This window comes from Rhipicephalus microplus, chromosome 7, assembly GCF_043290135.1.
Source record: "Rhipicephalus microplus isolate Deutch F79 chromosome 7, USDA_Rmic, whole genome shotgun sequence".
Lineage (NCBI taxonomy): Eukaryota > Metazoa > Arthropoda > Arachnida > Ixodida > Ixodidae > Rhipicephalus > Rhipicephalus microplus.
The window spans coordinates 43,628,702-43,745,164 of NC_134706.1; the positions used below are offsets into that span (position 1 = coordinate 43,628,702).

The 116,463-nt window shown below is 44.9% G+C and overlaps 1 protein-coding gene across 4 annotated transcripts; it reads left to right on the plus strand.

Annotated features, from left to right (window-relative positions):
* The first annotated feature begins 5,471 nt into the window (after positions 1-5,471).
* Positions 5,472-101,559, plus strand: LOC119179952 (uncharacterized). Of its 4 annotated transcripts, none has more exons than XM_075869086.1 (11): positions 5,472-5,742; positions 11,193-11,219; positions 13,898-13,924; positions 18,680-18,718; positions 32,654-32,776; positions 42,907-42,933; positions 45,330-45,368; positions 57,235-57,261; positions 68,931-69,035; positions 91,871-91,979; positions 101,379-101,559. In XM_075869086.1, exons 1-11 carry the CDS (start codon positions 5,688-5,690, stop codon positions 101,479-101,481), a joined length of 681 nt encoding a protein of 226 aa, XP_075725201.1. In that variant the 5' UTR covers positions 5,472-5,687; the 3' UTR covers positions 101,482-101,559. The 4 variants fall into 4 exon arrangements, with proteins under 4 accessions (XP_075725201.1, XP_075725199.1, XP_075725200.1 ...); XM_075869084.1 differs by lacking the exon at positions 101,379-101,559 and adding an exon at positions 94,737-94,889; XM_075869085.1 differs by lacking the exon at positions 101,379-101,559 and adding an exon at positions 94,737-94,889 and having other exon boundaries at positions 18,683-18,718.
* The last annotated feature ends 14,904 nt before the right edge of the window (positions 101,560-116,463 follow it).

Genomic DNA, 116,463 nt, shown 5'->3' on the forward strand with positions numbered 1-116,463 from the left:
GGCATAATTCTTCATCGTCTTCAGCAACAGCAAGAAAATCACACAAAATTTCTTTCATGTGCGTAACGGTTTGACGAAGAATGATCAAGGATGGCATAGTGAATGCGCTTGAATTTGACAAAATTTATGATTTATTGCGTGGTGGGTAATCTGGAAGTGTGTTAATAGCAGAGACCTAAAGTGTTCTTGAAAGACTCCGAAAGGCCGCTCTTCAAGTTTTCGCTATGACTGTACTTCACGTACCGCGCAGGCCTGGTGATTTTTTCATTGGTGATAACAATTCACAATCTGCGAGAGGCATCACAAAACCAATGACCGGCTACACAAATAATATATATGCATACCGTAGCTGGTGTACCATCCGGTAGGCGCTCACCATTATTGGAGACTATCATTGCCGTGGCACCATGATTGGCACCACTGATACCGTCCAGGGCTGCACCATGTACACACATAGCATGAGAATATTTAGCTTGGGACCAATGGAGTATTGATTGTACCGAACAAAACACCATAACACGCCTTCTTTAATGTGACGATTGTCAAAGTTCTACAACCAGTCAAGAAGCTGTAGGCTTAGTAAGCTCTCAAAACAATTTCACTTCATTTTGCTTTCATGAAGATTTCGGAGAGTAGCAGAATTTTACTGCCAATAAGGACTGTCAGCATAAGAAAAGTACATACGTCATATCCCAGTAGCCTAACAGCTACGATAAGGACCCCCACAATATAATGTAAGCAGTTGTAGTACGTGTGTCTGGGTGGGAAGAAAGAAGATCTTTGAGCACTTTTTTTGGTACAGTGACTCCAGTACTGTGACATTAGGAATGAACGTATAGCAGGATATCACTCCAGCGAAAGTAGGGAGAACAATAAGAAAACGAGAGAAAAAAACATAGTTGTCATGAAATTTATTTGAAAAAAAAAGAGTGCATCGAAGAAAAGCCAAGCGACATCAGTCTATTGTACTACGTGACACCTGAAATATCAATTGGAAAGCTGGAATAAAACCAAGTTCCTCAAGTATTGATGCAGCAAGAGCAATGTCAGCTATTGGAGCAGAGTTAAGGTACACCAAATCTCGTTGCATTAAAAAACGTAATGCATGCACTTCGGTGGCCACACGTTTTACTTGCAGACATCGCAAAGGATTGTCGAACACATGTCAGGCACTAAAGCGCTCGTCTACTTGACAATAAGCAATCAAAATGACAACAAAGAATGGGAGCGAAGGAGTTCGTTGACACCTTATAGCTCTTCAAGTTTCGTGCCGACTAGCTTTACAAATCACCCTTTAAAGCACTCTGGAAAACTTGAGCATGTCGGTGAGATATTGAAATATCACAACAGTCACTTGTATCACATCGGCGCTTTGTTGATGATGGTTATGATGAATCCACAGTCATGGCTTGTACCCATTCAGGGGGATCAGCCAAGAATTATTAACATAATTCAGTGAGAGTTTTTTTCCCAATACAATATTGCTACCCCCTACCAGGAAAAAAAGGAGAAGACACCCTAGGTAGAATGAAAGGAGTGCAATAATTGTTTGTCCCTCGTTCCGATCAGACAATGCATTCGTTACCTTGAATAGAAGTTAGCATGGTTAAAGAAAGCTCCTGTTTATGTTAGAATATTTCTGCAGGAATAATGATCACGCAATATAAAGTTTATTTTTTAGTTTCATTAAGGTACTTGCAAACTGCATCAAAACCTTTCTCGCGGCTGAAGCCCAGATCCGAAGCACCAAATGAAAGTATACTTTCTATTGTGAGGTTTAGCCCCAGGCTAGCAAGTGGGATAAATAAATTTTTTTTTCTGGGCAATTTGTATTGGTGACATGATAAAAAATAGTGCTTTATTGTTTCTGACTGCGAACAAAAGTTGCGTAGTGGTGATATCGCCAGATCAACCCTATGTGAATAGAAATACAACAGGGGGGACAGGATATCGAAATCTGGTTATTATGTTTTCCAACTGTCTCGTAGGACGCCTATGAATTTTTCACGAAACTATTAGTGAGTAATTTTGGTGTTGACCTTATTGCTTTCGTAGCATCTGCACGAAGCGAAAGTTTTTTCTATTTTGTCGCAGTTAGAGTGGCCACTTTGGGAAGGACTGATAGTACTGGACCTTCCAAAGCTGCTCGAGCTAGAGAGTCGGTGATTTTATTTACTTCGAAGCTGCAATGACCAAGTAGCCATACTAATTTCAGTAGCTGCAGCTGAAGAGGGACTAGCCTAAGGAGCGTCTTTAAGGCCATCGATTTTGTCTATGCCTTAATAGACGTACATACTGACAGGGAATCCGTGATTATGATCACGTTATAGACATACAAAGGTAGCTTTCACAGTGCGAGAACTATTGTCAACAGTTCAGCTTGAAAAACGGGGGTGAAACCCGGTAGTCTTAATGAAAAGGCCAGTAAAGTAAATGCGAGTATATACCTACACCTGCCTTTTCATCCATTGCTGAAGCATCTGTGGCTATTACATCATTCGTTTCTTCGTGTGCAAAATGGTCCGGCAGTCGGCTATTTAAGACCTTATAGGATTGTAATTTGGGTTTAGAGGAGAAAATCTTTTCAAATTCTATCTTAAGATTCTGAATTGAAACCTGCACCGCAATCACATCTCAAATTTTTACATTTATCCTATCTAGTTGTTTCTGGACAAAAGTAATCTAAGGTGTTCGAAACCATGGCCAATGGGCGAGAAAAAATGTGTCTGGGCCATTTATAAAATCCCATTCAGATTGTCTTGCTGCATAGCTATAAAATTTCAGAAATGTCTGTACCGTTAGCATACGAAAACGCTGTGTGTGTTACCTTGGTCAGTCTTTGTCTGTTGAGCAGCTTGAGTTGTTCTAGTATTCAACTCTGTCGCACGTTCGTGCTTTCATTCGATATAAAAAAGTAATTCATTCTATAAACTGAACTTCTTTCTCTACGTTTTCTTTCACTTTCTGAATGTTTGCCATTTTGTCAAACAGATCACCTTCGCGCGCACGCACTGCAATATAACGTGGCAGTATCTGTCAGAGAGACGATGATTCGTAACACGCTGGTTAAAATTGAATTGGACGAACGTAGCCACTGGTAGCGCTGGCGGCGTATGGCAGTGATGGACTGGGATGTGATGATTATTTCAAGTAGATTTCTAGCTACTATACTTGTAGTAGGTGTTTTAAGGGAGTTTAAACAGAGCTGTATAAGTACACTCATCCAGCTTAAGATGTGACTCTTCCACGCGTTCTGCTGGTGTGCCACGCTTTTTGGGGCCATTTTTTGAGAGAAACCATGCTCGAGTGAATGTTTGGTATTGGTTTGTCAGGTAAACACTTGGCTATTCCAAACGTTCTGTGCAATATACGGACGTACGTGCTACAAGAACCTAATGGTCATATAGCTACCATGAAAACAAAGCTGTACAACGTTTACCATATGTCTGCTCCATTGAAGTCATCTGCCCTCCATCAACGACTTAAACTCTCCTTGCCCCATCCAAGCAATATCTGCGACGTTTCTTTAGCAACTCCATCTCGGATAGTTAGACTACAGTAAAACTGATGCTTCGGGGAGTTAGTAGGTATTCGTGGTAAAATTCGCAATGTGACATGCACAGTGACACTTGTTTATCTTCTTTTTTATGCACCTATTATCTGTAAACTCTACACATTTCAGTATCAATAAGAATATCAAGAATAAATGTATAGCGTCTTGAAATACGTTCTGAGGACCTCAATTGTGCGTTACAGACTTATAATAAAATGTGAAAATACATAGCACAAAGTAAAGTTAGAGAAGAAGTGCTTTTTCTTGCCTAAAGTTCTTTTGTGACGTGTCTTTTTTGCACTCAGTTGTTTCGATTCTCACGTCAAGAAAGACGTTAAAGATCTGGCGACAACTCAGTAGAATCTATTTCGACATCTCGCGACTCGACACCCATCACAAGCGTTAACAACATTGACGGCTGAAAGATAGACAAACAGAAGCAGCAGTTCCTGACGCTTGACGCGGGATAGCTTATCTTTAACTCTTCATAAAATAAGAAAAAAAAGAGTATGAAAGTAGCTGAATGTTATGGACTGTTCTTAATCGGGAATATCAGTTCTATCTGTTCTTCTTCAGCCATTTTTTACCACGAAAGTGTTCTGTGCCAGGGTGCACCAAAGCTTCATTGACGTATTTTTGTCACGGAAGCGGCCTCCAAAAATACGCATATCCAAGAATAAGGATGGGTTAGAGCGCGTAAAGCAAACACTCATAAACTACGCCAGAAAATCTGCCATTGTCATTAAAGCACAAACCGTACAATCACTGCATATTGCCAGTTTGAACATATTCAGCTGAAACATGCAGAATTTTAAAGGAACAATATACTTCAAAAGTTGGACGTAATCTAGAACTTAACGGAACACAAGTAACATTAGGAAATCGGAGGACGTGACAAAAGGTCCGAAAGCAAACAAGCATTTCAAATATTCTAGTTGGAAGAATGCGAAACGAATTTACCTATGTGGGCCACGTAATGCTCAAAACAAATGACCAGTGGACACAAGAGCAACAGGAAACGTACCAAATGTTATGGAAGGCAGTAGAGGTGGTCAGACAGTTTGATGCAGTGAAAAAATAATAGTGCTACTAAAGAATAGAATGAGTTCACACTTCATAAGGGAGACTGGTGATTAACAGAAGAGGCCTTCTTCCAGCGGTTAATTAGAGCAGTGTGAAAATCAAGCAACGTTTGAAGGTGAAACCTTAAATGCCTATGCAATGGCAAAAACCGACCACCGGTGGCGTTGCAAAACTTATGATGACCTGATAACTTCAGCCTATGACATAAGCAAGGTACCTAAACTGTGAAAGTTTCTGATGTCCTCAAAATTTTGCCATGGTTGCCCCACTGGGACCTAACTAGACATCACATAATGACGACATTTCATTGCATCCTCACTTGGTCAATGATGCGCTCATCCCAGACGCCTTCCAAGACCAATTTAAGCTTCCAATGCTTATAAGCCTGGAGGATATGCGAAACTATGTTCGCACAAGAATTCTCACAATAGGAAGGGGTCAATTAAGTGACGTTGTATGAAGGATGTCTAGCATTCATTCTAATGTGAAAAACAATACGAAGATCACTTTGACCTTCAAGCCGTGCTACGATGATGCGTAGGAGTCCGTGTGACTTTTGTGTTTCTGCAACTGTTCGTTTACTAAAGCATACAATAAAGCTGAATGCTATAGGTCAATGCGCACGAAAATTTAGCTTTTTGTGCAGACTTCACTGTGCGATGGAGTGTTTCATTCTGAACCAAATACAGAAAATAGACGATTGGTGTTCGTCATATTCTTCAGTGACGAAAAAAAAACAATTGAGTGTCCATACGTTACACTCCTAGGGGAATTGCGAACTTTGTCAGCCGCGTGAAGATTAGTCGGGTCGGCAAAAATACAAAACACTGCTTACTATATGTGAGCAAAATAATGCTAAATAACACACTATTTTCAGAAGACTGAAATGAATGATTCAAAGAGTACTTTTCATTTGAACTATGAAGAAGCTCAAACTTTATACAAGACAGAAAGTCTAAGCCTGAGTTCTGAATAAAACAGAGATAGTGCGTCTGTACGATATATAGCCACGTCTTTAAGCAGTTTTTTACGTTCTTTTTCAAACAGTTACATGTGCAAGGGAGCAATGAATATGTGCTGGTATTTGTTTCTTCTTATTGCAGTAGGTAAGTTTTTAACAATAATATAACTAGTATGTTTTGCTTCTAACCGAACCGTGCCGCATGTGGTGTTTAAAAGAATGGCAATTGAACTTTTGTGAATATGTTATGTGAAAACTTTCCTAGGGCAGCACTTTAATACCTCTACGGTTTGTTGCAGAGACAGAATTTTTAAACTTTTCGTGACCGTCGACGTTTGTAGTCATGGGATTTTCTAACGAATTGAGAATTGACGGATGTACTTTTTGTCGGCAAAACAGTGATTGAACGTAGAAAAAATAAGTATATTCGTGGGTGTTTCTTTTATGCGAGATCATTTCTCCTCCAAGGTGTATCAATAGATCGCATGCCTGCCCCTCTTTCTTTCTCTAGCTCTCGGTTGCCTTAATTGCCGCATCTGATTACTGCATGTCGGAACTAACACGAGAAAGGTCCCACCTTGACAGCGGTCACTTTTAGAACTCATTTATTAATATGGCGCTGCACCCGCTGCGCGGCCCAGTGCCTAATTCTTCCTCCTTGACGAACGCTGCATCCTCAGGCGCTACAGGGCTCCCCCCCCCCCCCCCCTAGCGCTTTGCGCGATCGAGAACATATGTACAAATAGAAAGATGAAAAGAGACTATATACATGAATTACAGTCCGCAAAGTGTCCGTTTGGAAAGTCCAGGTTGTCAACGAAAAAAAAAGAACGTTGCGTGTCTCACAGTTCCGGTGGGCGACACTGGGAGCCACGAAGTGGGCGAGGTGCATGCCAAACAGATCTGGTAGCCAGCATTGACGCGACATGCCGAGGCCCTTGTGGCCGCGAGCATCGGTGGCACTACCGGTTGCCTTTCAGATAATACTTTAGTGAAAATGGGGCAGAGCGTGATGATGTCTCGTGAGGGCAAGTGTCGCAAGTGTTGCATGAAAGCTGTAGGCACGAGCGTTGTTGAGAATTTGACGCTGTCTGCATGAGGTGCGGGAGTGAGCACGCTGGTCGATGGTCCTTGAAACGGCATGCCGGAAGAAAGGCTCTGCGTTGCACACTGTGGTTTCCGACGGGCTGTAGATACGTCGGCGGACAAGTGCGTTGAACAGCAACGGGCTGGTGGCACGAGTGCAAGGTGTACGTGAATAGCAGCAACGCTGGTACATCTCTCGCGTGTGCTGAAGGAAAAGGCCGCGGACTCGAGCAGCACTGATCAAAGCCGCTGCTTCATCGAATGTCATGCGGAACGTGCTGATTGGTTTCAAGCTCTTCCGCGCTGTCCTCAGAGATGGCCGGCAGCAAGCCGGAATCCGCAGCACACTTGGACTGTACCAGACCATGGCACGCCACGTATGTGGCTACGTCACCCCCTATGGTAGCCGCCACAGGTGCTCTTGGGATTGGGATGATATGCTGGCCACATGATTGCGTAGCCGGGGAGTAACAATCGGGTAACTTCGCCATGGGCATAACTGGAACGTCCTTCGCAGTCGTTGCCATGCTGGCGGTAGCTTTGCTGCTGGCGTGGAAGACGGCAGCTTGTTCGGTTATGGTGCCGCACGTGGTGTCGGTGAAGAGGTTACAGGTAGCACTGGCTTGGGTGTCGCACACGGCGTCAGTAGGCGCGAAAATCGTCGTGTTCACCGAAGTGTCCGCAGGCGCCAACCGGTCAACCAAAAGCGTTGCTTCGGGCGTTGTGTGCAGCGATACGCTAGCGGAGTCGGTTGTGGTAAGAAGGTCGTTTACCTCGTTGTTGTTGCGCAGCGCTGGAAGGGATGAGGTCGAGAGGAACCGCGAGGAAGGCTTCATCAGCGTAGATGAAGAAGCACCTTCCTTGTGGTCTGTCTTTTGTCGGAGGTGGTGTTCAGCGCCGCAAAATCGTAGGACGGCATCCCGTAGTCCGTCATAGGGGCGGAACGTACGGGGTAGTACAAGGTCAAGTGTAATGGAGCGTTGGCCGTATGTGCGAATGGCGGAATTGTTGATCGCTCAGAGCGGGCAGGCCTGTTCGTTGCGACGGCGATCTGCACACGTGGCCAAGATTACGCTAACCTGGGTTCCTGTGTCGACTAGGAAGCAACCACCAGTGATCGTATCAAAAACATAGAAAAGACGGCATGATTTTCGACCAGAACCACTTGCCACCATCAGTGGAAGGTCGTCGCATTTCTCGACCAGGAGCATGAGTGAGTGCACTTGCGAACAGAGGCACCAAATCAGCGGTGGTACCAGCCCACGGTTGAGGATGAGACGTCACGCCGCGCTTTGGTTGGCCGAAGTACCGGAGAACGTGGGGGCGTCGAGGGGCGACTGTGTATTTGGAACCTGGATGAAGGTCGACAATTCGCAGGTACGAAGTCATCGAGGCGCCTGGCAAGGGCGACTAAATGGTTCTCGATGCTCGCGAGTGCCGGGTCTGCCGCGGTGGCCGGTGGCAGTGTGGTAAGGGCACTGAGGCTATGTGCCCGCGAGTAGTCCGCCACTCGGCCAGCCATTTCAGCGAGTGTGTCTGCAGGGACATCTCCTGCAGCCACGAGTACCGAGACCATGCTCTGCGGTAAGCGCTGGAGGAACAAGTCACGTCAGCTTCTCCTCTTGAGGGGTGGAGGGGCCACCGAGATGGTGGCGCATGCGTGGCAGGAGCTGTGATGGCCGACGTTCACCGAGCTCTGTAGACGTGATGAGCTGTTGAAGTGTGCGGTGTTCGGACTTTGACTTGCGGGAAATGACAGCTGCCTTCAACGTGTCGTAGGATTGGCAGGGTGCGGTGACGCTAAAATATAAGCTAAGTCGCCGGCTACGTCCGGAGGTAAGCAGGACACCAGATGCCAGTACCTGGTCTGTTGGCTGGTGATTTGCCGTAGACGGAAGTGCGCCTCGACCTGCAGAAACCTTGTGCTGGGGCTGTTGAGCCAAAATGGTGAGAGGTCGACATGTTGAATCGCAGCGACTGCCGCACTGCAAGGTCTGGCGTCTTCTTGGGCGTCAGGACCGGTAGAATTGGTGGCAGACCGGTGGGATCCATGCGGGATGATACGGCTGTGTGTTCTTTATCGGGTCACCATTATCTGTCGGAGCTAACACGAGAAAGATTGAAAGATCCCGCCCTGACAGCGTTCGCTTTTCGAACTCATTTTTTATTGTCACGCTGCACCCGCTGCGCCGCCCAATGACCACTTCTTCCTTGACGAGCGCCGCATTCTGAGGCGCTACATGCACTTGTGATAAGGTTAGGGTTCACTAGCACCATAATCTTTTAGTTGCGTTGATGTAATCAAACACAGTGGAGCATATATCCCTGTGGCAGTAACCAAATGAAATTCCGCCAAGTGATAAAATTGTAAAATGGCCCTTGTAGTGTCCTTTGCAGCGAAGGCTGTTGTGATATCACAACAAGGGTACCGTAGTTGACCACTGCCGTGACCGCTGTCCGTGACAAATATAGCTGGAAATAAAAAAAAACAAAACAATAATAAACCTTTTCTTGAGTTGCGGTACTTCTGCTTGCAAGCGTAAACTCTAAAGACTAATTTAAATATCTCATCCCCCTACGTTTCTCAATTTTTTTAGTTTAGTCTGGAAGGAAATGTTCTTGCGGTAACATAAAAATAGCAGTCTTGCTTATTTTACTTACGCCACTCACCCATGAGCATCTTGCCAACAGGCTGTTTGTTGTCCTTGTATATAAAGTTAAAAAGAAAACCTGAAACAGAGGAAATTTTTTCCAGGTCAAGAAACTGAGCATTTATCAAGGCAGCTGGCGTAATTCCCCGTCATTCACAAAACACTTGCACAGAATAATAGTAAAATGTTTCATTTGGTCTGACAGCAGATGTTTTCTTTTCCTTAGTAGCAGATGAATTTTTCAGGTAGAGTTGATTTGTGCAAATGCACCTCTTCTGCGTGATAGAGCACATTGCGGCTAATTTATGTTTTAGTTGTTGCTTTGGACCACTAAATATTCTGATTTTTTGTGTTGCGAAGCTGTTCTAGCTCTAAAAAAAATTGCCAATAGTCACCCAAAACTGCCATCATGACCAATCGCTACGTGCTCTTTTCGTCCGCTTCTGAATTTTTTTACTTCACTTTTGGAACCCGTGCGCCAAAGTGTTCAGCATATCTCAAGCGGGTGAGTGAAAGAGCGAAAGAGATGTGCGGGAAGTGAAAGAGAGAGAAACATGAAAAACAAGTCCTCACGATTTGGGAGGTTTCGAGCCTGCGTATCCGCGATTTGAAGGCCAGCGTCCTAAGAACTATGCTATCCAGGCAGCTCACAGAATATATAGTAAAGTTTTCGTGGCTGGGTTAAAATGAAAATAAAAAAGATGAATAAAGAACGATACGGGGAAAAACAAGCGCTGGCGTTTTCTCGTATTGTTCTTTATCCATCGATTTTGTTTCATTGTAGTGCGCAAAACATTTACTTTACGTACAACGAGCTGACCTGTGTTCCGGCTCTTCTCACAGATCGCAACATGGGCTTTTTCAGTGTCGTATAGGAAGCGAGTAGGAAAGGGAAGTGAGTGTGGGTGGAGAAATATGAGTGTGAGGACGCAGGAAAAGAGGAACTATGTAGTTAAGCAGGGGAATTGAGAGAAATAAATCAAAATAAATGCACAGACAGAAATAAATAAATGGGAACCTCAAAGAGGAAACGAGCGAGAAATAGAGAAGTGACACAAAAGTGACACAAAAAAAAGTACCAGAAATAAGTGCAGAAATAAAAAGAAATAGAAAGAAACGAATAGAAAGAAAATGATGCAAAAATCAAGAAAGAACAATAAATAAACGGAGTAAAAAGGACACAATAACAGAGAGAGGTGAAAAAAGATGACATGGCAAACTAGAAAAAACAACGAGAAAAGTGATAGAAGAAGGCCGTCTAGTTTCGCACTTCCTCTAGGCTTGGCATCACTAGTGCAAAAACACCCGGTCAGCTCCGCCCTCTTTTTAAGCTACGGCTCAAGCTACGCTTATGTTGCTTCTAGAAGCTCTTAACAATTTTGAACCCCTGAAAGAGCTCCAATATTGTGAAAAAACTGCTTTTTTATTACTCGATCTATATAACCACCTTCGAAACATAAGTGATGACGACAAATCATGTTGCTAAAGACTTTTCAAAAGAAACTAACCACATAGACCCAAATGCATATAATGAAATTCTAATAACACGGAGTTCTTGCATCAAGCCTAGCGTGAATATATTTCTGTAATAGGAAAAATACGAAATAATAAATTATTTTGTGTTGCTTCTAGTAAATGCATATATGCACGCTACGCTTGATGGAAAAAAAAACACTTGTTAGTCTTATATATATTCATATCCAAAACTTTGCTCACAAAATGGGTTTCTTCTCCTTCTATATATAGTTGCAAATAATAGTTATACCACGTCTGCAGTATTTTTGTTATTTATCGTCACTATTATATGTAGAAGGTTTATTGCCTCACATGTTAAAACATGTCTCATCATCCATTACAGCGCCCTCGCAGGAAAAAGCGACAAATGGTTAGTCCTTATTTATACAGAATTATTTTGATTGAAATTTACAATTACAAATTATTTGGTGTGTTCATGGAAAACAATTCCAAAAGAAGTATTCTTATATGAATACATCATTTTACTTTGATAGGTCAAACCAAGATAATCACAACAATCTAGTGGCATACACACCTTCTTAGATTGGTTAAGAACTGCCACAGTTCGCCGTTTATTACTATATTTATTACGCCTAACGCACAACTTAGAACACTTGTACAGAAGAGAACGTCTACGCTAAACGTATGTCTTGACCATGAGTGAATGCATTATTAACTCCTATGGGTGCGGGCGTCACGATAACAAACTGAAACAGGAGAAAACTCACGCCTAGAACGCTTAGCTTTTTACCGACATCACAATCGCGGCAAGTATTCACAAGTTCTTTGCTAAATTATTCTGATAACAGTGCGTCACTCTTGAATCTGCATCATTGGAGTAGGTACAGCATATTGAACTACTCATAAAACAACTATGTAAAGTACGCGAAAAAGCGACAAGTACACAGAAGAAACATGCACTGCACTTGTGCATGTGCATTCTGTGTCTGTCTTTTTTTCACACTTTTTGTTGTTATAGAGTACCAAATCACCCAGCGTTCAGTCCTCATGATAAAATAATAACTGAAGTATAATGATTGCCTCACTTATTCATCACTTGATTTTCATATGATGCTGATTTTCATTTTGTGTTTCGAACTTGTATTTACGAGTGGGATTCCGACGATAAAAAAAAAAGTTCTATTACGACAAGAACAATCCAGCTCGTGTCGAGTACTAAGTGACTCATAGGGCCTAAGAAATAAACTTTTATAAATGCCAAGCATTTCTTAGCGAAATTTGGTGACTTTGAGCGTATCTATCTATCTATCTATCTATCTATCTATCTATCTATCTATCTATCTATCTATCTATCTATCTATCTATCTATCTATCTATCTATCTATCTATCTATCTATCTATCTATCTATCTATCTATCTATCTATCTATCTATCTATCTATCTATCTATCTATCTATCTATCTATCTATCTATCTATCTATCTATCTATCTATCTATCTATCTATCTATCTATCTATCTATCTATCTATCTATCTATCTATCTATCTATCTATCTATCTATCTATCTATCTATCTATCTATCTATCTAGCCAGCCGCTTACGTTTGGGTGTTCTCGCGGTCATCCCATTAACATGGCATGAACTTGGCATGAACCCACGGGCAGGTATGTGCCGCTGAAATGCGCGTATGTGCCACAGGTGGTTGACACTAAGTATCTACCTAGGGGTGACGAGCACACACGGGCAAGTTTAACGTGCGAGCGTTAAGAAGTACTCGACATCGATAGCGTTGACCCCACGAATGCAAAGAATAAATGTCCGGGTGCCAGTCGAAATTGAATCCAAGCATTCTGCGTAACAATGAAGCATTTTACCACAGAGCTACGCCAGTTTTCGCAACTACTTTTCAAACAGAAGCTTATCTTTTTGAAACGTCAATAGTGGTTACAGTGCTGCCTACCAAATATTATAAACAATACATATGTACCTTTTTGGCACAGCCGTCACTTCGAGTTAACGCCAATTATGGTTAGTTGCCATGCGCTGAATTTGATCGATGTAGCAGGGTCAAGGGCTAGAATCTTCACAAGCATCAGCGCTTCATATCAGCTGCTGGTGTTGCTAATAAGCGTGCTACAGTTGGCATCGTTGCGCAAGCGCAAAAAATCTTGTTATACAAACATCTGCCACTCTTTGATTGATTGATTTGTGGGGTTTAACGTCGCAAAACCACCATATCAATATGAGAGACGCCGTAGTGGAGGGCTCCGGAAATTTCGGCCACCTGGGGTTCTTTAACGTGCACCCAAAGCTGAGCACACGGGCCTACAACATTTCCGCCTCCATCGGAAATGCAGCACCGCAGCCGGGATTCAATCCCGCGACCTGCGAGTCAGCAGCCGAGTACCTTAGCCGCTAGACCACCGTGGTGGGGCATCTGCAACTCTTTAGTCTCTGCGTGCAACATTTGTACATATATATATATACCATGATTTTATGATGTGTCGGTATATCGAAAAAAAAATGCAACATGGTCACTTACCTCCGCATGTTTCGAATATTGTCGATTCCCACGTATACGTAGGATCTGCCAAAATTTTTATTCCTGCGGAACGTGCTGCTACGTAGTCCAACGTAGCAACTGCTTAGACGAGCCTGGTGGCCTTTATGCATGCTAGCACCACAGCTGTGACGTAATCGCGGTAGTTGAATTGCGAAGCGTTTTTCACACCTCTATGATGAAGCTTGACTCCACGGTTTGTTCTCAGAATGTGGTGAGACAGTCACATGCGCATATCCTCAGACCATCATTTTGAATGTATCCCTCACAAAACTTTAAGAGTCATTTGAAACTTTGCCTACGATTGTTTATTGATTTTGAGAAACAAAATGCCTAATAGGTGTCACTTTTGGCGAACAAAGTTAGCACCTAACAATCTATTTATTTATAGCAATGCCGATGTATTGAACGATCTTTGTAGTTCATGTGTAGTAAACGTTATTTTGTTGCCTTGAATGAGAGTCTTCGGTGAATATGTTGCACTCATTTGTTGAATTGAAATACTTTCTTATGCGTCTGTTTTGCAGGTACATCAAAGAATCGCAATCCACCTCGTGAGTTTATGTTTCTCATAGACGACAGGTTCTTGTGTTTAAACAACTAAGAGTTGGCTGAAGTTTCGCGTTATATATATTAGGGAGGTTAAGAAAGCCGTTTGCAGGGGCTGCATGCAGGCGTTGCGGGCGTAGCGGGTGCCATATGAGATTTAGAATAGCGTTTCCCTGCTGCAAAACATAGCGCAAGATCGCAACGACACCGTAGCCTCGAAACAGCGTTTGCGGGCCACATGTGGCCCGTGATCGCAGCACGCTATTTCGGATTTTCTGTGCGCGGGCCGCGAACGCAAACGCCGCCTCGCATTACGACGCGTGCGCCATGGTAGCGACCGCACCGCAAGGGCTCGTGGTGCGCTATTTTAAAACTGCCTACTAACACAACAATTAACGCATAACCTGTGCATTTGAAAAACAAATTTACTGCAGCATAACACTGTCATTACAAAGTGCAACTTTACGGTTAAATAATCGTTACCCTTTCGAAAGATAGGCAGGGTTGCTTCGTAATTTAAAGCTGCGCAAACCTCTTTTCTTGGGCAATCTGCCCATAAAAAAGTTATGTGCTAGTATTTAGGGCAGATAGACAAGGAACGAAAAGCAGGAAAGATGATTGCGTAGTCGAAATAAGTCAATAAGCTTACAACACTTCTTGTGCGGTTTCAGTTTATTACCTCAGTATATGTGATGCAATAGGCAAGAAACGAAAATCAGGAAAGATGATTGCGTAGTCGTAATAGGTCAATAAGTTTACAACACTTCTTGTGTTGTTTAAGTTTGTTACGTTCAGTATATGTGGTGGAAGTAATGCGTAGGAAAGAAAACGATAACGCTTCACAAAATTCGACATTATAGTTCGGTATGCGCACCGTAATTCTTGAATTGTAGTGATGATGTCACTATAGTTGTTGACAAAGCAGATCGGCCTAACTGTTTTCGTTTCACGAGACGTGTTACGATAATTCATATCAAACTTCATTTTCCGCTCAATTAGCACATTACTAGGCACATTAAGGAGAGTTGTAGTTATGTACTTTAAAACAGGGCGAATGTCTTATATGATAAAGAATAATAATGTAGAGTCGCTTAACTCACGACAAACTTTGACGTTTCACAACGAACTTAAGGGCTATCACAAAGATTACAGCACAAAATTCTTCTCTATAGTCATATTTTTTACATGACATAGATTGCTGTATTCTCATTAAAGAGCAGCAAAAATTACACAAGGATGTTTTGTGAATCTTGCATAAGTAACGGAAAAGTTTGGGCTTTTATGCATCTGTCGATTCGCAGGCCAATATTATTGTGTTTTTAGTGTTACTGGTTTTTCACGTGCTGAAACCTGCTTAAAGTGTTTAGGGAACTGGTGACCTTTTTGCTGTTACGTCATAATCATTTACCTCATTGACAATGTGACAATAGCTTACGTTAGGCGTTGTCCTTCTTACCATTCTATCAGGTGTTTGAATGCAAGCAACCACGTTTTAGACGTGCTTTCCCAGCCGCTTGAATATCTTTAGAAGCTTCGATTAGGCATCGAATGCATAGGATTTAATTAGGCATCACATGAACATCACGTCATGCAAGCCTGGACATTTCTAATATAGTCTTTGTGTTCTCCCGGTCAAACTGTTAACTTCCCGTGTTCCGAAATTCGCACCACATCAGCGCAGAATGAATACTCTTGACAACGTGAGCAAAGCAGGGTACTGGTCTAGTTGGTTTTCCATGACTGAAAAACTGCGCTACAGTTAATGCAAATTACAAAGTTAAGGAGAAAACATGAAATTAAGTGAACAATACAAGTGCAGACTATCAAACGAATTTATTGAAAAAATTTAAGCTATCAGCCCCCGACCAACGCCTAAAGACATTTAGCAAGATTGGTGCTCCCACCTCCCCACTTTCATTGTAAACCAATTTTTCTCTCTCATGAAAGTCCTCTTACCATCAAGTTTTTTTCAATAAATTCAGTTGATAGCGCTTTTATTGTAAACTTCTTTTCACGTCATCTCCGTGAGATTGTATTTCGAACTACCTGTAGCACCGTTTTTTAATCGCACTATTTGACAAATGATCGCATGACTATCGCGTTGAGAATGTCAAGTACGTAGTTAAATGCACTAAAGTGTCATGGGGCTTCCGTGGTCATTTGGCAAAGTAGGCAGATACCTAAATTTGCATGACGCGACGCTTGTGCACGATCGACATCGAGAGTGAGTTAAGAGAACCGCATGATGAAATACACTCCTTGTACCTTGAAACGAACATGACAAGGTGCCGTTATGATGTCATGGGGTTCGTTTAATTTCCTCGCAAGTATCAACGTAGCGCAAAATAGCGCCAACGCGTGATGAATAAAAATGCCGCTCGATGGCATGTCAGAAGAGTTCGCCTTAGGAGCCAGAGGCACTCCCCAAGGGACGGTCATCTCCCCCTTGTTATTCAATATAGTCATGAAGGGCTCATCGGGGAGGCTCAGATTCCTGCCCAATATAGGCCACTCACTTTACGCGGACGATATCATGATCTGGTGCCCGGGAGAATCACTCGCAGAAGTAGAAAACGCGCTGCAATCAGCCCTAGACGAAACGGAGTCCTACTTAGAAGGCACAGGCCTCCAACTCTCTCCGAACAAATCAGAACTGTTACTGTAAAGGCCGGCCAGGCAAGGCTTTAGGAGACTTACACACCTCGACCAAATTCCTATCTCTCTTTTTGCAAGAAATGGACAGCGCATTCAACGAATAGTTTCAATCAGAATCCTAGGACTACTGATTGACGCGAGAGGGTGTAACGCCAAAACCCTGACGCACATTACGGCCAAAATCGAAAGCATGCTGAGACTTGTTGCTAGAGTATCAGGACGCAAAAAGGGACTAAGGGAAGCCAACCTACTTCGGATCCATCGTGCCTTCCTGATGAGCCACATTAATTATGTAGCACCGGCGCTTACCTGGACTAGAACGGAAAAAAAAGCTAGACACTCTCATCCGTAAGAGCTAGGGTTACCTAGCTAGGGTTACCAGTAACCACATACAGTACTGGTAACCCTAGCAAAAGGTGCTAGGGTTACCAGTAACCACATGCTCTGACAAATTAAGACAACTCGGTATGCACAACGAGATTGATGAAGTGATCGAAGCGCAGGTCACCGCCCAGGTGGTCAGGCTCTCGTCAACCAGGGCAGGAAGACGCATCCTGGACGAGGCTGGCATGGCTCCCAGAATGCTTGCTGAACGGGAAATTACCTTATCCCGGGAGGTCCGGGAAACCTTTGTGGTCAGCCCATTCCCTCAAAATATGCACCCGCAATCCAATGTAGGGAGGCGAAAAGCCCGAGCACGGGCGATATTACAGAACGCCGCCGAGAATCGAGAATCGACTGTCTTTGTCGACGCGGCTCAGTGCGGCAAGTCTAGCACATTCGTGCTGGCAGTCATTGACGGCAACGGGGAATTACGCTCCTCAGCCTCGGTCAGGTTAGCTACGAGCGCAGTTGCAGAACAGGTCGCCATAGCCCTGGCCATGACCGACTGCTCACATACCACCGTGTTAACAGACTCGCGAGCGTACATCAAAGCTTTTGAGTCGGGCAACATAGCGCGGGAGGCTGCCTCCAATATAGAAAAAGGAACAGACCCTGGCACTCACTTAATCTCTTGGTTTCCCGCCCATATGGGTGCGGACGTTCATCAGCACGTACCTAACCTCAACGAGCTTGCCCATGACCGTGCGCGAGATCTAACGCGCCGCGGCGGCATGGAGGCCTTATGGGGTCAGGATGAAATCCAGCATAACGATCCACTCCTTACGTTTAACGAAATCACGTCTCACTATCGGCTAAGTAGAAGAACCTATCCTCTTCCTCACCCGAAGTTAGATAGGTCTCAGTCAATTAGTAGAAGTAGAATGCTCCAGACGGGCTCGTTCCCCTCGCGGGGCCTTCTTAGTCGTATCTCCACAGATGTTGACTCAAGTTGTCCGGAATGTAATGAAATTTATTGTTCCTTAGCGCACATGCTTTGGCAATGCCCCGTGTCACCTAATGGCCCTCTATCCAGCGAAGCCGACTGGGAAGAAGCACTCCGGAGCCCATCGCTTCAAGCACAAATCCAGGCAATCCAGAGGGCCCAAGAAAGGGCGGAACATCACGGTGTCCCAGCCCCGACTTGGACGTGGCCAGCGGCTTTCGCGGGTCCCCGATAGGGGTTCCCGCAAAAGCTCCTCAGGATCAAATAAAGTTCATTGTCTGTCTGTCTGTCTGTCTGTCTGTCTGTCTGTCTGTCTGTCTGTCTGTCTGTCTGTCTGTCTGTCTGTCTGTCTGTCGATGGCATGAACGTTCGTAGCGCGCATGTAATCTGTTTAATAAGAGGAAGAACACGAATGGCTTAAAACAAATTTTGTGAAGCCATCTCGCTCGCGTCGTTAGCATAATACATACAATATAGTACATGCATATGCGGCAAATGAGCGAATAAAATAGCATTTCATCAACAGTGTGGCTGTACTTGTCTTTAAGCTAGACATTATGATATCAGAATATCCTCATTTACTGTTTCATGAATGATCCTGTTGTAAATTTTTTTGCCATAATAACCACTTAGCGCATTTTATTTTGTGTTATTGCAAATGAATTACGTTTGTAAAAAATTCCAATATTTCTAGTCATGAAGTATTGTTACATTTATTTGCCAACTATGACAATGTATTTGTGCAACCCAATACCTACTGTGTTTTTTTTCTTTAAAGCAGCACCTGGATGCGGTGATGGGAGTGGGCAAAGTCCAGGTGAGTTTCTTAGTGTGCTGCACACTCAATACATGTGCAGCCGAACCCACTTATAACAATATTCTTTACAAGAATGTCTGGCCGCTTGATGTTCATGATAAATTGTAACACAATGCAAAATCCTTGAAAATTAAAACAAAAAACATGCATTAAGAGGAATTCAAGCCACCAGGCCCCTACCCAAACCCCAGCAACCACTGCTTGCTCATAGGATTGGTTGGTTGATTGTTACTCAGAGTCTTGGCGAAACCCACTACGGGGAACCGGCCATGAAGCGGACGGTGCCTCATTGGTAATATCTGGGTTATTTACATAGGGATGTTTAAACAAAGAACCACTTGGTAAATGATAGATTAGAAATAAGATAAATAGAGGTAATAAAAAACAAGCAAGTATTATAGTTAGAAATAAAATGAATTTATGCCTCAGCTTAACATTCTAATCGTTTTGTTGCCTTTAGAAAATCGCATGCGGCCTCACTCGTTCCTGTGGCTAAATTCCTTTTCAGTTGTTCTAAAGGAGAGGACCACTGGAAGGGATAAATTTAGAGGCAACCTTAGGAGAGGTTCTAACAGTCTCCTCCTTTGCTTTGCATATAACCTGCAAGTTAAGAGGAAATGATGAAGGGATTCACTCTTGTTGAAGTGGAGGCATAGGGGAGACTGCGCCAGACCAGACCTGTGTAGATGAAAATTCAGGGGTGAGGTGGAGGGGCTTGGCATAGTAGTCTCGTAATTGATATCTCTGGCATTCCAGAAAAGCAGAAACAATTTTGCAAGGTATACTTAAAATTAAAAAAAATGAGATTTTGCCAAGTGAGATTTTTCAAAATGATCTGATATGACAAACTTTTTAAAGCATGCCATGGCAATAAATGCTAGCATCAGAAATATAGAAATTGTGGGATAATTATGTGAGGCCACTGCGAGTGCATCTGCATATTCAATGAGGGTATCCTTTATGCCCTGGTATCCACACCAAGGGAATGAGTCGTAAATGTCTTGGGGCAAGGGCGTAAAATACTTTTAAAACATTGGACATTTTAGGCGCAGATAATGAACTATGCAAAGACAGACAGTCTGAGAAAATAATAGCATCTGTTATTGATTGAGACAATTTTCTTGATGCTAAGAGAATCGCAAGTAATTGCTTTTGATAAATAGGTGTAAAATTGGGTAAACGAATTGGAAAAAGCCGATCCGACACTGAAGATGCAATTCTGACTCCTGCCTTTACTTCGCAAACTGGAGCATCACTTGCTTTCAAAATATTTATTTCTAAACTTGCCAGGTTGTCTTTTAAAATGGCATTTAGGCATCTACTGGGAAGATTTGTCGCAACTATTAGTAGATATATAGTCAAATTCTATTTTCATTGTTTGAATAGGTGTTCTTATTACCAGTACCTCACGAGTGTTTACTTGTCTTGTTTCCAAGAGCTTCTTTACGACGATGACTTGTGGACGCCTTAATATAGACCACTCCTGGTTAAAAAAGGACGTTGTCTCCTTAATGAAAACATACTGCTACCTACTCTTTGGGGATGCATATATTTTTAGGAAAGTATAAGCTGCTAGTATTTGGAACCTAGCACGAAGAGAAGGGAGGCACGCTTCCTTATATAAAATATTAATCGCGACAAATTTAGGGAGTCTAAAACATAAACGTAAAGCTTCGCGTTCTAGTAGTACCAGCGATCTATTTTTGTAGGTGGGTGCTCCAGAAAACAAGACACAGCCGAGCTCCAATATTGGGCGAATATACATGTAGTATATCACGACCAGCACATCACGACGTAAACCAGAACGTTTATTGCTGAGTCTACGAAGTATCCCAAGCAGCCGTGCTCTTTTAGCTGTCATATGTTTGCTATATGCGGACTTCAATTTACGTTTTCATAATAAGTTACTCCTATAATATTCGATTTCACGTGTGGGATGAAGTCCTGTCTGTAAAGAATGGAAATCTGCACTGGAAACCTTATCGTAAAACCTACGATTGCACTTTTCCTTATGTTTATTGAGAGATTAGTGTCATCTAACTATGCGTCCAGAGCGTTCATATAAAACTGTAGCAACTGAAATAGTGTATGTATATCTGTAGTTGTAGCATAAAATGCGATGTCGTCAGCGTATACATTCAGCTCTACATCATGTTGTACAGAAATTGTGCGCAATAAAGTATTAAATATTAATGATGACAGTACTGAACCTTGGGGGAGACCTCTAGTTTGTTTATACTTTGAAGTGCATATGTCAGATTGAAAGCAATAAACTTCTTTATCTTTTAAAAAGTAGTGAACCTACGCCACGATGTACTATGGTAAATCGATGTGTGTTAGCGAATTTATTAGTTTATTGTGTTCTGTAGAGAAAATAAACGAGCCGCCATTTCTATGGCGAAGCGCACCCGTCAACCTCCTCTTCATTTGGAATGCACTGCTCTGATCTTAATGATGGTATCACCACTCCTTGTCTTATACATAATCTTTAACAACCTCCGCGCCCCCACAGTGGCAAATGACGACGCAGAACACTAAAATCACGCATGGGTTCCGAGTACACAATGTTCATCAATATAAGTTCCATGTCAGTCCTTGTATATATATATATATATATATATATATATATATATATATATATATATATATATATATATATATATATATATATATATATATATATATATATATATATATATATATATATATATATATATATATATATATATATATATATAGAGAGAGAGAGAGAGAGAGAGAGAGAGAGAGAGAGATTGAATTTATTTAAACCTATTCTGAGGAGGTTGAGAAAGGGTCATTCTGCCCGTAATTCAACCTGGAGGCTCCGCCCAGGATGGCGCTGGCAGCCGAAGGCTTGTAGCGATGTCCTGGGCCCTCTGGACCACCTGTAGTTGCTGCTTGAATTCGTTGCTCTTGAGGGCTTCCTGCCCAGCTTCTTGGGTATTCAGTTGTGCTGCGCTGTGGGTAGGGCAAAGCCAAAGCATGTGTTCTAAATTGCAATAGCGATGGTTGCAATGGGAGCATAGAATCATCCGGATTTCTTTCTGCGCTTGGCCTTCCTGCGATGTTTACGGCGCTTGTTCCACGCTCTTCCTAGTGGACGCGTCACTTTCGGTAAACTGCCTTCTACGATTGGTTTCCTTGGGCAGGAAGGTCCATTATGCAGACTCTTCCGCAAGATTTTAGTGTAGCTATTCCTCAGACCTTTTCTAGATTTCTTTCTCTTGGCTGTCCTTGCCTTGATGCATTAGCCCTTTCACTCTACGTTGGTCTGGGCTGTCTTATTCGGGGGGTTGACGTTGTCTTGACATTTCGCATCTTCACAGATATACGCCGTGCCAACCTCAGTCTCTCTAATCTTGACTTCTGTGGCTTACCCGAAGTGCTTTAGTTTTGATAAGTACTGGCAGTAGGCTTCCGTTTTCTCGTTGACTTTGAATTTATCTTCCCTTGGTGAATTAGCCTTGGTTTCCTTTCATCAAATAGTTGGTTGCACGGACGTGACTCACGTGAGGACTGCAATACAACATCTGGCGTCTTCGGCGTGCAATCATCCTCAAGCTCTGGTGTGTCATCCTTTGTATTTCCAGATGCCTTCTGTTTTTCCTTCGTACAAGTCTCTTCCAGCATGTGCAGTTGAGTTGCTCTAACTGTCGTGTCGTTTGGTTCATTATTAGTGTACACTGACGGAACCCCTAAAGACGTGGAATAGTTCTTTGGAAGTTGTGGTTGTTCTGCACGTGCTTGAATTCTCGTTACGGTGGCGAAATTGGGGACTTTCCGGCTTCCAGCACGTTCAGCAACTTGTCATGAATTGGAGTCGTCTAACTTTCTTAGGACAAGATTGCTGCTGACGAAGCAAAGGCTAGATGATGGCACCACACATGAAGAGTGCACTTTAACTTGTACTTCTGTCAAAATCCCTTGCCTCACGGCCTCCAAGCGAGCTTGTCGAGTATTTATTACGTCCGCGACCTTATATTCTACTCTGACCTTCGCTAAAATGATTTGGGGTTCATAAAGCTCTGTTTTCTCCATCTCTGCTTCCACATGATAGACGTCAACTGTGTTTTCAATCTCCTCATCGATTCCTTTGAGAAGCTCGTACTGTTCAGTCGAAATTCGGCGAACTTTGCGCAACTCACAGATTGTTGGGTGGTCCATATGCCGTATTTTCGATATCTGCGATGACCTGCGTGACGGCCTTGCGTGTTTGACTCCACCTTTCGTAAAGAGCCTGCATGATCTGGTCCAGTGTCGGAAACGGGAGAGACTACTGGCCGGTCGTGTCACGAGGTGAAGTCGGAGTCAACACGGCATCCTCCGCAGAAGGTTCACCAAATGAATATCTGTCACTTGTCGGGCTGTCATTCTTCATGATCTTGTGCATATCGGGCCATCGTCATGAAGGGTGAGTCAGGACCGAGCCGAAGGAGACGTGAAAGCTCCCGTTTCGCAAGCCTCCAGACGATACCTTCAGTCTCGGAGCTGCACTGTCAAGATGCACGTCGTTGATCTATGGACTGCCTTGACTTGTGAATATTGGGCCGTCATCGTGAAGGGCGCGTCAGGACGGAGCAGAAGCAGACGTGAGGGCTCTCGTCTCGCAAACCTCCAGACGATGCCTGCACTCACGTCAGTCTACAGGTGCGCCTAGTAGCCTTAGTTGCAACAGGAGTCGTGCTCTCAGGTCACAGCGGTGGTTAGACCTCGCACATCAGCTTTAGCGACGAAGGCTTCACAAAAGTACTTGAGGCTACGACTGTGGTCAAAACTGGTGAAGTACGCTCTGTCTCACCTCTGAAGGTCCTTCCCACCGAGTTTCACGGCACCAAAATGTAGAGAAAAGGAACGAGCCGCCGTCTCCAAGGCGAAGCCCACCCGTCGACCTCCTCTTTATTCCGAATGCACTGCTCCGTTCTTGCTTGCTTGTTCCTTTCTTTTGTGGCTCTCACCCACTAAGGGTAATTCGCCAAGAAGCCGGTGGCTAATGCAAGTCAATATTTTTAGGTTTTCCAGACTAGGGAAATATGATTACTTTGTTTTGACTGTGAAATACTTTGGCACAGTGTAAAGAAGGGGGGAAGGAGGGAACTAATAGAATTTGTTGAATATCTGAGGTGTAATCGTTATATGCAATTCTTCTGAAGGTTAAATCATTACAGCGCTACAGCTCAATATTAAATGATAGATTGGCTAGTGAAAATCGAGAGCTGATCAATGGCTCATAAAGGTAATCTTCTTGTGTTACATAGGAATTCGCAGAGAGCCCCGCAGATGTTCCTCTCGCTGTGTCCTAATGAAGCGGCGCCAAAAGACAAAATATTATGAGTAGTAAGCAGTACTCCTAGTTCTTTTGATAAAATTTCGAAGCAATTTTTTCTGTGATTTTTGAAACCGTGACATATGATAAGAAAATGGTCGATATGTTAAAATTCGTTAAAGCTTGACCACAGAGGGAATGGCACCAGACCAGACCTGTTTATGTAGAAGTTAAGATGTGGTACATGGCAACGTAATTTTGTTATAGAGATTTCCAATTCACGCGTGGGACACCATTCATTATTCCATGCGAAGTGCAGGAGCGAGAAATCTGGATTCGTTATCGTGATTTTTCATGAGTCTTCAAGAAGGGAAAGTTTTCTAAACCTCGTTGCTGTTACATAGGCTGTAGGAAGCATGATTGGCAGATATCGGAAGATCAAGGGATGTTCGCGCGAGTGTCAGCCATCTCATTTATAAATATACTACGATGGCCTGGCACCCATATCATTCGCACTAGACGAATGTCTGCTGGGATTAATGATTTAAAAGTTTCTAATACTGCTGATGCCGACGACGATGATAAAAATGAACACATGGAATACGAGTCAGTCACTATCTCAGCTGTCGCATGAGTCGCAGAAAATTTACGAATAGCTAGTATAATGGCCATTATTTCCGCTTCAAAGATTGCTGTATAATCTGGGAGGCATAATCAAATTGACCAGAATAATGAAAGAGAAAAAATACCCACACCTCCCTTCTCGCCACTCATAGATGCATCCGTTGCAATTGCTATATTGGTACCTAATGGAGACAGGTGTTGTTATAATAAACCAATCAAATATTTAGAGGGTAAGTGTTTAGCATTCATGGGGAAGATATCGTCAAATTCTATTTGCACTTGGCCGATTGGTTTGTCAGATGGTGTGATCTCAAATATATTAGCATTTAGAGCATGCAGAAGTGTTTGAACAAATAGCACTTGGGGTGTATATAAACGGGACCAATGCTCATTGAAAAAGACACCGGACTCGGCAAAGAATACAAACTGTCGCCTTCTTAAAGTGGATTCAGAAAATTTTGATTACGTTTTGACTGTTAAAATACGGAATCTACAAGCAAGAGTGGGTATCCGAGCTTCTTGATACAAAACATTGATAGCTGTAAATTTTGGCACACTTGATTGATTGATTGATTGATATGTAGGGTTTAACGTCCCAAAACCACTAATATTTATTTATTTATTTATTTATTATACCCTCAAGGCCATGGGCATTGAAGAGGGGAGTGGGAGTAACAAGATGTACAAAACATAGAAAAAAACATAGATTATCCTGATTATACCATATTAGCTAATGCTTGATGAAACAGGTGATTAACGCGTATGGAAACAACATCGGCGGGAAGGTGGTTCCACTCTCGGGATGTTTTTGGAATGAAAGAATCAGCAAAATATTTAGTGTTAGATGAAACAACTCCAACTTTATGATTATGGTCAATTCGACATGATATGTACTGAGGTTGTGAAAGCAGTTCAGCATGGAGAGAAGCATGGTAATAAACCTTATGAAATAAAGTTAGGCGAAAAATGCGACGTCGTGATGCTAAAGATGGGAGGTCAATACTACTTTTCATTGCCGTTACACTTGCCGTTCTATTGTAATTTGATAGAATGAAACGGGCTGAATTATTCTGAACAAGTTCAAGTGCGGTGAGTAAGTTGTCGTGGCAAGGATCCCATACTGGTGTTGCGTACTCTAGTTTTGATCTGATTAGTGTTTTGTATAGAAGAAGTTTTAAAGAAGACGGGGCTGAAAAAAAGTTTCGACGTAAATAACCTAGCATGCGGTATGCCTCGTTAATAATTTATTCGATGTGTTTGGTCCAAGTTAAATTGTTGGTAATATGAACACCTAAGTACTTGTAAGAGGAAACGATTTCAAGTGGTGTATTGTTCAGGTGATATATAGGCATACAACTAGTAGTTCTCGATACACGCTATACTTTACACTTAGTGACATTAGGTTCCATTAACCATTCTTTGCACCAGTTGCTTACACTAGTTAGATCTGATTGGAGAGAGTAGGAGTCGTTGTCAGCAATTATTTCCCGAAAAATTACGCAGTCGTCGGCAAACAAATGAACATTAGAGGATATAAGAGAAGGCAGATCGTTAATGTAAATAAGAAACAAAAGAGGTCCAAGAACAGATCCCTGGGGGACACCAGAGGAAACCTGGCTGAGTGAACAGTTATGATTATTAGCTGAAACAAATTGCGAGCGATTTTTAAGGAAACATACAATCCACTTCATTATGATGTCATCAAGTTGGAGTTTGCTTAGTTTGTGTAGTAGCAGCTTGTGGCATACCTTGTCAAAGGCTTTGGAAAAGTCTAAATAAACACAGTCAGCTTTTGATGATTGGTCTAAAATGCGATGTAGCTTGTGAGTAAAAGATATTAACTGTGTTTCGCATCAGAGCGATTTGCGAAAACCGTGCTGTGCAGATGTAAAAAACGAATTTGATTCAAGGAAATTGACTAGATGTGAGAATATGACATGTTCCAGTAATTTACAGCAGGTACTAGTTAAAGATATAGGGCGGTAATTTGCGGGGGATGTTTTTTGGCCAGATTTGAAGAGTGGAACCACCTTACCTATTTTCCACTGTATGGGTAGCGTAGATGTGTCAAGTGATTGCTGGAATATTTTTGTTAAAATAATAGAACTAAATGAACTTGTATTCTTCAAAAACTTCGAGTCTATTAAATCGTAACCTGGAGAAGAATGGTATTTAAGTCCAGCAATCAACTTAGCCACACTTGGCGCTTCGATATAAATGGAGGACATTACAGGTAAATTATATGTCTGCACGCTAGGAGCATTAAATGTGGAAGGAACAGAAAAGTTTTTCGTGAATGTATCATTGAGCACAGCCGCACAATCACTCAAGGAAATGGAATTGCCCGATGCGTCTTCTAAGTAAATACTGTTATCATGTGGCGGATTTATGACTTTCCAAAACTTTCTAACGTTATTATTAAGCAAGGATGGCAAGGTTTGTGATAAAAATGAAGATTTAGCAGCTTTTAGTGCAGATATGTAAGCTTTCGATGCTAATCTGTAAGCTTCCCATCGGGAATCAGTTGGCGATTTCCTGGCAGAATGATAAAGGCGCTTCTTACAGTTAAACAGCCTTTTTAAGTGGGCGTTGTACCACGGGGCGCGTTGATTACACGTGATAGTGCGTTTCGGTATGAATTTTTCTGTTAGATCGTAAACTTTACACGCAAATATGTCCCAGTTAGTTTGAACAGAATGATCATCGAAGTTTGCCAAAAAAAGTATCAAGAAAGATGGATAACTCGTGATTATTAGCCTGGAAGTTCGCCTTTTTGTAGTCACGAATTACTTTTTTGTTGTTTGAAACTTTTGGGAATGATGCATTAAAAGAAAAACTGAGAAGAGAATGATCGCTGATTCCGGGCAAGTACGCTATGTCGGAAGTAAAATCGGGCCGCGTAGTTAGGATTAAGTCAAGAGTGTTAGCTGCGTGAGACGATATTCTAGTTGAATGATCTACTAATTGCGTTAAAGAAAATATAGAGCAAAAATAAAAAACTCAGAAGCTTGTGTCGAAAAAGGAGAAATGGAAGCTGGTTGTGTAGTCCAATTTATGTTTGGAAAGTTAAAGTCGCCGAGTAAAATTATGGGATAACTGGGGAAACGTGTTACGATGTGCTTCATAACGTCGTGGAGTTCGTTAACAAATGTTGAGGACGACGAAGGGGAACGATAGCATGCGCCTAGGACAATTTTTTCATGGCCAATAGTGAGCAAAGCCCAGATAGTTTCAAGAGTGGTGGCAATGTGTATGCAAGAAGAAGATATGTTTTTGGATATCGCTAACAGAACACCGCCACCCCGATGCGCAGTTCGATCACAACGATAAATTGCAAAATGACTCGCTTGATTAAAAATATCTGAGTCCTGCACATGCGCACGGAGCCACGTTTCGGTTAGCACAATTATTTGTGCATCGCAGGTATCTATTGCGGAAGATAAAGAATCATATTTGTTAAGAAGGCTTCTTATGTTCGTGAGCAGAACAGAGATCCTTGGGTTAGATTTAGGGCCACTACCCCTCGCGCGTTCCTAGGAAGAGACACGTGCCTTGGTGTTACTTTCGAAACCTCGACCAGGCCGTTCTACTTCAATAACCTGTCCAGCGTTAGTATCAAACATGTAGCATTTTTTTGTTAACATATAGCTTGTTGTAACGTAAGTTAAATTGGGGGGATTCTGGCAGATTTTTTGCGAAATCAGTGAGGTTTTTTTCGGATGATGCGCGTAGCGGGCGAGAAGTCTTCGCTAATGCCTATGTCTTTTCTTTTAAATTGGGAGCGTGCAGACAATATTTTATCTTTAGTTTTGATGTCGCTAAACTTTACAATGATGGGACGGCATCGGTTTTGCGAAAATGAGCCTAGTCGGTGTGTGCGATGAATCGAGTTTGGCGAAAATGGCCCTATGACGGACATAATTTCAGTGACCACCTTTGCTTCAAGTTTCTTCCCAAGATTTTTTGACATCTAGAAACCCATGAAAAATTAAATTGTCACGTCGAGACCTATCTTCAAGTTCGTCCAGGCGGGCCTGTAACAAGCTGTTTTGAGCAGTAGTTTCTGATACCTTACTACGCATGCTTGATATCTCACTCTTGAAGTTTTTGACAATCTTGGATTTGTTTTCTAGTTCATCTAGTCTTTTTAGTATTCCGGTTACTTTCGTCTCGACGTCCTTTTGACCGTTTTTTATGGTTTTTACGTCAGCAGCTAGATCAGCGTGATTCTTCGAACTTTGAACAGAACGCGCATGAACGTCTTTAAGGAGCTGAAATAGCACACTCATTTGTTCAGCGGGGTTCTCGGGTAGCGTTTCAAGTTGCAATAGCGCTTCAGAACGCGTTGTTGGCCCAGGATTAGCTTCAATACCCCGCAACACAATAATAGGAAGGCAGTGGAAAAGCAGTCACAAATGATATCAAACAAAAGCCGTGGGCATGGGAACAGCAAAAGGCAGGTATTATTCAATTTTTTAGCATAAAGAGAATATTTTCTACACACCTGCATTGAAAAAACACGCAGATCAGGCATCATGCTTGATGCGCTGCTCCCGTGCCCACTGAGGAACAGGTAGGTCTGCAAGCTGATTTGTGGTTTCCGGGGAGCGATGTCATTGTCGATGCTGTTGGTAGATGATGGTCAAGCTTCGCCGATGAGGTTGCATTGAAGAATATGCCACTGCTTGTGGTTTTGACGCCAGAAGAATGCACCTGCCAGAACAGATGCGAACACGCCGAGTCAGAAGAGACAGCCGGTAGCCAGACCACCAACAGCGCAAGCGCAGCCTGCATTGGAAAAACACACAGATCAGGCATCATGCTTGATGCGCTGCTCCCGTGCCCACATATGATTATGAGAGACGCCGTAGTGGAAGGGCTCCGGAAATTTCGATCATTTGGGGTTCTTTGACATGCACCCAAGTTTGAGCACACGGGCCTAAAACATTTCAGCCTCCATCGGAAATGCAGCCACCGCAGCCGGGATTCAATCCCGCGACCGGCGGGTCAGCATCCGAGTAGCTTAGTCACTAGACCACCAAGGCGGGGCAATTTCATCACACCTAAACAACTTCGAACAGCTTCCCGCTCTAAGAGTATCAAGGCGTTTATTTTGTATGCTGGTCCACCAGAGAAAAGTACACATCCGAATTCAAAAATCCGACAAACGTACATGCGATAAATCATGATCAGCGTATCTCTGCGAAGACTGGAACGGAGCCGGCCAAGCCTACCTATCATCCCAACAGCGCATGTAGCCTTAATACTAATATGTTCAAAGTAATCACGCCAGCTCAGTTTTTGATCGTACAATACCCACAGATATTTAATACAGTTAACTTGGGGAATTATTTCTTGATGGTACTGAAGAGAAATATTAACTGGTACGTCCAATCGAAAAACTATTATAGCAGTTTTAGTTAAGTTCAGATTCATATGAATTTTCTGAAACCAGGTTTCCAATGTTGCGAAATAAACCAGTAAAGTCAAATGTAGTAGATAAATATCACATTCAGATGCAAAAAACGCAATATCCTCTGCATATACATTTACTTGTACCTTACCACTCAGTGGAATTGAACTTAACAAAACGTTAAATAGCACAGGGCCTTGAGCCTTGAGGAACACCTCTCGTTTGGCTATACTTCGGTGTGGAAACAGCTCGTTGGGAGCAATAAAATTTTCCCTCTTTTAAAAATGCGTATATGCAATTTGTTATGTACTACGGGAACATTAGCTCTTTTAGGGCATTGATAAGAATAACATGTTCAACACTATCATATGCCTTGGCTAAATCAAGGGTTACTAGGGCCCCATATTGTCGTCTGTGGCGAGCAAGCTTTATACGAGCCTCTAAATCAACGTGCGCCCACCATATCGAGTAAACTGGTCTGGATCCAATATGGCGCGCACTATTGCATTATCTGTTGTGAACCTCATAACTCTAATGTAAAGTATTCTTTCAATTACGTTAAATACATGTGATGTTAAAGCGATTGGCCTAATGTTATCTATCTGCATTTCTAATTCCTGTTTTTTCAAGAAGCGGTATTATTTTTGCAAGTCTCCAGTGAGGAGGTATCCAACTATCTTCAAGTAAATAGTTGACAACGTTAAGAAGGTCTTCATGAGAGATGTCGAATAATATTTCTAACATTCCTGAAGTGGCGCCATCTGGTCCAGGACATGTCTTTGGCAGAATACGAATGACGTGCGCAAGTTCATCCCTACTTACTTCAACAAAATCGTTGCCGAATGAAGGTTTTACAAACTTTATTTGAATTTGTGATGTAAATCTCTTCTCTAATCCTAATGCAATTTCAGCTAATCTATCTTCTAACTCAGTTGGAGAAAAAGTAACGGAGTCCATATTTACAGGTGCTGTAGTAGCTTTACGATTACGGAGAAATCTGAATAGAGCTTTCTTGTTGCCAATCTTGGATAGATAGCTACACCGTTTTTCTTCATAATCGTTTCCGCTAATGAAACTGTTCTATTAAACGTAGCTTTAGCAAATAAGTAATTTCTCCAATAGTCGGACATTTCTTGATAATGAGTTTTTTCCATGCAGCTGTGCGGCGTCTATAATCTCTGGCACAATCCAGATTCCACTAGAGAGATATGATTTTTCCTTTTGTTGAAGACATATTGAACTGTGATTTTTTTATTGTACGCTTTAGACTGGAACAAAGGCTCATAGCTTTCATATTTATTTCATATTGGGCAACGAAGACAACGTGGACTGTAAATTCTTTTTAAATTTATAGCAGTTTACAAAGCTTTGCACCTGGCGATCTACCATCACTAAAGAAATGCTGACTTCAAATACCAGGGGGCAGTGATCACTACTTGTAGCGGTATAAAGAACAGTCCAAGACGATATTGTCACATTTGAGCTAGCAAATGTCAAATTTAAGACGGACCTCGAATTACATCGAACGAATGTGGGAACTCTGGAATTCAAACAAATAAGGTTATTCCGATTAGTCCAGTCCCACAACCGTTTTCCAGATAAATCAGTGCGGAACCCCCACGACACGTAATGGGAATTGAAGTCTCCTGAAAATACTATACTGTTTCTGCTAAAACTCAGTCACATCAAGGGCTCTTTCATCTCGTATTCCAGCCGGAAAGTAGTTGTTGAGTACAGATAGTGGCGCGCATCCGGGAAAGTGAATTTCCAGAACCAATACTTCATAATCGTGTGTTATTCGTTTGTAAACTAAGTGTGCTTTATGACAAGTGTGCTTATGACAAGTGTGCTTTAGGCCGAATGTCGTTGTGGGCGCCTTTTTGTTTTGAAAAAGTATAGTCAACTAATTTACAACAACGGTGCCCTCATCGACGTAGACTGGCTCGCCTATTCGCGTTCCGGTTCTGACCGGTGACACGACATCAGCTGTAGCCGGACTTCCAGCAACAGGAAGCTGCAATTTGTGGAGCGCTAGATATTTTAAAACAGCGCTTTGCCAAAAGCGGCGTTATTCTTCAGGCTCAAAAGCAGTGACTCATCAAAGTGGGACCCGTCCACTTTCAGCAACGACATTTGACACGGGTGTTGGGGGTGTTGCCGGTGGTACTTGGTTTTGAGACTCTTGCAACTGATGGATCTGATACAGCTGAGGCACTTTCTATTGACTTTCTGGATGGCGCTAGGGCTGTTACAGAGTAATGCAAAAAAATGAACATGCTCTGACCGACAACGGTTCTTTTAGAAGGCATTATAGGTTGGAAAGACGCAAGCGCATTTCCTGTTACACATTAGCTTTTACGCTTGGAGCACTTCCTGACAGCAGGCTTCCTTTTGACATCCCTGTTTCTTCCATTTTACAACTTAACCAATGCACAATGAAAGAAATTTAACGTTTAGAAAGCTGACAGCACAAAAACCATTTCTTCCCGTGGAATAGTTGTAATCATGTGAACCAGTCTATTCTAGAGCTGAGTGGGAGCAGATAAAAACCACTGCTACTCTTACTTTTGCTTCGCCCTTAGTTGACCCTGTTTTTTGCTTGATTCTCTGCCAGCTACAGCCAAACCATCAACGTCGAACACATCATCAACGATGACCTCTCCGTCAACCACGACCACACAGGCAACCACAACCACATCATCAACCACGACCACATCGTCAACGACCACAACGCGAGGTAAGCGCAGAACGAAACATGACTACTACAATTGATTTCGATCATTCGAACATGGCTTTCAAGTTACAGACGCTCTATGTAGTACACCACATAAAATGATGCGGAACCAATTTTTTTATGGTGTTTCTAGTAAACAACAACACAAAGGGCAGCATGGCTCTGCGATCTTTATTAATGAGAAATATAGTAGCGGCGCATAGTTTTACTTTGCGTATTCGGCTAATACCTCCCGAAGTTGGCAAGTCAGATTGGCACAGGAGATATAATGGCGTATGTCTCGTGTGGTTCCTCTTCTGAAACAGCTTTACGATTGAATGAATGCGTGGTCTTGGAAAAAAAAGGCCCTATTTTCTGCAGCCCTTGCGGAACACGGCTCAGCGCCTTGTAGGGTATGGAAGAAGGGTAGATTTGAAAGAATATAGGAAGGATATAGATAGATAAAGAAATAGGACAGGCATATGGCAGAAAAAGAGGGAGATAGCAATGTTGGGAGCTGGGCGAAGAAGTCCGAGGATGGGAAAGGACAGGGGAGGAAACATTCACAATTGTATTGTCACCGACTCTCTACTGAGGTGAAACAAGGGTGTATTGATGCTAGTAATATCTGGATTTTTACGTCCCCAAAATAAGATACCATCATGAGGGATGATCATCTGGTGTTCTTTAACGCGCAATGACATAGCAAAGTACACAGACCTCCAGCACTACGAATATACCGAAATGAGACCACCACCGCTGGGATCCGACCCGCGATCTTCGGGACAACAGCTGAGTGCGCTAATCACTGATTCAGAGGGGCGTACAAGCCTTTGGTAAAACACACTACACAAAGAACTTTATTGCTAGCATTTTTTACAGCGAAAGCTGTTATGAGATCACTTTTTGGGTCACGCCCAGTTGTTGTCCGCCACCGCCGCCACCGCCGGTGTCTGTACCTACATCGCGTAAAATTGAAAAAAATAATGAAACCTGGCACCAATGACACAGGGAGGCTCGAACCCGGGTTCCGCTGGGTCCAGCCCAATATTCCACCAATTATTCACACCAATGCATGTGTTGTGAAAGTACCTTTAGGCGAGCACGAACTAGCCCATTGGCACAGTGGAGCCCAAACCCGGGTCCACTGAGTGCCAGCCTTGTATTCTACCACTGAGCGACACCGGTGCTAGTGACTTGTAGTAAAACTTGCCTTAGGCATGCTTGATGTCGGGAAAGCAATCGCGTTATTAAGACTTACAATGTGTTTCACAACAGCGAAAGAACAACCAGTCCTCGCACAATGCGAATAGCGTAACGACAGGGCCGTCCAACGCTGGAAACCATCACAAAAGCTTGTCCTTATTCCTCAAATAACTGTGGTGCATACCCACTTCAGCCATAATTCCTCATCGTCAGCCACTGCATGGACAATCGGCACAGAATTCCTTGCATGTGTTTGGCGGATACCACGCTTCTCAGGAGAATGATGAAAAATAACATAGCGAATGCCGGCCTGCTACCCAAACGTTTAATGTTAATGCCCGTGTACGTACCAAGCTAGTGTGCTTGCAGTAGTTACCCAATGAGAAGCCATGAGAAGAGGAGAAAAAGAAGAGCAAGAGTGTTTTGAAAGGCTACTTTATCAGACATTACAGAATTACCTAAACATGATAGAGTAATGGCTTGAAAAAAATTGAATGTATTTAAACGTAAACAAAAGCGCGCTTCTAGCGTTCTCGATCAGAGATCCTGTCAACATCTCCCTGATGTATGGCACAGTGCAGATTCCCCAGGTGGATTCACTCAAATACTTAGGCTTCATATACATAACAGCTCGTTAAATTGGAAAAGTCACATTGATCACATTGGGTCCAAAGAAACACGAGCCATGGGGTGGTTACGCAAGTTCAGCAACAGGAAAACGGCGTTGCGAAGAAATACATTGGTAATGATCTATAAAATGTACATGCGTCCTATTGTGGAATTCAGCTGTGTCTTATTTTCGGGAAGTGCGACTTATAAAATGAGACCGCTAATACTATTAGAAAGGGAAGTTTTACGACTCTGCCTGGGACTGCCCAAGTTTGTTTCTAACAATGTGCTATACATGGAAGCGGGTCTACCGTCATTGTTGCATAGATACAACATGCTTACTATCCAAACATATTTAAAACTATACACTTTGCCCCCGAGAGAATTGTTTTATGCTTTTATTAAAGAGCCATGCTTATATTTTGAAACTCGGTGGTCGCGATTGCACTGCCAACAGATCATGTTCGTTCAAGCGCTGCTAGAACCACTGAACGTCCAAATCAAACATATTTTCTCAACAAGTAACTTTTATTTAGATCTTCAGATAGAATTTGAGACTATTCATCCCTCTAACGCAAAGCGAATGCGATTCCAATATCTAAATGATCGGCTTCAGGATTACTTGGCACACGTGAACATGAACAACATAATTGCGACCGATGCATCCGTATCAAGTGAAAAGGCTGGGGCAGGCATCTACTCACGTTTCCTTGACTGGTCTTTTTCGGTTAAACTTCCAGAGTACACACCAATATTCATAGCAGGATCATTAGCTATTGTACTGGCACTACGGAAGCTTCCTTTGGGCGGATCGGAAGCAGTCGTAATTGCAGATTATGTTTCAGTATGTGCTGCTCTGTCTTAAGGAGCCAACTTAACACTTATGCAAATGTTTCAACAACTCATACCAACAAACTTGCAAAAACTGCACCTCTCATGGGTACCAGGCCATCGTGGCATATATCTCAATGAGATGGCGGATGCACTAGCCACAGTATCTCTTAGCTGTCCCCTTATCCCGACTTTGTCTGATACGGCTTACGCGACAGTAATAAGATTTCGAAACCTCTGTTTGCATGAATTCAACTGCTGCTCATTGGATAAATTTGAAATTTCGCACATCTAAGATGCTGCTGGAATAGACAGTAGTGTGCGACACGACAATTGGAAGTTACTTATACAAGATTGCGTTGTAGAATTCCAAAACTAAATTATTATTTGCATAAAGCTGGTCTAAAGGCGTCACCTTTATGTCAGGTTTGCGAAGAAATGGAAACGATAGATCATTTCATTTTATTATGTCGCCGATATTCTTATCAAAGGACAAGATTCCTTGCAGCTCCACGTAAAAAATTAGCATTATAATTAAATGTGGCAGTACTTTTATCGTTTGACAGCATTAAATTTGGTTATAGCCACAGGGACGTTTGCTCTGCGGTATTTGACTACATAATTGAAACAAAGCGATTGCCAAGTGGATATATATATATATATATATATATATATATATATATATATATATATATATATATATATATATATATATATATATATATATATATATATATATATATATATATATATATATATATATATATTGTATAGCATTTGTTTCAGACCCACCATTAGGTCTCTCTGAAATCGCATCTGATAGCCTGCCTCAATCCCTGCTCAGATATACTCCTTCCATTTTTGGCTTTTCTTCCTATATAATTTTTTTCAGTCCAAAATTACTTTGTGTTTAAAAACTATAAGCCTTTTACTTAAAGATCCCGCCGCCCGGTTCTTGGCCAATCCCCCTTTGTGAATGTGCGCCAGAGTAACAAGGATCAACATCATCATCTGTGAAAGGCCGCTCTACTAGCTTTCGCTGTGACTGTGCTGCTCCTACCACGCGGGCCTGGCGATATTTAACAGTGTTTTATGCCGAGGTCCACCACGGCTCCGATGACGTATTTTCGTTACGTATATGACATTCTAAAATTTATGCAACAGACTGTAATTTATAAAAAAAAGATATGTGAATGCTCTACCAAGGGGCGTCGAACCAGCGACCACTCGTACAGCATCGCGTGGCACCAACCAATACGCCCCAGTGGACACATAGCCAGAAGTACTAACAGCAAGCCATTTATATACACCAGATACTATTTGGCAGTCCTTGGCGTTTAGCAGATTCAGTGAGTTTTCGTCATCTGAAGTGATATGGCGCGACAAGCGCGCGTAGGGCCCGCTCTCAAGGTAGATCGCCTCTAGCGTTTTGAGGAGCGCTGCCTCCACGCGAAGCGGGATATCTCCTGCGTGCGCTCCCATCAGACTCATGTTGCGAGTGGCACGAAGGTCACGTCGCTCACTGCCGAGGCCGCATTTACGAAAGAAGCACGGTGCTCACACACATAGACGTGAGAACTGTGACAGTTGTTCGCCCTTGTATTGTGTCTACTTGTGCTTTTGTTTCGTGCGCCTTACTTTCTGTTTTTACAGGGCGCTTTAGCTGTCAAGCTGTGCCACTTCTTAGTCTGCGCTCGTCCTGTGCATCCTAATTTCGTGAATGCTTTCTGCGTGAGGTGCGCGTTGGAAGTTTCGAGTTGCTGCTATTTGCCGTTCCTCGCGTGATTTTGCAGTTTGTTGCTGTAGCATTCATTTCTTCGGCCTTGAATTGAAGCAATGCAGAATAAACGTTCAATGACCTCTGGGAAGACACGTTGCACTTTCGTCTCTTACCGATTCCTAGAAATAGTGATCAGCCGCATTTTTGTATATCTCCTATGTTAATTCGCAATTCATCAGGGAAATGTGGCAGTCTAACAAACTATGCCTCTGGGGGCGCTTCTAAAGTATTAGCGTGAATCCTGATTAACGTATTCCTATTAATGCTTAATAGAGAGGCTTAAAGCAAGCATCGCTTCTACTTTTGTATATACTCAGCCGCCAATTTTTTTTTTTGCAAAAGTGAATTAAGGGCAGCATCTGAAAACGTATTGCACAGTGGAGCAAAAAAAAAACACTGCTTTAAGCTGTAAAATGCTAGCATGTTTTATTTAGACATTCGAATTTCAAGTGCGCATTTCGTGCAGTATGCAGTCAGTGCAAAGATTTGTAATAATATTCATCAGATGAAGCAAACTTTGCGTTTTTTTGTACATGAAATTCAATCGAACACCCTCGTGTGTCAAAGTGGTCACCTACCGTAGCGAGTGTTTGCAAGGCAATGTTGCTCTTTGTGAGTAATGGTGAGGACTAAATACCAGTGTATTTTCAATAGCCGTAGCTTGGAGAGCATGTTTGTGGCCCTGCGTCACTATGGTATGATGTAAACTGGCTACGTTTTTAAAAATGCTGCAACAAATTGTGCCTACCAATGTGTCGTTTGTATATCTCCGTAAGATCGTGGCCATGGAATCGATAGAAGCAGTTTTACTATTGACAGCATATTGACAGCATTCCAGGAGTCTCAAGCACACCTCAGTTAGCAGACCGCAGTAGCGAACATTACTCTCGCATGGGCTTAGTCAGTGAAGAAGGTTGACACAGCCAAGGAAGGCTGGAGGGGGGGGGGGGGAATGAACAAGACTTCACCTAATAATGGCCGTTTGAAATATTGAACTTTCCATGTGTGATGTATGAGTAACTTTAAGCAGAATATGACGTCATAATTCCGGAAACATATAAGAACAGATCTTTACAATTACTCAAATCTTCGTGCTGATTCTGAAATGATTATTCTGGCCTACGGTTTTGTTACGACGTGATAGTCTAATGAGGAGTTCCGCAAAAAAAAAAAAACAATGCTTGAGACAATTCTCGCATATGTTGGCTACCCGGACAAATTATAAATAATTTAAAAAGGTGAGAAAATCAAACAAATGACATTAGAACAAACAAACATCTTATGCGTTATAAAGCAGCAAGCCGTATGCCACACGTCACGGGTGGTGTCGTTACATCCGGATAGTAGTATGGTTTCGCTTCACTTTACGTGCAGTATTTTTAGGTCTTATACGTGCCATGTTTGTGCCAAAATAAAAGCTTTCGGAATAAAATCTGTGAAATGAAAGCTTTCCAGAGAGCTTGTTATACAGCTGTAGTGCATATTTTGAAAGGCGAACTTAGCTGGCGTTTAGTCGAAAATTTTATGCAAGGCTGCACGCTTGAGGCTTGCATGTGTGAAACATAATTTTAGTTGTTACGTACTGACGTTTACATAGCCAGTACTGATAAACATGTGTATTTCGTTCAAAGTTGGCAGAGCGCACGAGAATTATATTCTGAACTAAGCAACAGCATAGAAATAGGGAAAGCTTTACACATTTCAGGCAAGAAACAATATTGACACCGACACAATAATAGTAATCGACAGATATATTCAATCTTAAAAAGTGGTCTTAAAAACCACACATTTCATACACACCTACACAAAAAATGCTATGCCTAAAGGGTCGGTCTATGTAAAGATTTTTAAAAAATTTCACAACGCAGAATACATCATCTGTGTTAGTTTATCGTAATAATCACGCTTGGACCGTAAAGCATGTAGCATCGAAAAACAGCCAACTAACGTTGTCCAGCTGAACGCGTCACGCGTAAAGAAGGGTCGTCCTTTATCATGTAGGTAGGTCGTTTAAAAAAGTCGCTCAATGTGACACACAGACATAATTAAAGCACGTAAACAATCAATGGACTCATATAGCCCTGTAATTCTTCATTACGTGGTTCTTTTCAATGGCCCTGTTATGACAAGTCTTGTTTTACATACTAAAGAACCCCAGGTGGTCAAAATTTCCGGAGCCCTCCACTACGGCGTCTCTCATAATCAAATAGTGGTTTTGGGACGTTAAACCCCACAAATCAATCAATCAGCTGTTTTACATACGTAGATTCGGCGCACGAAGAAGGAAGTTATGAAATGCGAGAATGTTTTGTTCATTGTCGAATCATTCGAACAAAAACAAACCATCTCCATGTTATCACTATTCACCTGCAAACATTCCTTGTTTTGTTTTCGAATGTGCTCATAAAGTTAGAAACGGAAGATTAGGTGCATTCTAATGTTGGAATCGGCAGCATATTAAGGGGAACGCATCAAGTTATTATTCAAACAAATCCTCTCACGTTGGTTGCAAGCCATTTCACTTTTTTCCTCTATTATTCCGTGCTCCATCTTTGTCGCTTTCGGCTGCCCAATATACAGAAATTGTCCGTTTGTTAATAATTGTCTTATATGAGCAAAACAAGATATGAAAGATTATGCGCAAATGTATTAGGAACCTATACAGGGTGTTTATGAAGTGCATTGGACAACCATCAATTAGAAAAGACCGGCAATATTTGTGCGCAGCATGAATGATATGGTATTGTGTGGTGGAATACATCTTAACATGACTAGACACAGAAGTCAATGAAGCAAATAAATACAAAATAAAAGTTAACATTTTTATTTGTCGAAACACGCGGTCGCGCTACATGAGAAAATTTTCGTCATTCCTGCAAAGTGCATTGCTCTCCCTGTATAAAAAAAAGCTACTCACGTAAACATTGCGGAGTCAAGAAATTTAAACAAAATGTCAGCAAAACCAAATCTTCGATGAGTGCAAGTAGCAGCCCACCAGAATAACGCTACTGTTCACTTTTTGATTTCGCAAGAAGCAGCCACTGGTAAGAGTAACTGCACCTGACTACAGATGAACTAGGTAACTTGGCATACGCACAACGAGTAGGGGTAAGGAAACACCAGCCCGGTATTGATGGTGCAGCACGGACAGATTATGGGAGCATCGTCACAGATGTCAAATCATTCGAGGAGGTCTTTAGGGTGCATTTTGACATAGTTAACGGGTTCATTGTTGATGGGCAACTGACATGGTTAACGGGTTCATTGTTGATGGGCAAAAGCCGAGGTATTTCAGTGAAGGCCGTGTTGTCTTGCTGCCAGTGGAGCGCATGGATCCTGACGATCCTCGGTCATGGGGGCCGATTACCCTCCTTAACACGGACTACAAAAACTTGTAGTTACGATCCTTGGCTTGAGGGTAAAGTCTTTTTTGCCCAATATAGTGTCACCTACGCAAACGTGTGCAGTGCCGGATAGGTCAATTTTTCAAACACTTACTCTGATAAGAGATTTGTTCTACTATGACAACGCCAAAAACGTTACCGTTGCTTTCGTGTCATTGTATCAAGCTAAGGCCTTTGACAGGGTCCAACATGACTACCTATATTGCGTACCAGTGCTCTTTGTTCTTTCCATAGATCCTCTCCTTAAGAAAGTGGCAAAGTGCCCTAATATTCAGGTCTTTCCAATGACAGATCTGGGGTCAGTTAGCATCACCGCTTATGCGGATCACATCTCTGTGTTCGTGCGAAACCAAGCCAGTTACCGCGCTTTATCGGAGCTGTTCGAAGAGCATGCCAGCTTATCGGGGGCTTTCCTGAATGCGGAGAGAAGCAAAGACCTTCGTTTCGGTGGCTTCCACGGCTTTTGCCAGGTGGTATTCAATACGTGGATGCCGTAAAAGTTCTCTGGGTATACTAGCAAGACGGAGAGGGGGCCAAAAGAAATTGGAAGGACGCCGTACATAGAGCCATGCAGGTCTTCGCGTGTGCCACTGACTTCAATTTGTCACTTGACGCCAGAGTCGGTGGTGAAAACCAAAGCATGCGCATATGCTTTTCATATTAGGCACATTGCACTCATACCCAAACGTTTCGCGAGGCGCCTTGCGTCATTGGTTGCAGCCTTCCTATGGGATGGGAAGAGACCGAAAGTTCAACAACGTTCCTGAAGCTCCCAAAAAGTTTTGGAGGACTCAGTCTGTTAGGTGTTACGACATTCACAAAGGCACTTGCAGGTAAAACAGTTCACAAATTATTTCAGGACAACGCTTATCCTGGCCGTAGCTTATTGCAATATTGGACTGGAACTCTTGGAGACGCATTCACGTCGGAAAGGTACCGGGAACCTCAAGCAGACCACCCACATGCCTTTTAGAAGGCAGCAGAGGGCCTCAAGCGCTCGGTTGACGGTGACGCCACTGAAGAATACTTTGCGAAGCTCCCACCCGCACGCATTAGAGAAATGTTAATCAGTCGCTCGATTACTGACGAGGAAAAACAGAGATAGAGGCCCAGCAAGTGGAAGAAATGGCGGAACAGCCACGTACCGCAAATAGTTAGAGAATTTGATTGGCTGCGGTGATGGGACGCGTTGCCCACTCGTCAGAGACTGTCAAAGTGGGGTGTCGTTCCCAATGACTACTGCCCCAACTGCGGGAAAAGAGAAACGATCCGCCACACGATGTTTGAATGCGTAGCGGCAAAAGGCGTGTGGCACGTCGTGCGTCGTCAATTCAGAGTGTCGATTTCTTCGGGCCAACAGCGCAGAAGGGGCTTATTTGAACAACTCGTACTTTACGTCACAATGTTCGTCCTGTGGCATCGCTGCTGTATGTCTGAAGCACGGTGACGACCCCAATGAGCTGCGTACCCAGCGTTACAGAAGATTAGAATGATCATGGTTCGGTACCTTTCCGAACAGCTTAAAACTCAGGGTAAAGAAGCCTTTATCAGAAGGTGGCATACACGGTTTCTTGTAGTTTGTAATGGGAATATTAAATTTCCTTTACTGCCGTTTTAACTCGGAATAAAATTGCTTGTCGTCGCACGTAATATGTGAATCTGTTCCAATTTACTGCTTTTTTGCGTTTCTTTTCTCTTTGTTTTCTTGAGTGATTCGTGATCTCTGAGAATATTGGAAGTGCTCTGTGTTACATCCTGTCTATGTTCTCTTGTTTGTACACGCCACTGAAGTGATTTTGTTACACCAGACAGTTGTATTCACCTGAATTGTTGTTACCAGTTTGCAATAAACTTCCCTGTCTCGCTATGTAGTTCAACGTAGCGGCTGCTTAGCCGAGCCCTGGTGGCCTCTATGCATGCTAGATCAAGGCTGTGACGTGATCGTGGGAGTGGGGATGTGAGGTGTTTCCCACTCCTCCATGATGAAGCTTCACACAATGGCTTGATCTCAGAATGTGGCGAGACAGTCACATGTGCATATCGTCAGCGAATGATTTTCAATGTGTCTCATACAAAATTTGAAAGGAGTTGTTTGAAAGTTGGCCTATGATTGATTGCTCGAAGTGAGAAACAAAAGACTTAATAGATGTATATTTTAGTGAACAAAGTTGGCACCTAACAATCTATTTAGAGCTATAAGAGTGTATTGAACTATCTTTGTAGTTAACGCGTAGTGAAGGTTATTTTGTAGGCCTGAATTAAAATGTTTGCTGAATACGTTGGAATCCTTTGTTGAAGTAGTTTCCTTTTCGCGGGTTTTGCAGGTACCTCGAAATATCCTAATCCACCTCGTGAGTATGCTTAACATTGACTACAGGTTCTTATGTTTAAAAAACCTAGATTTGGTCGAATTTTCGCGTCATAATTATTAACACAACAATAAACGCAAAGCGTGTGCATTTAAAGGACAAATCTGCTGCAATGTACCACACTGTCATTACACAGTGCAATGTTACTTTTTAAAAATAATTATTTTCTGAAAAATAGGCAGGGTTGCTTCGTAATTCAAAGCTTAGCAAACAACCTTTCTTGGGCACTTTCCCACTGAAAAAGTATGTGCGTGTATTTAAGACAGATAGACAAGGAACAAAAAGCTGGAAAGATGATTGCGTAGTGATACTAGGTCAATAAGTTTATAGCCCTTCTTGTGGTGTTTCACTTTGTTACCTTCAGTACGTGGGATGCATGTAATGCGTAGGAAAGAAGAGGATAACGCTTTACGAAGTTAAGTGTGCGCACCAAAATTCTTGTATTGAAGTCATGAACTCACATTCTGCGATCTAGGCCAGTTTTCATGGTATCACTAGGGTAGTTGGCAAAGCCGATGTGCCTAACTGTTCACAAGACATGTTAAGATAATTCACACCAAACTTCATGTCCGCTTAATTAGCACATTACTAGGCACATTAGGAAGGGCTTTATTTATTTACCTTAAAACAGGGTGAATTTCTGACACGATAAAAACTAATACGGTAGAGTGGCTCAACTCACGACAAACTGACTTTCACAAGGCGCTTGAGGGTTATCAGAAATGTTCAGCACGAAATTTTTCTCTATAGCCATATTGATTACATGGCACATTTCGCGGTAGTCTCAACAAAGCGCACCTAAGTAACACAAGAATATCTTGTGAATCACGCACGATAACGGAAAAGGTTGGGATTTCACGCTTCTGTCTATTCGCTAGCCAACATCATTGTGTTTTTAGTGTTACTGACTTTTCAATTGCTGAAACTTGCCTAAAGTGTTTAAGGTACTGGCAACCTTTTTGCTGTTACGTCATTACCATTTGTCTTCGTCACAATGTGACAATAGTTTACGTTACATGTTGTACTCCTTGCCATTCCGTCACGTGTTGGAATGCAAGCAACCACGTTTTAGGCGTGCTTTCCCAGTCGCTTGAATATCTTCATAAGCTTTGATTATGCATGGAATGCATAAGATTTAATTAGGCATCACATGAACATCACGTCATGCAAATTTGGACATTTCTAACATAGTATTTGTGTTCTCGCGTTGAATCCGTTAACTTCGCATGTGCCAAAGCTTGCACCACATCAGCGCAGAATACTCTTGCCAACGCGAGCAAAGCAAGGTACTGGTCTAGTTGGTTCTTTATGAGTAAGAGACTGCGTTACAGTTAATGCAAAATACAAACTTAAGGAGAAGACGTAACACGAGGTGGAAAATACAAGTGCAAGCAATCAATTGAATTTATTAAAAAAACTTTAAGCTATCAGCCCACGAGTAGCACCTGAAGACAGTTCAGCAAGATTGCTGCTCTCACCTCTCCATTTTCATTGTAAACCGATCTTTTCCTCTCATGGAAGTCCTTTTACTATCATGTTTTTCAATAAATACAGTTGATAGTTAGCGCTTTTAGTATGCGAAACTTTTCATGTTATCTCCGTAACATGGTATTTCGCACTAACTCTAGCGCAGTTTCTTAATCGCAATATTCACAAAGAATCACATGAGTATATTGCGTTGAGAATGTCAAATACGTAGTTAAATGCACAAAAGCGTCTTGGGGCTCCCATGGTCGTTTCGTAAAGTAGGCAGATACATAAATTTGCATGACGCGACGCATGTGCATGATCGACATCAACAGTGAGTTAGGACAAGCGCATCATGAAATGCACACCTAGTACCTTGTAACGAACATGACTGGGTGCCATCATAATGTCATGGGGTTCGTTTCATTTCCTTGTAGGAAATCAATGTAGTGCAAACTAACTCCAACACATGGAGAATAAGAATGTCATTCAATGACATGAACGTTCGTAGCGCACATATAATATGTTGAATAACAGGAAGAACAGGAATGGCTTAATACAAATCTCGTGAAGCCGTCTTGGTCGCGTCGTTAGCATAATATATACATTAACGTACATGCATACACGGCCAAAGTGCGATGAGAATAGGATGTCATCAACTGTGTGGCTGTACTTGTCTTTAAGCCAGACAATGTGATATCGGGATATCCTCATTTACTGCTGCGTGAATGTTACTGTTGTAAATTGTTTCCATAATAACCACTCAGCGTAGTTTGTTTTGTGTTTGTGCAAATAAAACATGTTTGTATGAAATTCAAATATTTTTAGTCACCAAGAAACGTTACATTTATTTGGAAATTGTAGCATTGTATTTGTACAACCTAACATCCATTGTGTTTTTTTTTACAAAGCGGCACCTGGATGCGGTGATGTGAATGGGCAAAGTCCAGGTGAGTTTTTCAGTTCGCTTCACACTCAATACATGTGCAGTCGAGCCCACGTATAACAATATTCCTTATAAAAACGTCTGGCCGCTGTATGTTCGTGGTAAATTGTTACACAATGCAAAATCCTCTGAAATAAAGAAAATATGCATCAAGAGAAATTCAAGCCACCGCACCCCTACCCAAACCCCAGCAGTCACTGCTTGCTCATGGGGTCGGTTGGTCGGTCGGTCGGTTGGTCCTCAAAGTCTTGGCGCAACCCACTACGGGGAATCGGCCATGAAACGAACGGTGCCTCATTTGCAAGATCAAATTGTTTTACCAGCAGGGTTTATTAGATAGGAATGTTTAAACAAAGAACGAGTTGGTAAACAGTAAATTAGAAATGAAATAAGAGGGAAAAAAGAACAAGCTAGTATAGTTTGGAATAATGTGAATTTATGCCTCAGCTTAACATTTTATTCGTTTTTTGCCTTTAGAAAATCGCATACGGCCTTGCAAATGTTCCCTGGTTAAATGCCTTTTCAGTTGCTCCGAAGGAGAGGACCACCGGAAGAATAAATTTAGAGCCAACCTACAGAGACGTTTCTCTAACAGTCTCTTCCTTTGATTTGTATATAACCTGCATGTTAGGAAGAAATGGTGAAGGGATACGCTCTCGTTGCAGTGAATGCATAGGGAGACTGTGCCAGACCAGACATGTGTAGATGAAAATTTGGGGGAGGGGAACTCGGTATTGTAGTCTTGTAATCAATATCTCCGCCATTCTGGAGGAGCACCATCGATTTTCTAGGGGTACTTAGGATGAAGAAAATCACACGTTGCCAAGCGAAATTTTTCGAAATGATCTGATATGACAAATGTTTCAAAGCGTGCAACGGGAATAATTGCTAGCGTTGGCAATATAGACATCAAGGGATAATTATGTACAGCCATTTCGAATGTGTCTGCATATTCATTGAGGGTTAAACCTTTATGCGCTGGTATCCCCGCCAAGCGAATCAGTCGTAAATGTCTAGGGGCAAGGGCGTACAATACTTTTATAGCATTGGATATTTTAGGCGCAGTAATGAACTACGCACAGACAGACAGTCTGAAAGAATAATACCATCTGTTGTTTATTGGCGCAAGTTTCGGGATGCTAAGAGAATGGCAAGTAATTAGGCTTGAATACTAGGTATAAAATCGGGTAAACGAATTGAAAAAGACCAATCCAACATTAAAGATGCAATTCTGACTCCTGCCTTCTGTTCGCAAACTGAAGAATCAGTTGCTATTACAATATTCCTTTCTAATCTTGCCAGGTGTACTTTTAAAATTGCATTCATGTATCTACTGGGAAAATGTTTTGCAAGTATTAGTAAATATATTGTCGAATTTAATTTTCATTGTTTGAATAGCGGTTCTTAATACCAGTACCTTACGAAGGTTAACTGTGATGCTTTTAAGAGGTTCTCTACGATGATGACTTGTGGACGCCTTATTCTAGACCACTGTTGGTTAAATAAGTACGTTGGCTCCATGGCTCCCTAATGAAAACATATTGCGACCTAATCTGCACGGATGCATATAATTTTAGGAAAGCACTAACTGCTAGTATTTGAAACCAAGCACAAAGAGAAGACAGGCGCACTTCCTTATATAAAATAATAATTGCGACAAATTTAGGAAGCCCGAGACATACGTAACGCTTCCCGTTCTAGTGGTACCACTGGTCTAATTTCGTAGGCGGGTGCTCCAGAAAACAAGACACAGCCAAACTCCACTATTTAGCGAATATACGTACAATATATTATGACCAGCACATCACGACGTAAACAAGCATGTTTATTGCTGAGTATACGAAGCATCTCAATCGTCCATGATCCTTTAGCTGTCATATTTTCAATATGCGGACTTCAATTGAGGTTGTCAGTATAAGTCACTCCTATATTATTCGATTTCACCTGCGAGATCAATCCTTACATGTCTGTAAAGTACGGAATTCTGCAGTGGAAATTTTATCGGAAAAATTACGATTGCACTTTTTCTGATGTTTATAATAGATTAGTGTCGTTTAACTATGTGTCCAGAGCGTTCATATAAAACTGTAGCATCTGATATATTGTATGCATATCTGCAACGGTAGCAAAAAATGCGATGTTGTCAGCGCATACATACACCTGTACATAATGTTGTACAGAATTGTGCACAATAAAATAATAAATAATAATGAAGACAATACCGAACCTTGAGGGAGACCTCTAGTTTGTTTATACTTTGAAAACGACACGCCATATTAAGAGCAATAAAATTCTTTACCTATTAAAAAGGAGTAAACCCATGCCACGAAGGTATTTGGTAAATGGACGTGCGTTAGCGAATTTATTACTTTAATGTGTATCACACCGTCATAAGCTTTTGCAATATTTTAAGTTACTAAGGCGGCATCCTGTTTCTTAGAACGAGCTAGCTGTATCCGGCTTTCCAAATCAACATGGGCACACCAAATGGAGCAGCCACGCCTGAATACAATATGGCGTGGGCTTAAAATTGTGTTTTCGTCAAACCAGTTGTCTATCCTAATGTGCGGAATTCTTTCGATTAGTTTTACCAGGTTTTTTGCGAATGAAATAGGCCTAATGTTATTCAATATAAAACCAGGTTCATGTTTTTTTAATAAAGGAATTATTTTCGCGATTCTCAACTCAGGCTGAATCCACGAAGTTTAATGGAGTGGTTAACTCTTCCAAGTAAATCTTGAGGTGATAGATGTGGTATTTTATAGTGTATTTTTAGTACCGATGCAGTTTTTCTCTCAGGACCTGGAGCGGAATTGGGCAATGTTTTCACTATTTGTGCTATTTCCAGCACTGTAACCTCTTCAAAGTCATTGCTTTTAACAGGGCACGGCGAGTGGTAAACGGAAGCAGTAGTGAAGTGGCTTTCCAGCCTTTGAGCAATATTTTCTTGAAAAGTAGGCAACTCACTTGGCGTTTAGATTATCGATTCGAGGTTTGTTGGTGCTGAGATTACTTTTCTGGCTTTAAGAAGCTGAAAAATGATTTCCTGTGACCAGGCAATGAAAGGAACTCGCAACGTTGGCTATTATAATTATCCTTCGCAGCGGCAACTGTCCGCTTAAAAACTGCAGCCGCGTATTTATAATCGCTCCAGTCTCTAGGGCACTGATTATAGAGGAGTTTTCGCCACGCCGCTCTTTTCAGCCTGCAATGACGTAGACTATCAGAGTTCCAACAATGATTCAAAGGATGTTCTTTAGAGACATGAACTCTCAATTTGGCTTTATTTAAAGATTGTTTTATAACATCATTGAAGTTGATAACACTCCGCTTTTCATTTTCCTTGGTTCGCATTGACAAAGCCATGCGTAGTGTCTGTTCAATTATATTGAAAAATGTGAAAAGTGGGTTGCCTGATTACTAAAGTCACGGCACATACAAGCTCGAACAATATAGGAAAATTGTCGCTATTTGTACTCGAGTTCAAAGTGGACCATGTAGAAATACAGAGGCTAGGACTACAAAAAGTATTATCAATCGCAGAATGAGACTGATTGCACACAAACGTGGGGATTCACTGGTTAATGCAAGTTAAAAACTGTTTAACAACAAAATCCCCCAATGGCTTTCCACTAATATCTGTTCTGAATTCCCACGAAGTGTGATGGAAATTGAAGTCTCCTTCATTAAAGTGTCTTTTCTGGAAGGCGAAATAACGGTATCTAAAACAGTAGAATTTCTGACATCCGACGGAAAATAAGCGTTTACGAACAAAAAGGAAAGGTATCCCGAAAAAGAGCTCTCTAATGTTGTAATTTCACTTTCTAAATTCATTATTTGAGATGTAACATTTATTCGATGTGCCAATTTTGAAGCAGATCTGATATACAGGCCCGATCTGGGGAAGAATACAGAATACCTCCAATACCAAACTGTCGCATCACGGTGATACGGTGAAAGTGTTTGGTCCCCTTTCGTAGCTCCTCCTGGATGCTTTATGGGTTTTTCATGTGAATAAAAGCTACACTCGTCGGGGCCAGAGCCACCAGAACCCTGCTGAGACCGAGGCGCAAGATAAGATCAATAGGGTAAATTATCATGAGTGAGGGATGCCAACCAGGCCGAGTTTGCCTGGCCGGGAGACGCGACAGACATCAATCAGCTGAGCTCAAGTCAGCACTTGACCACAATAGTGCCACGTCCCATTTCCCAAGTTTTTGTTATCGTCCCAAAACACCACACGATTCTCAGCGCAAACCGCGCCTGCAGTTTTCGAGAGGGTTCCGGACTGTAGTAGATCATTTTGATAAGATCACGCCCACTGTGCGAATGGTACAGATTGTTCTGGAACGTACGCCGCCGCCAGCAATAGCGCTAGAACATTCGATGGCGGGAGTATAAATGCCGACGCGCTTCGCCGCTTGTCAGTTGTTGATCGAAGGCCGACGCTCCGTTCGCCGCTATCAGTCTGAGACTGCTATCTGTGCGAGACTGTTGCTGTAATTGGACTTTCTGTTTACCGGGCACAGGTTCGCCCAAATAAACAGCTAAATCCCAACAAGAAGTCTCCTGTCTTCGGCCACGCCACGACCCCGTGACATTTGGTGGAGGTGCTGCTTCGTTCATGTACCGTACGCCCCCGTCAAGCCGTGAACCCAGCCCACGTCGCGGAGAAGACACCGACGCCAACCAGGAGCAGCGAACAAGCCGCCGACAGCAAGGGCTACCACCGGAGTACGGGCTTCTACACGACAAGCCGCGGAAGACCAAGGCCATGACTGCGACTGCAGCGACAATGACAACCGCAGCGTCCCAGCCCACGATGGTCATGCATCAACCCAGGGAACCACCAATTTTCCATGGGTCATCGTTCGAAGACCCGGAGTCCTGGCTAGAGACATACGACCGTGTGGCCGCCCTCAACCACTGGGACCATGACGAAAAGCTGCGTCGTGTGTTCTTCTATTTAGAAGACACCGCAAGGACCTGGCTCGAAAATCGGGAGTCCACGCTCCGAACATGGGATGTTTTCTGCGGCGCATTCCTGCAAACGTTCGCGAGCGTCGCTCGAAAAGAGAGGGACGCTGCTTTATTAGAGACCCGGGTTCAGCTACCAAATGAAAATGTCGCCATTTTCACAGAAGAAATGACCCGACTATTCCGTCATGCTGACCCAGACATGCCTGAGGAGAAAAAAGTTCGTTTCCTCATGCGAGGGGTCAAACAGGAGCTCTTCGCGGGGCTGATAAGAAACCCACCGAAAACCGTCCAAGAATTTGTAGCCGAAGCGACCACTATTGAAAAGACCCTGGACATGCGCACCAGACAGTATAATCGTCGCCTGACTTCAGACTGCGCTGCTGCTCAAGCCAGTAACTCCGGAGACCTGCGTGAAACGATCCGAGCGATCGTGCGGGAAGAGCTGCGCAAGCTGTTGCCTTCGGCGCAGCCTCAAGTGGATTCGATCGCCGACATTGTGCGAGAAGAAGTTCGGCAATCGCTTCAAATTCCCCACGCACCGCTGCCCGAGCCGGAAGCTATGAGCTACGCCGCTGCACTGCGCCACAACGCTCCTCCCCGTCCACGCCAAAACGCCGCCCCATCGCACTTCCGTCGACAGACGCCACCGCCGCCACCACCCCCACCGACGTCATACCGTTCGCCAGCGGCCCAGCGCAGTGCACCGAGGAAGACTGACGTCTGGCACACCCCTGACCATCGCCCGCTCTGCTACCACTGCGGCGAGGCCGGACACACATACCGCCGTTGCCAGTACCGACAGATGGGATTGCGTGGCTTCGCCGTCAACTCACCGCGCCCACAGCCAGGAGAACGACCACGTGACATCGCCGACTACCTGACAGGAACTCGGTGGACACCACGAAGCCCTTCGAGTTCGCCGTCGCCCAGCCGCTGCACGTCACCGCACCACCGACAGTACTCTGGCCCAACGCGGGGCCGGTCTCCTAGCCCGTATCCGGGAAACTAAGGGCAGCAACCGGTGGAGGTGCGGTTGCTGTGCGACGAACTACCGAAGATCCTCCGACGAAAACGACGCCGCGACGGAGCTTTCCGAACACAACGCCAACCAGGCAAAGCCCTGACGGCGAAAGCTCACTTACCGAAGGTGGCCTGACGACGCAACATGGAAGCAGCGGAACAAGCCGACGCAGCCGTGACCCGACGCCACGCCCTAACTGTAATGCGAGACGGCGAATTAGCGACCTCGACGTTCTTATCGACGGCCGCAGTGTGACCGCTCTCGTCGATACTGGAGCCGACTATTCTGTCATCAGTGGGTCGTTCGCCGCGAAGTTAAAGAAAGTTAGGACAGCTTGGAAAGGCCCGAAATCCGCACAGCCGGAGGTCATCTCGTAACGCCTGGAGGAATCTGCACAGCGAGAGTCACCATTAACGGCCGTATTTATCCTACAGACTTCGTAGTCCTACAGCGTTGCTCGAGAGATGTCATCCTTGGCATGGACTTCTTATGCCTCCATGGTGCTGTCATCAACCTAAAAACAAAGTCGATAACGTTATCCACAGAAGAAGCACTACCGCCGCGCACGCCGTCTGGACACCATGCCTTGAATGTGCTGGAAGAACAAGTCACCATTCCGCCTCGCTCAAGCGTCATTATTTCAGTCGGCGCTCCTGAATCACCTGACTTCGAAGGCGTCGTTGAAGGCAGTCAGCATCTGTTGGTCACCCGAAATATTTGCGTCGCAAGAGGAATTGCAGAGTTGCGGGGAGGCAAAGCAACGGTTATGCTCACAAATTTCAGCAATGAGTACAAACATGTGAATAAAGGAACAACGGTCGCATACATCGAAGAAATTGTCGAAGCCACCAGTGCTTTCGCCCTCGCCGATTCTGCGGAACCTGCTCAGAGGAACCAAGCCCCTCCCATAGCTTTCGACGTCAATCCCAGACTTGCGAACGGTAAGCAAGAAAAGCTCAACGCCCTGCTCCTGCAATACGAAGATTGCTTTTCGTCGTCATCGAAAATTCGGCAGACCACAATCACGAAACATCGCATCATAACCGAAGAAAATGCCAGACCACTCCGTCAGAGTCCGTACAGGGTTTCGACGCGAGAACGTGAGGCCATCAAGAGACAAGTTGATGAAATGCTGCTGGATGACATTATCCAGCCATCCAAGAGCCCATGGGCATCCCCCGTGGTGTTAGTGAAGAAAAAGGATGGGACCCTACGTTTCTGCGTCGATTATCGCCGCCTGAACAAAATCACAAGAAAGGACGTGTATCCTCTCCCACGAATAGACGACGCACTTGATCGGCTCCATAACGCCAAGTACTTTTCCGCAATGGACCTCAAGACTGGCTATTGGCAAATCGAAGTCGACGAAAGAGACCGAGAGAAGACGGCGTTTATAACACCGGACGGCCTCTTCGAGTTTAAGGTGATGCCCTTCGGCCTTTGCTCAGCGCCTGCAACTTTTCAACGCGTTATGGATACAGCACTGGCAGGATTGAAGTGGCAGACTAGCCTTGTGTACTTGGACGACGTCGTCGTGTTTTCCTCGAGTTTCGACGAGCATCTTCGGCGCCTTGAAGCTGTACTTCAAGCCATCAAGACTTCCGGACTCACACTGAAGCCAGAAAAGTGCAGATTTGCGTACGAAGAGCTCTTGTTTCTGGGGCACGTTATCAGCAAGTCTGGAGTTCGTCCTGATCCACGGAAAACAGCCGCCATCGCCGAATTCCCGCCGCCCACTGACAAGAAAGCCGTGCGCCGATTTCTGGGCCTGTGCGCCTATTATAGGCGGTTCGTGAAAAACTTCGCCCGCATCGCCGATCCTCTCACTAACCTTACCAAGGCCGACGTGGAGTTCAAGTGGGAAACGCCACAGGAACACGCTTTCCAGGAGCTTAAACATCGCCTCCAGACACCTCCGTTACTTGCCCATTTCGACGAATTCGCCGACACAGAAATACATACTGACGCAAGCAGCCTAGGTCTTGGCGCCGTTCTTGTGCAGAGGGCTGACGGACTTGAAAGGGTTATTAGTTACGCCAGCCGATCGCTATCCAAAGCAGAAGCAAATTATTCCACAACAGAAAAGGAGTGCCTCGCCATCATCTGGGCTACGTCGAAATTTCGCCCATACCTCTACGGCAGGCCCTTCAAAGTTGTGAGCGACCACCACGCCTTGTGTTGGCTAGCCACTTTGAAGGACCCTTCAGGTCGCCTCGCACGATGGAGCCTGAGACTTCAAGAATATGACATTACTGTCATTTAAAAGTCTGGCAAAAAACACTCCGACGCCGACTGTCTCTCTCGTGCGCCTGTCGACCAACCACTACCCGACGACCCGGATGACGACTACTTCTTGGGAACGATAACTACCGACGACTTCGCTGAACGACAGCGGGCCGACCCGGAACTTAAGGCCCTAATAGAATACCTCGAAGGCAGGACCGCCGAAGTCCCGAAGGTATTCAAGCGCGCACTTGCGTCGTTTTTTCTACGAAACGGTCTTCTACAAAAGAAAAACTTTTCACCGCTTCGGGCTAAGTATCTCCTTGTGGTGCCTTCAGCTCTGCGACCAGAACTCCTGCAGGCCCTGCACGACGATCCGACGGCAGGGCACCTCGGTGTTTCTCGCACGCTCGCGAGGATACAAGAAAGGTACTACTGGCCGCGTCTTACCACCGACGTCACTCGTTATGTGAGGACATGCCGGGACTGTCAGCGACGCAAGACACCGCCGACAAGGCCAGCGGGACTTCTGCAGCCAATTGATCCACCTTGCCGACCTTTCCAGCAGATTGGTATGGACCTACTGGGGCCGTTCCCGACGTCGGCTTTCGGAAACAAGTGGATTGTGGTAGCAACCGACTACCTCACCCGCTACGCCGAGACAAAAGCCCTGCCAAAAGGCAGTGCATCCGAGGTAGCTAAGTGCATCCGAGGTAGCTAAGCGATAAGGACCCCGGAGGTCCTTATCACCGACAGAGGAACGGCATTCACGGCCGACTTAACTCAAGCGATCTTGGCATACAGCCAAACAAACCACCGCCGGACGACAGCGTACCACCCACAGACCAACGGCCTCACCGAGCGGCTTAACAAGACGATCGCCGACATGCTGTCAATGTATGTCGATGTAGAACACAAGACGTGGGATGCCATTCTTCCGTATGTGACCTTCGCATACAACACGGCGGTGCAGGAGACGACGCAGATATCTCCATACAAATTGGTCTACGGAAGGAGCCCGGCAACGACGCTCGATGCCATGTTACCCAACGTCACCGACGAAGAAAGCCTCGATGTGAGCGAGTACCTTCATCGCGCCGAAGAAGCCCGACAACTTGCGCGGCTCCGTATCAAGAATCAACAGACGACCGACAGCCACCGTTACAACCTTCGACGACGCTTCGTGGAATACCAGCCCGGTGAACGTGTTTGGGTGTGGACGCCGATACGCCGACGTGGACTAAGTGAAAAGCTTCTCCGACGGTACTTCGGACCGTACAGGGTGGTTCGACGTCTCGGCCCACTTGATTACGAGGTTGTCCCCGACGGCATCACGAACTCTCAACGGCGCCGATCGCGACCTGAAGTCGTCCATGTCGCACGCCTCAAGCCGTTTTATGCGCGTTAACAAACTGAAACAGTGTTTTTTTTGTATTATTGTTGTATCGTAATTTATTCATTGTACTTTCTTGCATTATTAATGTACCTTCATCTTTAGTTAAAGCATCGAGACGATGCCTTTTTCAGAGGGGGGCAATGCCACGTCCCTTTTCCCAAGTTTTTGTTATCGTCCCAAAACACCACACGATTCTCAGCGCAAACCGCGCCTGCAGTTTTCGAGAGGGTTCCGGACTGTAGTAGATCATTTTGATAAGATCACGCCCACTGTGCGAATGGTACAGATTGTTCTGGAACGTACGCCGCCGCCAGCAATAGCGCTAGAACATTCGACGGCGGGAGTATAAATGCCGACGCGCTTCGCCGCTTGTCAGTTGTTGATCGAAGGCCGACGCTCCGTTCGCCGCTATCAGTCTGAGACTGCTATCTGTGCGAGACTGTTGCTGTAATTGGACTTTCTGTTTACCGGGCACAGGTTCGCCCAAATAAACAGCTAAATCCCAACAAGAAGTCTCCTGTCTTCGGCCACGCCACGACCCCGTGACAATAGTCTCACACCCCGGAAGGATACACCATGACGCCGAAGATAAACAGGATCTCGAAGAACGTCGCAATGTCGATGAACGCCGCCTCGCTGATGAGCCGATAAAAACATCTCTCTATAATGTTCTTTGTATTAGAAAACTTTCGCACCTATTTCTATACACTTTTAATTATTATTACTTCCAATATTAATCGGCTATATCACATGAAACGCAATACACCAAATTGATGGCCCGCTGAATGTTAATTCAGTAGAATGATCGTGCTGGTAACCATTAAGGCGTCTTTGTAGTATACCTAACGATCTCAGAGAAAGGGGCAGAAGTGAACGGTGGTGCGCAGCATCAGTTTTCACCTAGTAAAAGGGTCCAGTGCCCTAACAGCGGCGTTTCGCGACATACAATACCACTGCACACATTATTATAATGGGGTTGTCAGTGATTAACTCGCACTGACTTATTCTAGTCCGGCCACCTAGCACTGACACTCCTTCCTGAATTTACGGTGCCTACCTGCAACAGCATCGTCGCAATCGCGGCCTGACAGCAGCAACCAAGAACATCCCATTTGAAATTCTGAAAGACGATAGTCCTTCTTGGGCACCTTCGACGCATAAATTTTGGTCGTTTTGTCTGTCCGCCCGTAACGATACCCCAAAACGGCACGAAGCGGCACTCCAAACGGCCTATCTCATGCGAAGCATAATATTGCTGAAGATTTAGCGTTCATAAGTGCGCGATTGTCAACTAAAACGCAAATATTGCGCATATTTAGGGCACTATAACAACACGTCAATAATCTGTATCTGTGTATTTTAACCAGCAAAAGACGACACGGTGGTGGCACCTACCCGTCGCCTTGCGTTCTATACCTTATCGCCTCCGAGACGGGTGTGCACGCCGCTTGCTTCCTTTTCTAAGATAACCACCAGATAGCGCTCATGTGTCACGTGTGACGTGACTTTATGCACTTGTTCGCGTCCGCTCCACGCTCGAGGCACTCATCACGCATAACGCACCGCCCCCAGAAAACCATTCACCGATTTTCTTGTGCAAATCATCAAATAAACGTTTTGTTCACTCTCTCCAGACGCAAGGCTATCGTCTTTCGACGACATTTGCAGTGTAACGTGTAGATACGATACCATTTTTTTATATTCTTCAGCAAATAAATATTTTGTAAGGCAAAAAAAGCTGAATTTCAGAGGCAGGCACACCTGGATTGGCAAACAAAGTGCCGATTTGAGCCAGCGAGATAAGCAATGCGCTGAATGGGTTATCACATATTATCACCAGCTGTCATTTTAAGAGCCAGGGACAAACACTGTTCTACAATATGTAGCTGTATATGGTGAAATATGCGGTTTATATGAACGGCCTCGCGAAAAATTGGGAGACCCGTAAGCTCTGCCTTTAAGAGTTGAACGCGATAGCAAATCTGGCCCCAAGTGCACTCTTCAACTGCTAAGTGTGTACTTATTCATATGTTTTGTTACATACACACGCACCTTTAGCGCCGAATATTAGGAACCATATCTTTTTATAATGAACCCACAATGCAGCGGTATACTTCATGGTGTTCTGTGTGACAGACAGGAAATAAAGTGTTGTTTTGTCACCTAGCATATCTGTGCCGTCCCACGTCAATGCCAAGATGCAAAAAAAAAAACTCAAATGTAATGCTTTTTCAACTTAAACTATTGCAGGCACGAACTCTTCGACGTCAAGCACAGGTACGTAAGGAAGGTTTATTGCTTATGATCTTCCAGACACCGCATGAGCACGGTCACTTGATTGAGAATGTGCTCAGGGAAGAGTGTTAGTGAAGAACTAAACTATATATTGTCGCTAGTATTGTTGCTCTGCACTGCCACAACTCTAGAAACGCCCCATTTGGATTTATATTTTCGGACATATGCAACTAACATCATTATCTGACCAAATATTTGGTGCTTTTTAAGTAAGTGTGCTGTCATTGGTTAAAAATCTGATCTAGCGTTCAAGCTAGCTTGTATATTATAAGAAAATTTAAAGTAACATTTTTAATTCTATAGCAGGAATTGCTTTTGGCAAGATCCCTTATAATACACTCAAAGGATTCATTTGCGCATAAAGTACGTCAGCCATGGAGCAAGAAGATGCTTTCGTAAACTGTTCATTTCATGCTCCTGGTTCCGGTTCAAAGATTGGTAATATCAATGGTCTCATTTTCTGATGCCTGATTTGAAAAGAAAATGGCCAACTTGACTAAGTTTTGAGGTGTCTCTATGCCGAACGCATTCAACTCCCGATGTGCTGTTTTAGGCAGTGGTATATACAAAGTTTCATTGCATGGCTTCCTTGTTACTGGTTTTGGAATAACACAACTGGCGCCATCGTATACCTCACCTCAATATTGAATGAAAGTTCACAATTTGCAAGCTGAAAAAGCGTTCCAGTAGCGAAAATGATTTTGATGCAAATTGTTTGAAACGTCATGTCACCCTCTGCAATTAAAATGCACCTAGAATGTTTTGGCAAGTGAAAGAGTCAGGAAGTTTCTCACAAGCTATACACTCCCAAGTAGGTTCACTGATTCTTACAGGAATCCGCGGCGATCACGTTTGGCTACTACCGCATCACTTGAAGAAAATGAAGCGTCTAGTTGAGAAAAAGGGCTTATTTTCAAGAAACCAACACCCGACTTCGTGCGTTGGTGCAGTGCGTGAATCGAAGACAGAACAGATCGTCATCTTCCTGATTGTCACTTTTTTTCCAACAAACTCTTCACACGCCGAAGTCTTTGAAAAATTTCAGTTGCAGTGACCCGTGCAACGATAGTTTTAGCTGGCTACGATTTTGTCTTGTCAGCCTTTTCTCTCTTTGCGTTTAAGGCTGACTGGGACTCACTTTCCAGCAGTGACTTCGAAGCATGTCGTCGTAACCAAGCAGTAGCACGGTTGGTAGAGTTGGTGGAGATGTGTGGTGATGACCAACTGCTTTCTTCACAAGTAAGTCGTCCGAGTCCTGTCTACCAGAGAAAGTTCAACTTTAATTCACGTGTGGATGCTCCTCTTGTGCGAACGTCTGCAGTATTCTGTTTTCTGGGGCTCTTCTTTCATTTACCTGAGTGAAAATAAAACCTTCTACGTCTGTAACACAGGTGAGATGTCGTCTGCAGTTTCTAGTCACTCTTTTGCCTGATTATTTTCTTAGCGTTTTCGCAACACACGTCAATACGTCGGTTTTAAGATGCCATTCTTTTTATTTGAATTAGAACTGCGTAGGCTGCTTTGCTTAGACTTATCACCAAGATCACATGCATCTCTCGAAGCCAACACGTGTTACTGAATTGAGGCACATAATGTCTTGTTGGCGTGCGACCACTGTTTTGACATGTTTTTGACTGAACCAGCTTCTGCTTCACTGTTTAAGGTGAACTAATATTTCTTGGACGTTATTCCTATGTATTTCATGTTATTGTTGTTCTCTAAATAGATTTATGGTCCTTCACTGCCGTTTTGAGTACAATGACCTTGTTAAAATGAGTGGCTACAATAATGTAGCATCCATCCTAAGTAAGTCTCGGCAAATTTTAGCCCGTTTTCTCAATTCTCAATGCTTGCAGTGACAAAAGACCCGTAATAGTCGCTGTCGATAAAGATGCCAACAGCGTTTGAGCTCTCAGCTTCGTCAATGTCGGAGAATTAATGTCCTTAGTGTTCGAGCTAGCCGATGGAGTCTCTATTCGGTCGTGGATTGCATTGGGGGCTGATCGTCGTGACGAGGGCTTCTAGCTGCAGTAACACACAGAACTCCTGATAAAAAAAAAAAAACATGCGCAAGAAGGAATTCTCGTCATGTTGTCCTCCAAAATATACCCCCACAAGGCCCCGTGAGCAAGTACTCGATTTTAAGATGCCATTCTTTTTATTTGAATTAGAACTGCGTAGGCTGCTTTGCTTAGACTTATCACCAAGATCACATGCATCTCTCGAAGCCAACACGTGTTACTGAATTGAGGCACATAATGTCTTGTTGGCGTGCGACCACTGTTTTGACATGTTTTTGACTGAACCAGCTTCTGCTTCACTGTTTAAGGTGAACTAATATTTCTTGGACGTTATTCCTATGTATTTCATGTTATTGTTGTTCTCTAAATAGATTTATGGTCCTTCACTGCCGTTTTGAGTACAATGACCTTGTTAAAATGAGTGGCTACAATAATGTAGCATCCATCCTAAGTAAGTCTCGGCAAATTTTAGCCCGTTTTCTCAATTCTCAATGCTTGCAGTGACAAAAGACCCGTAATAGTCGCTGTCGATAAAGATGCCAACAGCGTTTGAGCTCTCAGCTTCGTCAATGTCGGAGAATTAATGTCCTTAGTGTTCGAGCTAGCCGATGGAGTCTCTATTCGGTCGTGGATTGCATTGGGGGCTGATCGTCGTGACGAGGGCTTCTAGCTGCAGTAACACACAGAACTCCTGATAAAAAAAAAAAAAACATGCGCAAGAAGGAATTCTCGTCATGTTGTCCTCCAAAATATACCCCCACAAGGCCCCGTGAGCAAGTACTCGATTTTAAGATGCCATTCTTTTTATTTGAATTAGAACTGCGTAGGCTGCTTTGCTTAGACTTATCACCAAGATCACATGCATCTCTCGAAGCCAACACGTGTTACTGAATTGAGGCACATAATGTCTTGTTGGCGTGCGACCACTGTTTTGACATGTTTTTGACTGAACCAGCTTCTGCTTCACTGTTTAAGGTGAACTAATATTTCTTGGACGTTATTCCTATGTATTTCATGTTATTGTTGTTCTCTAAATAGATTTATGGTCCTTCACTGCCGTTTTGAGTACAATGACCTTGTTAAAATGAGTGGCTACAATAATGTAGCATCCATCCTAAGTAAGTCTCGGCAAATTTTAGCCCGTTTTCTCAATTCTCAATGCTTGCAGTGACAAAAGACCCGTAATAGTCGCTGTCGATAAAGATGCCAACAGCGTTTGAGCTCTCAGCTTCGTCAATGTCGGAGAATTAATGTCCTTAGTGTTCGAGCTAGCCGATGGAGTCTCTATTCGGTCGTGGATTGCATTGGGGGCTGATCGTCGTGACGAGGGCTTCTAGCTGCAGTAACACACAGAACTCCTGATAAAAAAAAAACATGCGCAAGAAGGAATTCTCGTCATGTTGTCCTCCAAAATATACCCCCACAAGGCCCCGTGAGCAAGTACTCGACAATGCAACTTCTCAATTAATCGCCTCGTTATGAAATGTGCGCTGCCTGCCTCCGTCAAATGAAACTCAAAATGGAGTTTTGCCTTCTTCGCCAGCTGCCCAAGCAACACCATTCTGGAGATATACCCGCTGTTTCGAGTTGTAAGTTTCAATATGTTGAGTTGTACCGGTTTTGGTAACCTCTGGGAAGGGGTAATCGATTTCATCACCCGTGGGTTGCACATTGTATCCGCATAGCGTCGACTGCACTTTGTACACTTTGTACACTGTACAGCAGAAGCAGTGACCAGAACTTAGTAGGCGCTTTTTCTGATCTTCTTGACATATGTTAAAGTCGCACTGCTCGGTACAGTCACAGAAAAAGCAGGCGTTAATCTGGTGAACTGGTTTTAAGGATGAGGTCGAACATTCCGTGGTTGATCGATGTCACGAGGAGGCTGTCGCCCTAATGTGAAAATCTTCAACTTGGGTCTTCGACGCCTCCTCTCTTACAGAAACGTGCAGGACTGTTCGCTTTCGAGCCTGTATTTTCGTTCGAATATTATGCAGTAAAAATGCATAATCGCCTTCTGTTCTTCTGTTTTTGCCGGACTGGATGTCCAGTGCGTTGGCGTGCGATGATTTGGTTGGAGACGAGGATGATGATGTGAGGAAGCGACTTACGCAGGATGTGGTGGGACATTGCTGAGTAAGTGTCCTCCGATACTCCGAGAATCTTGAGGGCGCGCGTTTAAGATTAAACCGTGCCCTAAAGGCTTCGAAGTTCTGGAAAGTCATTCGACGACTGAACGGGTTGCACTTCGTTGGGTCACTGCTTGTGAGACTGAAGCATAACGTCGCTTTTGGCAAAGCGCTCTTTTAAATATCTATTGCTTCACAATAGCAGCTTGCCCTTGCAGGAAGTCCGGCTGCAGCCGATGTCGTGTCACTGGTCAGAACCGGAACGCAAATAGGCGAACCGGTCTCTGTCGGTGAGCCCACCGTTGTTGTAAATTAGTTGACTAAACTTCACCAAAAAAGACGCCCACAACGAGTATTGGTCATCGAATTTCATGAGGTTGATTTTCGAATGCGCTATGGCGGAATGGGGCATGCGTTGCACGGGTTTGTGGGCGTTGCCGGTAGTACTTCATTTCATTTCATTTCATTTATTTACTCTCAAGGCACTGGGCATTACAGAGAGGAGTGGAACAAATATCAATAAGAAGTAAAACAAAACAGCAGGATTAGAATAAATTGTATTGCACTTTCAAAAATGAATAATTTGAATGCATTGGCGTCTGTGATTGAAGTGATCGATGCGGGAAAGTAGTTCCAGACAGTACATGTTCTAGGGATGAAAGAGTTGAAGTGCTGGTTCGTATGGCAGAAGGGAACCCCAACCTTGTATTGATGGTCATTGCGTGCTGATTTGTAGGCTGGTGGAAAAAACAGTGAATCAGAGAGGGTTCTGTTAGTGTGATAGATCTTATAAAAAAGACAGAGACATGAACTTTTGCGTCGTATTGAGAGGTTATGCAAATTTAGTTGAGTCTTCATTATTGTGACACTTGCAGTTCAAGAGTAATTGGACAATATGAAACGTTCTGAGAGATTCTGAATGATTTCAATGTTGTCTATGAGCATTGTTGCGAAAGACGGCGACGCCAACACGGTCCCGAAGGCGCCACTGCTTCGAACTCCGCCGGGAAGGTCACCAGCCGTTTGGTAGCGTAGGTTTCTCAGCTCGCGACTGCTTCTCCGCAGAGCTGATTGACGAGCGGACGAGACGACGGTGAGTTAAACAAGGTTTATGTACAGCATATATACAGAGGCGTTACAAATTCGGCACTGGGGCCGACAGAGACTCCAAAAGCCGAGCTCTCCTCTCTAACCCATAGGTCTGCTCTCAAACGGGTTCGTTCTGACACACATGTCAGCTTTCACCTAGGACCGCCGATCGCGACGCGCCGCAGGGCTTATTTTATATGCACCGGGTCCAACCAAAATGTCCAATCAGAAGCGCCGCTGGTCGTCAGGGCAGACTCCTCCAATGGGGTCGCCGCTGGGCCGCGTCCTTCTTTCTCATCGAATCTGGAGAGGCTGCGCTGCAGGTGGCTGCAACCAAGGACGAGTGACGTCGCAAGCATTGCGTCAGACCCGCCAGACAGGAAGACGCCGGTTGTTTACTCGACGGGCTCGCTTGCACGTGCGCTGCTCACTGCACGTGGGCACCAGAGAGGCGCCGTCACCTGTTGACGCCGTTGAGTTGTTCGCGTCAGGCTGACTTGCGGGCTGGCCTTGACACAGATTGCCTTTTTCAGAGGCACGGACGTTCGCTGTCGACTCGCAGGCATAACAGCACCCCCGCTGCCAGACAATGCGCCGAAAAGACTAGCTGCTTCCACGGGGCTCGTATGTCAGGCGCGCTCGTTCGCCAGGTGCCTCCAGGTTCGCCTCCAGGGCCATGGGGAGAATACAGCTCCAGACTGTTCCGGGAACACATCCCATTCTTGACGACGGATCCCAGCTCCACTCGCTTATCGCCACAACTTGCCGACCAGCTTCACTCGTCTCTTCTGACCATCTTCGGTTTCAGCACTTGTCGATGGTTCTGCAACTTGCTAAGAACAGTTCGACAACAGACAACACACGACACAAGCAAGTGCCCTCGGTCACCCGACAGAACACCAGACAAAGTACAGTACAACATGTACCTATCTACGTGTCTATCAGAATTTCGTTCCCTCTACATCAAGAGGCAAATGTCGGACACAAAACTCTTAAAATGACAACTCAATTTTTTTCCAACGTACAACAACGTAACGAATTAGAATACAACATAAAGTTGGCTCCTTGAGCTCACTCTGGACAAGAGCGCTCAGCTCAGGTCGTGATGAGGTCAAAATTTTGCCCCGAATCACCAGCGAGAAATCGAAAGGTTGAGAAGGTACTAGCTAGAACGCACTGCTCAATGCACCTGTATTAGCGTTTAGCTTTCCTTTTTTTTTGATAGCGAACGTCAAAGTTGCGCTGTGGAGCAACATGCTCCACCTCAGTAACCGGCCACTTTTAGGCGACGATACCTATGCGGCACCAAGAGCGGCTCACACTTGCGACGTTGCACAGGGGAACAACGATACGACTTGCTACGGATTGACTCCTCACCGCTTAGCTCGATATCGTGTTCGATCACCCTCGTGTTTCCGGGGCGGTCCGAAAACACGTCTCCAAACTCGGAAACAATCTTTGTCAGGTCCTCCTTCCGGACTTCACTTAACCTAGGCTCTAGGTTTATCTGCTCCCAGATTACTTTCGATCCCCCTTCGATTACCGCACAAGAACTGAAAATTTCTGCTTCCTCTTCCTCTGAAGCATTCAACAGCTGATTTACGACCGCTTGATGTTGAACGTAGGGTTTCATCAAGTTGTAAATTTTGTTCTGCCGCTTTCCTAATTTCACTTCATAATTGGTGTCGAAAAGCTTTGATAATACTTTGGCGGGCCCTTCCCAATGAACCTCAAGCTTGTTCCTTTTGGACGGCTGCAACAGCATTACCTGACTCCCTACTTCAAAAGCACGCTTTTTCACCGATTTCTCGTAGTGCTCCTTCGACAGCACTTGTGCCGCGTTTTTGTGGCTTTCCACTAGCGCTTCAATCGAGAGGTCCTCACGCTGCTCTCGAATGAACGTCTCTCGATCAACTCTCGGCAGCTCGTTCCAACTTTCCGCTACAGGCGAGAGCGTTGCAACCCTCTCGCTCTGACTCAATGGCGCCATGTCGTCTCCCCCTACGCATACCGCGCCGGTCGCTTCGATGACGGGCCGCTCGCGTGACTGCTCACATGACTCACGTGGAAAATTTCTTCTCTGAGGTTCCGTCGACCCGCCGACAAGGTCACTTGAGAGTTCACCGCTTTGAACAAGGTCAAGCTCTTGCGAAAGCTTCCGCGCTTGCAATCGCGTGAGGGCCATGTACGCTAAGTTGGGGAAGAACGATTTACCCTGCTCTTTGAGAAGCTGCTCTGAGTTGTTCGAGAAAAGATAAGGAAAACGATCGGGAAGCGCGGCAGACACAGCCGCTTCGGCGCGAAGCTTATCGAACGGGCCTTCAATGACAACCGTGGCGATTGGTAAGCCAGCACTCTGCTCCTCGGCGACTTGCCTGATCCACGCGCATTCTCCTGTAAAGTCATCCGGAGACACCAATGAAGGATGGACAACATCCATGGTTGCCGCTGAGTCTCTAAGTGCTCGACACGCTTTCCCATTCACACTAATTTCTTGGATATACGGCTCCAACAACCGCATGTTCTTTCCCGATTCTCGGATTGTTGCAAAAGCAAACTTTTGCTTACAGTTTATCGCGATGTGCCCTTCCTTTTTGCAGTTGTAGCAGATTAGCGGCTTCCGTGATTCAAATGCCCGTGTTGTATCAGTGCGTTGTTTAGGAACCTCACTCGATTTCTCCGCTTCTGTTTGCCCTTCCCCTACACTGTCCTTCGTAAGAGACGGGTCCTTCTTGAAATTACGGTGCGGAGTGGGTTTCCGTTGATCAGGTTTCTTTGAAAAGCCCTCTTTTCTTTCATCCTTTTCCACGCGCACTGCCCTGCTATGCAACTTTCGGCGAGTATAATACTCCTCAGCTAACTCTGCTGCCTTGTATAGCTGTACCTCCCCAAGTTTGTCCTGCAGCCAAAGTTTGACATCCTCCTCGATGCAGCGGTAAAATTGCTCCAATGCAACGCATTCCACCACTTTATCGCGGTCGTCATAAACACCTTTGCCCTTGAGCCATTCAATTAAATCAGCTTTAAGACGAAACGCGAAGTCAACGTGTGACTCATTCCCCTTTTTAGCATACCGGAACCTTTGCCTGAAAGCCTCGGGTGACAATGTATAACGTCTTAAGAGCACTTCCATAATCTTGTCATAGCTCTCAAACGCTTCCCTCGACAAGCAAGTTATCGCGTCGGACACTTCGCCGGGAAGAAGAGCTAACAGGTTCCGCGCCCAAAGAGACCGCTCCAAAGCGTTTCGCTCACAGACGTGTTCAAACTTGACGAGATACTTCGCCATGTCCTCGCCTACTACGAACGGTGGCAGTTGGCTCCGAATTCTAAAACCGCTGACCTGAATCGTCGGAGAAGCTACGGTAGGCGCCTGCGAACACTGTAGGATTGCCAATTCTATTCGTTTCAACTCGAGGCGCTCCTGTCTCTCGGCCTCCTCGCGCTCGCGACGTTCGCGCCTTTCAGCTTCTTCGCGAGCTTCGCGCCTTTCAGCCTCTTCACGAGCTTTTCGCCTTTCAGCCTCCTCACGTTCGCTAGCTTCTCGCCTTTCAGCCTCCTCGCGGCGTGCTTTGATATCCACCCAGGCCTCATCGACTTCCTCAGCCGACACTCCCTCATGCTTCATGATCTCAAGGATCGCTTGCTTTCGTTTCGCACGGCCCAAAGTAATGCCGAGTTCCTCACAAATTTCGATGAGTTCCTTCACTTTAAGTTTCTCCATCGTTCACACTAGCCTCTTGCTGTTTGCCACTGTTATGACTCTACTTGCCGTACCCACTATAAGTCTACTAGCAACACGCGCATGCAATTTTTCACACTCCCGTGTTTACCCCCTCTGCATTAACTTTGGTTTCAAAGCGCTTCGACTTGGCTTGAAACGATCAAAGCTCACTTTAATGCTTCACACAGCCCTTCTCTAAACTACTACAACCTGAGCTAGAGTAGTCTGGTGAACTGAGGGGAAAACATCAGGCACTCACCGCATCGATGTCGCTGACGCCAGCCGATCCCGCAGCTGCCAACCACTGTTGCGAAAGACGGCGACGCCAACACGGTCCCGAAGGCGCCACTGCTTCGAACTCCGCCGGGAAGGTCACCAGCCGTTTGGTAGCGTAGGTTTCTCAGCTCGCGACTGCTTCTGCGCAGAGCTAATAGACGAGTGGACGAGACGACAGTGAGTTAAACAAGGTTTATGTACAGCATATATACAGAGGCGTTACAAATTCGGCACTGGGGCTGACAGAGACTCCAAAAGCCGAGCTCTCCTCTCTAACCCATAGGTCTGCTCTCAAACGGGTCCGTTCTGACACACATGTCAGCTTTCACCTAGGACCGCCGATCGCGACGCGCCGCAGGGCTTCTTTTATATGCACCGGGTCCAACCAAAATGTCCAATCAGAAGCGCCGCTGGTCGTCAGGGCAGACTCCTCCAATGGGGTCGCCGCTGGGCCACGTCCTTCTTTCTCATCGAATCTGGAGAGGCTTCGCTGCAGGTGGCTGCAACCAAGGACGAGTGACGTCGCAAGCATTGCGTCAGACCCGCCAGACAGGAAGACGCCGGTTGTTTACTCGACGGGCTCGCTTGCACGTGCGCTGACTCACTGCACGTGGGCGCCAGAGAGGCGCCGTCGCCTGTTGACGCCGTTGAGTTGTTCGCGTCAGGCGGACTTGCGGGCTGGCCTTGACACAGATTGCCTTTTAGGAGCGAAGCTCCTTAAGGCGTGGGCTCTGCGTCCCCTGTATGTAGCCACCTCTCGTTCAGTTCTTGCAGTGTTCACTAGATGGCGGTACTTGTAGCTGACGGCATTAAGTATTACGCTAGCCACCGCCCGATCTAAAGGGTACAGCCATATCCATCCGTCCATCCGTCCATCCGTCCGTCCGTCCGTCCGTCCATCCGTCCTTCCGTCCGCCCGTCCATCCGTCCGTCCGTCCGCCCGTCCGTCCGTCCGTCCCATCCGCCCATCCATCCATCCGTCCGTCCGTCCATCCATCCATCCGTCCGTCCGTCCATCCATCCGTCCGTCCGTCCGTCCATCCGTCCGTCCGTCCGTCCGTCCATCCATCCATCCAAAAGATGCAAGATGTTATAAACTAGACGGCGGTACGTGTAGTTGATTATGAAAGATGCGAGGTGATATAAAATAGGAGTGATGCCACATATGGCGCGTGTCATCGTTCGATATAGTGCGGTGACGTACGCTAGGGGGAGCGTTGCAATAAAATCGAGTGGGCAAAATGTACGGAGGATTCATGGTTTACCAGGTTTACCTCCGGAGCTTCGCCCACTCATCATCATTCACTTCGTGGATGTGGCGGCACTTTTTTTCAGAGGCACGGACGTTCGCTGTCGACTCGCAGGCATAACAGCATGTGAATATGAGGATCCCAGATAGACGACGCATATTCGAGTTTTGGCCACACTTATGATTTATACAGGAGAAGCTTTAGGTTAATTGGAGCAAGAGAAAAATTTCGAAGTAAATAGCCAAGAGTTCGATTAGCGTTGCATGTTATGTAGTCAACGTGAGCCTGCCATGACAGGTTATTAGAAATGTTAACACCGAGGTACTTGTAAGAAGGAATGCTGTTTAGGGGAGTGTTATTAAGTAGGTACGAGGGGGACGCAACTTTTGGAGGGTTAGGAGGTATTCTCATTGATTTGCATTTATTTGTGTTATGTTTCATTAGCCAATTATTACACCACGAAGAAATATTGTCTAGGTCAGATTGCAGGGTGTCAGTGTCGTTAGAGGTGAAAATTTTGCAATAAATAACACAATCGTCAGCAAATAACCTAATGGAGGAGGAAATGTTATGAGGAATATCATTAATTTCTATTAAAAAAAGTAAGGGACCCAAAACAGAGCCTTGAGGCACACCTGAGGTTACGGCAGTAGGAGGAGAGTAACATTCATTAGCAGTCACAAATTGCTCGCGGTTACGTAAGAAGCACTCGATCCTTGGTTTTGAGACTGTTGAAACTGCCGTATATGATACAGCTGAGGCACCTACTATTGACTTTCTGGTTGACGCTAGGGCTTTTACAGAGTAACGCCACAAAGTAAATATTCTCTGACCGACAATGGTTCTTTTAGAAGGCCTTATAGGTTAGAAAGGCGCATGCGTATTTCCTGTTACACATAGCTTGTACGGTTGGAGCACTTACTAATAGCAGGCTTTCTTTTGAGATTCCTGCTTCTTGCATTTTAACAACTTATTCATGCCACATTAAAGGAAATTTCAGGTTTAGAGAGCCCACAGCACAAAATTCACTTCTGTCCGTGGAATAGCTGTAATCATGTGAACCAGCCTTTTCTGGAGCTGAGTGGGAGCAGATAAAAACCACTGCTACCCTTACTTTTGCTTCGCCCACAACTGATTCTGTTTTTTCTTGATTCTCTGCTAGTTACCGCTACACCATCAACGTCGAACACATCGTCAACCATGACCACACCGTCAACCACGACCACACAGGCAACCACGACCACATCGTCAACGACCACCGCAGGAGGTAAGCGCAGAACAAAACATGACTACTACAATTGACTTTCAATCCTTCGTACATGGCCTTAGAAACACAGTTACTCTTTGAAGTACATCAGATAAAATAGCGCGGAAGAATTTTTTTCTGGCGTTCCTACTACACAACAACACAAACTGCAGCATGACTTTCCGATTTTCTATCATGAGAGATATAGTGGCTGCGCATTGTTTTACTTTACGTATTCGACTGATACTTCCTGAAATTTGCAAGTCAAAATGAAACAGGAAATATGATGGCGTATGTTTATGTTGTCCCACTTCTCAAACAGCTTGATGATTGAATGAATGCGTGGTGTTGAAAAAACAAGGCCCTATTTTCTGCAGCCCTTGCGGAACATGGCTCAGCGCCTTGTAGGGAATGAAAGAAGGGTGGATGTAAACGAATATAGAAAGAATATAGATAGATAAAGCAATAGGACAGGCAAGTGGCAAAAAAAGAAGGAGATAGCAAAGTTGAGAGCTGGTCGAAGAATTTCGAGGGCGGGGCAGGAGAGGGGACGAAAAATTCACAATTGTAATGCCACCGACACTATACTGAGGCCAAACAAGGCCGTATTGATGCTAGTAATATCTGAGTTTTCACGTCCCCAAAATAAGATACCATCATGAGGGATGCTCATCTGGTGTTATTTAACGTGGAATGACATAGGAAAGTACACTGACCTCCAGCACTACAAATATACCAAAACGAGACCACTGCAGCTGAGATCCTACCCGCGACCTTTTGGACAACATCATATCGCGCTAATCACTGATCCAGAGTGACGTACAAGCATTCGGTAAAACAAACTGCACAGAGCACTTTATCGCTAGCATTTTTTACAGCGCAAGCTGTTATGCGATCACTTTTCGGGTCACGCCCAGTTGTTGCCCACCACCACCCCCGTCACCAGTGTCCGTAACCACATTGCGCCAAATTGAAAAAAAATACAATGACACAGTGAGGCTTGAACCCGGATCTGCTGGGTGCAGCCCAATATTCTACGAATTAATTACGCTGGTGCATGTAACTTGTCGTCAAACTTGCTTCAGGCAGGCATGACCTAGCCCATGGGCACAGTGAGGCTTGAACTCGGGTCCACTGTATGCCAGCCTAGTAGTCTTCCACTTAGCAAGGCCGGTGCTTGTGACTTGTTGTAAAACTTGCCTTAGGCAGGCTTGATGTCGGGAAATCTATCGCGTTAATACAACTTATATTGCGTTTTACAACAGAGAAAAACAACCAGTCATTGCACCATGCAAATAGTATAACGAGTGGGCCATACAACGCTCCAAATCATCAGCCAAGCTTGTGTTTGTTCCCCTGTTAACTGTAGCGCATACCTACTTCAGTCATAATTCCTCATCGCCAACAGTGACTGCATGGACAATCGGCACAGAATTCCTTGCATGTGTTTAGAAAATACCACGCTTCTCAGAAGAATGAAGAAAAATATCATATCGAATGCCAGCCTACTACCCAAAGGCCTATTGTTAATGCCCTTGCAGGTACCAAGCTATTGTTCTTGCAGTAGTTACCCAATTAGTGTTTTGAAAAGGCTCTGAAAGGCTGCTCTTCTAGCTTTCGCTTAGACTGTGCTGCGCCTACCGCGCAGGCCTGGCAATTTTTTTAACAGTGTTTTATGCCGAGGTCCACCACGGCTCCAATGACGTGTTTTCGTTAGATATATGACATTGTAAAATATATACAACAGTCTGTAAAGGAGAAAAAACGATATGTGAATCCTCTGCCATTGGGCATCGAATCAGCGACCTTTCGTACAACATCGCGCGGCACTAACCAATGCGCCCCAGTGCACGCATAGCCGGGAGTACTAACAGCAAGCTATTTATATACACCAGATACCATTTGGCAGTCCTTGAAGCTTCGCAGATTCAGTGAGTTTTTGTCATCAGTAGTGATATAGCCGGATAAGCGCGCGAATGGCCCGCTCTCAAGTTGATCGCCTCTAGCGTTTTGAAGAGCACCGCCTTCACGCGAAGCGAGATCTCTCCTACGCGCGTGCTTATCAGACTCGTGTTGTGAGTTGCACGAAGGTCACTTCGCTCGCTGCCGCGGCCAAATTTACGAGAGAAGCACGCTGTTCACACACATAGACGTGAGAACTGTGACAGTGGTTCGCCCTTGTCCTGTGTCTACTTGTGCTTTCGTTTCGTGCGCCTTGGCTTCTGTTTCTACAGGGCGCTTTAGGTGTCAAGCTGTGTGACTTCCTAGTCTGCACTCGTCCTGTGTATGCTCATTTCGTGAATGCTTTCTGCGTGAGGTGCGCGTTGGAAGTTTGGAGTTGCTGCTACATGCCGTTCCTCGCGGGATTTCGCAGTTTGTTGCTGTAGCATCCATTTCTTCGGCCTTGAGTTGAAGCAATGCAGAATAAACGTTCAATGACCGCTGGGAAGACATGTTTTGATTTCGTGTTTTACCGATCCCTAGAAATAGCGATCAGCCGCATTTTTGTATATCTCCTATGGTAATTCGCGATTCATCAGGGCGATGTGGCAGACTAACCAACTATGCCTCTGGGGACGCTTCTAAAGTATTAGCGTGTATCCTGATTACCGTAGTCCTATTTATTTTTAAGAGAGAGGCTTTAAGCACGCACCACTTCTACTTTTGAATATACTCAGCATCCAATTTTTTCATTAAAAAATAAATTAAGGGCAGCATCTCAAAACGTATAAAAAAATTCCGCCATATCCATGAAGTGAATGATGATGAGTGGGCGAAGCTCCGGAGGTAAACTTGGTAAACCATGAATCCTCTGTACATTTTGCCCACTCGATTTTATTACATCGCCCCCCTAGCGTACGTCGCCGCACTAAATCGAACGATTGCCTTCAACCAATGACACACGCCATATGTGACATCATTCCTATTTTATAAGATCTCGCGTCTTTCATCAACTACAAGTACTGCTTTCTAGTTTATAACATCTTGCATCTTTTCATCATCAGCTACAAGTACCACCATCTAGTAAACACTACAAGAACTAAACGAGAGGTGGCTACATACAGGAGACGGTACGCGCCATCTAGTGAACACTGCAAGAACTAAACTAGAGGTGGCTACATACAGGGGACCGTACCGCCATCTAGTGAACACTGCAAGAACTAAACTAGAGGTGGCTACATACAGGCTACAGGGGACGCACAGCCCACGCCCTAAGGAGCTTCGCCCCTAAAAAGTGCAGCAAGAAAAGACCCTGCTTTAGCTGTTGAATGCTAGCGTACTTTATTTGGAAAGCTGTATTTCAAGTGCGCGCTTTGTGCAGTAGGCAATCACTGCAAACACTTGTAATCATTTTGACCAAATGAAGGAAACTTTGCGATTTTTTGTACGTGAAATTCAAGCAAACTCCCTCGTGGGTCAATCCGTCAACTACTGTAGCGGGTATTTGCAAGAGAGTGTTGCTCTTTGTGAGTAATGGTGAGGACTAAATACCAATGTATCTTTAATAGCCATTGCTAGAAGCGTATGTTTGTGGCTCTACGTCACTACGGTATGGTGTAAACTGGCTAGCTATTAAAAATGCGACAAAAATTGTGCCTACGAATGTGTCGTTTATGATATACTTCTCCGTATGATCGTGGCCATGGAATCGATAGAAGCAGTTTTAACATTGACAGCATGTCGACAGCATCCCAGCATTTTTAAACACACCTCAGTTAGCGAATCGCAGTAGCGAATATTACTCTCACATGGGCTTGGTCAGCGAAGAAGGTTGACACAGCCAAGGGAGGCTGGGGGAAAAGAAACAAGACGTCACCTAATGCCGGCCGTTTGAAATATTGAACTTTCTATGTATCATGCATGAGTAACGTTAGAGAAGAGTATGACGTGATCATTCTGGAAACCCTCACAAACAAGGTGACCTAAAAATCCTCGATAGCGTTCAACGTAGGGCCATTCGCTTCATATGCCACAACTACAGCCACAACTTCTCACCAACACAGGCTCTAAAATCACTGAACATTGTATTATTACATTCTCGTTATTGCATGGAATGTTTAAAACTATTATATACCGTCATCAACTCCTCACCTGGCATCTTTCGTGGTAACTTCATCGCATTAATGGAAGAATCTTGCACCCGCAGCTCCCACATCTTGAATATAAAGCCTTTATTTCCTCTTACTAACACATTCAAATTTAGTTCTTTCACACGTACTTTAGACCTCTGGAATTCTCTACCGGGCGGTATTCGTTCACTATCTTTACAAAATTTCACTGATGCTGCTATTGCCCATTTAGAAAATAGGTTAAGATCGTGTTTACTATACCATAGTGATGTTTTTTATTTCAGTTGTATTGTTGTTTTATTGTTGTTCCTCTGTTTGTATTCGTTTTGTATAACTCATCCACTCTTGCTATAGCCTTGCATTAGGACCGCAGTAAATTCAAATAAAAAAAAATAAAAATAAAACCGGTCTTCACAATCACTCAAATCTTCATGCTGATTCTGAAATGAATATTCTGGGCTATGGTTTTGTTGCGATGTGATAGTCTAATGAGGTGTCCTGCAAAAAAAGTAACAATGCTTGAGGCAATTCTCGTATATGTTGGCTACCCGGACAAATCAAAATAATTTAAAAATGTGAGAAAATCACACGAGTGGCACTAGAACAAACATCTTATGCGCTATGAAGCAGCGGGCCGTATGCCCCACGTCGCGGGCGGTGTTGTTACATCCGGATAGTAGTATGGTTTCGCATCACTTTACGTGCAGTATTTTCACGTCTTACGTGCGATGTTTGTGCCAAAATGAGAGCTTTCGAAATAAAATCTTCGAAATGAAAGCTATCTAGAGAGCATGTTTCAAATAAAGTGTCCGTTAACCCAAAATTTGAGCCATGACACCTGTAATGGCGAATGTGTTATTGTAGGTCAATCGACGTATTCCATGTGTGCCATATGTGACATGGCCTGGACGGCCGATAGCGTCATCAAATTGGTACACACTCGTCACATTAAAATATACGCACCCCCTGTGCCAGCAATATTACTCCCCCAGCATTGAAATGGTTTTGAACGGGAAGCTAATGCAGCACGAGTCGAGCAAGTGAAAAAGGAGGACGACAACAGGCTGCTGAGGCTTCTCACTCGCAATAGATTGAGACACAACTGTATTGTAAAATGCATATACAATCCACCGTATGTCACAAACATGTATGTCAGAAACTTTTTGATGGACCGTTCGGCAACTGTGGGCATATGCAACATCCGCAGCAAAAGCTTCCAACTACCGAAGAAAGGAACGCCGCAGGGTTCGGTCATCTCGCCGTTAATTTTCAATGTGGCTATGATCAATCTGCCAAAAATTCTCGACAAAATAGCAGATTTACGGCACGCGATCTACGCTGATGACATCACGCTATGAACCAGGGTTTCGAACACTGGGAGACAAAAGACCTGCCTACAAACCGCCGTAGATGACATCGAACAGTATATCAGAAACTGCGATCTCTGCTGTGCCCCTGAGAAATTCGAGCACCTCGTCCTCAAAGCGAGAACAAGAGGCAGAACCCCTCTATACGACGAGCCCGACCCAAGCGTAATGCTGAAAGGGACCTTAATTCCAAAAGTCGAGACCCTGCAAGTGCTTGGAGTTCACATCTACAAGGATGGATCGGGAGCTGCTACCATGCTGAGACTCCAACGAACACTATCACAACTCACGCACCTCGTCAAGAGAATCGCGAATCAACGAAACGGACTCAAAGAGCACGACTCGCTACGTATAATGGAAGCTCTGTTCACCAGCCGCATTACGTACGGCACGCCGTACGTAATGAGGCGTGCCGCAACGATGCATTCACCAAGTTACGCCACCTGCTGACTTCACCACCCATCCTCCGCCACTACAATCCTGCCGCTCCCACGGAGGTTCATACAGATGCCAGCGGTGTTTGACTTGGCGCAGTGCTCGCGCAACGAAAGGCAGGGTTTGATGAATATGTCGCCGCCTACGCAAGCCGAACTTTGATGAAAGCCGAGGCTAACTACTCCGTGACCGAGAAAGAGTGTTTAGCTATTATTTGGGCCCTTGGAAAATTTCGCCCCTACCTGTATGGTCACGCATTCGACGTCGTTACTGACCACCACGCCCTTTGTTGGCTATCCACAATTAAAGACCATTCCGGACGACTTGCTCGCTGGGTGCTCAAACTTCAGGAATACGACATCCGCGTTATTTACTTATCTGGTCGTAAGCACACGGACGCCGACGCCCTTTCTCGCTCACCCATATCAGACGAAGGTGTTTGCCTCTCTTCCCTCGAGCCTGCACTTGCGTCATCCGCCTTGCGCAACATGACGGTGGAACAACGAAAGGATTCTTGGATCAGTGGCCTCATAAGCATTCTTTCTGATCCTCTCACTCCTTCGCCTCTCCGCCGCCAGGCTAGCAACTTTCGCCTAAGGGATGATCTTCTTTATCGACGCAACTACCTTTCTGACGGTCGCAAGTGTCTCCTTGTGATACCCCGCCATCTTCGAGCTGCTATCTGCGAAGCGTTTCACGCGGACCCACAGTGCGCCCACGCAGGCCTTTTCAAGACATACGCTAAGCTTCGACTCAGATTTTATTGGCGTGGCATGTATAACTACGTGCGGAAATTCATTCGCTCGTGTGCTCAGTGTCAACGACAAAAGTTACCTCCCGGGCAAGTCTACCCGTCACAACCTCTTCCTTGTCCTAGTCGACCTTTTGATCGCGTCGGCATTGACATTTACGGGCCACTACCATAAACTCTAGCTGGTAATCGCTGGATTATTGTTGCGATAGACCATCTGACACGCCATGCCGAAACAGCTGCGCTGCCGACTGCCACAGGCCATGACTTGGAACGTTTCTGTTGCAACGTTTCATTCTGCATCACGGTGCCCCTCGCGAGCTCTTAAGTGACAGAGGCCGTGCCTTCCTTTCTGACGCCTTGATGACATTACTCAACGAATGCCGAATCGTGCACCGCACAAGTACAGCATACCATCCTCAAACAAATGGCATGACGGAGCGCTTCAACCGTACTCTTGGCAGTATGCTGTCGATGTACGTCACCTCTGATCATTAAAATTGGGACCAAGTTCTCCCGTTCGTCACCTACGCGTATAATACTGCCGTACAAGCTACTACTGCGTTTTCGCCATGCTTTCTTCTGTACGGACGAGAACCTTCAAATACAGTAGACACTATTCTTCCATATAAACCTTATGAGTCCGAAAGTACAACTCTGTCCGAAGCTGCCCGACATGCTGAAAAATGCCGCCAGCTTGCCCGCTCTTTTTCTACCGAGAACCAGTGGCAGCAGCAATCCCCCCAGACTGGGGACCGTTCGGCTCCAAACTTTCCACCTGGTTCATTGGTATGACTTCGGGCACCTGCTACCGCGCCTGGCCGTTCCGCAAAACTTCTTCCCAAATACATCGGGCCATACCTCGTTGTAGAGCTAACGTCACTTGTCAACTATATCGTGGAGCCCATCATCCCATCCACAGACCTACACTACCGCGGCCGCGACACTGTCCACGTCTCTCATCTCAAGCCATATTACGACCCATTAGTAGTTTCTTCTCCCTAATCCGCCAGGATGGCGTCTTTTTGTGCGGAGGGCGATTGTAGTGAAGAAGAGGAGCTTCAGCGGCATTTCTCGGCGCATCAGGGGCATCGCCATCAGCATAAGCTCGTGCTTGCTGCGCTTGGCCGGACGCTGCTGACTGCTGCGCTTTCTGCGTTCTGCTCTGCAAATAAACCCCGTTACAATACACGCACACACACACACACACACACACACACACACACACACACACACACACACACACACACACACACACACACACATATATATATATATATATATATATATATATATATATATGGAAGTGCTGGGTAACTCAACTTGAAACTCCACAACAGCAAACTACCCTTCACAAATGGCTGACGGAAACACCCAGCAAGGTACGACCCAGCCTCCAATGGTCATCGTGCCCACTGCGCTGCGCGTGCGCGATCCACTATATGCGACGGTACCGGTGAACAAGACATTGAAGATTGGCTGTCGACATTTTAAAAGGTGGGCGTGAACAACAAGTGGGGCGACCCATCGAAGCTACAATACGTTCTTTTCTACCTAAAAGAGGTAGCGATCGAGTCTCTGGTTTAACAACCACTACTGGGAACTCGCCACTTGGGGTGCTTTTAAGCTACGCAATGCCTATGTGTTCGGTCAGCTCGAGGTACACAAGCTCCGTGCCGAACTGCGCCTACAGGGACGCACAGAGCTTCAGGAGGAATTCCCAATCTACATCGAAGACGTGCTCGACTTCTGCAAGCACCTTGATCCTTTATTGACAAAAACAGACAAGATACAATCAGTCTTGAAGGGGATAGACGATGACGCAAGGACGCCACGAATATCAGCGTTGTAAGTCACCACCTTTAAAGCCTTGAGGCCTGATACAATCCTTCGACCGACCACATAAGTCATTTGATCAGGTTGGGATGGACCTACTTGAACCGTTCTGTTTGTCTTACTCCAGAAACAGGTGAATATTTATCGCAAGTGATTACTTGACGCGTTACGCTGAGATGAAGTTACTGCCACGCGGTGCAGCATCTGAAGTCACCCAGTTTTATATACACCACATTGTCCTTCGTCACGGCACCCCGTCATTCACAATCACTGACCGATGCACAGTGTTTTCAGCACAACTGTTGGACGAAATATTCAATGTCAATTACAAGAACCGTTGCAAGACAACCGCATATCACCCACATAGTAACGACTTTTCAGAAAGGCTGAACAAAACGCTGATGATCATCATTACTATGCACGTGGATATCCAGCGCAAAACATGGGACAAAATCGTGCCGTATGTAACGTTTGCATATAACACCGCAAACCATAAAACAATAAGATTCGCACGCTTCCGCCTAGTTTACGGTCGAAACGTACAAACCATGCTAGACGCCATGATTTCTTATGACATCGACCAGCACTTGCAGTTAAATCCTGATGTCGAGATAAACATTCAGTGTGCAGAGATATTGCATCAACTAGCTCGCTTACACATAGGATCGCAGCAATGTGCAGATGCCCGAAGGTAAAATATCCACCATCGGCAAGTTACCTATCCTATCAACCTGGCGGCCAAGTTTGGATTAGGACTCCTGTTAGATGACGAGGTCTCAGCAAGAAATTCTTAAGCAAGTATTTCAGACCTCATAAAGTATTACGGCGATTGAATGACGTCAACTCTGAAATTACTCAGGCGGAGGGTCGGCAACGACCCAGCGCCACTCACCACTTACCGAGATCAGGCATGTCGTCCGCATAAAACTATATTTTACGAGGCGGTACTTTCTGTATGGTGGCCGAGTAGCAAGCATTTTGTATTTTCGATGTTCGTTGAGTTCCCAGAGCACTGTGAGGTGTGTCATTTTATATATTATGGCCGACCGAAAACAACCTTTTTTCCCCGTGCCCTGTGCACTCTAAGTATGGTTCTTTGTTTTTCTTATGGACCCTAGTGTCCTCTTGTTTATGAGCATCGAGTCGATGCTATAATAGAAAGGGGAATAATTTTATCTGGTGTTGTGAGTGGCCAAGCCGTGGCCAGCTGGAAAAGGCGAAGAGGACAAAGACGAAATGTGTGTTAGCTCTTCGTTCACGATGCACGTTCGTGTGTTTCAGCTTTGCCGTTCCTGTCTTGGCCCTATGGCCCCTAGTGTGACACAAGATATATATATGTATATATATATTGGAATCTTGGTTCCGACAGCGTTTATTCGAGTCAAGACTTCGCCAAACGAATGGGCAGAGACAGCACCACACAGACGATGACGACGATGCTTAGACACAGAGTGGCCATGAGGACAATTAGACAAGCGGCTGATGGTGATTATGATCATGCAGGAATGGTAACAATGCAACGAACGCCCACACTGATTCCCGTCACTTGGAAGCGGACACCTTGGCCGGCGTAAGTCAAAGTGACGAGCAGCGTCGCGTGCAAGGTTTCATGAGAGAAACGTGGACAATCTCTGTGCCGCGGTAACGGTGGTCTGTTGGGGCGACAAGTGGTGTCCACAATAATTGACCGGCAAAGTCTGTTCTAAATCTATGTATGGCCCTATCGAGCGTGATTGGAATTTGTCACAGAGCAGGCAAGCAGGCAAAGAACTTTCTTAATATACGGAGCTGGTACTCGACCCTTCTTAGGCGGCGACACCGGTGGGCCACTTTCACGACGGGACGGGGAGGTTAAATTTCACGGCTATGTCGTGGGCCCTCTGGACGGCCTCAAGCTGGTCTACTTTATCACGGCTTGTGAGAAGACAGGTTCTGTCCGCCTCCGTAAAGCGAGACTCGCTGCTCTCGCGCAACGCAGGGCACTGCCACAGCATGTGTTGGAGAGTGCATTTGGTATGACCAGAGAGCGGGCACCCCGGATTTATGCCATCCATATATTTAGAGCAATGTAGAGGTGATGCATACGCCTCCGTCTGTAAGAGTCGTAAAGTTATGGACTGACGTCTTGTTAAGTGTGGGTGCGGGAGTGGTATTTCGGCCGCTTCAAATCATAGTGTTTACAAATTTCATTAAACGTTAGCAACGCGTCCCTAAAAAAAACAAAACAAGTGACGTCCTCAGCCTTCGAGTGATTCTCCCCGGTGTGAAATGTGACACCTCGCGGCCGCGAATGAGCCAACTCGTTGGAATTAAAGATCATTCCGTTTACGTGTCAGCCAACGTGTGCCGGGAACATGAATATGTGTTTTTCACCTGACAGATTGGCAGCAGAGAGAACGCGCATGGCTTCCCGACAAACTGGGCCCGTCTTGTAGGCCCGTGCGGCTGCGCGCAAATCCGTATAAATGGCGGCGCGTTAGGTAGCAGTGAGACCTAGTGCCACAGTGACCGACTCGGTGCGATCAGCGTTTGATCTTAATAAAGTCATAGTTGACAAGTGTTCGCCTTTAGGTGTTGTAACCACCGAGACAAGGTGGTCCGTAGAGCCGTGCTGCGCTACGTCTACGAAGGCCACGTTATCCTCCATAGCGGCTGCGGCACTGAGTAGAGTTCGCGCCCATGCCTGATGTCTGCCAACGTTATGCGTGGGATGCGTGTAACGGGGTATCAGAAATATTGTGAATTTTGCGTGCAGTTCTTCGGCAAGCTGGGATACGGGAGATTTCAGCGCGAGGTTGGCTAGTAACCGTCGCCTAGCTGCAGTGGAAGACAGCCTTACAATTCGAGATACTTTTTCAGCTTCTAAATTTTCGTTGAATGTGTTATGATTGCCTATCTCGTTGAGCTTGACTGTACGGATGCTGCCCGGTAACCCGAGCACCTGTTTAACAGACCGCCGGATGGTCACGTCGAAACGGTGTATGTCTCCTTTCTGCCACAGGTGGGCGGGAGCCACTTAGATGATGTGGCTCATGAGGAAAGCGTGGAGCAGTCTGCGAAGATTCTCCTCACATCGTCCGCCACGCCTGTTAGCGTTAGTTATTAGGCCTGTTAATTATTTGGCCATTGCTTCGGCCTTTCTGGAAATGTGAAAAATACTGACGTCATTATGGCCATTGGCCTGAATGACCATACCTAGTATGCGAACTTGGTCCACCTTGGGGATGTGTGTACCGTCCGCCGTCAGGACGTTGATCCCCGCGCATGCGTCTCTGCACTCCTTATATTTCACGTGGTACAGAAGTAATTCTAATTTCTATGCTGATAGCGAAAGACCGGCCTGCTGTGAGAACGTCTGTACTATGTTTACTGCGTCTTGCAGTCGCTCCTTGATGTGGGCATCACTGCCGCTCGTACACCAGACGGTTATTTAGTCTGCATTGAAGGCGTGCCTGATGTCGTAGATCTGTGAGAGTTGCTGCGGCAGAGCGCGCACGGAGAGCTTGAACAGCAACGGAGAGATCACGGCCCCATGGGGTGTGCTCCTCAGTCGCAGCTTGAACTTCTTCGAGCCCATCGAGCCGAGTTGTATTGTAGCCGTGCTGTCGCGCAGGAACGAGCTAACATACTTGTAGAAATGCGTACCTAATCCGGCTTCGCGAATCGAGTCGACGATATGACAGTGCTTGACGTGGTTGAATGCCTTCTCGAGGTCGAGCACAAGAATGGCGCTAGTGTCTCTGGTAATCTTAGCCATGAGCTCGTAGTTGAGCATCAGCATTACATCCTGTGGACAGGGACGGCCGAAAGCGAATGTGGTTGATCAGTAGAATCTGGCACTCCTGAATGAAATTTGTGACTCGCTTGGGTATCACGTGTTCGGCCACATTGCCCACGCAGGACGTGAGCGAGATGGGGCGAAGTGAGCCTAGCACTAACGGTTTACCCGGCTTAGGGATAAGTATGACGGTTGCTTCGCGCCAATCAGGCGGAGCGTTGCCAGTCTCCCACGCTTTGTTAATATGCTCTGTAAGAACGTTTATGTCCTCCTCTGCAAAATATTTGAGAAACTTATTTTTTATGCCATCCGGGCTCGGGCCCGAGCGGCAGTTGAAATCGGAGATGACAGCCCGAACCTCGGCGCAAATGAAGCGGGATGCGAACGGATTTCTCCGTATCATCCAGATCAGGCGGGTAAGCGGGTGAGGAGGTGGGTTCAGTACATAGATAACGCGTAGCTGGTTAGTCGGTGATTCAAGTGTTGGTCTTACACGAGACTTTGATTTTGTGTATTAGTCTGTCTATCGTGAATTGTTGAGGCGCTTTCGATGGTTTGCCACCTGAGTGTTTAAACAGGTTTCATTTGGCCCTGTTTCGCATTTGACCATCAACGGAGTTACACACTTCGTCCCGTTTTTCACGCTCTAGGTTACGGCAATGTTCGTCGATTTGACAATTGAGGTCAGCTATCTTTTTATGAAGGTTACAATTGAGCTTTCGCGTGCGCCAGATCGCGTGTAGTGATTTCTTAGCTTCGAGTAGGTGAGGTAGCCGGCTATCCATGCGCTCCACCTCCAGTTCGGCTTCAACGTCTTTAGCCAAATTTGCAACGTCCTCTTTAATTTGTGCAAGGACTTCTGATAAAATTTTGTACTGAGTGTCGTCGCGTTTCCTGAACTATCGAAAGCGATCCCAGTCTGTTACGTGAAACTCCCGCGGTTTGTTTGTAGATACGTTTACGATCGTCTGTATATTATACTGGTCACTTCCCATATTCTCACCCAGGTAAGTCCACGTGGGTTGTCCCACGAGTCTAGTGAGGTCCGGGGTGCTATCACGTGTAACCGAGTTACTTACCCAAGTAGCGGAAGTGCAATTTGTTAAGAGCGTGAGTCTATTTGTGTGCGTTTGCACTAGCAGGGCATTGCCCTTACATGAAGAGCCGGGATGTGGGGCATACCCAAAGTAGAGATGCGTGGCATTACAGCTTCCCGCAATTATCAACATACGGTCTCCTTCAATTCTCCTCACTCACTGAAAGAGGCCTTTAAATGAAGTTTGTTTGTTTTTGGGTGTACTAGATACGTTGAGAATCAAAACTTACTGTTTAAGCATTGAGTTCGCAATCAACTTTATCATAATGCGTTCGTCTTTGAGGTCCGAGCGGAGCTCATGGAGAACATAAGCGTACTTTTGGAGATGAGCGTCACTATCCTTCGCATCCCCGCTCCATGGTCCGCTTCGGTGCCATAAATACGCAAAACTGGCTCGGCGGTTAGCGTTTCTTGTAATATAACTGCGGCAGGCCGATCGGCACGAGATTCAATGAATTGTTTCAAGACATCCTACCACTTGTGAACGCTAAAGAAATTTCACTGCCAAATTACAAGATTGCTTATGTTAAGCAATGATTACTGCATAGGAGTTGTCACACAAACCGCCGCGTGCTCTTCTTCGAGTAATCGTAACCGCGCGTGAAGTTCGATGAGCTGGAGGGTGTGTGGGGTCTTATTGGCAGTGCGGTTTGCTGCAATATCTGCGCGGAGGCGGGCAAGTGCCTCCATGAAATAGACGCAGTAATGGGCTCGTCCGGGGGTCCTCGGCCGCGCGACGCTTCGCAGCGCGATTAGCGTTCGACCACTTAGTGGGAGCGGGTACAACGGCTGGAGGGGTGGGCGTCGGAGTCTCGACAGCGCGTTGACTCGGCTGCTGCATGTTTCTAATGAGTGCGCTGAATTCTTTGTTTTCTTTGCGCAGCAACGCTAGCTCACGTTTGAGCTCACGAATCGTATTGTTTTCATGCATGCTGTCGTAAGTTACCCGCTCGCTTTAACCAGCGACTCGATCGGCCCAAATAGGCATTGCAGTCGGGCTCTTGGTGGTGGTAGGCAGGTGCTTCGTTGGTGGAGTCGGGGCTGGCTGCTTGGGCATCGGCTGTTGCGTGGCCGAGCCTCATTGGGTCCGTTAATTGGTTGTTCTTACACCGGCGTCTGTGGTGGCGTCAACGTCGAACGACGTAAGGGACTTGACAGTGATTTGGGCATGTGCGGTCGCCCGTTATGTGGGCCTGGCCGCACAACGCGCACTTGGGTGTCACACACTCATGATTGATACCACAGTGTTCACAGACTTATCAGATGTGGTATGGCAGACGTCTTGTTGATTCCCGACGTAGCTGCAGTGGTGGCAGGTGTCGATCTGTTGCTGGTAGAGCGTGCAACGGAGCAGGAGCATGCCGCAGCGCACATAGTTGGGGACCTCAAGTTCGTCGAAGAGAAGGATGATTGTGGTTGTATCCTAGATTCGAGTACCCTCATAAACGTGGGGTTGTGTGATGAGACGAATAGGCGGTGTAGCTCCGAGTCTGAAAGGTGAGCGTCGACCTCTCAGACTACGCCTTCGCTGGTGGTGCCAGACGCCAGTACGTAAGCGGATACTGGATGTGCTCTCTCCATGAGAACGATTTCTCGTACTTTGGCGTAGGCTTCGGCCGTTTGTAGGTTCGGCGTGCTGATCACAAAGATATTCTGTGTGTAGTTGGTGCAAACGACATCTTCCTCTGCCACCGTTGGCGGGAGTCATGAAGTGAGTAGTAGGGCTTGAGAGAACTTAAGCTTGTTGCGCCTGCGTACAGTTTGGTCCACTGTTAAAGGGAACACTCGAATGCACACCATGAGTATTCCTGGCCCTCTAGGAAGAAGTGGATTAAAAAAAAATCTTCATGAAAGCGAACAATCTGTCAAAATAAATAAGAACGTTTAACCACCACTAGAGAGAAAGAGAGAGATAAAGATGCAAGGAAAGGCAGGGAGGTTAACCAGACGCACATCCGGTTTGCTACCCTGCACTGGGGAAGGGATAAAGGGGAGAAAAGAGGTTGCAGAGAGATGAGAAGGTACACACAATAACGAGCACACTCGGGGAGCACACACAGTCTACAGGCGGTCGCTCAGGTTTGTTGACTTTAGGTAAAGTAGCAGTGCCTTAGTTGCTTTCTGCGCAACTGAGGCAGATGCCCAAGGTCCTAGTATCTTCTGCACACAAAATGGTCCGGGGTCAAGTTGATTCAAAACCATCCGGAGCTGGCATCGCTGTGTGTCGTAGCAAGCACAGCTGCACAGGACGTGTTCGATGGTCTCTTCAGCTCTGCAGTAGTCGCATGTAGAAGTGTCTGCCATACCAATTCGAAAAGAGTACACCTTTGTAAGTGCAACACCCAACCAAAGGTGGCATAACAGTGTCGCATCGGAGCGGGAAAGTTGTGATGGTAGCTTTAGCTTGAGCGAAGGATCCAGTTCATAAAATTGACACCTTTGGAAGCTGGTAGACGACCAGAACGTGCGTGTGAGATCTCGAGCCAGCAGGTATAGTTGTCTTGCTGCATCATTCCTTGACAGAGGAATCGGGACTACACGGGCTCCTTCATGGGCTGAACGGGCTGCATCATCGGCTAATTGGTTTCCAGTAATACCGATATGTCCAGGCAGCCATTGATATATAATATCATGCCCTCGTGCTAGAGCTTCATGATGGCAATGTCTTATTTCTTGTACGAATTGGTCATGACTCCTCCTACGCAAGGCAGACTGCAAACTCTGAAGCGCTGCCTTCGAATCACAGAATATGACCCATTTTCTGGACGTTCTTGAACGAGATATTGTAAAGCAGCCCTTATAGCAGCAAGCTCTGATGCCGTAGATGTAGTCATATGCGACAACTTAAACTTGATTGTCATTGCTGCAGCCGGAATTACAGCGGCACCTGATGGCTGCTGGACGATACGGACCCATCAGTGTATATCTGCGTTCGGTCTAAGTACAACTCATGTAATAATAGCAGTGTTGCTTGCTTCAATGCTACTCTGGAGTGATTGCTTTTCTTTTTGATTCCCGGAATTTCTATACGTACTTGCGGCTGGTCGAGGCACCACAAAGGACATGCCATTCTCGCAGCTCGCGTATATCCTGATGAAATGCTGTTTAGGTGCTTGGCTATGACGTCTGAAAACGTAGCACGTAGTCTTCCGGAGGGTAGAAGGGCCAATTGGTGGTCGGGGACACGGCTAGCATGTCGAATGTGTGCTCTGAGGCAATCCACAACTCTATATGTCCTGACCAGATGGTCTTTGGCAAGCATGATTGTGGCATAAGTAGAAGCGCATCGGGGCAGTCCTAGGCAGATACGCAGTGCCTGAGCCTGCAAACTCTCCAATGAGTGAGTATTGGATTTGCAAGTGTTAGTCAGTACCGGCAAGCTTTAGCGCAATAGACCCAGAAATAGGGTCCTGTGCAGCTGTAGCATGGAGGCCACAGAAGTTCCCCATGCTTTCCCGCACATGAATTTCATTATATGCACAATAGATAGCAGTCTCTTCTTCAAGTACGCACAATGCGGGCTCCACGAAAGACTTCCGTCGATTATTATGCCTAGGAAACGATGCGTCCGTGCATATTTGACATTCTGCCCATTGATGTAAACAGGGTATGGCGTCATTGGTTTGCGTGTAAACGCCATCAACGCGCACTTCACAGTTGATATAGTTAGGCCTTGTTTCTGAAGGTAGGCTGTTGTGAGGGTTGCTCCCCGCTGTATTCGTGCACGCACCTGAGGGCGAGTAACTGCAGCACTCCAGAGGCAAATATCATCGGCGTATATGGATAGGCACACCGACTTTGACAAAACCACCAGTAGCCTTATGCATATCTAAGGCGCTATGATTCCGTAAGATAGCGAAATCTAAACGTGCTGCTCACGCAGGCGTTCCCTTTAACAGTGGACCCGTCTCTACATCCAGGCCACCTCCGGGTTGACGATGACATGGTGGTGATCAGTTGGGATCGGGGAGGAGCCGGCGGGGGGCTACAACTCTCGTCACAGCTCCGGTTCGCAGGGCGCCATTGTGGGGGCCGGCTGGCTTGCCGGTGGTAGTAGTTGAAGAATTTGCTCGATGTAGGATTGTGTCAATCCAGCCAGGCACGCTGGCTTCCTCCTCAGTGATCGTTTCTCAATCTGCCACGGCTTCGGGCATGATATCGGTGCAGCGGCGGGACGCGCCGGCGCAGGGGTCGGTAGTCGTATTAAGACTACTCGAGGCTTAGCGACTGAAGGTGAAACGTTGGTTGCTCGATAGAAAATTGGGTGGCCCGGGTCGAAAGTGGTATCCGGTTGTTTCCCTAAACTTAGCGAGAACGTTGGTGATAAACTTAAGGAAGATTGAGCTCAGCAGACCAGCAAGAAGTATAGCAAAAGGTGGAGCCGATACGAAGATGTCCGCTCATCTTGACGTCCCCTAGTGGTCTCTGCAACAGAGACCAGGACTGCAAATAGGTGTCAAAAGCAGCACCTTGTCACCAGGTCGAAAGACGCAACGCGATGGGATGTGTCATAGATGATCTGATGCGAGCCTGATGGCGAGACTGGGCCAGGCGGGAAATGCATTATTCACTAGAAGACTGATAAGAATTACCATGGCTATTAAAAAAGGAGACGCCGAGAAAGGTAGTCGGCGTGCGTCCGCACACGAAGTAAAACGGTGAGTAGCAAGTTGTTCACCGAACGGCGGTGTGGCAGGCGAAGCTCAGACATGGTAGAAGAGTATCCCAGTTTTTGTGATTGGGTTGGACGTAAACGGCTATTATGTCAGCAAGGGTTCGATGAAATCTTTCTGTGAGACCATTTGTTTGAGGGTTGTGGCATTAAGCTGTCTTGTGAGTAGTTTCAGAAGCGCGCAGTATTTCATTTACCATTTGTGACAGCAACACTTTGCCACGTGTTCACTAAACAGTACACAGAGAGCACCATGGCGCAGGATTATGGCGTGAAGAATAAAGTCAGCAACTTCCACACTTCCACAGCTGAGCTTGTAATAACAAAGGACGTCTCAGCGTAGCATGGCAGGTAGTCCACGGCGGTCTCTATTCATCGTTTGCCAGAAGATGTGACGGGGAAAAGCCCGTAAAGGTAGACACCTACATTGTGGAATGATATTGAAGGGCACGAAAGTGGCTGTAGAGGTCTAGCAAGTGCAGACGTTGGGAGTTCACGATTCTGGCATGAAGAGCAGAAACCGACGTACGGCGCTACGCTTGAAGAAAGGCCAGGCCATTAATAACAACATTGAATGCGGTCAAGAGTTTTTTTTAACCATGATCACCAGCGGTCAAGTAACCCTGAAAGACTTCGAGAAACTGAGGTCGAAGAGAGCGTGGCAGTACAAAAACCCAGCGCTGACCGTCAAGATGGTAGATGTGGTGATAGAGAACCCCATTGTCCAGCTTAAAGTGCAGGAGTTGACGATGAAGTTGTACGTTAGGTGGATGCGAAGCTACCGAAAGGGGGTCCATCATGCGTCTGCAGTATGAAAATACCGCTGGTGGGATATAAATGTTGGCCCGTCGTCCGAAAAGGGTTGCCTTTTGATGCAAGCGTATGAACTTTGGTAGATGTGGCGGTTTTAGTTCTCACCAACGCTGTTATGGGTAGTTGGAAGAGGGTAACGAGAGAAAGCATCGGCGTCGTCATCTGACTTAAAAGTTATTTTAAAGTTGTACTCCTGTGAGCGTAATATGCACCGACCCGAGCGTCCTGACAAGTTCTTCAGTGTAGAAAGCCAGTATAAGGCGTGGTGGTCCGTAACGATTGTGAAGTGGCGGCCGTAAAGATAGGGACGGAACGTCTGCACCAACCAAACCACAGCCAAACACTCTGGCTCAGTTATCATGTAGTTCTTTCCGGCAAGGGTGAGTACGCGAGTGGCATATGGAACAACTTTCTTTGGGGAAGGCTTGTCGCGTTGTTGAAAAATGACTGCTATATCAAGGCCGCTGGCGTCGGTATGGAGGATAGGCGGTGCGGCTTCATCAAAGAGGCAGAGCAGAGGATCAGATGTGAGGGCCTGCTTCAACAGGTCGAAGGCCGTTTGACATTCTTGAGACCAGCGAAAGGGGGCGTTGGAAGCAAGTAGTTGGCGTAATTGAGCAGCTATGAAGGCGAAGTTCTGGATAAACCGGCGAAAATAGTAGTCGAGGCCAAGGAAACTGCGAAGCTTCTTGGGTTTTTTAGGACACGCAGAGTGAAGGACTGCAGAAAACTTGTCAGGGTAGGGCCGTATTTCATTTTTGTTAAAGATGTGTCTTAAGACCTTGAAAGATTTGCTAGCGAGATAGCATTTATTAAAGTTTATTTGAAGCGCGGCGCTGGCAAGGCACGTCAGAAGTTGGCCCAATCGTTTTAGAAGCTCAGGAAACGTTGAAAAAAAAAGATAACAATGTCGTCCAGGTAGCAAAGGCAACTTTTCCATTCCAGGTGGCACAGCAGGGTGTCTATCATGTGCTATAAACTCGCGGGCACGTTGCAGAGCCTGGAATGCATCACGTGTAATTCCTATAGCCCATCGGGGGTTGCGAACGCCGTTTTCTCCTTATCGTCTTCATGCATAGTATTCTGTCAGTACCCAGAACGCAAGTCGATGCTTGAAAAGAGTCTCGCGCTTTGTAGGGAATCAAGGGCGTCGTCAATGCGTGGCATAGGGTACACGTCCCAGCGTGTTATCTTATTGACACTTGGTAGTCCATACAAAAACGCACATAGTCATCTTTTTTACGGACCAAAACAATAGGAGACGACGAAGGACTAGACCAGGGACGGCTGACTTCCCGTTTAAGCATGTCAGCAACGTTGTCCGCTATAATTTTTCTTTCAGCTGGTAGGGTCGGCGTGGTAGGGTCTTGGTACACGTGGTAGGGTCGGCGGTGTACGATAAATATCTCAGTTGTTTCAATTCGATGTGGCGTTGTAGTAGTGCGGCCCAGCTGCTTCGTCTGTGAACTTATATATATATATATATATATATATATATATATATATATTTATATATATGTGCGTGCGTGCGTGCGTGCGTGTGTGTGTGTGTGTGTGTGACATCATATGTACACGTGAAGAGACGAAGTTTTATCGCTCGATTGTTAGTGTACTTGGCTGATGAATTTTCTATTTTTTGTGTGTCATCGTGCATCGTCGGCAGCCTGCACTACTTATACCTGTCCTCAAGATCACTGATCTACTGGGGACTTCCCCTCCCTCCCTGCAAGGCTCGTTATGGAGGAGATGGTGGACCTACCTAGCGGCAGGGGTAGACCTCCGACGGCAAGGAAGCGTGGCTCAGCTCTTCAGTTGCTTTAGAAGCTACGGATTCCGAGTCTGATGCTAGGTCGAAAAACTCGGATGCCTTTCTAAATACTAAGCATCGATGGCCAAGAGGGAAGTCGGCGGCACCGTCCTCAAGTGAAGACACCGTAATATACAACAGCACAGTGACTACGACAGTTGCTTATATGCTTATATGCCCGTCGACGTCAGTGTGAGCCTGAATGCTGTCTGCAAGCAGAAGATTCTTGAATTTTTTTTTAAACTTCTTTTCGTTTGATTCATGAAGTTCGAGTAAATCCCAGGAAAAATAATATTGTCGTAGGCACAACGGGTGAGAAGATGGTGATAACCCTGCCAAGTCTATCTAAGCTATGCAACGTCAACGTGTACGCTTTCGCTCCACTGTGGGCTAATGTAGCAGCTGGTGTTATATCAGATGTAGACCTAGAACTTTCAGACAACGTTTTGAAAAGTATGATCATTTGCACGCCACCGTGCAGTCTTCAACGCTCGAAGATTTCACTCTTCAATTGTGTGAAGATTCTTGTCGGGTGTGAAAGCTACCTAGTCGCATAAAGGCCGGACTAGTATGTTACCCAATCCAACCTTTCATACCAAAGCATCTACATTGCCGCAAATGTCTCAAAATGGGACATCTACAGGTTTTCTGCACATGTGGTCTGTGCTAAGTCTTATGCAGATCACTACATGAAATTTTGTGGCAGTGCGACATCTCGCTGCCCTAATATAATGGTGAACACTTGGCAACGGAAAAAGAGTGTCCCAAGCTAAAGAAAAAGAGGAAGGTTCTGAAAGAGAAAGCTAAAAAGATGGCGTCACGAGAAAAGGATGCCTAGCCATAATACCCATCAAGTGGCTGGAGTTGGCTCAACTGAAGATGCACCTGCACGTCTGAAGAATAGTACAGTGAGAGTAAGTCGAAGCGATGAAGGGAGACGCAATTTCAGCATTTCGGTAACATTGTGACCAGTGCTTCTATCAAAGCTGTTGGACACAACCTCCTCAAAGATCACTCCTCAGAAAACATCGGATCCAGCTGTCTTTCGAATGAAAATTCTGTAAACTGCAGATGTCTGCAGTAGAAAATAGGGTAAACAGGGTGCCCGAAATGGCTCCAGCCAACGACAATTCCTCACATGTCAACATGCTTAAGATGCTTGTTAACGTCGTCACATCCCTCACAGCCAATCGTCAAACGCCGGCAGCTTTAGCCGCACAACAGCTTTTCGAGGCTCTCGTTCCGCATCTCGACAGTCTTCACTGAAAGCATCATGAACACCCATTCGCGAGCCCGGTTCCTATGGGATGCAATAGAACGTCAGGTCTTGATGACTGTGCCATGGTGACCTCGTTCTTAGGCTTCTTGCAAAGAAGAATCCGCAGGGTGTTACAGCTCTCCGAAAAACCAATGTAAGAAATGATTAGCTCAGACTTCCGGGTTACGTAGGCGTTCACAGCAATGCCCGATGCACGGTGATAGCGTGTGGATCTTTCCAGTGTACAAACACCACGCATCCACGAAATGCTTCGAAAGCGTCATTGTACATACGATCTGATGTTCATTTCGCAGAGATTGACACAAGGGACCTCTGCGGACCTTACCAACAGTGTTTAGTCAGAGTTTTAATTTTTTTATTATTTTAATTTATACCACTCCCAGTCTTCATTTTTCTTTACTTCCTTTTCTTCTTTCCTCTTTCGCCCCTCTTTTTTATCTTTGTTTTCTCTGTTTTTTCACCTCTCCCGAAAGAGTGAGCAGGGGTGCTCCCCTCCAGGTGGCAGTGTCAGCTTGCTTCTCCCTCTTTCCTCTTTAACCTTGTGAATCTGTGTATGCAAAACATATACATAAATAAATAAAGCTTACACATATGTAGTAATACATGTGGTGAATAATGCAGCAATTATATGTTACGATTGGTATAGTGGTCAAGTTTGAGCGTATTGTATGTCTATACCTAATTGGTAATTCTGTTACCACTTTTAGCAAACTGAAATTACCTCTTAATATATTTATTTCTTATGAATGCAGGTACTAAAACTTGGGTATAAAATATGACTTTGTCCCTGTTGTACTCCTGTTGAATTTTTTTATAAGGAGGTTTTAACAATTTTTCAATGCAAAATATACTGAAAATGAGTTACGCACAAACGTACAGGGACACATTCTTCCAGCCACATTTCTATAAAGGGCCTGTTTGAAGTAACGACACTTCTTTTGCTTCTTTCTAGTTCCTTGCCACTACAATGGAACCACGTATAATGCAAGTTTTCACGAGGCGCTCAAAGATCCTTGTGAATTCTGGTGGTGTCTCCCCAACGGGACAATGGATGTAACGAAGTAAGCAATACTCTTTTTGTGCTGCTTACAGTAGATGCTTGAACTTGTACGAAAATTTATTGACTGAAATATATACTCCCGAGAATATGAAGCACCTCTTTTATGAAATGCGTGCTTTAACCGTACTTTAATGCAAGAACATGCGCAGATGTAAAAAATTTGTAGACAGTCCACGACTCAAAAGTTATTGCTGAGTATCAGGCTGAAGACGAAAATGATTGGCTGCAAGCACTTGATGTTATTCAGAGCTAAGTTGTTCGTTCAAGTAATTGTGATTATTTACTCGAATAAGTTGTAACGTGCTCCTCAAACGCCAACTTTTACATTGAATGTAACCTGCAGCTCATCGAGGACACGAATTTGAACGGCATGAATTTGCGTACCTATGATGGTAGTCTCGAAACATTGCTTATCTCGTTGACGCAACTCAATTAGTAGGTACCAAGGATGATTAAAAAAACGCTGGAGTGGAATTCATAGCCTACGAGTGAAGCCGCGCCTCTGGAAAATGGCGGCTGCGGTGGCCGTTTTACTAGAGGCATGATAAAGTATCACCATTCAGCGATTAAGAACGAAGCGTTTCCCTCGCACGCTCAACGAGTTTAATGTGGGAACTTTTTCGGGTCACATAGTGCTCCGAGATCGTCTTAGTGTTACTAGACTTCCTCAGTGAGCTTCCAATTGGAGGCAAAGTACTTGGGAAATGAAGTCACTCATACTCGTTTTTGTGTGTTATCTCGTCGGGAACAACCGTCTTTTAATATGAAATTATTGTAGAATTTGCACTTGCATATCAAAGTCACTTGATTTTTAAGTGGGCACTATCAGAAAAGAGCATGTTTCTACCATCTTGGCAGTGGTAAAAAATGGCTTCACTTCTGCTGGCAAGGCATTGCGGGAGCTTCCACTTCCGCAATATTTTTTAAGTACTCCTTGGTAGGTACACAGCAACTAGGAAGATAATAATGATGATGCTTCCCCTATGGCACTTTGCCACTCAGCAGGATTGGCCAAGAATTTTCGATATAAAACTTTAGCTTTTTCATGTGATACTTAATCCTAAAGAAAGAAGGATAGAGCAAACGTAAAAACAGAAAGGGTGCACTACTTTTTTATTATTGGAAGTGGCAGCAGCTTATTCATTCACAATCGAGCAAGAGACCCTCTCCTCAGGACAAAGCGGAGATGGTGAGTACTTACAATTGAGAAGATGATGAACCAAATTACTGCTCACACTAATTTTCCAGGGTGACGAAGCGGCCAGTCTGGCCGGGACTTAGACTTGCGAGAGACTTCGAAAGGAAGGTTTTAGTGTGGAAACGGGGATTATCTCCAAATAACGGCAGAGACGGTCGTTGGAAACGCCAACGGGGGTGATACAATAGTTAATAAGGAATGTTTGCTGATTCAGGGCCCAATATGTTTAGGCTTTCCAGGTTTTCAGATTTTCAGGGTGGTTTTCAGGGCCGTAGATTGGAAGAGTTTAGGATAACAGTTAATGTAGAGTATCTTAGTAACCTGCAATTCGCTGGTGATATTGTTCTGATGAGAAAATTAGGCCACAAGTTACAGCTCATGATTACTGAACTGGACGCGAAAAGTGGAAGAGAGGGTCAGGAAATTACTATGAATAAATCTAAAGTGATGTCTCGACAGACAACAGCACTTTGCGATAGGTGGAGAGACGCTGAAAGTTGTAAAGAAATATATCTAATTTAGTACAGGTACTGACCGCGGAAATAAATCATGAGACTGAAATAACTAGAAGAATAGGAACATGGTGGATCAAATTCGGCAAGCATTGTCTTATAATGACTGGTCATCTAACACTAACTCTCACGAGGAAGGTATATAAAAGCTGCATTCTGCTGGTGCTTATCTACGGAGAAAAAGCCTGGAGGCCTTCAAAGAGAGTTCAGCTTAAATTGATAACGACGCAGTGAGCCGTGCCAAGGAAAATACTAGGTGTAAACCAAAGAGTCAAGAAAAGAGCTGAGTGGATAAGCGAACAAACCGGGGTAAAGACTATCACAATTGAAATCAAGAAGAAATGACCATGCGCTGGGCAAGTAGCACCTATAGGCAGAATAGGCGCTGGACATGAAGTTCAACTGATCAGATTCTCGAACGCGCGAAAGTGACACAGATTGTTTGGTGGGTTGGTGACTTCAAACAGTTCGCACGTATAACGTGGCAGTAAAAAGCAGAACACTGGGTTGATTGGAGAATTATGGGCGAGGCGTCTGCCCCAGAGTGGGCGTACTCAAGGGTATGATGACAAAACTTGTTTATTTATTACGTAGGGACAAAGGAATCTTAACTGGAACATTCCACACCATCCTGGAACAAGGGCAGGTGTCTGAAGCAGGGATTCGTCACTAGATCATAGGAGAAAATAGTCACGATGAGAGAAGGTGTGCCGCAACTTGCGATTGTTCGACGCTAAGCCGACGAAGCGAGGGATAGTTTTTAAGCCCAGAGACTAACTCGTCTCTTGTAGTCGTAGAATTGTCGGTCGAGCGTAGTGTTAGAAGTACTCAATATCACCGCTTTAGTCTGAGTACAGTGGATCTGGCTTGAATGCGAATAAAGAGCTTTGCGGCATGACCATTGTCTGAGAAATTAAATATCGTCATGAGACTCCAGAAGTACAAGGGCTTTTTAGTTAACCAGGATGTAGCCAGCTCTTGAAAATTGCATCTGTCGCGGCTGGTTTTCGAGCGAAAAAGAAGCACGTGATCTTTTTTTCTCTTTTAGGGCGAGATCCACTCTTGCTTTCAACTCATCACATGCAGGTGGCATTATGCCACATGCCAAAACAAGCAGAAAAAGACAAAACAAGAAAGAAAAAAACAAAAATACATAGCATCTGCCCAATTTTTATGCACGTGCGCTCAAAAAAAGTAAATAAAAAGCCAAGTTAACGGAAAGTAGAAAAATAAAGAGCGCGACAATAAAAAACCAGCATATTCATGGAGTCAAGGAAGGTAAGGGGGGCGAAGCGTCTGTCGGTCTGTCTGTGCGCCCGTCTGTCCTTCCGTGCGTTTGTTCTTGCTGCCATCTGTTCGTGTGTCCATCAGTGCCTCTGTTCATCTGTCCATTCGTCCATACGTCCGGATAGACGGACAGACAGAGGCACGGATGAACGATGGGTGGACAGACAGAAGCACGAATGAACTGACGGATGGATGGTCAAAATCAAGAACGAGCGTACCGAAGCACTGACGTCTGGACGGACGGACGGGTGTAAGGATGAAAGCACGGATGGACAGAAAGATGGACGGACAGAAGCATGGACACATGGATGGATGAACTGAAGCACGGAGGCACGGATGAAGAGGACGGAAGCACAGACGGATGGATGGACGGGTAGACCAATGGACGGACGGAAGCATGATGAGACAGACGGGCAGACGTATGCGTGAATGAATGGACAGAAGCACGGACGGATGTACGGACGGTTGTACGGGAGGATGGACGGGTGGATGAATGAACGCACGGGATGGATGAACGCTTCGACCCTCTCGTCATCGTTCACTCCGTGCATATGCTTGGGACGAGTGAATGAGAGTAGTATTGAAAACTGGAAAAGTTGGTAACAATTCATTGTAAGAGGTAAACAGCATGATGACGATAATGATGTTTTTTAATTAAATTTTTCAGTTGAAAGACTGCGCTTGTCTTGTGTCTTTCTCTTTCTATGTCCTCGTTTTTTCGCGCTGTTTACCTGTTACAATGAGTAAAGGAGATGCACGAAGCGCGTGCCGCACGCGGTAGCAGGGTAACGGTGCACGAGGAGATGAGTCACCCGAGGGCACGCACACCAGCCACGTAGACGCAACACATTGGTTGGATAAAGGCTCATGGCATGTGACCTGAGCTGCGAAGAAAAAAATTCACCGCCTTCTCGAAGGAAGTTGTGAAGAAATGCGGATGCACTGCATAGCGTCTATAACAATGTTTAGCACTTGAAAACCCAGCATTAGAAAATAATGTTATTTTTTTTTCTTGCACTGTGCACTGAATAGCGCTGCAAGAAACGTGGTGCTTCTAGCTCTAGTTGCTAGCATGCGCGGTTAATAAACACCATAAAGGGAACAAAACAGTTCTCGGCTTGGCGTTGGCGTTTCACAGCGGCGCCTCGAGCACATATCTCGGAATGTTCTTGAGAAGGCGCCCAGCCAGCGAACGGTGGAGAATGAGGCGCGAGCGGACAAGAAATTTGGGCGCAGGGAGGAGAGAGAGTGAACGGCGAGAGGAGGGGCAAAGCACTGCATCTACCCTCTCCTACACTCTCTCGCACCACATGCTTCAGTTGCCAGGGGTGAGATCAAGCGCACGCGCCCGCAGCTGTTGCTATCGGAGAGGGAGTGAGAGTTGAGAATGAGAGCGGCACCACGGATGCCGCAGACAACGCCGGATGTTTGGCGAAACCCGAATAAGAAATGCATTCGCATTTGAAATTCCAGAGGATGAGCTAGGACGGGTTCTTGGGACGCTGAGCTGCAAAGACGTGGGAAACAACCGTCGCTGTCGCGACGGAAGCAGTAACACCACCAGGCTCTGAGAAGTCGGCGAAGAAGAAGTAGAAGAAGGAACATTTATTGATATTGAGGCTAGTTTATATGGTTATGGTGAGTGGTGCTCCGCTTCCAAGGCCCCACTGGCTACAGCGGCTATCCGGGCCTGGTCAAGGGTCCCCAGTGTGTATCCGATTTCTAGTTCCGTGATACGCACTTCCCACGACCAATTCAGGGAATCGCCATTCAACACAGGTCAGGTGGCAGCCTCCAGACGTTGTGTGCACTGATATGTAATGTGCTCCAAATTCGGCATTGCTCAGCACCACGGAGATGTGTTGTTGCATCTCTGAGGGTAAGTGTTTTGTAACCTGTGTAAATGGGAAAAAGTGTTTGTTTGCAGGCGACGCCGGTCCCGCACTAGTCTCCTGTTTAGGTTAGGATGAGGATGAGCTTCAGATCGCCTACTTAGTCTTTGAAATTGGAGGATTTCTCATGGCTGTCAGCGAAGAGGTTCGGAGGAGTAGACGTCGATATTGTAATGATCGAGTGAGGCTGCCCGGACTTTTCGCAACCTGTCGCAATGCCTGTGTGGAGTATATCACCTCCGTTTCGAGACATAACTTATTCTGCCCGCTCCACACTCAAGACGCCATTGACGAGTTTGGCGTAGCCTAACCGAGCCGGAGTATACGACGAAATCCGAAACCAACTGGCAATGAAGTCGAGTGGCTAATTCGGCGAAAGAAGACGATGACGGTAGGAACTTGGCGAATACATTGACGACAGGCCTCGACGCACTATCGGCAGAGCAAGGGGCGACAAATTGCGACGCGACAAGCCGTAAGAACATCCCACAGTTGACGCCGTTTTGGCTTTGGTCTAGCAGCTAGGGCTAGCTATGAATTGGCACTGAGCCACCGTCAGTTTTGGTTCGCCTATGTACGCGAATGGTTAGTGAAGAATAATAAATTAATGGCTGTTATGATATGTTTTGCAGTTGAGTGTTATTGAGCTGTTGAGTGCTGTAACACAAATTCTGTGTATTGTTTTTGTCCGTTTTCTATCACAAAGTGTGTTTGCCCTGCCACGCCCTTCTCCCGCGTCTCTCTCTCAAGGCCATCTTTCGCGAGCGATCCCGAAATAAATTCGTGACAATGCTGTGAAAACCACTAACGCCATCTAGTTCTTTGTCTTTGTTTGCGTGCACGTTAACGCACAACCAGTTAAGAACAAAGAAAATTAAATGGTTGGTCTTTTGGCTACTATTAGTATCTCTTCCGCTGTACTTAGGATAAGATAAACTTGGTTTAAAAATGATACAGATGTGGTCAAATTTCCTTCATTTAGAGCGTTTTCTGTTAATAGGCCTTCTTGAAGTGAAGGAGGCGTTATGCTAAAGGGGTAGTGACACAAAATTTTGGGGCCGAGATAGCCTGCGGGGTCGATTCTCGAGAACATTCGTATATCATCTGCGAGATATCAACAGCGAATATAGCTTGGAAGGTATTTTAAAATAATTTTGTACTTTGCGTGAGTGACCGACTCCATAGCGCTATAGACACCCTCGGAGGTGACCCCGAGGTGACCCCCTTCGTCCCTCGCGTCACCACGCTGCGGTCAACAAAAGAGGATATGGTGACGTCATAGTCATAATTTTTCTTTAGTTGCGTTAGTTTCCGAAGTCTATATTTTTCGTCGGCTGGTTGCGAGGGCGTGGCCGTGGCACTCGCTTTGAAATTTTTGTGTTTGGCGACACTCCAGTCCCGTTTCCTATTCCAAGGTAATTTTTGATGCGAACCGTGTACAAGTGTAGAAGTGCGTCACAGTTCTGTGTATTGACGTGGTCAAGAGCTGCACACGCTAGGTGGCAACAGTTGCACCCAGTTTTTCGAACTCTCCTAAACCGAAACTGAAACTGATTGATAATGAGGGGCCTGTAATTAATTATCTGTCGCGTGCTGCAGCAAACGATGTGTCGTGTCATGACTAACAGGCCCCCAGCAACGCATTCCATTGTCCTGTGTTTAGAGTTACATTCATTTGTAGACTGCTCCTTCAGAGATTTGTCAATTTGGTGAGACTGATTATTTTGAGCGGTGCGAAGAACAGCACACGAACACCAACACGTTTTCTGATTTTCTTGAGCCTCTCAGATATCTGGTGTTTGTAGGGAACAACAGTTATCCTATCATGATCTGTATCCGTGTTGCTCGGATCCTGTCCTTGTTTCTGATTTGCCTTAATTATCCGCAGGACAGACTCAGCGACAAGTAATATAAATACCTCAAGAAAACCCGAAGCCATAAGCCGGGACACTTGAGCATTTAAGCTCGCACGATATTGTGAAAGCACGACCTGTTCAAGGCACTCTTCAGTCAGGTCCGTGCTATGCCTCGTTTTACTAGCTGCTGTGCGCGGAAGAAAAAAAAATCGCAGCTTTGCCGCAAAGGTGAAACAATCAACGTGAAAGCACCTATTTGGAAGGTCGCGCGCAGAATGGCAAGCAGATCGAAACATGCCCCAAGTTTCTCGCACACAAATCACGCACGAAACGTACTCACAGGTACCGATGAACGTGAATAGGCGTCTCAGTTGTTATTTCGCTGGCCTGTGTGCTCAAATCGGGGTGCACTTTAAAAACTCCAGGTGGTCGAAATTTTCGGAGCCCCCCCTCTACGGCGTTTCTCATAATCATATGGTGGTTTTGGGACGTTAAACCCCACATATCGATCAATCAGTTGTTATTTGGCTATGTCTGAAAAGCGCACCCTTTGCGCCGGAGACTCTGCAACGTTTGCCATGACCTTTGGGCGCCCAGTAACAGCAACAGAAGTGTTCCACTGAAAACCCAAGGCCAGCCAAGACGCATGGTCGTCCCCATCGCAAGGTAAGGGCGCCAGATTTAGCGTCCACCCCCATTCTCTCCGCAGCGCCAAATAAGCGTGGGTGATAAGAGTGCGCACGGCGGTGTTGTGACGATGTGGTGACGTGCACTAATTGCGCCATCTTGCTAGTAATGCTGAAAACACAATAGTTCCCCCCGAGATTCCAGCCACCAGTGTTAAGTGGTAGATATAAATAGCTTTGCATTTGAACGTTAAAGGAGGTGCTTCCCCATAGGTCAGCAGTTACCACCTCGAACTCTCAATTCTGAGGTAACAAGTTTGATTCCTTTCACCGGAGACACACACACACACACACACACACACACACACACACACACACACACACACACACACATATATATATATATATATATATATATATATATATATATATATATATATATATATATATATATATATATATATATATATATATATACATATACATAGAGTTAGTGACGCCGCCACCGATGTCCGCGGCAAAATTCAGCCGAGAAGCTCCACACAATTGCTCATGAAAAATTCGAAGCAACGGTTTCAGCACGCGTGGTTCGTAGCACCAACGAATATGCTGTGAGCTAAAAATTGTCTTAAATCCAAAAAGCGTACAATGTCATTCTCGGGCATTTGATGTGTCAGCGCAAGAGGCTTCAAGCAACTGTAAGCTATGGGACGGCGTCCGACCTAGACATGCCGTCGTCGCTGGTTTAGTAAAAAGGAAGAGACGTACGGGAAGCGAGTTGTGCTCAAGTAGAGCGGCGGCCGTGGCGTACAGCCAGCCGGAAGCAAAGAACATTTTCGGCACCGCGCGCGACGAGCCACCGGCACTCCTCATCTCTTGTTCTCGATGGCTGGCCGCCACTAGCGCTACGCTACACAATCTTCAAACACGCCTATCGTTTGGACCGATATCGAGAGGAACAGAGAAAGATTACACTCTAGAGCAACCAAGAAATCATCCGCATAGTTTAATACTTTGACAACATGTGTAACCAACCACTACTTTTCTACGTTACATTCACTGCAACTGCCGGAGAACATTGGGGAACTATTTTCGGGATGGTGACAGTACAAGAAGACATGCCCACAGATGCAGGTGGGGTGGATGAAGCCGTGTTGTTGTGCTCGTCTTGGGAGATGACCGTGGTCAAATAGTGCAGTCAGCGGCTCGAGTAGAGCTCTAGGGATGTTTTGTTGTAGAAGCAGAAGAAGAATTGTAGGAGAAAGATGACCAGGGGTCCAAATAGCACCCGCACTGCTTGAAAGCCAGCGTTTCGATCACAAGAAACTTCTTCTACTCGCCGAGACTCTTTCAAATAAGATCTTTCAACTTAATTAAAAAATATCAGTCTTCTCTGCCCAGAGCACGTAACCGCTTTGAGTTGTTCCAAGATCTACTTCCCTAATTTTTACTAGGCGGTGAAAGTTAATTGACTTCGCCAGTGCAACAGATATTGATGTGCCTCTGAGTGAAACTCCCGTAGCTTAGCAGATCAGACCAACGACGTTACCACTTCCTACAACGAGTGCAAAGATGTTAGTTGCGGTGCATTTTTAACTAAAGTGGCCTTAGCGTTATAAAATAGCTATCGCGTCTTTCACACGCGTGGCGCTATGTTGGTAAATAATGGTTTTACGACACTTGCAAGCTAATGCGTAAGGAAAAAATGTGCTGGCTGTGCTCCGGTTTCACTATAGCCTGAATAGTTTATGAAAATTCGCCAATGCACAATAATTAACAGTGGTCGCTCGCAATGAAAGGAACGCAACAATGTGGTCCTCGTAGAAAAAGATTCAATTCTGAACTTGATCCAGAGATTTTTTATCGTTTAAGTGAATTTATTTAGGGATTTTCGGAAACATGCCATCAAACACTGATTAGAAAGTATCGTAATCCAACTTGCTAAGCTACAACCTATATTGCTTTTATTGAAGAAACTGGCATGCTTGTGTCCCATTGAACAATTGTTTAATGTTTGTTTTGTTCACAGGTGTGGTTTGGAGCTGCCCCACCGTAGTGTGTACTCAAGCTGTACGCTGGTGTCTGTGGGAGGATATTTTCCTCACTGTTGTAGATACAAACAGGTGTGCTAAAACCTGGGAGAGAAGTCCTATTGTTACTTGAAGTAGACTGCTACTTTGAATAAACACTTGTCACTTCTATTGTTAAGAGATATATATTTTTAAATGCGTAACATTTCTTAGCAAACTTCAGCAACTTTGAGCGTATCTATGCATCTATCTATCTAGCCGCTTAGTTTATATGCTCTCGTTGTCACCCCCCTAAAGGGGTCATGACATGGTCACCCAACAATTGGCGATTTTCGGCAAAAAAAAAACGAAGGTATGCAGAGTCCAACATGCTTGCACACGTGTGAAAACCGGACTGTGAGGAATTATTTCAGTCCAAAATAAGCCGTAGAAGTCTTCGGCTGGAAACTCCGCCTACCAACGGTGACCGCCATTTTGCCTTGGCACGCGTGACGTCACAAACCATTGGGGGAAGTGGCGTCACCTGCTACCAATCAGCACCTTCGGCACATGGTCACTACGTTCGCTGTGTTGCGAGTGTTGCTTGCTGCGTGGTCCGCAAGTGTTGCGAAGTAGCACCGGTACCATCACCATGTGGTCGGCACCGTCATCGGCTCACAATTCGGGCAATGATTAATGAGCGGAAGAATTGGCAATGACGTCGTGTACGCTGCGCATTTTGATTTCGACTCCATCGCCACCAGCTCTAGTGACGAAGAAAGCGCCGAAGACAGGGCGAAGAACTCGACTTCCAATTACTCCTTTCGCAAAATTAGGCTTCACCTTATCGGAGGAATATGTTTAAAGCTTCGGTGCGTCAGGCTTAGGACACTGCCCAGGGATGCCTTTGATGCCATTTGTAATTTCTTTATAGCTACTCAGCGAGTATAATTTTAATCAGGTATTTTATATATTCATCTTGTCATTGAGTTAACATCTAAGTTTTCAAAATTGTTCCCATCTGGGTAATACCGCAGTCTGGAATACATCTCAAAAGCACATTACTTGTAGGTAAACTGAATATTTTACGTATTGTTGCCATTTCATTTCTTTATATTTGGTTTTTAATTTCATAGCTTATCTATATAAATTTTAAAAGTCTCAACATTGCACTTTTTGGCCAATCACCGAAAGTGAGTACGTGCCATTTCTCTATGTAAACAAACAAACAAACAACCAAGCAGATGCCAACGTTAGTGCTAATGGCAACTGGTTCTTACTTCTTTCCTTTGACGCTCTTCAAAAGTACCCCGACGCTTAGCTTGGAGGACGGAACGGTGGGAAAAGAAGGTCGGCACAGCGTCCGGCCGCGGCCTCGCTTTTTCACTGGGACACCAAACTCGCCGAGAAGACGCTGGTTATCATTGTAGCTGTCTGCAATGAAGTGCACCGAACACTGAACAGGCGCGTCACGTGCACACCACTCTTTCTTGCGCACGTTTATCTCCCAAGCGTCGCGTTTGGCGGGCCCTATAGGGAACCTAAATAATGACGCAGTACCCTCCCTGCTTTGTACGCTGTGGCACCCCACAGTGCAGCATGGGCGGCACGGTGGCATTGCTTAAACCACTGAAAGTCATTAACTTCCAGTTGTACGTTGGATAACGCTGAAACAACTCGATTCCAAGCGCTGCTGATCATCAAACACGATCGCCCTCCGCACTGCAGACTGTGAAGAAGCTCACTGAGCAAACGGTTTGTTACGTCATGGCTAGCGAGCGTGCCAGTGTTGCCTGACCACTAGGCCCCTCGCTCATTTATAACAATATTCGATTTTTAATTAACGACACGACCAAATGCGCTGGGGTTTCGCCAGCTTGTTTGTGATTGTATAAGGCCCAGGCCACACAACACATATCATGGTCGAAAATCGGATGTGACGACCCTTTTAACTTGGCTTGAACCAAAATTAGCACGGGAGGGCAAGATGGTTTGATGAATATGATGCGCTGAGCTTGACATGAGTAATGACACAATCCCGTCGCGTACGTCGTCAAACATATCCCGCCAGACAGTGGCCCATACCCATGGGCGGGTATGTGCTGCTGGTATGCGGGTACGTGCCACAGGTGATTGACACTTAGTATCTACCCAGGAACGACAAGAACACAGATGGGCGATTTTCGTTAATAAATACCGGACATTGGTAGCGTCGACTGGACGAATACAAAGAAGAAGTGTCAGGGTCCCAGCTGGAATTGAATCCAAGCATTCGGCGTGGCAACGAAGCATTTTACCGCAGAGCTACGGCAGGTCTCGGAACTACTTTTCCGATAGACGCTTATCTTCGTGAAACGTCAATAGTGATTGCAGTGCGCTACCCAATTTTAAAAACATTACACGTGTACTCCTTTGATACATCCGTCACGTCGGGTTAACGTCCGTTGTGGTTAGTTGCATTGCGCTAAAGTTGATTTATGCAGCAGTGTCCAGGACCAGCATCCTCGTGAGCATCAGCGCTTCATGTCAGCTTCGCGTGTTCCTAATGCGCATGTTCTAATTTGCATTGTTGTGCAAGTGAAAACAACTGGTTACATAAACATCTGCAACTTTTCAACTCGGGCAACATTTGTACGTATATTTAGCGTCATTTCATGACGTGTCTCTCAATAAAATAAAATGACAGCATATCTATCTAGTTAATGATGCAGAGTGGGTGAGGCTCCCTTGTATTAAAGAACGCTAAGAAGGACCACAAGTACTATCACGCGAAGGACAAAGATGATAAGAGAAATGGCAGACAAATATTTACGACTCTAGCAACACCGGCTGCTCATCATCACGCTGCGGTACCTTGTGTCCTTGGAGTGAGATGTCGATCGAGCTACCGAATTCACGTTTTCTCTCCTGAACGTTCGTTCCCCCCTGCAAACGTAGACGACGTGGAACGGGACCCCGTTTTTTTTGAACAACGACGCCCTTTGCTTCACTGAGACTTGGAAAGCCGCGAAACTATACATCACAGAATACGTCCCCGTCGCGCGCATCGACGATTCCGAACGGCCTGCCTGTGGTGTCTCAATTTATGTGAAGCAATCGGAAAAGGCCGAAAAAGTAAAACTGTCGCTTTCTACCAGAACCAACTAGAGGGCCACAAAACTCCCTCAAGTGTGGGATGATTTTGCATTTCTCAGCGTATATGCATTCGTTATATAGTAGAAGTAGCGCCATCCATTTTCTTTTCGGTAGTTTCGTATCTCGCGTGTTCGCGTAAAAGTGATTATTGCTTGTAGCTTCATTAGATTTAACATGCTTTTTTTTTGGTCAGGCTCATCACTGTCCGAATGATTTATGATGAATGAAGCCTATGTGAACAACCTAATGGTGATCGGCGAGCCGTTCAGCTGGTACGTCGGCAGTCACAATGAAGCCATACTTGTCATCAGACAGCTCGCAGACTATGCAGCTGCCATAGCCGATGCCGGCGCCTTCTTTCTAGGGCGCACTGATAGGCCTTGCCACATCAGCGTCAGATCTTGAAGAAGCGGTACCGCGTTCATAGACTTTGACTACATTTGCACTGGCTTCTGCCAGTGCAACGCTCTCACACTCGGCCAGTGACTGCGGGGAAGATTGAGGATGTGGCGCCGACTGGCCACTGAGAGTCTTTTGGTATCTACGGACGGCTCTGCGTGGAGTGGTGAAGCGTTCATGTGCCTGTGTCGGTTCACTGGCAATTCGTATTAAATGCGAAGCATGTCTTACTGAACTTCGGCCCCTTGGGTCATATCTCTCTATCTATCTATCTATCTATCTATCTATCTATCTATCTATCTATCTATCTATCTATCTATCTATCTATCTATCTATCTATCTATCTATCTATCTATCTATCTATCTATCTGTCTGTCTGTCTGTCTGTCTGTCTGTCTGTCTGTCTGTCTGTCTGTCTGTCTGTCTGTCTGTTCATCCATCCATCTAGCCACCTACAACTCTTACCTCTCCCGGCCGTTTCAATAATGGTATCGATACCAAAATTGGTAGGACATAACATGACTATTGCAAGCATAAATGACTAGTCATAACATGAAAATCATGAGATCTATGTCATGAATGTCGAGATATACATGTCATGGTCTTGCTGCTCTTGTGGAATTATTGTCCACTTGACTTGTTGCAAAACTGGTATGGTATGACAATACTGCACGGTGAATATAAGTGACAGGCCCTAATGCGCAAATCATGACATAAATATCATGTAAGTCATAAATATATTCAACATTCATAATGTGCTCACGGTCGTTTCGCTAGCTTCACATATACTCAATTTAGTATTAGGAGACGAGAATAGATGACGAAGGTATATGACTGGTACAAACATCATAATAATGACATGCGTGTCATGTAAGAACATGAGTGCATACAACGCTCATGTTGCGCTTGCGGCTGTTTCCCTTTGCTTGGCATATACCGAATTTGGTATGAAGGTAAGTAAATGAACTAAGAAGGCATATGTTTGGTGCAAACATGGTAATCATGAAGTATGTGTCATGTAAGAACATTGCTACATACTACGCTCATGATGCGCTCGTGGTCATTTTGCTACCTTCACATATACCAAATTTGGCATAACGTGACGTGAATTAATGACAAAATTAAATTACACGTCCACACATGATAATCATCATATTCGTGCCATGTAAAACGTGAGTACATGCTACGTTCATAGCGTGCTCCCGGCCGTTTTGCTAGCTTCACATATACCAAACTTGGTATTACGTGACGTGAGTAGACGACGAACGTAAATGACACATCCAAACATTAGAATCATAAAATTAGGCTATTACAAATGATAGTGGTGTTGTAGTTACGCGACTATAAGCAACATACTTGCACCTTACCAAGATACGCCATTGCGCATAACATTTTTAATCGCGTTTACTGTTTACTACGTCTGTCCGTCTCGTAATGTGGTGCTGATTTTAAATTGACATATCAGTCTTCCTCATCTGTGCTTCGCGTGTCATCGTTTTTCCACTGTACGTTGGGTCTGGCAATTTTGTTTGGGAATGGTAGTTGGACATCTGCTGGGAGCTCTATATCTACAAGGAATGTTAAGCTTGAAGTCCACGAGTCTTGCAGCCTAAGCCTCCTCGCCCCCCCCTAAAAGAACCTAAGGTCGAAGTCACCGAGCCTTGGAAGAGACGGCCACCTACCGACAAGGGCCAATTTTGTGAGGTGTGAAATAAATGGGAGCCACCAGCACCCTGAAGAGCCGTGAAAAAAGCCATTTTATTTACATGTGCTCTTGATATTACAGGTGCTGTGAATTCAACCGCCCCTGGGCCTTTTCTCTTCATAGAAAATACCCTTAGCCACTACAGTACAAACTTTTAAAGACGATAGTCTTTCTTGGGGACCTTCGGTGCAAAAATTTTGGTCTGTCTGTCTGTCTGTCTGTCCGTCTGTCTGTTTAGAAAAAGTTTATTCTCTCATGGGACGCAACAAAGCTAAGGGACAAGCGTCTGTATAACAGGCACAATAACAAACAAAAGACAAAGCACAACATACATTACACATTTAAACAAAAGTGTCCAAGTCCGTAGGATGTCCATAGTCCGTAGTACCAATAACTATACATACACCACATAAATGCACTAATCGCAATATGGACAATGTACATGATGATATATGTGCAGAATTCACAAGACTTGGTGAAGATGTTAGAAAATATATACAACAGGTATCAATAATCATGAAAGTTACATAACTTACAGCGTTAGAATGAAGTGCATATATAGAACAGCTCACACCAATATGGGACATACACAAACACATAAAAATAGTAAACACATACTGATTACATGCACTAATCAGACATCGACAGGTGACCTGGATATAGGAACCAGGCCAGGTGGAAGACTAATCGAACGCGTCTGTCAACTACGGAAAGAAAGCGGCACGACCATTGTCGCAGAAATTTTTCCTCCCCAAGGAAGAACAATGCCTCCGACAGAAACGATAAGAGTTCTGAGTAGAAGCGTTCCAGAATCGGAAAAAGAGCACGACGACGATGACCTGCCGCAACAGCTTCGCACCTCTTACGCCATGAACAAAAAGCTGTCTGTCTGTACATTTGTCTGTTTGTCCACTTTTAACAGCATCGAGTTCTTGAAACAGCCGACCCTACGTATAGCGCCCACCAATGTTGCTCAAGGTTTAGCGTTCATACTTGTGCAATTGTCGATTAAAAAGCAATTATTGCGCATGTCTGGGGCACCATAACAACACGTATGTGTTCTGCAAGTGCGTCTTTTACTAAAAAATGCATATACAAGTAATTTTAAAGACCGTAGCGCTTATCACGCTGCGCTGACCATGCAACTCTTGCACGAACAGTGAACAAGAGAGTGTTTTCAACGCTTTGCTATGATAGCTTTGCTAAAACGATACGCTGATGGCACCTACCCGTTGCCTTGCGTTCTACCTCTTGTCAGCTCCGAGACGGGCACGCACACCTGTCTCAGAGCCACGCGCTTTGTTTTCGAAGAAAACTGCCAGATGGCGCTCATGTCTCACGCGTAACGTGACTTGATGCACTCGTTCGCCTCCGCTGGGCACTCGAGGCACTCTAACGCAGCGCCTCCAGAATACCAATCACCAATTTTATTGCGCAAAACATCAAATAAATGTTTTGTTCACCCTCTCCGCACAAAAGACTATCGTCTTTCGATGACATTTGGAGAGAACCGTGCAGATACGGGGCCAATAGTTTTCGTTATTTTTCACTTGTTTCAAGGTATACCACATCAACGACCCACAAAAGGTAGTGTTACCTTACCTGACATAAAAAATCATGAAATCCGTTTGAATGCTGCCGGGGGTACCACCTTCAGTAACCACTCAAGCATGATGTCCAGCAGTTCCTCAATTCTGCATTCACTCTGGAAACTGGAAACTACAATCTCCGAGGCCGTACACCTAGATGGCAATTGAAAAACTCCCCTTATAATCTCGCCCTATAAAGAAAAAACATATGCATTCTTAATATACGTGTAAACTATGTAGGTATCTAGATTTTCATTTAAATAAAAATAAATGAAAGATTTTGTGTTTCAACATTTTTCCGCTACTTTAGTAGGTTAATAACAAAATTTAGAAATCAAACGAACGTATAGTATGTTTTATATATTTATATACACGTAAATCGAAAAAGTCGAAAAAAAACCGTCAAGCCTGCACGGAAGGCGAAGGATAGGAGAATCTTTCCACCTCGACATAGGAAGCTATATAGAGCGCAGACACTTACATTGCGATTACTTCAAACAGAAACGTATCCTAACCCAGCCTTTTCCACAAAATTTACCCTGAGGTTTATTTAACCAACTCGTGTAAAAAATTTGGCGATTCAGCCCCCTTACATCACATGCTCTGGGAGTGCCCTTTGGTACTCGGCACCGATACAGCATCGCCCAGAAAGTGGGACTCCACTCTCCGGAGCCCGGACATAACATCGCAACTTTGGGCTGTCCAGAGGGCCCACGTTGCGGCGCTAGGTCTCGGCCTGACTGTCCCATCGTGGGAGCGGCCCGCCGTGTGCTAGGGTGCCTGCCTTCGGACTTTCACAATAAAGTTTTTTCTAAACCAAACCAAGTCCTGCAGGACGTGCTTAGTGCGTAGCGGACGTCTCCCACGAAGGGGACCGACAGGTAGTATCTGGAGGCTGCTTCGTGGGCCTGCTAAACGGCCTATTTCTGGTCGGTGAGAGGTGAGTGCCGGATGGATCTCTCTCACTTCTTTGAGGTCTGATAAAAGCTGGCGCTGTAAAATGAAATCTGTAATAATTCATATATTGCGTTGAGCTGGGTACTTATTTAGCCCTGTGCTTGATCACTTCTTAGCAGTGTGTCTTGCGACAAAAGCTGTTGTGAGATCAATTCAAGGGTCGCGTGTGCAATAGTTGCCCGCGGTCGCCGCCGGTTCCGTAACCACTATCACCGAAAATAATTACAAAACTAGTATACAAAAAGCAATAAGGACACGATAAGATTCGACTCCGGGCCCACTGCGCGCCAGCCCTCCTCTACCGCGAAGCCACGCCTGTGCGGTAGGACTTAGGGACTGCACAGGAAGGCCGTGGAAAAGTGGCCTTAGGCAGGCTTGTCTGGAAAGCAAACGCAGTAATATGAGTATAATAAAGCGTTTTAGAACAGCCCGTTAACCACAAGGCGTCACACAATGTCGTTTGTGTAATGAGAGGGTCGTTGAATGGTCTAACACAGTTCTAAAGTTTCATGCATAATTCTTTGTGTTCAGCAACAGCAGACAGTAGCACATCATTTTCTGCAAGTTTGTACCTGGTACCAAGCTTCTCCGAAGAATGACAATAGATGGAATAGTGAATGCCTCCCCACTACATAAAAATTATTATTTATGGCATAGTGGGTAAGGGCCAAACCTCATAAGCGCGAAAATGCACCCGACAGCGACGAGCGACACGACGTAGATCGTCTTCGCGCGATCAGTCGCTAGCGCAGGCAAACCTCGTTCACGCGACGGCTTCGGCGAGCGAATTCCGTTGTTGCTGGCATGAGGCCATCTACTCGCACCAAGAAAACCGCGTAGCGAGCAGTATGCAATTTAAAAATAAGATATATTGTTGTGTAATGGAACGGAAAGTGTTTATGAATGCCTTGCAGCACTTTTTTATATGCACATGCGTAAACATTGCGTTATTTCTTGTTGCGCATACGTGACTCGGGCAGGGTTACGTGCACCTATGTAGTCTTTGTCTTTTCCGGTTTTTCGCTATTGGCTGCTTGAGCCCAGCACTTCCGGGCGATGAGCGACGGTTTCCAAATCTGGAGAACCAAGCGATCACGCGAAAACGAGCACGCGACACGTCGCGCGAACGCCCTGTTTCGTCGCTCATAGCATCGCTCGTTGCTGTCGCGTGCATTTTCGCGCTTATGAGGTTTGCTGTTAACCGGCAAGTGTGTTGGTAGCAGAGACCCCAAGAGTGTTAAAACAGACTCTGAAAGGCCGCTGTTCTAGCTTCCGCGTTGTCTTTGCTGTGCGTTGCGCGTAGTCCTGGTGGTTCTTTTTTGTTTTTGTTTGCATTAACAATTACAATCTGCGAGAGGCATCACAAAACCGATTATGGGCTGCATGGATAATACAAATGCGTACAGTTGTTACTGTTGCAACCAGTACGCGTCCAACAAGGTTTGAGACAGTGATTGCCGCGACACAGTGATTGACAGCATTGATAGCATCCTGGTGTGCTGCACCATGTACAAAAATAGCATGACTATGTTTAGCTTAGTACCGACGTCTTAGGGAGTGCACAGAACAAAAAAAAAACATCATAACACCCCTTCTTTATGTGAAGAACGTCAAAGTACTACAACCTGTCAAGAGCGGAGTGCCTACGGACTTCTCAAAAGACTTTCACTTACTCTATTTGATTTCATAAATATTTAATAGTACCAGCATCATCATTGCCAATGAAGACTGCTAGCATAAAGAAATTAGGTAATATTGCGGCAGCTTTCTTTGATGACCACCTCCACAAAACGATGTAAACAGTTGTATTACACGTGTTTAGGTGGCATGAAAGTAGATCTATGAGCTCTTTTTTTAGAGTGACCCAGTACTTTGACATTAAAAATAAACATAAAGCAGGATATCTTGACAGCGAGAGTGGGAAGAACAATATTGTCGAGGAGTCGTGACGTAGGCGAAGGGAGCAGGCTGCAAGTCGAATAATAAGCTGCTCATCTGGGCCGAACTTGTGGCCACGTAAAACAAAGTTAGTTACTGCAAGACACTGAGAAAGTTAGTTACTGCAAGACACTGGTACGTACAGCGGCGAGCAGAGCGTCGGCCGCCGGTCAACTGACAAGCGCTGAAGCGTGTCGGCATTTATACACTTGCCATCGAATATTCTAGTGTTATCGCTGGCGGCGACATAGGTTCCAGAAGGCTGTGTTATGTTCACGAAGTGGGTGTAATAATAACAAATTGATCTTCAGACCTAAATATTTCCGAACACCGTACGCGCGGTTTGCGCTGAAACTTACTGACAGTGAAAAGGGCGATAACAAAACTCGAGTAGGGAATGTGGCAATCCAAAAACGAGGAAAAAAACACAACCGCCTTGCAATTATTCGGCACAGCATTGTTTCGCTGTATAAACAGCCAAAATAAGCCAGCAATTGTCAACTTAAAAAATGTTACTGTGTTTTAGCCAGTGCAAGCAAATCAGAAACTTTTTTTTTGTTGTCGAACACAAGAAAATATAGCACCTTCCACAGAAAGGCACCTAATTAGAAGCGTTGCATTTTGTCGCCATCGTCTGTAACACGCAAAAACTAGCACACGTAAAAGAGACCAAAGTATGTGGCCCACAATATTATTTATTACGGTTTCATGTCTCGCAGCTTCTGTATTATTATGAGAAATGACTTGGTGGAGGGGTCCGGAATTCACGACCAACCGGTAATATTTACGTGCCTCTAAATTTTAACGTGCCCCTGAATGTAAGAACACATGCGTGAAGCATTTTCCACTTCACCGAAAACGCACTGGCTACTCCCGAGATTGTACCAGCAAACCATCGCATTAGAGGTCGAGTATCATAAGCGCTGGACTACCGTTGTTTTTGGAAGTGACCGCGTAAGCGATTTTTTTTTCACCGTTATAGGGGCCGAGCTAGTCAGTCTATGCATCTCACGTGGTAAGATCAAGCTCACAATAAAGCCCTCACTACGCATTATAACAAGGCTAGTAGAGTTCAATCCTGAACGAAAATGAACGAGCAAGCATAAAATAGATTAACCAGAAATAGTCTAAAGTAACTTACATTCAATAACTAAAATCACTAAACTGTTTCGCAAACGTTGAGGTCACTCGAGGGAGGGCGCAAGAGGACACCACCACCTCACCGAACGGTAACACCCCTCTTCTTACGCCCCTTCTGCACCGACACTGTGCTGCCGCGCTAGTTCGCCGCCCCATTGCTATGTTTGGTGGTCTATAAGTAACTTGATAGAAGTAAATAAAACGAAACCAAAAGTAGTGTACATATCGCACACGCAGTATGCGAATCTACGAAGCCAGATTTTTCTCGTGCAAAAGGAACCGAACGTGCTTAAAGGGCACTAAAGTCAAGTAATAATTTTTGTAAAGTGGAAGTTTATTGAGTGACAACATCTAAAACGACAATATTATCTACAGTAGTGCCCTACTTACCAACAAATTGAAGTAAACGCACAAAAATGCGTGCGCCGCAACAGGACATCTCCAAAAGGATACTAATGATATGAGACGTACCGCCCACAATTATTCAATAGTAATCGATCTAGCTGCTCTTTTTAAAGAACCTTCCGTGCACCAAGAGACGCAATAAAATGCGGCTTGTTAGTTTTTTTTATTCATGGAAAGAATAAAAATGGGATGGTACTAGAGGGAATGGCGCAAGTAGTTGAAAAATTTAATTTACGTGTGGTTACATTGAACAGGCCCTGTCTACTAGCGGGGCACAGTTGAGCTAAAACCAAGGAGGATTAAAGAAAAATTGCTGGAGTGGAAGCTCCAGCAATGCCTTGCAAGCAGAAGTGAAGCCATCTTTTGCCACTGCCAAGATGGCGGAAACATTCTCTTTTCTGATAGTGCCCACTTAAAGATCAAGTGGCTTTGATATGTTATGTAAACGCACCGTTAGTTCTATGTTAAAAGATAGTTGTTCCCGACGAAATAACACACAGAAACGAGTATATATGACTGAATCTTCAAAGAACTTTGCCTCCAATTAGAGGCTCACTAAGGAAAGCTAGTAAATGTAAGACGCACTGGGAGCCCTCTGTGACCAGAAAAAGTTCCCACATTAAAATTGTTGGGTGTGCGAGGGAAACGCTTCGTTTTTATTCGCTGAACGGTGATAATTTGTCATGCCCCTAGTAAGATGGCCACCACAGCCGCCATCTTGCCAGTGGAACGGCTTCACTCCTGGGCAGTCATCTCCACTCTAGCAATTTTTTTTAATCCTCCTTGACTAAAACACGTCTGCGATCTCGGAGGCCATCGCTGAAAATGGTTCAATGACCGTAGTTGCTGCTGTGGCTCCCGCTACTTTCGATTCGCTGCTACTAGTGTCGGTGGCCGCAGAGTAGACCCGCGCAACATTGTGCACGGCTACAGTGACGCAAGTCGATTCGCTTCAAGACGCGGGTAAATTTAAAAGCACTAACCCGATTCGAACAACTAAAACGTGATTTAATTGCAAAATAAGCTTTTTTTGGCACAAAATTATGACTACAAAGTTTCGGAACCACTATTGAAACAATGAACGTCGACTTAATAGTTGACTTTAGTGTCCCTTTAACTCAGACATTGCCGGCGTTGTCGCTTTTACCAGTGGAGCCGTGGGAACTCTACGAACTGTCGATGCAACGCGCTTCTTCAGGTTGCAAAGTAATGGGGGTGCCGTACTTTTTAAAGTACTGAGATAACGCTAGTGACCAAAGTATGACTTCTTGAATTTGATATACGGGTTTGATTGTCTGCATACGTAGATCAATGCAAACATTTAGGCATTTCACATGCTTGAATATTATTTAGGCTGCTTGATTGCGGTAGTTCCAGTAAGTTCATCATCAACAGCAGTCTTCGCCAAATGAAGTTTCTATGAAACAGTACCGTAGTCAAGTTTTTTCAGCAGCAGCCCCTTCAGGTTGCATGCTATCCGTAAATCGCCATTCCGCGTCTACATCACAAGTAGTGCAGGTGCTTTCAAACCAACTAAAACCTTTGCGAACAACGAAAAGGTTTCCAAAGCGTGGTTAACTTGAACAGACAAAATAAAAGACAACAATACCAAACTTTCACTGCCAGCTATTCAAATCTTATGAAAGCACAAAAAAGTTAACAAAAAAAATAAAAGAATAATAATTAGAAAAAAACAGAGGGCCACGAGTCAAGATTCTATGCACACTACTTCGCACCAGCATTGGCACTCACTTCTTTGACATGCAAGGATTTTTATTTTTTCTTGATTGCATAAACCACGCAGCTTGCTGCTCCTTCTGAATGTCAACCACAAAGATTACGTCATTCCTGCTATTCACCACGAAACCACTAAATATAAGTCAGCTCTCTCAACATCATGTGGAGCGCGTGCTATGAATGAAAAGTGAAGCTGGCATAGGTTGGCCAGAAGGAAGCAATGTATCTATTTCATCAGCCTGGTGGTGTTTTGATGATGTTGGTTGACGGGAAAAGCGTTTGCAGTGCGCAAAAATGCGCCTGTGGGTAGCGTCAACAAAAATAGTCGAGTAAATGATATCTACAACGCTTTTTCTGATAGAGAAGCCCATGCGAGAAAAGCTGAATCGTAGCGTAAGGTGTAAGCACAGTATATACAGAGCTTCGAATTAGAGGTGCTGACGTTTGACGTAAACGGATTATATTGAACTTTCAAATTAAAACGAACCAGCATAAAACTACAGAGGTCATAATTACGTCAACACGACTTCACATGAACATCATTTTTGCCAAAGTCGTCTTGACGCTGATGGCCCGTTTTCATGCTTGGTGAGACATGAAAAACCTAAATAATAAAAAAAAACAAAAGATGTCTGTGAATCCAGTACCACACACTTTTATGTTTAATAGATTACAGAAGTTGTTCGCCGGCTAGTCCAGTAGTTCTGTGTAATATAGGAAATGACGCGTTACACAAACGCAATTGTCAATAGATACTCTGAACAGAAAGAGTCACAACGCTAAGATTTACCACATGCCAGCGTTTTTGAAGGTACCAGCCCACCATTAACCGCTGACACTCTCCTTGCCCCTTCCGAGCAATTTGTACTCTTTAGCAACTCCATCTCACAGTTTAAAACTGCAGTAAAACTGACGGTTTGGCGATTTGCTGGGTGTTTGTGGTAAAATTTTCCATGTGACGTGTACAGTGGCATTCGTTAACCTTCTTTCTTTAGTGCCTATAATCTGTAAAGACTACACATTTCAGCATAAATATTAAGACTATAAGCATAATTATCTAGCATCTGGCATAATTATGGCATATAAGCATAATTATCTAGCACCTAGATTATGCATTAGGGAAACATAATAAAGTGCGAGAATACATGGCACCAAGTAAAGTCAAAGAAGAAGTGCTTTTCTGCCTAAACTTCTCTTGTGACGTGCGTTTCGGCACTCTGTTATTTATATTCTAGCGTCACGCAAGACATTAAAAATCTTTTGACAACTCATCCAAGTCTATTTCGACATCACGCGACCTGGGACTTAGCACACACCTTAACAACATTGACGGCGAAAAGATAATGGAGCAGAAGAAGCACTTCTTGACACTTGACGTGTGATTAGCTTACACGAAGACAATGCTCTGTTTCTCAGAACTTTTATTCATCTCAAAATAAAAAGCACAAAATTAGCTTAATGTTACGGGCTGTTCTTATTCAGGACTATCAGTTTTAGCTATTGTTTCTCAACGATTTTTACTACGAAAGCTTCTCTTATGCTGGGTCCTACCAAGGCTTCAATGCCGTATTTTTGTCATGAAAGTGAGTTCGAAGAAATACGCATATAGAAGAAGAAGAATGGGTTGGAGCGCATATGGCAACGACTCTACTATAATGTCAGGAAATATGCTATTGTCAATAAAGTACAAACTGTGCAATCACTGCATCTCGCCAGTTTGTACATATCCAGCAGAAACATAGAGAAACACAACGCAACATCGTTTATGAAAGGATTGACGTAGTTAAACGTTCAATAGAGCACAAATACTATTAGGAATTCGGATGATGGCCGATATGGTCCTGGAGCAAACAGACATTTCATATAATCAACTTAGATTAACGTAAAATAAATGAACCTAGGTGGGCCGCGTAACGCGTAAAACACCTAACCAGTGGACAGCAAGAGCCACTAAAACACACGAAATGTTGTAAAACAGAGTCAAAATTGCCAGACAGTTTGATGAAGTGAAGAAATAGTAAATGTGCAGCTAAAGAATGTAATCAGTTCACACATGATAAGGTAGACTGGTACTTAATGGGAGAGGCCTTCTTTCACCAG

Coding starts and splice junctions, on each gene's coding strand:
- LOC119179952 (XM_075869084.1), top strand. CDS start 5,688: ATGTGCAAGGGAGCAATGAATATGTGCTGGTATTTGTTTCTTCTTATT. Junction 57,262..68,930: donor CTCTTCGACGTCAAGCACAG/GTACGTAAGGAA, acceptor ATTCTCTGCTAG/TTACCGCTACACCATCAACG. Junction 91,980..94,736: donor GGGACAATGGATGTAACGAA/GTAAGCAATACT, acceptor TTTCTCTTTTAG/GGCGAGATCCACTCTTGCTT.